The sequence below is a fragment of the Panicum virgatum genome, chromosome 9K (genome assembly GCF_016808335.1).
Source record: "Panicum virgatum strain AP13 chromosome 9K, P.virgatum_v5, whole genome shotgun sequence".
NCBI lineage: Eukaryota > Viridiplantae > Streptophyta > Magnoliopsida > Poales > Poaceae > Panicum > Panicum virgatum.
In genome coordinates, this window is record NC_053144.1 from 27,094,554 (window position 1) to 27,237,065 (window position 142,512).

Here is a 142,512-nt window from a genome sequence, read left to right on the forward strand (position 1 = left end):
GATTTTTAGATCTAATTAGTATTTTAGTTTTTAATTTTTTTTAAATATAAAACCACCTTTGAAACAACCCTAGGGCCAACTTATCCGGTTTCGATAATTAGATGGTCCTTATGATCATGTTTTGTTATTGTAGGTTGAAAATCGGACTTCTATAATAGTTCAAGGTTGTAAACTGAACTTTTCTCTTAGAAAAATCCACTTTCATTATCTCACGAAAAAAAGAAAAATAAATCCACTTTCCAACATATCATTTTAGTTTGCTTTTCATCCTTCAGCGCTGCAACCATTCACTGATATGAAGCCACAAAATGTCAAAATCGTTCACTTTTGAACTCTCAATGCCAATAGAGAAAAGCACTCACGAGACGAGCAAAAGGTTGAAAAATGAATGCTTCTGATAGTTACAGCCTGGATGATCTTAGAGCTAAGGGTTTCAAAACGAAGATCCGAAAGTGGATGCTTTTTTGAGCAAATCATCGAAGTGGTTTTTTTTTCAGGTAGCTCAGGAAGATCCTAATTTAGAAGCTTGAGCTGGTGTTTTAGTATACTTCCTAATAATAACCTGCTCTACTCCCGGCACTGATCTTCACTGCTATGATCAACAGAAATAGTAATGCCCCTTTAACGATATATATGCCAATACAGGACAAAATCAAAGAGATATAGACCATTCATTTAATTCCAGCATATTCCTAACACTACGTGAAAATCTCAAATAGGTACCGGGGCAATGGTGCCCGTTACTGATATTTTGTTATTGGTAAACTTAATGCCCATTACCATGACTGTTACCGGTAACGGGCATTTGCCCATTACTGATGATGGGTCATTAGTAACCCAACATTGGTAACACATGCTATGCCCATTACCAATGTAGTTTTACACCCGTTACCAATAACCCTCTTTCACTTAGTGTAATATAATGCCAAGCGAATTGCTTCAACACGTACAATGCATGAAACGAGAGGCCAAGCGACCATTAACGCTGGACCATTGGTGATCAGATCAGTAGCCAGCCAGGAGCTATAACTTAGCAAATCCCATGCCAGATCATCTGATGTGCACAAAACTGTACCACTTCGCCATCAGCAAAAAAGATGGGTATTTCCCCGGGGTTTCCCGTGCCCAAAAGGCCAAGGGACCATGCCCATCTCCACAGTTGGGCGCATATATCCTCTCCAAATAAAGCAGCTAGTATTGTGGGTGCGAGAAAAAAAGGCTTGTCCCATGGATGGGCCACATATCTTTCCGATATGATCTTTCTACGTGGTCGATGAATGCACCTTGGAAACCATACATTTTTTTTTGGTTCTCTAAAGTCTCGGCCTGATCCCTTAAATAAAGGATTGGCTGGATAAGCTGTGACGTTTTCATGTTTTGCTTCATTCAGATTTGCACCGGCAAGCAAGTCGGCAACGGTGACGTTCCTACTACTCGTACACCTAGGCCTGCTGGGACTGGGAACAGCAAAGTAAAGGATGCACAGTTCAGTGACGAGGTTCATCCAGCGTCGCCTTAAAAGTGGCCGAAAGCTATGCCTATGATCTACAGTTACAGTGGCGGCCACTGTCGGCACAGATGACACGTGACCTTCTGGAACATCTGCCTCTGTTGTTTCCATAATTGTGAGAAAATCCATGTTGTCTCGATAACTCTTAACTAGAAAATCAGCTGTGTGCCCAGTGCCGACACAGCAAGAATATCTATGAATAAAAAGATCACATATGGTGCAACAGACATGATGTTTGTTGACAAGGTTGAGCTAAATAAAGCCATATTCTTGGATCCTAGCAAATCTCTCAACTAACTACACAATATCTGTCCAACAACTTCACGGTTTATGCTACTCCTAATGACTTAATTTTTTTAGATAATGAAAAAACTTCCGGCTTCAAACCGCTCCAGAGAGAGGTATCAGTCCGCAATTATTACAATCACACACTTAGAGTTTGAACCACACCGTGTTTAAAATTAAAGACCAATACGCAAAATGAAGTGGCATCCATGGGAAGCGAAGAACTTCAAAGCTGAAGACTCTAGAAGCTGACATGCTTCAACTAGCCGCTCTCTTCAGTCATCAATATGTTGAATTAAGATATCTGATATAAAGATTCTATATATAGTCCTTCAGTTTTAGTCATTATAAATATAGTTTATAAACACGGACAAAATAAAAGGTATAGGTAAAAAGTTGCCTTGTGGAATGATAGGCCTATAAATATAGTTTTGGGCCCATTGATTTCTTGGTATGATAGATCTTGCTTAGTCCAGTCTCAATGGGAGTTTTATGGCACAATTATCTAGACTGAAAATTAGATAACTCTGCCACAGAGTTTCATCCCATGAAACTCCTCTCGCATATGATGGAACTCTTCATCCCTCCTCACAGCAAAATTGGTGACGTGGCATAGAAACTAATACTTATTATGAAATTTTTCACGAAACTCTCATTGAGACTGCCTTTATGCGATCAAGCAATCAACAGGTCACAGACAAGCATGCTACCACATGTCAGCTGCCGACAATGAGAGAGGTGCGACCACTCAATCATCGTCTCTCTCAACTTTTTGAGGATGTTGTCAAAGACAACGGAGGAGTAGTTCTAGAAGTGATGACTTTCATAAGAGATCTTTTGTGACATGCATGCAATCCAAACTTGCCCCCCCCCCCCCCTCCCCCCACATAGCAAAACATACAACAATTCTTGGCGAGAGATCTTCAAAATCCTCTCATTTTTCCAGCCTTTTTTTCATTTAATTTATGGGATTTCCTAGTATTTAGTGGAGACCCAAGACTTGATGAGAACCCGCGGGGCCAAGACCAGAATATCGCTCTCTTTGCCCCTTCAACTTGAATAGCCATTATAGAGCCTCTTGCCACCATTGACACTCCACCAGAGCCCGACGGACGCCTAGGGTCGTCAGGGTCGGTGGTCTGCCACACCAGTATTCCTACTCCGTTCGTTTCCTACTCCGTTCGTCACACTGGCGAATATATATGTTGTCAGTGGTGAAGCTAGAGCAAATTGAAGAGCACTACTACAAAAACTGATTAACCGAGGCGCTTTGAAAAGGCCTCGAAGGCGGGCATGTTAAAGAACTGCCTCGGTTAATGCTTGCGATTAACCGAGCCGGTCAAGAAAGCCGCCTCACAAATTAGATTAACCGAGGCGGTTATCCTAACATAACTGCCTCGGTAAATATATTAATCGAGGCGGGCGCCTCAGCAGTAAAACTTGCACTAAAGATGTCTATTTAGATAATGCAGTTATTTTCCATAACATCTCCTAGAGTTCTTCCTTCTCGAATAATGAAGTCTACATGTGCATATATAGTGTGTAACTCTTTGCCTATCACTACTGCAGAAAATGTTTGTAGGGGTGGGTGAAACAACATTTTTAGGGGCGGATGTGCCACCCCTGCTTTCCGCAACTAAAATAGTTATTTACAATGGTGGGTCATCCCCTCATGCGTCCCTAAAAACCAATTTTTAGGGGCGTTCGCCCTCCCCCGCCCCCACCCCAACCGCCCTACAAATGTGTTTTCAGGGGGCAGGTTGGGTCGTGAACCGCCTCTGAAAATACATTTCCAGGGGCGATTGAGGAGTTGAGCCGACCCTGGAAATGTATCTCAGCCCGCCTAAAAATTCACCGATTTGAACTTTAATTGTTCGAATTTCTTTCCCATATTTTTGAAATTTGGATTCCTGCAATTTTGTTCAATCAATCTAGTTCAGGATCTGACGGAGGTAGATCTAGGTACTTCCCAGCCAAGTAAGGTCCATGAGTCCAGGTGCCTACCCTGCTCGACAACTCTGCTCGGACTACCTGGCATTCAGAAACTCTGCTGGACGGCGGAAAGGTCCTTAACAGATCAAGATGAAGGTTCAACATAGATGCCCGAATATCTAGGGATCTTAACTGACTGGCTTTCTTGTAAACAATCTGAGTAGATCTTTTCTCTTACTTGTAACCCACGGCTCCTATATAAAAGGGGACGTGGGGGATCCATAGGCAAGACATCTCTCAAACCCTAATACAGCAACCAATAGAACGTAGGGTATTATGCTACTTTAGTGGCCCAAACCTGTCTAACCCTTGTGTCACCACATAACCATCGACCTCTTGGCACCGAAATCCTTCACCTGAAATCTACCGCCTCGCATACCCTTGGTAGACTTGCTAGATAAGCAATCCGACAGTTGGTGCACCAGATAGGGGGATTCTCAGGAGTCCTTGTTGCGAGTTCGATGGCATCCAGGGGCGGCGTTTTCTTCTCCGCCAACGTCGCCATCCAGATGGAAGACGCCGCCTGTTTCTCCTTCACCTGAAATCTACCGCCGTGGATATCCTTGGTGGACTTGCCCGATAAGCAATCCGACAAGATTGAATGTCATAGTGATCGACATGGAACACGTTTCGTAAAATTAAATTATCTGAAAATAAAACACACACACACCATTGATTTAATTAATACTAAAAAAATCAATTCCCAACCTATTATTTTACCACTAAATATTGGGAAAGAAAGTCCATCATTCATGTGTGTAAAGATAGAAAAAATTAAATCTTTTTTCTCAAAAGAAATGGAGCCCTAAATTGATATAAATCTTAGGTGTTGAAAAAAATTCAATTTAACTAGTACTAAATAAAAACAATCAAAACTCAACATAATATTTTACCACTAACTGTTAGGAAAAAATGCAGCATGCATATTTAAAAAATAGGAAAAAAAAATAAATCTTCTTCTCTGTCCTCTATAGATCTAGGGCATTATTTACTTAAGAATGAGGCTAAAAACTATTGATTGAGTCCAAATAATTACATAATCTTGTTCTCCTACTAAAATAGCATAACTTCATACAAAAGTTTGAGGCAAATGGCTAACCCACACCATAGAGATCTAGAGCTAGTTAGAGACAAAGAGAGCTCCATTTGAGCAATAAATATTACAAAAGAGCTTAGAAATGACAAAGACTTAGTGTCAACTTACCTCCTAAAGTCCCCAACTCGAAGGAAATCAAATTGAAAACCTCCTCCCCCCCTCTTTTTTTTCTTTTTTCGGATCTTGGGGAGCCTCCTCTCCCGAGCAAACAATGGGGGTTGGGAGGAGAAAGAAGGTGCTCAAATTTTTATAGATATTTTTAGAGGCGGGTAGGGGTGAACCGCCTCTAAAAATGCCATTTGCAAGGGCAGTTCACCCCCTCAACCGCCCCTGAAAATAGGAGTCATTTCTAGGGGCGGGTGGAGATGAGCCGCCCCTAAAAATGAACTTTTTTGGGGCGGCTCAGCCCCCACCCGCCTCTGAAAATGACGTCCATTTGTAGGGCTACAAATACATTTTTAGGGCCGGCTCAATTGCTACAGTACTGTGCTCCATTTGTAGGAACCGATGATATTTTGGTCCGGACAAAAAAAATAGAGTATTACTAAAAATCATTTTTTAGTAGTGTACGGAGCATTATCTACATCTCCCACAGCTTGTACTGTCGTACGTGATCTTGTGTGTCGTCAAGTGAAGTGCTGCGTCTTGACGGGGGAGCGGGGAGGAGCATCTTTTACCTCGCACGGTCGCACCTGCTGCCTGTTGGTACTTTAATCTGTTCATAATTTCTGTAGAGGGAAAAAATTAAGAAACAGTCGCTACGGTGCCTATTTTGCTTCACCGGACATCGACTACACCACATGTGCTATGTCAGAGGCACCCACTAGGCCACTACGTACGCCTACCTGCAACCGACCAATTAATCTCAGCACATTGCGAGCAACTAAGACAACAAACGAACTACTCCCTTGTAGAAGCTCTTCCAAATAGCTGAGGTCGTACGTGTTTTGTCATTTAATAACAATTCTTAAGCTCTTCCAAATAGCGGAGGTCGTGTTATTACGTTTTGTCATTCAATAATAATTCTTATGGGGAGCATCTTTCCCTTGCACTCGACACATGAGATGCTGTTGTGCGAGTTCATCGTTTCCCGCACAGCCAAACAAATACAGATAGGGCCTACATACCACTTTGTACGATGTACTGTTTTCAAATCAAATGCAGCGCAAAAACTAACGCACCGTACCTGCTAATGTCACACAACCCCACTAGCTACCCAGTACCCACCTCACCTCGGCGCAAGCAACTAGGGGCAACTTGGCACATGCACTGTGTAATTCATCTCTTTTCTTTTTAGATAATGGATTGAAAATCCGGTTTCATCAACCGAATGGTTGAATTAGACCAATAGTACAACGTTCAACATCCAGCACAAACCAAAGAGAGTTATAGAAACAAAGTCACAGCATTTAAGGTCTCAAACAACCGAAATAATTAAAGTTTATGACTACGCAGCATCAACTCTCCTAAGAGAAAGCCAGCCATTGGAGTGGAAGAACTGCAATGCCGAAGACTCAAGATGACCGGCTGCTTGCACAAGTTCTTCACGACGGTCCTCATCACGCTGAAACTTTGCCCACTGGCGTAGCCAATGAGTTCTCCGGAAGAGTACTTGCAAAAAAAGTTTTTGGTCTGCATTTGTCAAAAACTACTTCGTTTCTAGTTATCCATATTGCCCAACATAGAGCGACTGCTGCAGATAAAAGCAATGTATTGTGTTTACTGGTTTCCATTTTAGACCAAATGTCAAACAAATCTGCCATATCTACAGGTGGAGCAATACCAAAAAGATTATGTACAGAGCGCCAAAGAAACTTAGCATATGTGCGGTCAAAAAATAAGTGTTGTATGGTTTCTCGTAGATGACAAAAAGCACACTTCTTATCACCCTTCCAATTACGCCTACAAAGATTGTCTTTTGTCAAGATTACACCTTTCTTCAAATACCACAAAAAAATTATAATCTTAGTAGGTATTTTGGCCTTCCAAATTTCTTGAGACACTCTGACTCCATTGCTTATTAACGCAGCATAAAAAGATCTCACTGAAAATTGGGCAGATGAATGCAAAATCCACACAAAAACATCTCTTCCTGCTTGTAAGTTTACATCATGCAAAGAAGATACAATTTGGTTCCAAGTCCTCAGATTAATTCCTACTAGTGCTCCAAGGAAAGAGACATTTAAATTAAACGCACTGAACTAAAGACAGTTGCTACCGAATCATATTTTTTCGAACGATGTTAAACAACACGGGGAACCTAACACTTAGTGGCTGGTTGCCAGCCTCCCAAAACCTGATTTGTATTCCATTCATCAAATTGAAACGCCGATAACTCATAAACTCGGCTTTTACATTCATCAACCCTTTCCAGAAGTGAGAGTTTGTTGGTTTCTTCGAACAATTTCTTAAGGTTTTATCTCTAATGTATTTATTTCGCAACAACTGTTGCCATAGACCATCTTCATTGCTAAGTTTGAAAAGCCATTTGCTCATCAAACATTTCGTCTCCTAAAGTTTTGTATACACCCTGGATGATGTATCATAAGGGAAAACCTTCTAAGATGTATAATGTATTTAAGTTTAAATTTGTCCTTACGGTTAGCAGCGCCCTCTCCACTTCTTTCCTTACAAATTTTTGAAAGGAAAAAAACTATTCTTGTTCTGTCTAGTATATTTTGGCTCAATTATAAATTTTAGTGCCTCGGAAAAGAGACACCACCTAACCTCATTCACAGTTAGCGATGGTGTTTCCTTTTTAAAAAATACATACATACGCAGATGCCTATACGTATATTGACACATATGAATGTACGTATATATACACATTCTGGGGCTGGTTGGGAGAGCTCTAGCTCGAGCTTCTCCAAGAATCACTCCAAACCAGCCAAATGCTAAAAATGCCAACTGATTCAGATAGGGATCAGAGGAGAACCACTCCATTTACACTAGGACTAGGAGGAAGCTAAAAAAAACTGCTTCACCCATCTCCGGGTTTATATTCTTGCGGGGATGAGTGAAGAATCAATTCTCATCAGCTCCCCACCCTGCTCCCTCCTAGAAATCTCATAGAGTCACTCAATCGGAGAATCAAGAAGCAGAGCTGAAAAATCAGGGAGCGGAGCTCTCCCAAACGGGGCCATATATGTTGGCAGCAGACTAACTACATTAATTTTGGACGAGTAGGTACTAGCTAGCAAGAGGGTTTTAGAGAGCAAAAATTCTACCAGACGGCGGACAATTGACTAGCAATAATCCAGCAGGGGCTGTCTACCAAGCACGCCACCCAGGAGTGGGTGAACTTGCGATCATGTATGCAATACCGTTTTAGAAAGCAGTTGGGTATATTTTCTTTTGGTGTTTAGCACCCGGCCAGATTATAGGTGTTTTAGAGGAGTTCAACACCTGGATTTAGTTACACCATTTCTTTTTATAATTTATATGGAAAAAAATCATTAACTAGAAATCTAGGTGAAAAAGATCTCGATCATCAACAATACATAAATTTTGTCTCTTTCCCCTTCGTGCATGCATTCTACTCATTACTCACAAAAGAAGAAATAAGAAGAAAAGTAAAGGAAAAAAATTGGAAATTGGACATCCCACTCCAGAATTCTTATCTGGGCTATCTTGAGTTTTTCAGGGGGAAATGAGGAATACGTGGAGAGACTTACCTAGGATCATGTCTGCGTGTGCGCACACAGCAGGTCCTAATCCAAGTTGTGTGTGTAATTTACTTGGCTGACCGAAATTACCCATATATATCCTCTAGGGAAAATCTTACAAATACATCGTGTATCATCCTTCATAATATGCCACTATCTTATATGATTCCTCTTACCGACACTAGCAGTCGTCCATGTCTCCTGACAATTTGCACTTGACTAGCAGTCGTCCATGTCTCCTGACAATTTGCACTTGACTCCAGCACATTCCCATACGCATAGGACTAGTGACGGCAGACAGGAAGTTGCATTATACATCTGTCTACATCATCCTTAATCTGCCACTATCTTATAGTCCACTTACTAACCCACTATATTGTTACACCTGCCGGGTACGTGGTCCGATCCATGTGTCGTGGCCCTGCTCAGTGATTTGGATGTGGATTTCAACTATAGACCCACTAGTTGAGGGCCCCACATGTTCTTGTCTTAGAGCATCTCCAACAGCCGCCCTATACAGATGAGATCGCTAAAAAAGTAAAAGCCCTGTAAAATCCCCTTCCAATAGCCTTGGCATGTACCTCCCCTCGCCATCGCACTCAGTATCTATGGCCGCTCGCTCCATAAAAAGCCCGAGAGACTCCGCTTGCCATCTCGCTCGGCATGTGCGGCTCCCTCCCTCCTGTGGCCTCGCGCCATCAATTTCGCGTGCTATCGTGCTACTCCTGCCCTTGCGCTCCGGCCCTCCCGTGGTCGCGCGACTGTCCCGCTCTCGAGCCCTAGCCCCATCCTGCGACGCCGGAGTCCTCCCGTCGTCTTGCGTTGTCACCGCATTGGTCCCCGTGAGGCTGTCGCCACCCGTGCCGCATGTGGCGAACTCAAAATCCCCCGCGGCGGCTGCGGTGTCGATGTCATTGGCGCATGGGGGCGACAAGGAGGAGAAGCTTGTGGCGGTGGAGGAGGGCGGGGACTGTGGAGGCCAAGGGAGAGAGAGAGAGAGAGAGAGAGGCGGGGGCGGCCGGGGTGGCGAATGGTGGGCGCAATATGCAGGGCGGCGGGAAGCAGAGATGGGGAGGAAGAAGATAAGGAGTATGACACATGTGCCCACTGGCAATGTAATATATAAAGAGTGCAGTTTGAGAGTTTGTTGGTTTACCCTCAGTTTAGAAAGTTTTTTATTTTTTAGCTAGTCTTTTAATCTCTAAATTTAGCTAGGATTATTGCTAGTCTCTTGGAGATGCTCTTGGATGCTAGCAGGTTACTAACAGATTGTTTTGAAGGACTTCCTCCATTCGGCTTCTCCGTAAGGCCGGTGAAGAAAAAAATTGATTTTACTCAGCTTCTAGTTCAGCTTTGCCTTAATTTGTGGGACAACATTACACTAAAATAATTCAATTTACTCAAAACAAGTGAAGCTAAAGCCGACGAAAACGCTCCCCAAAAGACCTTCAACATAGTAGGGTTTTTTTATCTTAGATTGTTGAGTAAAGATGGAGGGAATGTCCTATAGGCATATATATGGTGCGCTTTTCTAGTGGGAGTTTGCTTTTCGTTGTTATTCTTAATCGTGTAGTCTGTACTTTTTTTTTCTTTTTTGAAACATCCAGTCTGGACGTTGGAGTATGACTTCTCTCTCTGCTCCAAATTGATATTATTTTTTGAGGGACATAACTTTTGTTATGTCTGCATATAGACATATTGCTATTATACTATATGTTTAAATACGTAGTAAATTATGAATCTAGCTAAGTTAAAATGATCCCACCAAAAGCAGATACTTCGGTTGTTTTGGCAATATAATATTGAGTAAATTGCACTTCAAGTCCTCAAACTTATCCTAAATTTTCTCACCTAGATCCCTAAACTCTCAAATCGTCCATTTGAGTCCCTACACTGTGTTGAGTGGTTCATCCAAGATCCCAAATGCGCCACGAGAGCACCCGACACTGACGTGGCATGCCCCCCGGCACCACGGTGGCAAACATTTGCAAAAAAAAAAACTCTGCACAGACTTGTCTTCTCCCATTTGCTCTCTCTCTCTATCTCCTAGCTCGGGCCAAGCCGTGCTCCCTCCGCGCTGGTTGTGCTAGCCCGCCACTGCACCTTGCCCGCAACCGTCGCACTGGTCATGCCGGCCACCACCGCGCCTTCCCCCCATTTGCATGTCCGTCTATTAGTCACCATCGACTTGGGGCTCCTCCCTTTGCCCCATGGTTGCGACACGCACCCCCGAGCGAGAGGTCAGGACTCATGCTTTGTTCGAGTCGTGCGGGGAAGAGGGGAGGGAGGAGGAGAGAGAGAGGGGGGAATGGAGCCAGGGACAGAGAAGTGTCGACCCGAGCGGCCACGACTCCACATGGTGGTGGCACCCTGCCAATTCGAGCTCCGTTGCCATCGAATTGAGCTCCACTACCACCAAATCAAGCAGCAAAATCAATAGAGATATCCATGAAATTGCGATCCAATCGAAGGAGGTGGAGCAGAGGATAAGAAGATGAGGTGGTGGATGTGGAGAAGATGACGAGCTCCGCGCTGATCGTGAGTTATCAGAACGCATTGCAGATCGAGTTCTAGAGTGACGCGGCATCTTACTGCCTCCGCCATGACTCGTCCTCCTTAGAGGCCACCTAGTGGCACCGCCACTAATATGGCGAGCTCTGGCGCTCCCCATACATGCTATCTAGCCACACTTACTGCATGTCGAATATATTTATTCAATCTTCACTAACCAATGCTTGATATTTTCATACTATTGCAATTCACAAGCTTATCAGTAGTACATTTATGCATATTTGATGTCAATATCTATGTTTTATTGCATTGTAACCTCTTGTCACATGTATGTGTTTTTTAAACAAATTAGCAGTAGTAGATTCGCTATAAGCATAAATGTAACCTCATCGTCGCTATCCCCCGGGCGTGTGTCGTTGCCACCGATGGCAGCTAGATGCTCAAGGACCCCGCAATGGATCGACACCTACCTGGACCGGCTCAGCTTTCGTGTTGCAGTAGGACGGGTGGAGAGCACGGCCGCCGCAGGCAAGGCGCAGCAATGGCCGGCATGACCAGCTCAGAGGGAGCTTGGCTCGGCCTGGGCTAGGAGACAGAGATTGTAGAGGAAAGGAGAAAGGAGCAAATGGGAGAAGACAGGTCTACTTAGTGATTTTTTTTTCAAATGTTTGCCATTGTGGCTCCATGGGGCATGCCACATCAGCATCGGGTGCTCGCATGGCGTGTTTGGAACCTCGGATGAACCACTCAACACAATTTAGCGACTCAAATGGATGATTTGAGAGTCTAGAGACATAGATGAAACTTTGGCACAAGTTTGAGGACCTGGAGTGCAATTTACTCCCTCCATCACACAAAGACTATTCATTTGGAAAATTTCAGACACATTACTAGTAGTGAGAAATGACCCAATTACCCCTAATTAAGCATAGCGATTGCGATTGAAAACCACACTGTTTGTTTGTTTCTAAGATCCTTAATAAATGCAAATGTATTGGAAACCAACAAATAAAATCTACTCAAGTATTTGATTGGTTCTATATCTTTCTTTACATAATAGTTTCTTGGTACTTGATATTGCTTTAATTAGATGAACCTCATTACAATCTAAACGAACAGTCTTTGTGGGACAAATTTTAGAGGCTAAATGAACACTCTTTGCGGGACGGAGGGAGTACTCTATAACTTTTGCTATTCACCAAGACAGATGCAATATCTAGATACATAACAAAAATTATGCATCTAACGCTACTACAAAAAAAATTAACCGCGATCATTTTTTATTAACCGAAGCGGTTGCAATAAACCGCCTCACAAAATTGATTAATTGAGGCGGGCACTTTTAAAATAACCTCCATGGTTAATGTCCATTAACCGAGGCGATCATCCTAATGTAACCGTCTCGGTTAATAGGTAACGAAGGTGGGCAATGTACCTCAACCGCCTCGGTAAATTAGGCCTAGCCTCCTAGCCCGAAAACCCAGTTGCAAACACTTATATAACTACTTGCTTTCCAAAAACCCTAACCTTATCTTCTCATCTTTTCCACACCCCCACTCCTCCGTACAGCAACCAGACGGCGGCGGCAGCGGCGGCCTCCTCCTCTCTCTCTCTCTCTCTCTCTCTCTCTCTCTCTCTCTCTGACTCCCTCCTCACCCTTTTCCTAGCGCCGGCTGTGACACCCTAGGTGTCTGCATAGTAGAACTGCACTAATTTTATGCATCATGTGCTTAAATTGCTTGAGCAAGGGTCTTATTTTAAAAATATAAGGCTAATTGTGTAAATATGATTTGATGCAAGGTCCTTTCTATAGTTAATTTGAATAGGATGGGTGAATAATGCTTTTGTGGAGGGTGTATTTGTAAAATTCAGTTTTCAGTCTGAAATTAAGGTGAATTTGCTTTGGAAAAGACAAAAGTCCATTAAATTCAAAATCATTTCTATGTTTTCAAAATAACTCTTTAATCTTTAGTCAAATCAATTTTTGCACAAAACCAAAGTTGTAGATCTTGAAAAGTTGAACAACTTTCATGTTGGGCACTTTTTCATTTGAGCCCTAGTTTAATAGTTATTTTTGTTTTACAGTAGGACCCCTAAACTTTTTTGATTTTGCAAATAAGTCCAGCTACCATCTTCCTCCTCTCTCTCCCTCTCTGCTTCCTCTGCCGTCGGCACAGAGCGGCGCCACCCACAGCCGAGGAAGGGCCGCATGCCACCTCCTGCTGCCCACCGCCACACGCGGCACCCCCACGACCCCCTGGCCCCACTCCCACCCGCGCTGAAGCCCTCCTCCCCTCGCCACACCGCCCCGATCGACTCCACGGCCACCACCTCGCTGCCGCCGTGGCAAGCTCAGGGAAGAGCCCCGGTTTTCCCTTCTAGCGCGCGCACGAGCACGGCCTCATCCCTCTCCTTCCATTCTGTCCCTCACACCCCGGTCTCGCGCTCCAGGCACCCAGAGCACCACCGCCCCTCCTCTGCAACTCCGGCGAGCTCGACGCCGCCGCGGGTCCGCCCTTCCAGACCTCCTCCGCCCACGCCGACCCAGCCATTAGCACCACCCGAGCGTCGCGTAGCTCCCATACCCCTCCACACACCCATTCCACCGCCGCAGCACGGCCGCCGGCGAGCTGTCCGAGCCGCCGCCGCACCTCGCCGTGGGAAACACCCCGGCCAACCGCCCCAGCCCTCACCAAACCCACCAATCGACGCGCCTTGACCTCCTCGTGCTCCCTAGCCACTTCTAGCTCGCCGCCGGTGAGTCCCCAGGCCGGAACACCGGCCGATTCCCCTCCTTGTCCTCTTCTCAAGCGAGCCAGGGACTACATTGCAAAGCTTCTTTTTCTTCTAGGGACCTATCTGCAAGTTTTCAGTTCTGTTCCTTTTGTTTCTAGGCTGAACTTTGAAAATGCCTAGAAATTCGTAGAAAATCAGAAAAATACAAATTCAAATGTTTTGGAATCCTTGTTACAATACCTACAAATTTTGTTACATACACATCTTCAGTTTTGGTCTGCATGTTAATCCAAGAAAAAGAATAGAATAAATAGGCTTTAATTGTTCTAGGATTTGTACTCAATAACTTCATGTGGTTTTTGGCTAGTATGTGTCCTGCAGTGTTACTAGTACCTGGTAAAAATTTTGACCATTTTTGACATCATTAACTAGGTTAAAGTTTCAAGATTCCTAGATCTACTAGTTATGCTAATGTATTTATGCTGGTAGAAATATTAAAGTTCTGAGAGTGAAACTTTTTCCATGAATTAATGTCACTAAAACCTTGCTGTTGCACAAATTTGAGAAATTTTAGATCTGTTTAGCTATATTTTTGAGTTAATGCTTGTTAAGTAGACATTAATTATAATAAATAGTTCCCTTGTTTAGAAAAATCTGAGAATATTTGTGGAACTCTATTTTGGTCATATGATAATGTCTGTAAAATTTAGGATCCAGACACATTACAGGACTTTCTGTAATAATTAGTTTTATCATATGTGGTTTAATTTTGTCAAAATTATTATTTTTGTTTTATACCTAGATAAATTCTAAAAAATTTATAGGACGTTAATAAGCATATGAATCCTGTTTTGAAAAATTTTGAGCTTGATAATTATTGTAGTTGGTTCTGTAGAATTCAATCTTGTTCTAGGTGCTGTCTGAGTAAATGTTTTATTCTGAATAATTGGCTGCATGAAATAGTATGAAATTTACAGGATAGATTGCTCTCTGTACTTCCTATTTGAAGTAATTTTGCTGAATTTAAATGCTGGTTGTGTACTGAGTTACTTAATTCTTAGCAAACTATGATTTACATACTATGTGAATTAATTAAAACTTACTTTGTGAAGATAATCAAGTTGTTTTGTGAGGTTAATCATGTTGTTTTGTGTAGTAAGACATGTTAAATAACTACTCTATAAACGATTGCCCATATGCTAAGTTATGCTTGCTAATTTGTAGACTGCACATTTATTGCAAAGTGTACATTTATTGCAAAGTGTGTATGATTGTAACATCGTTTCTTGCATCACATATAGATACGACTGTTCTAGCTGACGGGACATATGAGCTAATCCCGGAGTCCGAAGGAGCTGATCAAGAAGCCCAGGTGAACGCCGCTACATTGACGGAAGACCCAGACCAAAGTCCGGAAGAGCCCAAGGCTGATTTAGTTAGTGACTACCGCGAAGGCAAGCCCCGGACATAAACCCAGTATTTCAAATTATGCACTTTATATACTACTTATTTGTGCATTTACAGTTCTTAGGATTTGAATTGAAACCCTAGATGCATGATCCTAGGAACCTATGTACTGAACACTAGACTTGAGTTCGAGTAACTGCTATGCTTATAGGACTGGTAAAAGTTGAGTGATTGCCTGTCACTCACGAGTTTAATAGGAGTTGCTTGTTTACTTTCTGCAATCACTATACGGACGTCGGACGGGGTCATGTTCGATATCATTACCTTGGGTGAGACCCCGTCTGTGTTGATGAATACTGCTAAGGTCGCGGTGTGTGGTAGCAGTGGTTAAGTGTTTGAACGTACTAGCCACATGCCGTAAATATGGTACGCGGTAAGCCTAGTAGCTGATCGGATCGGTGAGTGGATATACCTTTCACTCTCCCTTAGAGATAGATTTTTATGTTTAAGTTGCGCAACACCACGGGTGCAGGGAGGAAGTTGGTGCCCTGTAGTCGGGGAGAGTGACCCTATCCACAAGCCGGAATGAAAGGTCAACGGTTTTTTGGGAACGACCCGACGTGTTCCAAACGTGTGTGTTAGGTTTACCTTGCAAGGTTGGAAATCCGATTCGAATCGTCCGTCTCTCACGGATATTGAGACTACTTGATCCCTTTGCCACACAGAATAATAAGAGTAATGTTATTACGATCAATCTTTATGTTTGACTAAAGTTCTATCATGGTTGGTTAGAATTAGATGCTTACATAGAATGGTTAATCAACTAGAATATTGAAAGCTAAAATATGAAATTAAGGACCTACTCTTTATTGCTTTTCAGCAAAAGGAAAACCAGAGCCTTACAGAACCCTGCATAGTCTAGCTAAGTGGACTAAATATATCCGTTGAAGGGTAAGTCTTGCAGAGTATTAGTATACTCAGCCTTACTGTTGAATCCTGTTTCAGGTATGAGTTTTGAGGACCAGACCGCTAGTCTGACCTGGCCCTGCTCTTTGCCCCCTGGCTAGTCCGTAGAGTGGGATCCGTCTCCGGCCGGCAATGATCCCGACGAGTGATATCTTGCTTGGGCTAGCTTGGTATCCTTTTGCGATGTGTTGTAGCCGTCGTGTTTTCTTTCCGCTGCTTAAACTCTGAACTTTAAGCTTATGTCTTGTATAACATTTTACTGAGTTTGGACCTGTAGTAAAATTTTGAACTTGTTGTAATAACTGATATGTCTGTGTTGTAAAATATATGGTTGTAATATCTCTGGACTCGCCTTCGTGCGGGGTATGCTTGTTCGATCCGAGAACCGGTGGTTGTATCGGGACGTTACCCGACAGACCAAGAATTGTTCCGTTTGAAGTGCGTTTGAGTCGGTGTTGCCTTTATGGTGATGGCCAGCGCACTTGAGCTGGGATAATTCAGGTGGTTCTGCCACACCAGCCAACGGCAGCCCTGAGCAGTGGCAGCAGTGGCGGCGATGGCGATGGCGAGCCGTGCAGTTCAGATGGGCTTGGTGGGCCTGTTGGCGCCTACCAACGTCACCACCGGGAAAGCAGTGATGACGCCCGCAGACGCCAATTTTGGGGTGGCAGTATTTCATGAACCACGAATGAATCTGCAAGCGCACGAAATACCGCTGTAGCATTTTACCAGGGAGTATACCGGGGTGTCATTTATATCTCCGCAGGGAAGGTGGTGAGTGAAGAGATATAGACTAGTTGATGAACTTTATCTAGATTGGATATTCTCATGCATAAACAGGGGTAAGATATATAACATGGTAGGAGGTAGTGTGACACACACACACAAACTACCCTCTTGGATAAATAAAAGAAAAGATAAAAGATGCTCTAGGCCGGGAGCAAGGCAGAAGTTAGAGCTCGAGTCAACTGTGCTAGGCTAGCTATATCTATACTATCTCATTGGTTAGATCGTCAGAGATTAAACTACACAACAGGGAGACCGCTATCGAAGCATCGGAAGGAGCCCGTACACCCCGGTGGCTTTATGTACCTCCTACCTCTCATACCGAACGTGGAGGATTACTCGGGCTCGGACAGGGCTGTCACCACCTGCCGGCTACCTCTACAAACCGTGGGTATAGTTGACATCCAGTAACTCTTAGCTAATCTAGACACCATGTCTACACTAGTAAGGGATATTCTAGTGTCCCGCGCGGAGCCCCCACCCTACGAATGGACAGACATCACACTAGAGCAGACATACGAATACTGGAGCAGTTGATAGAGTTCTAAGCACGATATGATAACCATCTCAAGCACAGGGCGATCATGCAATGCAAGCATTGAATAATAACGCAACCATATCAAGAAGCTTATATCTGATAACTCAAAACATACTTCGAGTAGATATCGGTAACTATAGTCTAATTCTATTATAATCAACCAAATATTACAAGAGAGAGCTAGAGATGAAACCATACCAGACTCTCGAGCAGATCCGGCGACTCGATGACTCCTAGACTTCTTCTAAACTCCACTAAGACTAAAGACTATGCAAGATGAGCAAGAGAGGAGAGGTAAGTGTGGTGTGTGTCCTATTCTCCACCCTCCCCCCCATTGTATTTATAGCTGGGAGCCACGAGGTGAAGCTTGCCAAACCGCCTAAGGGACCAACCAGGACTCAGCACGTGGCTTGGCTAAGGTGGTGGGGCCCACAAGCCAGGTCGGCCAACCTGGTAGGTCGGTCGGCCTGCCAATGGGGCCAACCAGCCCCATCTTCTTCTGGCAGGCTATCCTGGGCTTCCTTGTCTGGTCCACGTTGGTATTGGCTTGTCTTGGCTTGTCTGAATTAGGTTCTTGCATCACTTTTGGTCCATCTGAGTCTGAATCGGCGCTCTGGTAATTTCTGTGATTTTATGTCGGGCCAAAGTGTGCTTGCAACCTGCATATTAGCTTCAAAACACAACTTGCATTTTCTAGAAGATAAAGTGTGGTTTAGGGACTTTATTGGATAAAAATGCGTGTAAGAAATGCAAACTCTCATGGTTTTCTGATCAAGTTGACGCCTGAAAATGATCGTTAGTGAGCATCAACAGGGCCCATGATGGGCTCAGCGGGCTCGTCAAGGGTTTTTTTTTATTTTTCATTTGATTAACCAAGACGGGCAAAAAACTGCATCGGTTAATGCCATGATTAACCGTGACCTTCACTCCAAGGCGGTTGCAAAAACTATCACGGTTAATGCTTTTTGCCCGCCTCGGTTAAAATTTCTGTAGTAGTGTAGATTGCCAAAACGACCTACAATTTGGAACCAAAAAAGCAATACATATCCCTTCAACCTGATCCTAATCGACTCGGCCGCCACGTGATGGCACTGCTAGAACAATTAGCATTTGTACAGGGTGGGAACCCCGATTAGTACTAGTTCCCCGTTTGGTACCGCCTGGTCGGTACTAAATAGACGTGCATTTAGTACTGTCAGACTGTCCAGTACTAAATAGCGCATTTAGTACCAGCCAACCGGTACTAAACTGCTTGCCACGCTGTGCTTGGTCGAAAGAGTATAGTTATTTATGAAACTCTTTTCATAAATGTGGACATATGTAGTGTTTCTGTTAGAGTATTCCTTTTTTATTCGGCAAAGGCGGCATGGATAGCCCATAAAACTTTTCGATGACTTGTGGGCCTCCGCCGCATCGAGAAAAGATTTTAGGCTATTAATCCATGCCATGGTGCACCGGTCGCCGTACATCTATTGTCGGTCCATCTATAATAATATTTTTTTCATTAGATGAGCAATTTATTTCAATAGAACTATAATAAAAGATGCACATCTTCGTTAATCCATTGAATCTTAGAATTACAATATTCTTAGAATTACAATAAAAATATACTCATACTTACTGGACATATACACCATTATAGTGTCCAAATAATCCATGAATAAATCATTAGTGTACAAATAATCCATTAATAATACAAAATTTATCTATATAGTACATGTATAAATTTAAAATTTGATGAGAAATTTAATTCAATGAAATTGGGCTTTAAATTTATGTATTAAGAAACTCTAATAAAAGATGCACATCTTCCTTAATATGATGAAATGACAATATTATTACATCCAACAAAATTTATTCAACAACAAATAGGTCTCAATGGTTAACTGACACATATACATATCCCAACAAAGATTTTTTTTAATTTCTCAATGGTTTCAATGTGAGAACGAATAAATATATCATTAGTGTCAAAATAAATATCAAATGTACATCTTTATTTCAATAATTATCAAATTTGACATTTCACATTTACATAAAAATTCAAATTGAAATTTATCTATAGCATACAAGTATACAACCAAAATCTACCTAAGTGCATACCAACTACCAAAACAACAATGTCACTTGAAAATAATTAACAAAATCACTATAAATTAACCACATTCAAACTATCCAATAAATATTCTCTCAAATTTAATTCCTCGATTTTATACATCTCAAATCAATGTATAAATCAAAAAATCGTGCTATTTCTCTCTCTTTCTAAAAATCACAAATTTCTATAATAATGGGCTATAAAACAAAGTATAAAGACCATAAAAAAAGAGAATGAAGTTGCCAACCTTTGCTACACTTGATGAGTGAAAAAAATGGGCAGCACCTCTTCTCTAAAATGCCACGGAGAAGAAGAAGTCCAAGCTTGGTGAAAGGTTTGGCTCGGGCTTGGAGAGGAAGAAAGGTGGAGCCACCAGCCGGTACTAAATTTTTTTATTTATTTAGTACCGGCTGCTGCCACCAGCCGATACTAAATGTTCTTGTGCCATTTAGTAGCGGTTGGGCGACTCTAGCCGGTACTAAGTTGGCACTTAGCCGTTGCCTTGCGGCTTCGGGTGCGCACTTTAGTGCCGGCTGGTGGCTCTAGCCGGTGCTAAACGGCTTCTAGAGATACTGTAGCTTAACTTCAGTAATAAATGAATATGTTAATATCAGATCAAAGCATGACCGTTACTAACAACTGTGGAGGAACGAGCCATTTTTCCTACAGCGTGGCGTTCATGCATGAGATACGCCGGTCGGTGATCGATGGATCAGTGGTTTCCGCCGCGCGCTTGCTACCTCTCTCGCTTGCTTGTAGCAAGCGCTTCTGCCGGCCGGGCGGCGTCTCGCTGCGATCGATCGACACCTCGCGGAGGAGGATCGATCGGAGACCATCAGGATCCGTGGGCCGGGGTTTAGGGGATCGGAGAGCTCGCCCGCTTTGTCCTCCGCCGGCGCTGCTGCCGCTGGTCCCGGGGCTTTTCGCTTTGGCGACTCGCCCGTCCAATCATCTCCAGCACTCCATGCCGCCGAGCCGTATCTTCTCTGCTGCAGATTAAAGTTAGCTAAGGCTCTGTTTTAGTTACCACCTCATAAACCCCATAAACAAAAAAAATGTCACATCAAATATTTCGACATATGTATGGAATACTAAATAAAATCTATTTACAAAACTTTTTACATAGATGGGCTGTAAATCGCGAGACGAATCTAATGAGCCTACTTAATCCATGATTTTGCAACAGTGATGCTACAGTAATCATTCACTAATTATTACTTATTGATTAATTAGCATCATTAGATTCGTCTCGCGATTTACCACCCATCTGTACAATAAATAGACTTCATTTACTTCAAATTCGCAAGATTCCATTGCAAAAATGCCAAACATCTAAACACAGGCCTAGGATGCGCTTGGTGCCTGCCGCGGCACGCAGAAGCAGCAGCAGCGCGCGCGGGGGGGGGGGTGTTGTACGGTTCTTGCTTTGCGCTCGGCCGCACTTGTCGCTTTTGCGTCAAAAGCTAGCTAGCTCGCACGCACCACTGTTCCTTTCTTTCTCCAATAAAATAATTATTTATTAACCGCCGATCGATTCCGCTAGCTGATGTGCGTGTGTGGATGCGCACACGTATGTACTGCTCGCCGAGCATCTTCCCCTAAAACAAAAAGGAAGAGCTAGCCCAGTTCGGTCGGATCCTGCTGCACCTATACATGTTAATTTGCATATATGACATATATGCACATATATAATATATGTGTGTATATATATATATATATATATATATATATATATATATATATATGTATGCTTGTTTGTTTGTTCGTGTGCATCGATCCATCGGTTGTGGGGGGCATCTCCGCGCGCACCACCGGTTGGCTCGCAGGGCCGCGTTCGTTGGTTGTGCTGTGCATCCCCCTCGGTCATCGATGGATGGGGTTCGATCTTGTCCACTAGCCGGGGCGTCCCCGCACGAGAATCATTCCCTTCTCCGTCCAACCCCACCCCACCCCACCCTCTCATACACATTACATTACATACATACGGTGAGCGTGAGCCCCCCGTCGCACCGCACGCGTGCGCGCGCAGGGCTCATCTCTATCTTCTTGCATTGGATCTCTTCCTCATCTGCTCCGCCCCGGCCGGGCTGCTATATATACGCGCGCGGCCGGGCTTCGTCCCCAATGATCACTAGTGCTTGCCATCCTTGCTCCGCCTATTAATAGCGTTGGCCTGTAACCTCCCTGCCTGCCAGAGCACCCCGTCGTCATCCTTCCTTCCCTGCTTCGATCGCCAGCCCTTAGCCTCCTGTCGTCTCGTCTCTGGATCCGGCCGGCCGCCTGAGCGCCGGGCCGGGGCGCGGGGGCTAGCTAGCCAGCGCGCTAGTCTCTCGTCCCAGCGTCGTACGGTTGTGTGGGTGCGTGCGTGCTAGCTGCCGGCATTGCGCGAGGAAATTGAGAGAGGCGGCGCGCGGCGGCATGAAGCTCCTCGTCCTGCCGCCGGCAGCCGCTGGGTCGGCGCCACCGCCGTGTCCTTCCCGCTTTCTCGTGAAAGGTGAGAGCTTCCACGCCATCTATCGTACGTCGTTCCGACACGCGTGTCGTCCGTCTCCTTGTCGATCGACATACATACACGCCACGCGGCTAAGGGCCGGGCCGGCCGGGGATCCTAACTTTAGCTATGGACCGCCGGCCGTTGGCACGGAGGATGCGATCCAGACAACCTCCCGTCGCCGTTTGGCCAGAGTTTAGTTTTATCCTCACGCAAACCTTGGCTTACCAACATTTGGGTGTGGTTTGGTTCCACCGTGGTCGGCAAATAGCCAAACCGGCACTCCTGCTCATCAATCTCCTGTAGTGCAGGATGGCAACCGAGTTTTCTCTGTCCGCTAGCTTTAGCTTCCTCTGACTCTCTCTCTCTCTCATAAACAGAACAAGAACAACAACAATAATAATCTCTCACGCACGCAGCAGGCACCGCCGCTCCTTTTGCTTTTACTTACGTTGCATCAACTCAATCAGGTCCATGCCGCATCTGGGGCAAAGCTGGGGCGACGGGGCCCCGCGGCACGCGCGTCGCCCGGTGGAGGGCGCAGGCCCGGACGACGACAACGCAGGCCGACAACGTATCCGCTGCTGCTCCTCCTGCTAAAGGTAACATATTTGACTCCCTCCCAGATGCTGCGCCTGGGGCCTACTCTCTCTCTCTCTCTCTTCCTCCTCTCTCCCCGAGTCTGTGTGTGCTGCACCAGCACCTGCGCTTGTCTCTTTGCTGTTCAACCAGAACCAGCTACTGCTTTTGCCAAGACACAAAAGATGTATATGCTTTGCTTTGCTTAGAGTAGAGGGCCGGCCTTGCAACGGGTGGTAGCCTGAGGTACAGATATATATACCACGAAAGTAAAGAGAGCTGAACTGAAACTGTGTTAGTTTACAAAGTACAGGGAACGAGTGATGACACCGGACAAAAGCTTTTGGAACTCCTTGCTTTAATTGTTTTGGAACTCCCTGGCAACAAGACCTTGCTTAATCCCTACTTAACTACATACCGTGGTTTACTGTCTAGTAATTAGCAAGGAAGTGAATGAATACTGAATAGCGCGATCATGCATGTTCAAATAAAATGTGCAGTGCGAACTTCGATCATGCATGCAAGATTATGATCACCCCTGCATGCATGCCTTTTTCTTTAATGTGTAACTTATCCACATCCTCACAAAAGCATTCAAATAGTTGACAATGAATTAGCTTTCAGCAAGACACTGTGGACAATAGCCTTCCCTAAAAAAATTACCACATGCATGCTTTTGAACGACGTATTTTGAAAAAACAAAATATCTGATTGCTAGCATGTTTTCTGCTGCTGATGATGCTCCTAGGTACTACTGTTATTAATAAGGTAACCCGAATTTCTGGTACTCTGGTGAATCTACAAAGACATCGTCTTACTTAAATTCACAGTAGCAGTGTAGCACGAAGAATTAAAATTTCAGTAAGTCCACCAGGGTTCCCTCTAAAAAAGAAATAAAGAGAAGGAAGGTCCATCATTAAGGTATGTCAAAACTGCAAGTTTAATAATCCAAGATGTATCTTGCAGTGGCAGCTCAGCTCAAGCTCCATCTTTGAGCCATATGCATAAGCTAGAGTCAGGTCTGACAAGATACTAGCGAAAAAAGGAATTCTTAATTAGCTCATGGCTGTCGTTGGATCCTTGAACTGTTAATGGATTGTCGATCACTATCGATACGGCGCTGTTCTACAGTTGACTGCGAGGTTAAGATTCTTGATGTACGATTGATCCTGTTGTAACTATCAATTTTGTCCTGCTTGTTCTTTGAGCCCAAATCCTTATCTAGTGAACCTTTACTCAAATCACAAAGGTATCTATATGTGTGGACGTATGGCAGGGGATCTTGTTCTCTTTGTACCCCCACTGTTCTTTTTAGCCAAATAGCTAGTGGATCAATTTGGTTACGAATACAAAGATCAGATATCCGATGAAGAATATCATACATTAGACGCTTACCACTAACTACTCCAAAGAAAGGATTAGATTGGACCGCAGAGGTATCTTTAAGACAATATCATGTACTCGCAGAATAGAGAATCTGATCGGTATTTAAGACTTTAAGGCAAGAATTTCATAAAAAAAATTGAGGAAATAAATTGTAGGGACGGAACATAAATTACGGAAGGTAATTAAGTTTTGTTTGTTGTATCAAGCCAATATATATACCTTTTGATCATTAGGTTCCTTTTCTTTTGGTAATGATGGTTTCATGTCCAGTGTATGGTTATGGACTACTGAACCTGATGCTCCAATGTTTGGTAATGGGAATTGGACGGCACACTAGCTACACTGTTCAGACCAAGTTCATATGATCTTTTGATGCTTCATGCTGAATGCTTATAATAATGTGCAGAAATGCTTTCACTGTTCTTTTTGAGTTTGAAGAAACTGATTGAAATTCTCAGTACCTGCAGTGTTCCAAACAACCCACATCGAAGACGATACTGAAATCATAAAATGGCCTGGGAAACCAGAGGATCTTGATGAGTACCGATTGATCCCTGAGGTAAATCTTCTTTTCACAGATGTTCGTTCTTTTTTCTTCTGAGCGGTCTTTTACATTTTTCAGCTGGACGATAGTTATTTACATAGCTAGTTTCTATAACTGATTTCTTAATTGTTGCTTACAATTTCCATCAGGCTGATGGGACGGACTTGCAGCCACTCATCGATCAGGTGAGGGAAATGCTAAGATCAATGAATGACGGGAATATCAGCATCTCGGCGTATGACACAGCGTGGGTTGCACTGGTGCCGAAGCTGGATGGCGGGGCCCCACAGTTCCCGGCCACCGTGCGTTGGATCGTCGACAACCAGCTGCCTGACGGCTCATGGGGCGATTCGGCCTTGTTCTCTGCCTATGACCGTATGACAAACACCCTGGCCTGTGTCGTTGCACTGACAAAATGGTCTCTTGAGCCCGAAAAATGCAAGACAGGTATTGTAAAATTAGAGAGTAGTGATCTTCTTGTTAAATACGTGCCACTGGCTTCATGTGCATTTGTTGTTTTAGGGCTATCTTTTCTCCATGAGAACATGTGGAGGTTAGCAGAGGAAGAGCAAGAGTCAATGCCCATCGGCTTCGAAATCGCATTCCCTTCTCTCATTCAGATAGCTAGGAACTTGGGCATTGACTTTCCATATGATCATCCATCTTTACACAGCATATATTCGAACAGGGAAATCAAGCTGAAGAGGTATGCATAATTAAATATGGTTTCACACTGTGTCTGTTCATTTTCTCGGAAAATTTCGCTAAGGTTTCCTTCAAATTCTTTTCGAGGACGTATTTAGAATCCCAAAGGACATGATGCATAGAGTTCCTACGTCAATTCTGCATAGCCTTGAAGGAATGCCTGATCTTGATTGGGCAAAGCTTCTGAATCTTCAATCAAGTGATGGGTCCTTCTTGTATTCTCCTTCAGCTACTGCATACGCACTTATGCAAACTGGTGACAAGAAGTGCTTTGAATATATCGATAGGATAGTCAAAAAGTTCAACGGAGGAGGTAAATGATGGTTCACGACAGAGCATAGATGACTGTTCACAAGATTAGATAGTATTTTGTGTCTCATCTCGAATTGTTTATCATCACAATTTCAGTCCCCAATGTTTATCCGGTCGATCTTTTTGAGCACATCTGGGTCGTTGATCGATTAGAGCGACTCGGGATCTCTCATTATTTCCAACGTGAGATTAAACAATGCATGGACTATGTGAACAGGTTTTGCTTCTGTGATCCCTTATTTCAGTACTGTTTGTTTCCATTTGAGCATATATCATGGAAACACCGAGCTTCAGTGAGCATCTTATGATGAATTTCTAGGCTTATCTGATCTCCTCATTTTGTAGGCACTGGACTGAAGAAGGGATTTGCTGGGCTAGGAACTCTAATGTAAAAGATGTTGACGACACGGCTATGGCTTTTCGACTACTACGGCTACATGGATACAATGTCTCCCAAAGTACGAAAACCATTCCCTTTATTAAAACATCTCAATGATTTATATATTTAGTTTAGTGCAACCCCAAATAAGCTAATCATCAAATAAATAACAAATTTCCTATGCACCAACCAATGCTCAGCTAACTAGTGAAATAATGCAATATATATGTTACAAATGTTGCAAATATTTCACTATTCCCAACGCTCTAGAAACTTCCTTAAGTTGTCACACCTCAGACATAAGTGTTAATTATGTGTTCTCTGTAGGTGTGTTTAAGAATTTTGAGAAGGATGGAGAGTTCTTTTGTTTTGTGGGACAATCAACCCAAGCTGTCACGGGGATGTATAACCTCAACAGAGCCTCTCAGATAGGATTTCAAGGCGAGGATATATTGCACCGTGCTAGGATTTTCTCATATGAGTTTCTCAGACAAAGAGAAGCCCAAGGCATGCTCCATGATAAATGGATAATTGCAAAGGATGTAGCTGGAGAGGTTATTTAACTCATTCTATCATTCGATATGATCATAGACCGATTGAAAGTTTAATAGAGTTGAAAGTTAATTGGTGCTTTATGCTTTCATCAGGATTTTTGCCTTGTCTTCATCTTTTGCTGTTATTGTCTACGTAAAATATACACAACATACTATAACAATTTCAGGTATTAGTAGTACATACATTCATGTTAAAAGCAATATAAGGAATATTTGAAATTCTAGAAATAACTAAAATGAGGTACTATACTGCAAAAATACTAGTAATGTCTATCTGGTCCTTTTTGAAGTAGATTTATTAGCAAATAACAAATATTGGAAATTGATAAAATGATTGGTTTGGGAATTATTAACAAATATTGATGTATGATTACCTTGTTTTATTTGCATTAGACCCATAAATATATGAAAAAAACAACATTCTTTTAGCTAAATATGTTAATAAAAACAATCAAATCAAGCCAAGTAAGATAAACAAAAAGGATGATGGCATACATAAGGATCAAAGTTACACTTTTTACTAAACAATGCAGTTAATGGTGCATGAGCTAGCGCATACTATTTGCCCATGCAATCATATGTCAAATAGAATGAACATGCTGGTGCCTAATATGCCGCTATATGTTTATACTGATCTATAGGTACAATATACATTAGACTTTCCTTGGTATGCGAGCTTGCCTCGCGTGGAGGCAAGAACCTATCTAGATCAATATGGTGGTAAAGATGATGTTTGGATTGGAAAGACTCTCTACAGGTAATGTTCACGCATTAGAGGGAAAAAATTGGTGAAAGAGATATGTTTTGTCTATATATGTGGATGGCTTTTCGCAGGATGCCTCTTGTGAATAACGATGTATATCTGAAGTTGGCAAGAACAGATTTCAACAATTGCCAAGTTCTACATCAGCTTGAATGCCACGGGCTTCAAATGTATGAGTTCATTTTTTATTATCATGAATCTCATTTTTCCAAGATTAACTTTTATTTCACTTGAAATATTTTGGTAATATATTTAGGTGGTACAACGAGAATCGCCTTGAGACTTTTGGAGTGGCACCACAAGAAGTTTTGAGAGCTTATTTTTTAGCAGCGTCATGCATTTTCGAACCAAGTCGTGCTGTTGAGCGGCTCTCATGGGCTCGAACGTCATTGCTTGCCAATGCTATTTCTACACATATCCAAACTATTTTGTCAGACAAGAAAAGATTGGAATGTTTCGTGCATTGTGTATACAAAGAAAATGATCAATCATGGTGAGTACTCCACTTTAAATTAGTTGAGCATTATATCCATCTACAAAACATTATTTGGTGTGACTTATTTATAAGCTGACATTGATGTTAATTTCTTAGCAAAAAAATGGAAAAACTGGAGTATTAGAACATATAAGTCATATTAATTTCAACCACATCGATAATGTAATGCATGATCACTTTTATAATTTGGATCTCTATGTAAACTTTGGTCTACTTGATGTGGTACAGATATAAACCTGAATTGTATCATGGATCTTTGATATTCAAGATGTGTGCTAGTCCCCCCCCCCAATTTTATTGCCTCGCACTCCCTTGATATGGCCATATGGATATATATGCCTCCTTTTCAACCCAGCTGGTGGATATTTCAGCCTATATTCACTGCCTCTGTTGTAGTTTAGTGGCTATTATAAATGGCATGCCATGGAAGTTTTAATCTGTCAAGAAAGATTCAAAAGTTATAGTTTCAATTAAAATTAAAGTTAAATAAGTTTAACAGAGATATTCTTCTTTATATGGATGCTATAATTTTATTGTGTCATTTTTAAGTGATCTATTGATTGTTGAAATTCAATCAAATAATTCTATCTTGAGATTAATACATGTTGTTGCTTTAATATTTAACTTCCAGTTTCGTTGTAGCACCTCCCTTATGTAATATATTAAATTGATAGAATTTCTCTGACACAAATGGTGGATTTCAGGATTAAAACCAATCCTAGTGATGCTATTCTTGAGAGGGCGCTTCGGCAACTTATTGACTTATTGGCACAAGAAGCACAGCCAATTCATGAAGGCCAAAGGTTCATACGCAGTCTCCTGAGTCTTGCAGTAAGTAAAAAGCAATCCTCACGTATGCTTGCATTGGTTATTTACTAACAATGTTTCTGATACCTTTGTCTGGACTACAGTGGACTGAATGGATGATGCAAAAGACAAATAAACAAGACAACAATTGTAACAAATCTAGTGGTACAGAACCACGACACATACATGATAAGCAAACTTATTTGCTTATAGTTCAGAGTATTGAGATTTGTGCTGGACGAGTTGGTGAGGCTGTATCTGTGATAAACAACAAGGACAGTGATCGGTTTATCCATCTCGCGTGCACTATTTGCGACAGCCTTAACCACAATGTGTTAATATTCCAGGTAAACCCTATATCAAAATGAATTTATTTTGTACAATTTTGACCTAGGTATATTTAGGATAGTTATGATTATATTGTTCTCTTATAAACAAATAATTTGATGAAATCAAACCGCTGCACATATAACCCTATTTTTCGAGGACCTCAATTGCCCCATTCAACACTAGAGTTTTGTTCTTAGTGTCTCTCCAACCTCAAGTTAAGGGTTGGGTGACTTATTTGTAAAGGTTCCATACCTTTTCCATGGCCCAATGAGTTTAGAACCTTAAGATATGATGAATATGTTCATTAACACATGACTTCTAACTATCCGTTCTAATCTTTAAAATGGTAACATGAGAAAACAATCTACACCCAAATTCAAAGCAAAGTCATATATAGAAAAAATGTACTTTACTGCCATTTACAAGCAAAATTAAGTTTTCATTTTTCATTTTTCAATAATAGCCCTCACATCTTTAGGTAATCTTTCCTCAATTCATAAATTTCCAACAAAGAACTGATGAATGAATTTATAGTCAAGTAGCTATTAGTTTTTTTTTTCAATGTATATTTCCTTTTCAATCTGGTATGTGTCCAATAAAGCATGTCATACTAACAATTTTTTTTCATAAAACATATGATCATAAAAAAGGTATAAAATTATTTTATTTGTTTCCTTTGCACATACAGACACCATGCATGCATTCCATAATTCGAAACAAAAGCTTAAAAAATTATTTAGTTTTGCATGTCAATATGTTTAACTAATGATACAATTTACAGGGTACTGAGAAGAATGAAGCAACAATGAATTGCATTGACAAGGAAATTCAATTGAATATGCAAGAGCTTACTCAATATCTCCTCCTGAGATCAGATGAGAAAACCAGTAACAGCAAGACCAAGCAAACCTTATGGGATGTCCTGAGAAGCTCCTACTATGCTAGTCATTCCCCACAACATGTCATGGATAGGCATGTTTCGGAGGTTATCTTTGAGCCAGTTTAAAAAGGTTCAATTGTTCGTCATTTGTAGGTTTAGGTGTAAATATGTGTATATAAGAAATGGATGTAAACAATAATAGTAGGGGATACATGCAATTGTAATAAGCTGATAGATGCTTAGAATTGAAATCAGTCTAGCTGTGAGATCTAGAAAGTTCATGTATAAGTAGTCATATTGTAAATAGAGGTTTTCATTTGAATAAAATTTTGTATGGCAAATGTCATCTGTATTGGTTCATTTATCTAACCTTTTGAATTCTTTGGAGCACTTATCTCATTGTTAATTTCAAAATAGAACTAATAATTATAAAAGAAGTAATGCTCTAAATTATGTACAATACAAAATTAAGAAAATCATAGAGCAGACACTAGAATGGTATTTTTTTTTGTTTTTAAAATATTTCAAAAGTATAGAATGAACTAGCAACAAATTTTGGCGAGTTAGGTACTATTTCTTAGATCTTTAATATATCACTTAGTTACTTACACCTAAGTACAAAAGTTAACAAAATGATTTGGCATAACAATCGCAAAAATAACTTCTTATTTTGCAGTTGGAAGGTAACATATGAGATTGTGTCCAAATTTGAGATGTATATGAATTCAAAAAATATTAATGAGCTATACGATTGGGAGCAGCTATTTCCTAACTGCCCGCTGCAAAGTTGTGCTACAGATGGATCAGACCATTGCCCTCTTCTTCTTGGCTTGAATGATGTCCACCCCGGAAAGGCTAAATTTCATTTTGAAGCTTTTTGGACCAGTCTGGAAGGCTTCCAAGAAGTAGTTGCAGCGGCTTGGACATCTGAACGAACTTCTCACTGCCCCTTTGACACCCTAGCAAGAAAATTCAGAGCAACGGTAACAAATCTTCAGAGCTGGAGCCAAAAGAAAGTTGGCCACGTTAATTCACAACCAGCACTAGCTAGGGAAGTCCTCCATCAATTGAAAATAGCACAAGATTCTCGTGGTTTATCTAGTCTTGAATTGTGGCTGAGGAACAAACTCAAGCCACATTGTTTGGCTCTTGCATCAGTGCAGCACACCATCGCAAGAAGTAGATCTCGCACCAGTTGGCTTAAGGAAGGCGACACCAATATTGCCTTGTTTCATGCATAGGCTCGTCACCGTAAAAGGAAAAATTTCATTGCTAAGCTCACCACTGTCGATGGGACAATTCTCATCAAACATGACGAGAAGGAGCGGAACATCTTTGAGTTCTATAGCATCCTGCTGGGCAAGAGTATTGACAGAGAAGTGACAATTAATCTTCCTGAGCTAGGCATGTCAAGTATTGCCCTCCATGACCTTGAAGCACCTATTTCAGAAGAAGAAGTTTGGAAAACAATCAGGTCATGCCTTCTGACAAAGGTCCTGGTCCCGATGGTTTTACAAGCAAATTTTACAAAGTGTGTTGGCAAATTATAAAGCAGGACATAATGGCTGCAATTTTAGCTGTTTGGAACAAAAAAATTGCTAATTTTGAGCTCCTAAACTCAGCCTATGTCACTCTCTTACCTAAGAAAGAGGATGCCTCTAACATCAAGGATTTCAGGGCCATCAGTTTGGTGCACTCTTTTGCCAAACTTGTAATAAAAATTCTTGCCAACAGACTCGCTGGTTCTCTAAATCAGCTGATTTCTCCCAACCAAAGCACTTTCATCGAGGGTCGCTTCATTCTAGACAACTTTATGTTGGTCCATCATACTACAAAATTCCTGCACCAACAGAAATAGGCTCGTATTCTTCTCAAATTGGACATTAACAAAGCTTTTGACTCGGTTTCATGGCCTTTCCTCTTAGAAGTATTGAAACAGTTGGATTTTGGACCAATTTTGTGTGATATCATAAGGTACTACTTAATGGCTCTCCAGGAGAAAGGATTCACCATCAGCGTGGCCTAAGACAGGGGGACCCTTGTCACCCATGCTGTTCATCCTAGTCATGGATGTGCTTTCATTTAATAATGAAAGCTAATGAGCATTTGTTACAACCACTTGCCAGAAGGCCATTGCAACATAGGATCTCCTTATATGCAGATGATGTGGTGCTTTTCTTGAGGCCTTCGGCCAGTGATACTCATATAAGGCTCCAAAAATAAGTGGTACAAGCTTATGATTTGTTTTCTTTTTATATGATGATCGAATAAATAAATGATGAACTCCATTATGAAAGTCATTTTGAAGAAAAAAGTTCCATTATACATACCCAAGAGGTCCACGACCATGATGCGTAGTTTGATTTTCCGTTTACATGCATGCGTGTTTTTTTTCCAAACATAGAACAGATGCAGACAGTCACATACACGCATATACACACACTTATTCCTATGAATACACACATGCAACCCTACCTCTTGAGCCGACATATCATTGAGATTGAAGAAAGTCACCACAGACGCCTCGCTTTCGATGGGTACATCGCCTACCACTGAAAGAAACTGCTTAAATTCTAGAATAAATCCAAAAAAATGCAAGCACACATGGCCAACTAAACACCTCATTTTCGATCTGTACATCGCCTAGCACTGAAAGGAACTGCTTAAATTTTAAAATAAATCCAGAAAAATGCGAGCACACATGCCCAACTAAGGCTTGAACCTGGGTGGCCAGGTTCCACCATAAGGACCTTAGCTGATCTACCCTCACTTGGCTTGCGTAGATTTATTATTAAGAGTAATGATAAACTTTCTATAAAACTAAAACTAGTGTTTGTTACTCCTAAAAAAAAATCTCCATATGTCTATGCTTATATTATAAAAGTAACAGAATTGTGCTTGATGATTTTCTTAAAATATTGTCCATGATTGGTTGGCAACAAACAATCACTATGCACACCCATGATTACAAAACATCTGTTTATTTTATTCCTTTTTATCACTTCACATCATCAACATCTCCCTGAACGACTAGAGTACCAAACATCAAATCACCTCAGAAATACCCCCACAACCAACTCAATGAACAAACTCCAGACAACCAAACATAAGCTCCTACCATTAGCTCAGAGCCGGGCCCACATGCATAGACAGGAAGACAACTCACACCCAGCATCACAGCGAATGGTAACACGCAAAACCAACAAAAGGAAAAGAAAAGAAAATTTAAACAAGTCCGTCTGCATCTCCATCTCGGCTCGTCGAATCCCGCACGCACGTGCAAGCATAATGCACGGACGAACTCATCTGCTCCTTTCACTGCCCGTTTCAAATTTCTCTAGGCGCAGGGGCAGATTTAGAGGGTGGGCCGCAGCCCACCTAAGAAATCCGTCCGTCCCGCGGCCCAAGCGCCGAGCGCTCCCCAATCAATCAGCCTCGTTCGGCCGTTCCCCTGACTCTCGCTCGCTCCCTCACGACCTGCTCACGAGTCACGACTCGCTTAGGGTTTGGGGCCTTGGGAGCGGGCGACCAGGACTGCTACGAGCTGCTACTGCTAGGTGCTAGCGGCTGGAGGCACGCGCACATCGCCAAGGACCGGGAGCGTGCGGGTGCGGCCGGCGGCCGGGGGCCGGCGGCGTCTCCGCGTCTGCAGAGGGCACGGCCGCACGGAGGCCGGAGCTGCGGAGCACGGGAGCAGAACACTGGGCGACCACTGCGGCACCGCCGGAGGCCGGAGGCGGAGCGCGTGCTGCGGCCTGCGATCTACGACTGCGACCGGACCAGGTGAGAGCATCCTAGATCTGCTCATGAAGCGGCTTTGATTCGGTGAATCGTTCGTTCCTTTGTTGAGTTCTAGTTTCTGGAATTGTGGCAAGAACTGATTATTATTATTATTTTGTTGGGATTGGTGATCTCCCGATGACCACTAGGCAAGGTAATTAGCTTGCTGCTCGTACAGCTGCCTGCTACTGCACGTAAGACATTTTATATAGCTATTGTGGTATTTAATTTTTTTTCCTCCCTAACATCAAATCCTAGATTCGCCACTGGCTGGGCGGGGTCGTTGCTGCCATGGAGGCTCAGGCGATGGCAACGGTGAAGGAGGCGCTCGCCGCGCTGTACCACCACCCTGACGATAGCATCCGCACCGCCGCCGACCGCTGGCTCCAGGAGTTCCAGCACACGCTCGATGCCTGGCAGGTGCGTGCCTGCTTCTCCATTCGATTCGCCGCTCCTTGGTGCCCTGAGCTGGGTGAGGGCTGGTTCTTGTATCCCGGTTATTCCGGGAGTGAGAGGCTGTGAATTTGGGTGGGCACAGAGTGGGATATGGGGATTTCGTGTGAACTCAGCCTGAACTAGGGTGAATTTTACCAGTGTTGGGAGGGGTTCTGTAGCTCTAGTGTGCAATTAGGGCCGTAGGAGTTGGTGGGGACTCAATTAGATTTCGCTGATCCTCTGGTCACTGCTCATTGTGGCTGCTGCAGCTCAAGGCTGCTGGTGGTATGGGACTATGGGTAATGCAGGATAGATTTAGTCTTGTTGTGCATTAGTTTGGAAAACTCTAAGACATGGTCTTTTAGCTAGGGTTTCTTAACCCTGTCAGCTCCATATAGGTTAGGTTGCTACTTTCTAGTGAATGCTGATGATGCCAATCTGCAAGTTTAGCTTCATTCAAGTGTATTTTAGGACTCGTATGCGGATTTAATGGGACATGCGGATGTTACTGACAGAATGAATTTAATTCGTGTCCTGTAATGGGTGGCTGTGATATGTTGCTGTGGCTATCTATGGTTTTGGGTGACTGCTGTTAGGAAGTGATTTAAGACATGAAGTGTAGAGTTCTGCATTGACAATGTGTGCATTCACCACTTGTGGGGAACTCACCAAAGTTGATGCTCGCTTGAGTCTTCTCTAATTTCTTGCTCTACTATTGGCACATAGTGTATTTGTATAAAATTTAGAGTTTCTTTTTTTTTGGCTTGGAACCTATTCTGGATTAGATGATTTTTTTCTTACATTGTAGCATGTTGCCGCCGTTTTATACGTGGTTGTCAACTCTATCATATTTGAGTGTTTTCCCCATCCTACACATGCAGGTAGCTGACAGTTTACTTCATGATGAAAGAAGTAATTTAGAAACTCTCATCTTCTGTTCTCAGACCCTCAGAAGCAAGGTAAAAAGAAGGGACATGCCTATAATTTGTATGAACTATTTAGGAATGTCTATTTAACTCAGTTCTCCTGGTGAGTTTAATAATCTTGAATACCATCCCATGGTATTTGTAGGTACAAAGGGACTTTGAAGAGTTACCCTCGGGAGCTTTCCGATCGTTACAGGATTCTTTATATGTAAGAACCATCTTATGAAGTTTATTTACAGAGTATCAATATTATAAATTGCGGAAAGCAGTTAGCTAAGGCCACTTTGTAGCTCTATTGCGGTTTGCAACCTCAAAGGCGACTTAATAATATCATATAGTATCTTCTTCTTAATATATTGATGTGCAGTTCTCCTGCGCATTTGAGAAAAATAATAATATCATATAGTATTTGTACAAAATGGAACACATAAAAATGATTTTATACCATATTATTTTTCATATCTTGAAATATTTTAAAAGTTGAGTCATTAGTCCGACTTCTGAAAGAAAGCAATAAGTGATTACAGAATGAAACAGTGAACAGAAATCTACAAAGACTCTAGTTGCATCAAACCATGCTAATTTACAGCTACAGACTTTGAAACTGAAAATTATTTCTGTTCTCAAGCCCTTAGTTATTTCTCTCACTCCTAGTAGGGGGCCAACGCCATCAGAGTTGATCATCAAGCCAAGGCTTAGTAAATTAGTTTTTACTACAAGGGCGCATTTATATTTTTGGGCAGTAAACACCTTTGAGGCCTTTCTATCACTTCAAAGCCTGCCAAACAGACAACCTTGGAAGTCGTCTGCTGTGGAAATATCGAGGTAGACCTACCGCTACCTTGGGGTTGATCACCAGAACAATTGAGGATATAATTTGTGCCTCTTTGTGTTTTGCTATCAAGTAAAATCAGCTTTTGGAGCTCTATTGCAATGTATATACTATGTTCTCATATCTTGGCCTCTTGGTTTCTTTAGCTTGTTATAAAATCTGGTTGACCTTTTTAAGAGCTTTGCTGCATTCCATTTTTAACTTGGTGCATTTGCAGGCTTTGCTGAAAAAGTTTAATAAGGGACCAGCAAAAGTAAGAACACAGGTAAAAAGATAGGATTAAGCAGATATTCTAAATGTTAACACAATTATTGTGACACTACAACTCTTTGTATCATCTTCAGATTTGTATTGCAATTGCTGCTCTGGCCGTGCATGTACCTGTAGAGGACTGGGGAGCTGGTGGAATTGTGAATTGGCTAAGCGATGAGATGAAAGCTCATCCAGAATTTATTCCAGGCTTCCTTGAACTGCTGATAGTTTTGCCACAGGTACATAGATGTTCTTCATTCTTTTTTTTTCAAACACCAAGACTCCTACGTTACAGAATGGTGTTTAGCCACTGCCCCCTAACCATCGTCACATACACACATACAAAATAAAAAATGATTGTATGGAAAGTGAAAATGGTGGTCCTTTTCTGTACATACAATGGGATTTAGTAAAGAAAAATCAGTTTTGCAAAGCTTTCTGGTCTAAAAACCACTGAAAGAATACTTCTGTAATGTTTATATTGCTTCCGTCAAAATTAGCTTCTCTTCTGTCATATCTTGCCACCCCACTCTTATCCAAATCTCTACACTCTTCTTCCATGGATCTGCAGATCTATGGCCACCCATACCAAGAGCATGATCTAGGATGCCCATGCAATCAGTGCAAACCAGCCCGGCCCAACAATGGATGACTAGATCTTTGTAGCAAACCTGGGCGTTTATGTTAGATACTCTTCTTGCTCATAGTGTTATATTAAACAAAGATTTGTTCATGTAACTTTTAAGTTCCCAACAATGACTCGTGCATAAGACTAATATATTGTTATGTAGTGTGTTGGTCTTGGTAAAATTGAACTTTGTCCATTGTTGTGCTTACAGGAAATTTCTAGTTATAAAATTGCAGCTCGTCCTGAAAGGCGCAGACAGGTTGAGAGTGACCTTTGTACATCTGCAAATGTTGCCATTAGTTTATTAACTGCTTGTATGGCTATTGATCAGCTGAAAGAACAGGTAAGTTTCGTCCTTATCCACATTTCCTTTTATGATCCTAAGCCTTAGGTGTCTTCTCAAATACCTCAACCCCTTAGGATTTATGTTGCATAAAGCAAGTTGTGCTTGCACGTTCAAATTTTTTAGCAAGAGCTTAGCTATTGATTTCCTGCCTGCTCTCTTACATGCATTTACAAAGTTCTTCCATGATTTGGTCCTTTAGGTGCTACTATCCTTTCTTCCATGAATTAGTAGTTGTCCTTCAGTTACTTTGATGGTAGTCAATAGCTTTCCCCAAGGAGCTTGCAACCTCCCTAATAACTTGGGAGCCATATTCTAGTTGTTGGTCATTACTGCTTATACATATTCTGGCCACAGCACTAGAACTCTAGGAGACAGTATCTAACCAAGAGGAGTATATAATGTGCTGTCCATTTATTTTTGCATGTGAAAAATGTGATGTCCATTATGTATAAGGTAACTCAAATGTGAGTTGACCGACCTTTCTATTGTTGCATACAGCAAATACCACATCTTCATGTTATCTTTTGTGAGGTGCTGCATTGAATTTGGTATTTAATGTCCTTTTTCTGAAACATAACTACAATTCTGAGATACATTTCAGCAGTGAGACAATAACCTGCGTTTAAAGTTTAACTTTGATTGCTCCTTTGCAGGTTTTGGAGGGATTTTCTTCTTGGCTTCGTTTCTGTCACGGGTATGAAGTTTCTGGTGTTTTGACAGTCATTCCTTGAAACTATAGCTGTTCTGCTGTTGTAATATGTTTCACTCTATTCTTACGCCACTGCTGGTTAGCACTTAGCAGTATTGACTTCTGGAGCTAACTAAAATCTCTTTTCTGCCAGAATCTCTGCTTCTGAACTTGCATCACATCCTTTGGTCCATATGGCACTCTCTTCATTGAACTCTGATCAATTTTTGGAGGCAGCTGTAAATGGTATTGTTTTGCATATGCCTGTAATTTCTATTGTATTCAGGCTGTTTACCTTTTGTTAGCTTATACATTTCTTCCTTTTGCCACGTATAACCAATTGAGTTTTATATGAAATTCTGCGACCATTTTCTGGTCTTGGTACCATGATTATACTTAATTCTGTTGCTGAGAACATCAAAACCTGAAATATCTTTCAGCTTATATTCTTAATGTTTAGTAATTATTTCACGATCAAGATTCTATGCACCAAGATATTGCAGTGCTCGTATAATTATTATTCTTTTGTGGTGTTCATCTGTTAAAGTGATATTATAAACAGTGACAGTTTTTGAAGTCCAAGTTTTACCGTGAATTTCCATCAAATATATATAGACATCCTGATAAAATTACAAAGTTTCTCAATTTTGAAGGCAAATGAATGCGTGCCCGTTTATAGATATCTACTAGAGTGTTGACCAGATCTAAATAGTTCCTATTTGCAAAGAAAATGCATGATAGTTTTTCAGCTTCAAAGTGCAAAGGAAATTCACGGTATCACCTCAACATTTTTTCTCCTGCATGGAGGGTGTATATAGTCAAGTGCAAAGGAACAGTAGAATATAACCCTTTTTTATCTGGATGCAACCACACAGTAACCTATTCCCTAAAATTGCTATGTAACTGGTAACAGGTATCAGGATTCAACATGCTTCATGTTTAAGCAGGATTATATTGGAACCTAGTTCAGGTTTCAAGTTTCTAGCCAAACCACTGCACGTTGTGTTGGTTCCATATTTTCAACATGAGTTCAATGAGGGTCCAACAAGCTTCATATTAAATATGTATATAGCTGTGGTTATATACTTGCCTTGTATTCCTTGTATACCAAGCCACATTGGCTATATATATATATATATATATATATATATATATATATATATATATATATATATATATATATATATATATATATATATATATATATATATATATATATATATATAAGGTCACCCCCCCTCGTTAGGGTGTGTGGTGTTTCCCAGCTCTCTGTCTCTCTACACTTCAATAATCAAATCAACTTCAGCATGTGTCTCAAGAGGGTAATAGAACCAGGAAGGTTTTAACGCAGGTTTCAGATAGGTGTAGTGGAGATAGACCTTGTATTAGTTATCCATTGGTAGGAGGGTAGCTGTGACAGTGTGCATAGAACTACAGTAGGGTCTCAGTGATTCTGATGTCTTTGATTTTGTTGGGAAGCTTACTAATATAGTTAACCTTCTAATTACCAGTTACATCTGAATTGATACATGCTACTGTATCTTATGGCTCTGGTACTACCGCTGAACAATTGCCGCTGATTCAAATTCTTGTCCCTCGTATTATGGGTCTGAATGAGCTGCTCAAAGATCCATCTAAGGTATGGCATTCTGACCATACTCCGCATTACTATCGGTATATCTGTTTGCCAAATTCCCCTTCATCATGTTTTGAGTGTTAATGCATGTTCAATCTTCGTGTTTGCACATATACCCACTACTCAGATAGACTAATGTACTTTGTTGGCAATTCAGGAAAGTTCAAATATTCTGCTAGTGCTCTTATTTAAATTAGTAATGAGTGGCCTAGCTCTCTTTTGGTTATCTTTCATTGCGATGTGCCTCTTAGAAATAGGCAGATAGGAAAAAAACTAATTTAGTTTATCTGAACAGTCTTGGTTTAGAAAAAAAACCTAAACCTAAACCCCAACATCCTGCAGCCTCAGAACCTCTCTAGTCTGGTACTCTGTTGCACCGATACTCCGCTGAAGTCACGTGTCGGTGTCGGACACCGTGTCCGACACTGATACGTCGCCGATACGGCGTCGAAGGAGTGTCGAAGCAGTGTCGATACACGATACGGCCCAGCCCACCAAAGCAGCCCCTCCCTCGATAACCCTCTGCTGCCTCGTTGTCCTCCACGCCGGCCTCCCCTGCACGGGCCTCTACCTCGCGCGTAGCACGGTGGGAGGCGTGGCGTCAGCACAGCCGACAAGCCGATAGGAAACCACCAGGGAGAGGGACCTCCTCGTCGCGCCCCCAAGCTGGCGCGCCAATGGAGGTCCGGGGTGCCGGGGGCTGCCACCGCTCGCTCGCGGGGGAGGAGGTCCGGGGCGCCGCCGCTGCTTGCCTGCGCGGAAGGAGGTCCGAGGCACCGCTCCCGCTCGCCCTTAGGGCAGGAGGCCCTGAGCGCCGCCGCAAGCCCGTGGGCGAGGAGCCCCCAACCCTGACTCCCCTTAGAACTCGCAGCCGGCTCTTCTCTCGCGTTGTGCCGTCGCCGCTCCTCAGATCCATGCACCGCCAGCATGGCATGGCTGCTCCTCAGCTCGGATCAACGATCCTGAGCCACCACTGGTGCTGCTCCTTCCAGTCAATATGAGTTCCTTTTCTTTTTCTGCTGCTCCAGCTTCACCATCCCTTCGGTATTCGTTGTTGAGTCCACCCAGAATGCTTCATGAGTTCCTATTTGCTTTTTATTTGCCTAGGTGATTATAAATATTAATTATTATTAAACTATATTTCTGTGTCGCCGTATCGGCATTTTGGGGAATATGGCGTATCGTCGTGTCCGATATGCGTGTCGGAATCGGTGCAACATAGGTCTGGTACCAACCTGGGGAGCGATCTCCTTTGCAGCTTGGTGGAGGAAGTCTTGGAAGAAAGTACAGAAACATGCTAAGAAAGGTTTCAATTCGCTGGTCATACTTGGGGCATGGATCCTCTGGAAACACCGTAACTCTTGCGTGTTTGATGGATCTGCTCCTAGCATTCAGACCCCGTTGCAAGCCTTCAAGGATGAAGCTCACCTGTGGATAGTAGGAGGCGCAAAAGGCCTTGCTGGCCTGGAGCTTGGAAGGATTCCTAGCATTTTGGTTTAGGTTTCGGTCAGATCCTCCTTTTCATTTTCCTATGTAACAGTCTTTTTCTAGCATAACCTGTCCTCTCGTCACTCTGATCCAAGGTGGGGAGATGATTTTGTAATTGGATCTATTTTCCTCCTTAATACAATGATGCACAGCTCTCCTGCTTATTCGAGAAAAAAATAATAATTAGGCTGGTAAAGTTAGTTTACCTTTTGAAGGTCCATTTTAATTTTGTTTCTGAAGTCATCAATTGTATGTATGCAATTTAAATTAACTAAAACTAATGACCTTTTAAAATATTCTGAACAGTTAGGGTCTTAGAGAAGATCCTACGATAAAGAAAAATACCAGTAGGCCATATGAATAATAGAGGGTAAAATTAAAGAGAGACTTGTGCCACTAGTTGCTGAAATTTTAACGTCTCTTGCAATGTTGACTAAATCACTTCTAACTTGTCTGATGGTGCTGATGTGGCATTGACGCTGTTAAATACCATGTTGGCATTCATTGCCTCTCTTCATGTTCTCTGTCTATCTTCTCCCTGCCGTGGTAGATAAAGATCCACTAGGAACAGACCACCTCTCTGACCCATCATCTCCAGCATATCGTGACTACTCAATTCCGTGGGGAGTGGATGGGGTGGGGGAATCCTCCTCGGCCAATGTGGCCCTAATTGTTGACCCAGGATTTGGGGTCGTGATGATGAATGCAGAATGGCTGTTGGGATCATGGTAGTGATTTTGGCATCTGCTAATTTATGGCTGATTTGGCATTAAGTTAAATCAGATGGGTCCACAGCATATGTTGCATCTAACATGGTTTCCATGAGTGGATGTGATATGCAAGTCAGAGATAGGCGGGCTGGGTTGTACTTGCAGGTTGGGATGTAGTCAGATTGCCGTTGCACTGTTGGGGGCACCATTGAGGCTTAACTATAGGCCGGCAGGACACCACCGTTGCCTGTATCCCACAGGTTTGGTATCAGCCAAAAGGGTGTACCAGCGAGATAGGGACACATGAAGACAGATGGTGATTGGTGAATATGCCAATGTCGAGAGCAGCACCAAATGCTTGATGCCACATCAGCTCAATTTGTTATGCCAAAAGGTGGTGGGCCAGTGTTGAAAACAGAGTCAAAGTTTAGGGGTGGCAAATAACTTGCAAGTTAAGGGAGGTGATTAGACAACGGTACAGCTTCAGGGGTAGTGCAATTTTATCTAAAGATATATGGAAAACTTCACACATAGCTGATATATTTGTCTTAGTTTTCACTCTGAAAGAACTTAATGTCATGTGAAACAGTGTTTAAAGAAGTGTTAGTCTAGGCAGGTGGTGAGTTGATGCCTAGTGCCTATGTGTCAATTAGACAGGCTAGGTGGCCACCTAAGGTGGTCTAGGTGACTGATTTTAAAAAGTGCCTGTAACTTCTGAAACATTAGCATGCAACATGCATATTATATTTACTTGTTTACTTCTTGTATCCCTTTTTATATTTTGTATATGTTTGTAGATTGAGTGCTTGGTAAACATACAGACAAGCAGTGTTGTTTTGCTTATATTTTTTATGACCCTTTGGCACATTTTCAGGATGAAGAAGATGTAAAAGCTATTGCTCGTTTATATGCAGACATGGGTGAATCCTATGTTGACTTGATTGCAGCAGGTAAATTCCATGGATTATGATCGCCATTAAGATTCGTCTCTTGCCATGTCCCATTTATTTTTTTTAATGTTTGAACTTTAACAGGTTCAGATGATTCCATTCAAATTGTGAATGCACTGCTAGAAGTTACTTCTCATCAGGAGTTTGACATTTGCTCTATGACATTTAATTTCTGGCACCGTCTTAAGCGTAACCTGATCAGGAGGTAGTTCACTAATCTGATTAAACATCATGTGCTTTACTTGAGAAACAATGGACTCAATGCTTCACATATTTTAGGGAATCTTATGTATCATATGGATCTGAGGTGCTAATTGAAGCTGAGAGAAACAGAAGATTGCTAATATTCCGTCCTAAATTTGAAAGTCTGGTGTCTCTGGTATGTATTTGAGGACTGAGGATTGATTGTATAATGTCATCCCTGTATAATCTGTCATCTAAAGGAACCCGCAATGTCCACCGAGTTATTTCATTTCATGTGTATTATCTCACATATTCTTTTGATCTCTGGATCAGGTCAGTTCCCGAGTTGAATACCCTGAGGACTACCACACATTTTCAGAGGAGGACTGCAGGGATTTCAGACATGTTAGATACGGTACAGTACCTGATTTTGTGTAGTTTGTTTCATCAGTCCATTTTGCCTATTTTGATCAGCACAGATGTAAAACATAATTAAGACATTCATTTTTCAGCTGTTAGTGATGTGTTACTTGATGCAACCGATGTTCTCGGCGGTGACTCAACACTAAAAGTACTTTCCACGAAACTAGCTCAGGTGACTTTAACTATTTCTCTCTATGTTGGCTTGGCATTTTCCTTCAATGAATTTTGAAGTTTGTTTAGTTTCTCAATTATTTTGGCATCTTGTGCTCATTACTACCACTGAAGTTTCTTCACTAGAAGGGGAACAGAATGACTGTATTCAAACATAGGTTTCTCTGGCCTCTTTGTGTGTGGGTATAGGGTCGATGGACCTAATTGCTACTCAGTAGCGCTACAAGAACTTGCAAATCAAAATAGTATTTGTACCCCACTGACACTATTTTAGATGTTAACAGTATGACCACACTATATGTGGTGGGTTGCTTGAATGATGTCTACACATTTATGAACCATTCTAGATTGTATACAATTTCTATTCACCTATAAACAGTTATAGCTACATAATTTATGAAGCATGTAGTGTAAAAGACGGACCCTTAAATAAGTATATAAACTTATGCATCTTGTAAGTATGTAAGGTCTGCTATTAATTTTCTTAATGATTTTGATCCAAATGGCTGTAGTTTTAAATTTTATTAATGGTCATATGCATACTGTTGATGCTGCATTTCTTTACTGCCCTAAAATTCTGAATAGGTGGTGGTGATGGTGGTAGGTCCGTCCTCCCACTCCACCATCCTCTGCTGACTGGTGGGCCTGCCCCTCGCGCTCAGTGCTTTGCCCCCTCCCCCTTGCCACCGGTGCTCTCTCTACCTAATTTCTTTCCCCTTAGTTCTTTGTCCTCCCTGTCTCTTCCTCTCGCTCGCAGGTTTGCTATAGAGCTTGAGGCTGCCCACGAGCACTATGGTGAGAGCATGGCCGCAGGTGCTTTCCCCGGGGGCTCTAGGCTTTCCGACAAATAGAGAGTATATGGAGGTTCTAGGATTCATATAACTCCATGTCGACCCGATGACATTCGCGCTACTCATTACACCTGGGAAGGCAATGGATCCGGGCCTTCTGTAGCTAGATGCCTAGATCTAGTGGTTGAGGGCATGGTTTTTAAGGCGGTAGGGCGAGGCACGGTGACCCAACCCCTTCCGGACGCCTAGGCGAATAAGGTGTGTGGTGAGGTGACGCCATACGCATATGCATACACATACACATATTTCTTCCAATTCTGGAGCACATGTACTAGTGATCCTCCTTTCCATTTGCCGTTGTTGGCTTGTTCCATGTAGCATGCAGATTTACAGCCGAGAACCAAGCACAAGCAGATGCACTAGCAATCTGGCAAAAGCATTAGCAACCGAGCAAAATGAAAGAGTGGGAAAGGAAGGGGCACTTTTGTCTGTGTGATACATCTGTGGGAGGGGGTGCCAACAGGGAGGCAGAGGTGAGCATGTCAGAGAAGAACCAAGAGCTCCTGAATGGAGGAGTGGAGGGAGTCCACCTGGATTGGTCGGAGAAGAGGAAGAAGGTGCAAATCGACTGGACGGGCCGGAGCCACGGGATTGGGGAGCAGGCAGGGCTGGATCGGAGCAGCACGCCACCACAGATTCTAGTTGCCGCCAGCACCGCCGCCCTTTCTCTTTCCCTCTCTCTTCCTATCTCCTCTGCGCGCGTGTCGCCGCCGCCGGTTCCCATGTGGCCGCGCTGCCCCCTTTTCCTCACGCGGCACCTCTTTTCCCATGCCCATTCACCAAATTGCCTGTGCGGCGCCTGCCTAGTGGAAAAACGACGCCATATCCGCCTAGTCGACGATTCTGGAGGCCATGCGCATGAGGTTCCTAGTGATTGAGACACCATGATTTGATTTTCGCCTGTACGCCAATGCGACGACTTAAAAACCCTGGTTGAGGGGCACATGGTGGATGTGCAACCTCTCTGGAGAGCTGCATATGCGATGAGCAAGGGCCTAGGGCTGCCAGTGTTGGAGATGTTTTGGACAATAGCTGTGGCCGCAAAGTCGGTAAGAGAATTGAGATTGAAGGGGGTGGGGGGGGGGGGGGGGTGCACGCCGAGCACCGACTGCGGAAAGGCCGCACGGGAAAACCGGAAACCACGATTAGGCACATAGGCGGGTGGGAGCGCAGGGCTGGCTCGGGGACTGAAGATTATCCAGTAACTAGGGTACCAAATAGAATTACTATTTGGAATTAATGTATATTGGACAAATCCTTAAATTTACAATTAAAGGAATTTCAATTTTGTTTTGCTGAGCTAGATTACTTTAGTTAAATGATGAAATGTTTGAATTAACTGCATTACTGCAACATCTATAAGTTGTTCAACCCCACTCTTTGCTGTTCCTTGTTTTTTTTATACTTGCCTAATTTTGAGGACAACTAGCCTTATAGCCATGTGCATGAGCGCATCATGTGTCACAGAAAATCATTATTTCTGGCACCTATATAGTGCAGATAATATGGATTTTGTCGGTTGAGTTAATCAAATTTGAGATATAATGAATGAACAATACATGGGGATCACTATAAACGTTTTATAATAATTTCACTTGCTTATGCTATCATATCATATTCATACTCAGGAGAACATGCAATCACCAAACCTTTGGTCACTCATCTTCTGCTCTTGAGTTTCAATGCATCTCTCCTTTCTAGATAGTAACAACATTTATTGTTATTAACAGTAGGCTTTAGTTGTCTTCCAAACTGACTATTGCCTGCCCAGATTTGCACAAAAAAGTTTAATAAGTTCTCAATAATAAAGATTTACACTTCTATATTTTAGGCATATGGAAGCTGCAACACTAAGCAGAACAGCAAGTGGCAACCTGTAGAGGCTGCCCTGTTCTGTATACAAGCAATTGCGAAATCAGTCTCACTTGAAGAGAGAGAAATTTTACCACAGGTATGGATAGCATATTGAGTGACCCATAATGCTGTTGATTGTTGTCTTTCTTAACTAGATTATCTACAACATCTTCCTCTGAAAAGCTAGCTGCCTTCTTCTGTGCTTGGTAGATGAACTTCCTGCTATTGTTTGCACTGGATTCTTATTTGTTTTTGACCATGCGCTATTTTTGTTTTCTAAAGGTTATGTCACTGCTTCCCTGCCTTCCTCACAATGAGCAGTTGCTGCAAACAGGTATGTTTTCACCATACAGATAGTTCGGAAATCCTTGATTTCGATATTTTATTTTATTTTATGTTATTTATTATGCTGTGCCTGCCCTGTAGCTCTCTATTAAGGTGTTACTGTTTTTATGACAAGTTACAGCCACTTGTTCCTAGTGGCATTATTTTTGTTATTGAGTTACGGTTCACTTTGACACTACTAGTTACCTGCTTTTGAATAATAACCATGCTAGAAATAGTTTACCTGAACTGCTAATCACTTCTGAAATATACTTGCAGTTTGTTCGACCGTTGGGTCATTTTCAAAATGGATTGATGCTGCACCAGCTGAATCATCCATTCTCCCACCTTTAGTTGATATTCTCAATAAGGGTATGAGTACATCAGAGGATACAGCTGCGGCTGCTTCTGTGGCATTCAAGTATATATGTGAAGGTATGTACAGCATCTGCTGAGTATTGTCTTTTCTTTAAGCATAAGTCTAGCTTGGTATTGTTGAGCTATTGCCTGTAACAACAACAACAACAACAACATAGCCTTTTTTTCCAAGCAAGTTGGGGTAGGCTAGAGATGAAACCCGAAAGAAATAAGTTCAAGGTTCAAGCACATTGATAGCTAGTCTCCAAGCGCTCCTATCCAAAGCTATCTCTTTAGAGATATTCCAATCCTTAAGGTCTCTCTTAACCGACTCATCCCACGTCAGTTTAGGTCTACCTCTACCCCTCTTTACATTATCGACCCGCTCAAGAACCCCATTACGCACCGGCGTCTCAGGAGGCCTTCGTTGGACATGTCCAAACCATCTCAGCCGATGCTGGGTAAGTTTCTCCTCAATTGGTGCCACTCCGACCCTATCCCGAATAACTTCGTTCCGGACTCTATCCCTCCTTGTGTGCCCGCAAAACCACCGCAACATCCGCATCTCTGCTACACTCAGTTGCTGGACATGTCGCCTTTTTGTAGGCCAACATTCAGCACCGTATAGCATCGCCGGACGAATTGCTGTCCTATAGAATTTGCCTTTTACCTTTTGTGGCACCCTCTTGTCACAAAGGATGCCAGAAGCTTGCCGCCATTTCAACCAGCCAGCTGAAATTCTATGCCTAACATCTTCATCAATGTCGCCATCTTTTTGTAGCACCGATCCTAAATACCGAAAAGTATCCTTCTGGACCACCACTTCTCCATCTAGACTAACGTTTCCCCCCTCATGCCTAGTCGCGCTGAAATCGCACATCATGTACTCGGTCTTGGTCCTACTAAGTCTGAACCCTTTCGACTCTAACGTGCGTCTCCACAGCTCTAACTTCCTATTAACCCCTGCCCTACTCTCGTCAACTAGCACCACATCATCAGCAAAGAGCATACACCAAGGGATCTCACCTTGTATATCCCTTGTGACCTCATCCATCACTAAAGCAAATAAATAAGGGCTCAATGCTGACCCCTGGTGTAGACCTATGTTAATAGGAAAGTCAGTGGTGTTGTCATCACATGTCCGGACAAACGTCGTCGCGTCCTTGTACATATCCTATTAACAACTATTGCCTGTAACTGTAGTAAAAATTGAGATGGGCCATTCTATTAATTGCCATTCATGATTTGTCACACCATTGCCTCACCGACGTGATCACATCCGGTGGCAAATCCTGAAATGTCATTGAATTGTGTGGGGAGACCTTGTGCTTGTTCCGAATTTTGCCTAGAGTTATGTTTTGATGGCAATGTCATAATTTATTTACTATTTATTTAGTTCATCCTTTTTTGGTGACAAGACTGTAGGAGAAAGTTTGCCGGGTCCTTGGATGGCCTCTTCCAGATATACCATATTGCAATCAGTGGAGTTGGTGGTTATAAAGTTTCTTCAGAGGATTCATTGCATTTGGTTGAAGCCCTAAGGTTATGATTCATTCAGTCTAGTCTAGCTATTTTGTTTGTATAACTTTTTTGTTTTCTCTAGCACTCACCTTACATGCTATAATATTGCATTTTGATACACTTCGACCAGTGTGGTTATTACAACGCTTCCACCAGAATCTGCTAGAACAGCCCTGGAGTTAATCTGCCAGCCAGTAATCAACCCCTTGCAAGTAAGTAGCAATTTTTGATAGTCTATTGGTCCTGGGGCTTGTGTACCCCATTCTAATTCGTTTACTATGATAAAAGGAATTAATCCAGCAAGGTGATCAAATTCTTCAACAAATCCCTGCTCGACAGTTAACCGTACATATAGACCGCTTATCGAGCATTTTCAGGTGGTGTGCTTCCATTTACAAATGTCTTCCATAAAAAAATATGTTTGTTTACTAAATCCTCCAAAATTTTCCAGCAATGTAAAACATCCAGCAGTAGTTGCTGAAGCTGTAAATAGATATTGGCCAATACTCAAAACTATCTTTGATCAGTAAGTAGTGTACCATGGAGTTGTTGACAGAAGTTTTTATTACATACATGAATGATCTCATGAACTCATACTTTATCAAAATACTCTTATGCACAGGCGAGCATGGGATACACGTACCATGGAGTCAGTATGTCGATCTTGCAAATTTGCTGTAAGTTTATAGCTTATTTTTTCATGGATATTGTTGGAGTATATTGAGCCCATGTGTATAGAGGCCCACCTAGAGGCCCATGTAAAGGTTCTATATATACCCACCCATCTAGGGTTGGAGGAATACAGCAATTATTCCCTTCATTATGGTATCATTAGCCTAGGGTTAGGGTTCCTCTCCTCCCTCCCACCCTCCCAGCCCGCAGCACCCGTCGCCACCGGCCATGGCCGGCCGGCCGCCAGCGCCGCCGGCCCCCTCCCTTCCCCTCTCCTCCTTCACTCCCCTCCCTTCCTCCTCTGCTCCGGGCGCGGGGAGTGCTGCGCCGGGCGCGCTGGGCGCCGCCGCCTGGCCCCTCCCCTCCTCTGCTGCAGCCGCGCTGCGCGCCCTGGGAGGCCCGCGGCCGCGATGGCCGCAGCCGCCGGCGCAGGCCCTCCCGGCGCGGGCGGCCTGCCTCCTCCCGGCCCAGATCCCGCCCTGCAGACCCCTGCCGCCGCCGCCGCCACTGCGGGCACGGGCGCGGGGGGAGCCACGGACGCCGCCGCCGCTGCCTAGAGCGCCCCTGCCGCCGCCGCCGCCACTGCTGGCGCAGGGTGCGCGGGCGCAGGGGGCGTGGGGGGTGCTACCGCCCCCCTGCAGCCCCTGCTGCAGCCGCTGGCCGGTGATGCGGCCGCCGCTGCCGCTGCGGCCCACCGCGCTGCGATCGCTGCGGGCAAGCAGGCCGCCACCGCCGACGCTGCCGCGCTCGATCCCGCGTGGTTGGGCCTCGGGATGGCCCCCGCGGATGCGCCGCTCGTCGCCGCCGCCTTCCGTGGGCAGCAGGCCGACGCCACCCTCGCCGTGGCTCTCCTCGCCGCCAAGTCGGAGGCTTCGGCAGCCCAGGAGCGGGTCCGCGAGGCTGCCCTTGCCTGGGAGCGCGAGCGTGCCACGGCCGACGCCCTCGCTCTCCGGGTCACCGAGGCGGAGCGCTTCCTCCGCGTCTCCTCCGGCGAGCCCGTCGACCCCGAGCACGGCGCCTCTTCCTCCCACCAGGCCCCGCCTGCTGGATCTGGAGCCCGGTACGACCCGACCGACCCATGGTCGCCCAGCTCCACCTCCAGGCCGCCGGCGTCCAGAACATCAGGGCCCTGGTCTCCGTCCTCCTCGACCCCGCGTCCTCTTCCTACGGCCGCTGGCGAGACCAGGTCATCCTCACCCTCTGCCGCTACGCCCTCGACGACCACATCCTCGTCGACTCGCCGATCGAGGCACGGGATGTGGCCTGGCTACGCCTCGACAGTGTCGCCATGTCCTGGATCTTCGGGACATCTCCCTAGATCTCCAGGACCTCGTCAGGACCCACGGCAGCACCGCGCGGCAGGCCTGGGTGGCGCTCGAGGGGCAGTTCCTCGGCAATGCCGAGTACCGCGTCCTCCAGCTCGACGCCACCTTCCGCACCTTCGTGCAAGGGGACCTCTCCGTCGGTGAGTACTGCCGGCGGATGAAGAGCATGGCCGATGCTCTTCACGACCTCGGGGATCCGGTGTCCGATCTGGTCTTGGTGCTCAATGTCCTGCGGGGCCTGAGCAGCACCTACGACCACCTAAAGAGCTGGATCGCCCGCCAGAGGCCCTTCCCCACCTTTCTGCAGGTCCGGGACGACCTCGCCCTCGAGAAGATCACCTGGGGTCTCGCGCCCGGATCGTCCTCGCCCGCCCCCGCCGCGCTCGTTGCTGCTCCACCGGCCTCCTCCGCTGCTCCTGCCACCTCCCTCCTTGGTGCTGCTCCAGCCGGACAGACCGCAGGAGGGGGGGGGCGTGGACGTCGCCGGCGAGGGGGATGTGGTGGTGGTGGCGGCACTGGTGGCCCTGCTTCTGGGAGCACCGGTACCGGTGGGGGCTGTCGGGGCGCGCCGACACCGGCTCCGGCTCCCGCTCCTGCCCCTGTCGCTGGAGGTACGCTCTGGCCATCCTTCAGCAACCCATGGTCAGGGTGTATCTCGATGTGGCCGTTCCAGGCTCCGAGAGGGGCCTCGTCCTCAGCTCCAGCCGGCGGCCATGTTCACTGGCGCTGCTCCACTCTTCGCGCCGTCCTGGACCCCGCCCGCTCAGCCCAGCCAGCAGCCGACCTGGCCTGGGGGTGGAACCAGGCCGCTCTGGCGCAGTCCTTCAGCACCATGGGACTGACGCTGCCGACCAGCACCGAGTGGATCGCCGACTCGGTGCCTCGTTCCACACCACTCTCGATGCTGGTATCCTCTCTTCTGTCCGACCCCCACACCCCTCTTGTCCTTCTTCTATCATGGTTGGTGATGGGTCTTGCCTTCTTGTCACCGCCGTGGGTTCTGCTTCTCGTCTTCCTAATGTTCTTGTTGCTCCTCAAATGGTCCACAGCCTTCTTTCTATTCGCTAGTTTATTGCTGACAACTCCTGTTCTATCAAATTTGACTCCTCTGGTCTTACTGTGAAGGATTCGGCTTCTCGGCGTCCGCTCCGATGTGACAACCCGGGGCCCCTTTACACTCTTCGGCTTCCTGCTTCTGCTGCCTCGCCTTCGGCTTCTTCGTCTTCTGCTTTTACCGTGACGCCTTCTTCCACCACCTGGCACCGCCGGCTTGGTCACCCCGGCCGCGACGTTTTGGCTCATCTCCGCCGTAGTACCGATGTTCCATGTACTAGGGCTCCTGCTGAGCACCTCTGTCATGCGTGCCAGTTAGGTTGTCATGTTAGACTTCCGTTTTCTTTTTCTTCTTCGCATGCTGCGCATGCTTTTGATCTCATTCACTGTGACCTGTGGACATCTCCTGTACTCAGCATGTCTGGCTATAGATATTATCCGGTCATTGTTGATGATTTTTCTCATTACTCTTGGACTTTCCCTTTGCGCTCCAAGTCTGAGACCTTCCCCACCCTCCACTTCTTTGCCTGGGTGTCCACTCAGTTCGGCCTCACCGTTAAGGCCGTCTAGTGTGACAACGGGCGGGAGTTCGATAACTCCACCTCCCGGTCTTTCTTCCTGTCTCGGGGTGTTCAGCTGCGTATGTCTTGTCCGTATACCTCTCCTCAGAACGGCAAGGCTGAGCGGATGATTCGCACGACGAACGACGTCGTGCGCACCCTTCTGATCCAGGCTTCTCCCCCCGCGCTTCTGGGCTGAGAGCCTCCACACCGCCACCTACCTGCTCAACCGCCTTCCATCCACTGCTTCTCCTGCTCCCACTCCACACCACGCTCTTTTCGGTACCCCTCCTCGCTACGGCCACCTTTGGGTCTTCGGGTGTGCGTGTTACCCTAACACCTCCGCCACCGCTTCTCACAAGCTAGCGCCACGCTCGACTCGTTGTGTGTTCCTCGGGTACTCCCCTGACCACAAAGGGGTACAGATGCTATGACAAACCTCTCTCCGCGTTCTGATCTCCCGACACGTCGTCTTCGACGAGTCGGATTTTCCCTACTCCACCTCCTCCACACCTTCTTCTGATCCCGAGCTGGCGTCTCTGTTTCCGACTGACCCAGTAGTTCAGCCACCGTTACCTGTCTGTCCTTTTCCTGCAGGTTTTCCCGGCGCACCGGCACCGCTTCCGGTGATCCCTGTTGCGCCGAGCGCGGCCCCGGTGCCCACGGTCGCGCCACGCGCGGCCCCCGGACCTTCGGTCGTGTCGCGCACGGACCCGGTGTCTCCCAAAGCGCCACGCGCGGCCCCGGTGCCTTCCCCTGCACCTGAGCGGTACGCTGAGCCGGTGTAGGTGTACCGGCGCCGAACCCGGCGCCGCAGCGGTACGCTGAGCCGGTGCAGGTGTACCGGCGTCGTTCGGCGTCGACACCGGCACCGCCTCCTGCTCTGGAGGCTCCTGCGACACCGGAGCCGTCGCCGCCACCGCCTCCTCCGGCTCCCTCTCGAGCCGAGCCGGAGGTGTACCACCCGCCGGTCATCCATCGGGATCCTCGGCATATCCATCCCATGGTGACTCGGCGGATGGCGTACCAGGCCGCGACTCTCCGCCACCGAGGGAGAGCCGCGGGTCTCTCCGGTACCCTACTCTGTTCGCGACGCCTTGGCAGATCCTCACTGGCGTCGCGCGATGGAAGAGGAGTACGCGGCTCTTCTTGCCAACCAGATGTGGGACCTCGTGCCGCGTCCGTCTGGTTGCAATGTGGTGACTGGCAAGTGGATCTGGACGCATAAGCGTCGGGCTGACGACACACTGGAGCGCTACAAGGCTCGCTGGGTTCTCCGGGGGTTCACTCAGCGGCCTAGTGTGGACTATGATGAGACCTTCAGCCCGGTCGTAAAGCCCGCTACGGTGCGCACGGTCTTCTCGCTTGCGCTCTCGCGCACTTGGCCTGTGCACCAGTTGGATATGAAGAATGCGTTTCTTCACGGCACTTTGTCAGAAACTGTTTACTGCTCTCAGCCTGCGGGATTTGTGGACTCGAGTCGTCCGGATATGGTCTGCCGGCTCAACAAGTCTCTCTATGGACTGAAGCAGGCTCCACGGGCTTGGTACTCTTGGTTCGCCACGTTCTTGCTGACACTGGGGTTCACCGATGCCAAGTCTGACACGTCTCTCTTCATCTACCGCCGTGGGAATGAGACTGCATATCTGCTGCTATATGTCGATGACATTGTGCTCACAGCTTCCAGTCAGCAGTTGCTTCAGAGTGTCATCTCCTCTCTGCAGCAGGAGTTCGCTATTAAGGATCTCGGTCAGCTCCACCACTTCTTGGGCGTCACTGTTGACCCTCAACCGTCTGGTCTTCTCCTTCACCAGCGGCAGTACGCCCTCGATATTCTGGAGCGGGCTGGGATGACTGATTGCAAGTCCTGCTCCACTCCAGTCGACACTCAGGCGAAGCTGTCCGCTGATCTGGGTGATCCGGTGGCTGATCCTACTTCCTACCGGAGTCTGGCCGGCGCTTTACAGTACCTCACCTTCAACAGGCCGGACCTCACCTACGCTGTTCAGCAGGTCTGTCTCCATGTGCATGATCCCCGGGAGTCGCACCTTGTTGCGCTGAAGCGTCTCCTCCGGTATGTCCGTGGCACCGTGGACCTCGGCCTGGTGCTTCACTGCTCGTCCTCTGCTGAGTTGGTGGTCTACACCGACGCTGACTGGGCTGGCTGCCCGGACACTCGTCGCTCCACTTCCGGCTACGCCGTCTTCCTGGGCGGCAACCTGGTCTCCTGGTCGTCCAAGCGACAGCCGGTTGTCTCGCTCCAATGCCGAGGCGGAGTACCGGGCTGTCGCTAACGGCGTGGCGGAGGCGTCCTGTCTACGACAGCTCTTGGCGGAGCTCCACAGCCCGCTCGCAAGAGTACGCTCGTCTACTGCGACAACATCAGCGCCGTGTATCTCTCCACCAACCCCGTCCAGCATCAGCGGACGAAGCACGTGGAGATCGACCTACACTTCGTGCGCGACAGAGTCGCAATCGGCGATGTTCGGGTACTCCATGTCCCGACTACCTTCCAGTTTGCTGACATCTTCACCAAGGGGCTGCTCTCCTCGACCTTCTCGGAGTTTCGATCCAGCCTCAACGTAGCCGGTGGCTAGTTGTGGCTGCGGGGGGGGGGGGGGTATTTGCCCTTTGTACTCTCTTCTTATCCAGTCTTGAACACCGCTGCGTCGGTAGTTCAGACTGCGGGGGGTGTCATCTTTCTTGTTGTCCAGTCTTGAACACCGTTGCGCCGGTAGTTCAGACTGCGGGGGGGTGTTGGAGTATATTGAGCCCATGTGTATAGAGGCCCATCTAGAGGCCCATGTATAGGAATTATATATACCCACTCTTCTAGGGTTGGAGGAATACATGCATTATTCTCTCCTACAGAAACCATTAGGGAGGCTAGAGTTCTTTGTTGTGACATCCGTGCCTTAATAGAGGAGATGCAAAGGAAGTTCGATGAGATGGACCCACCAGCGCTGTCAGCGCCGCTGCCGCCAACACACACACCACCGAACCCAACATCCTCTACCCCGGTGACTGTGATAGCACCTTCTCCGTCTGCAACATTATTGGGTTGCATGCACCAACCAATTCAACCCAAAAGCTTAAACTGATGGGGAGAGATAGTCAATTCACTTATATTCCAACACCCCCCTCACATGGAGGCTCCCTCAGACCTCAGACGTGGAATAGGAGAGAGCAGCAATTATTTCTTGCGCTAACCAGTATTCGAACTCGAGACCTCTGGCTTTGATACCATATTGAGTTGCATGCACCAACTAATTCAATCCAAAAGCTTAAGCTGATGGGGAGAGATGGGCAATTCACTTATATTCCAACAAGCAGCACTTCCATCTTCACTGCTGATTCCAGCTGCTGCAGCACCAGCCCTGGTGGCCTGGGTGCCATCCTTTAGCGACGTGGGGGCTGATGCGTCATCAACAGCTTGCCTCTAGCAGCGACTTTGCCGATCAAGTCAGTGTCACCGTCACTAGCCGCGGCAGCAACATTCTCACCCTCTACGTCCATCTGCTGGGCACTTCCATTCCGTGACAACTACGACGGGAGTCCCCAATTGCCGCATCCCATCCTATGATGGGAGTTCTTATCCCTTGCAGTGGATGCACCATTGCAACTAGTGCTTTGATGCATGGGACATGGAGGAAGATGAGAATGTATGGGTTGCCTCCTTCAATATGAAAGGCCTGGCACTAAGATGGATTGCAAAATTGAGCGAAACATCGGCGTACCTACGTGGCCGGGCTTCGCAACGCTATCAGCTGTCGGTTTGGGCTAGAATCATCAACGCCACAGGCTGCACTCACTGGTATGCAGCCATCGTCGCTACCGGTGGCAACGGCTGCCGCTGCATCGCAACCACTGCCTCCCTCGACGGCCGAGGCATCTTCCCCGCATCCATGGCAGCAGCATCTTCACCTTCGGGCCTGACAGCAACATTGGTCCCGACGTCTTCTTCCCTACCATCAGCGACATCAATACCTCCTTCAGTGCACATCACCTCCTTCAGTGCACATCTTGATGAATGACCAGGCTGCTACACCAGCGGCAACTCCGGCAGCAACACCTGACGTGAGTATCATTGCGGAGCTACAAGCCTGGTTGGCATCACGTGGCAACGCCCAGCCTGCTACTCCACAAGCATCACCACTATCGTCAACTCCAGTGACAGCCCAAGCTGTTACGTCTCTCATGGCATCAACACCGATGGCATCTGCTGGACATGCCAGACTCTGCCGGCGTCATCGATACGGGTAAACCAGACCTTGAGCTCATTGGACGAGATTTGGCACCACCAAAGCTGCGGCCACCTTCAGGCTGGAATGGCGTTGGGATCCAATTCGCTGTCGGCTGTGGCTATCATGGCTTGTCCGGTATCTCGCGATGCCCTGGTCGATCAATGAATTTTAGCTGGGCGCCCTCGGCATTGAGACGAGAATTTGGGACAACAGGATTGGGCCAGTGGATTCTACAGTGCTGCTACACGTGTGCTGTTTTCCTGAGCCAGCAAGTGTGTGGCTTCTGCTCTTCCATGCTGCTATCTTCACCAACAGGCTACATCAATCTTCTGTCTCCAGTTCTGAGCACCACTGCAGCTTGAGGACGACCTGTACTTTTGAAGGGGTGGAGAAATGTTATGGGCATGCGCCTTAGCCTGGACCAGGGGCACACCATCAAGATAGGATTAGTTAGTTTTTTAGCTATTTCTTCTCGGTTGGTTACTTCCGTTATTTAGCTATAGTTAGTAGGTTAGTTGGTTACAGTCGGCTGTATATAAGAGCCTAGCGGATTGTTGTAATGAAGCAAGAAGAACCCTAAAAGTAGTCAGAGCTTCCAAAGGGAGGGCGACGAACAGGTTGTTCGTGCTATCCCTAGTCCTACCTTATCATGTACATGTAGCTTACTGTTTCAGTTATTATTGCGCATCAATAAAGCTGTGCCCATAATATTGGAGGATATTGCAAATAAGCTCTGTTTTGCTATAAATTTGTGCTTTTCATTTCTAGGAAGAACAAGCATATTACAAATATCTCATGTGGTACTTAAGTACCATCCGGATATTCATTATCCGCTGGCTCATGCTAACATGTTTTATCTGGTGAAGGTAAGGACATGTGGAAGGGCCATGGGAATGACGATTGGTGCAATGCTTGAAGAAATCCAAACTCTTTACCAACAACACAAGCAGTCTTGCTTCCTTTACCTATCCAGTGAAGTTATCAAGGTTGATTTATTTTTTCAAGGAACCAACTAATTAACTTGAACTATGTCTTTCCTCTCTCTGACAATTCTTTTCTATGCAGATATTTGGGTCTGATCCATCTTGTGCGGATTATCTTACTAACTTGATACAAATACTTTTCAACCATACAGTTCAGCTTCTCAGAACAATTCAAGTAATTATTCTTGCTTTTCATTTCTAGGTCACAATAACATATTGGCAGCAGATAACTTGACTGAAGTGCACTGCCTATATTTTCAGGATTTTACAGCTAGACCAGATATAGCTGATGATTGCTATCTGTTAGCGTCAAGATGTATTCGTTACTGTCCCAATCTATTTGTACCTACAGAAATGTTTCAAAGATTGGTTGACTGTGCAATGGCTGGTATAACTATACAACACAGGTAATGGCCTGCCTGAAGATAAAGTACATTTGAGGAAGACTAAGATGCTGAGTTGGCTCAGCTCTGAAATGCTCTATATATACAGCAACAAGGTCCTTATTCTTACATATCAAAAGCATTTCAGAGTTGATCCAAGTTTGAGCATCTAGCAGCCTTGCTCAAACGCTTTATCTATGGAAGTCATATTTCTGTTTTCTGCGTTTTATTTTACGGCATTGAAGTCTAATGTTGTTGCCTAACTTTTATGTAACAGGGAAGCATGTAAATCAATATTGTCTTTTCTATCTGACGTCTTTGACCTTCCAAACTCATCTGATGGGGGGAATTACCGAGAATTTATTAACACAATCGTACTTCAGCGTGGTGCAACCATTACTAGAATAATGATTGCTGCCTTAACAGGAGCGTTGCCATCTGGTCGTTTGGAAGAGGTATGTTGTAAGACCATATGGTGTTTTCTTTTGCTCTACATCAAGACTCTGGAAAGGCATGAACAGTTATTCTCCTGTATTATCAAATGTTCTATTCAAATTGGTACAAAACAGCAAATATTGCTCTCCTTTTTGAAGAAAATATTGTAAAAACCTTTGTTTCTTGTTTGGTCAAAAATTACTGGCAATACCCTTTTAACCACATAAGAACATTTTGGATCGGAAAGTCAGTTCCTTGGTGAATTAGCTCATTTAGATTCTATTTAGTCACTATTTGTCCATCCATCATTATAAGAATATAGAGAAAAATGAGTATACAGGCAAACAATGAAAGCCTCCTGCTAGACTGGTTTGCTACTTTACATGCAGTTTGTGTCTTTTTCTAGACTGCTATGGTGATTGTTGCATTTGTGCCATCCCAGGTGTAAATAAGTCACATTATTTTTACTTTCTGTTATGTCAAATATTTTTGTTTATTTTCATGCCTACGTATGTACACTCTACTGACTTGGTCAGTCTGTTTCAAGTGTCAGAGTCGTACTGTGTTAAAAGTCTTGCTTAAGGCATGAAATCACTAACTGTGGTGGCCTGGAACTTGACTAGACCATGGACCTTTGTACTCTGATATTGGTTTGCTATAGTTATCCATGATTTTTCTTTTGCCAAAGCTAGCCATTTACTTATACTGCCATAAGTGGCCGTAGTTAGGTAATTTCTTGTAATCCTGCTAAAAAATACTCATAGCAAAGCAAGGTAACATGATGATAGTTGTTGGATGTATTCATATCCTTTTGCATGGAATTTTGCAGGTATCTTATGTTCTGCTGTCACTTAGCAGAGCTTTTGGTGAGAACATGCTGAATTGGGCGAGGGAAAGCATTAATCTTATACCACCACAAGCTCTAACAGATGCAGAACGCTTGCGTTTCTTGAACATCATATCTGACGCTGCATCTGGGTCTAGTCTTCATACCATAACAGATAGATTTGGAGAAATTTCAGATGTTTGTAGACGAAATAAAACTGTGCAAGACCTGGTTCAAAGTGCCTTGCGGCCTCATGATTTGACCTTCACTGTGGTTCCACAACAGCTGTCATAACTGGCTGTCTCTGCAAGGCAAGTTTAGAAGCCCACTTGATGCATGTTTTCAGTTCAGAAAGCCATTTTCAGTCCGCGTTAATGCAAGATTCACATCATCTCGCTATTTTTTTATTCATACAGGCTTGAGTTGTGGCGCTATACAGTTCAGATTTGTTTAGAGCATAGATAGGTCAGTAGCCATTGTAATTCTTTCGTGTTCCGCCTTTGTACATGTGCCATACATTGTGTATGCGGGGGGGATAGAAGTTGTGTTGTATTATCTCGAAAGCAGTGTTATACCGGCAGATCACACGGAATGGTGATCTACCATGGGCCTGATTTTACGTTGGCCGGCCAGCTTCTTTTTTGTAGAGTGAGGTGGCCATCAATTTTATTTTGTATACTTGTTATACTGACTGCTGAAGGGTTTCAGGAAGATCCTGTTTCTGTTCTCTCGATCCCATGTATACTTACTATAGCGATTGTATGAGCCCCAAATGTGATCGCCTTCTGTCTTGCTGAATAAACACGCTAAGCTGTCCTTTTATCGAGGGCAGGCGTTTGAACCTTTTTTTTTCGTTGAAGAAACGTTTTATTAATTAGCAACCTGGCAGCGCCGCACGTGGTGCACAATGGCATGGCATATCTCGCATTCAAACTAACCCTGTATGGTCCAGTGGCCCAGGAAAGGCCGTTTTCTGAAACAAACCGGTCGTTGCGTGCTAGCCATGACTCGGTCACTCGCAGTTTTTTGGGGGATGATCAGGCATGCAGAAACTTGAACACGTGCCTACTATCTGGAGGTTCAGGAGACCTGAGATGACTTGAACGTCGTAGACGACAAGACACGACACGAGTAACGTCCATGTCTCCCTCGTAACGTCGAACGAGCACGCAGCCCGGACGCCGGCGATCATCGACACCGACCGATAAGGTGGCAGGCAGGCACACGCGCCCACACGACGTTGCAGCACAGGGAGCCACGATCGGGGGGTCGTTAGAGGGCGGCCGTTCGCCGCGGGGCTGTTGCGACGAACGTTTTTTTCCTTTTGAGTAAGACACCATAAATGTGTCTCATATCTGATTCATATCAAAAAAATAATTAGTAGTACAATAAAAGAACAACTTGATATAAGACGACAAAAAGAAAATAAAATTATACCAAAGAGTTCTCTAGTCGTCTTCTTCATCCGATTGTTCATCGTCCACCGTAGCTCAGTAAAAGAAAGGGATACCTGCAAACGTCATCACCACACAAGGCTTTGAAGACCGCAAAAACCACTCGCTTGCTTGCAACGAGATCTAGCAACTGCTGAAAGAACATCGGCTGGGAGAACACTCGAAGCAACACAGTCTTGTAATCTTTCACCACCAAAACAGAGGGTTGAAGAAACCGAATCTTGTCGTCGAACATATCGAAAGAAGAGTCGAAATCGCCACAACAAAGAACAGCCAACTGCACCTCCTGACTGGCACACCAACTGTAAAAATCTGGATAGAATCTTCAGATCTTGCAGAACTAACTCTCATTTGGCCATCGTCGGCGGCAGAACGGATGTCGTCGAGGTAGGGAAAGACCAGAGAGACCTTATTCCAAAGCGTTATCGTCGCCACCACCTTGTCGATATCGCTAAAGAATCAGACTCTAAAAAAACTAAATGGATGTAAGAAAAAGATGAGTCCTCGCTCCTCCACCTACCGGCGGCGAGGCTACCGGAGGGGCAGAGGTGGGAGGGCCTGGCGGCGGCGGCTGCTAAACAAGACTGCTCCAAAACGTCCTTGTGCTGTTTTACTTGGGAGGATGCGTGTTTTTATTTCGGAGGCTCCTGTTGCGACGAACGATCGTCGCAGGTACATAGCAACGCGCGTGCATATGTATAGGTGCCAACGAATATAGCTTACACTCGATCCTACTCAGGATACCCAACCAATCACTAATTTTCTGCTGGGTTCTCTACTAAGGCTTCTATCTGTGCTGGTCCACGTGCGTGCATGATTTTGTACGGTTCTCCTTCTCTACGTTATACTATACTGGTGATTTCTCTTTCGGGAAGAGGGTGTGTGTGTGATTAATTGGGCGGCGAAATTGAACCAAAAAAATTGACGTAACCACAAAAATTTATTTATAATATTTAGTGAAGATTACACTGTCAGAAAACTGCTCATTCGTCCGTGGAGGTTTGTACCGGACGCACTTTGACCCAGTACTAACGTGCATCTTTAGTACCGGGCCAAAACTATAGTACCGCCTGGAGCCATTTAGTACCGGCTGGAGCCACCAGCCGGCACTAAAGTGCGCCACCGACAGCCGGGCGCAATGGCTAGGTGGCCACTTAGTACCGGCTGGAGCCACCAGCCGGTACTAAATGAAGCCGAGCAATTTAGTACCGGCTGGTGGCTTCAGCCGGTACTAAATTGCGACTTCTAGTACCGGCTGGAGCCACCAGCCGGTACTAATCCGCTCACTATAAATCAGCTCGTCTTCTTCCTCCCTGAGTCCAAGCCAACCATTTGACCGAGCTCGGGCTTTCTTCCCATTGCGAGTTAGAGAGGAGGTGCTGCCCCATTTTCTCAAGTTTTGTGGAGATTTCACTGATCCAAGTGCACTAAAGGTTGCAACTTCTTCCTCTCTTGTTTGATGGTATTTATTATTTGTTTCATGCTCTGTAGTTTGAGATATTTGTGATTTTTAGAAATATATAGAATGAGCACGTTTTCTATGATTTATGGATGGATTTGAGATGTATAGAACTCATTACTTGAATTTGGAGAAGATTTATTGAATATTTTCAATGTGGATAATTTATAGGAAAATTTTTTTCAAGTGGCATGGTTAATTAGTTTGGTATTTGTTATGCATTTAGTTGCATTATTTTGGCACTCTAATGATGTATTTATTCGGGCTCATATGAAAACCATCGAGAAGTTTAAAAAATGTATGTTTCGAATCATGAATTCATGAATATGTCGTTAATCTTGATCCTTCGGTGAAAACTCTGCTATTTGGGGCTAGCATCGATATCCACGATGCGGTGCGGTATATATGAGGACGCGATGAAGGAGTATGGTCTTGGTTCCAATAATGAAATCCTTCATCGGGTCCTATTGTATTGTACTGTGTAGTGGATGTCAATACTAGCCCCGAATGTCAGTGTCATCACCGTAGGGTAAAGATTAACGACATAGACATGTTTCGAAACAAACATTTTTTCTTCTCGATGGTTTTAGAGAAAGTGAGCCTGAAACAAAGTCGCGAACATTAATTGCGCATCCCTTATGGCGTGGAACGACGTGTTCGCGTTGAACTGAATAGTGTCAAAATAATTATGGTTTACAATTTATATTTTCATTTTAATTCTAATAATTTGTTCAGATTTTTACATTTATTTGATTAGTGTAATGAAATTAGTTTTGTTTTTTAATGAGACATATAATTGACATGTTATTAATATTACTTATTAGAAATGCCTTTGTAACATGATGCCTTTGAGCGTCGAGCTGCGGCTCGGGCGGTGGTACGCAATCAATTGGAGCGGTATGCCTTTTCATATATTCTCCCTTGGCAAAGAAAGCCGTAAATTTTATCGTGAATTTAATGTCGAGTTGCATGGTACTGATGATGATCGTGAGTTGATGGCTCGATATAATGCAAGACGTGAAGAGTCGGGGCTGGCGGAATATGACTGTTCCGTGTCAAGACTTCGCGAGGCAGTTCACGAGGCATTGGTCCAAAGATCTCATGATGAATAGTTTGTATTAGGTAGCTAGCATGTAGTGTAATGTATATATTAATTTGGACTTCTATTTATTATGTTGTGTAATTTGGACTTCTATTTATCATGTTGTGTAATTTAAGCATGTAGTGTAATGTATCTATTAATTTGGACTTCTATTAATTTTGTATTTCAATGTTAAAATCGCAGAAATGGCTTTTGTATTTTATTATATTATGTGCCAAATTAAATGATATGAATACAAGTAAAATAATGTTATTACTTAATTCAAAATTGTAGATCGATGGACCGACAATGGATGTACGGTGACCGGTGTACCATGGCGTGGATTAATGGTCTAAAGTCTTTTCTCGATGCGGCGGAGGCTCACAAATCATCGAAAGGTTTTATGTGTTGTCCGTGCCGCGCTTGCCAAAATAAAAAAGAATACTCTAAGAGAAGCACTATACACGCTCACATTTATGGAAAGGGTTTCATGGATAACTATACTCTTTGGACCAAGCACGGTGAACCTGGAGTTGTGACACAAGATGGTGAAGAAGATGATGATGATAATATTGCAGACTGGGCTCATCTATATGAAGCGGGTGACTTTGAAGATGAACCCATGGACGATGCTGAAGAAATGGACGAGGCTGGAGAAAATGCAGCAGAAGACCAACCACCCGATGAATTAGGTCAGGTTCTAGTGGATTCACAAAAAGAAAGTGAAACTTTGAAGGAGTCAAAGAAGTTTGAGAAGATATTGGAGGATCACAAAAAATTATTGTATCCAGATTGCAAGGAGGGGCTTAAAAAGTTGGGTACCACACTTGAAATGCTGCAGTGGAAGGCAGCTAATGGTGTCACCGATAAGGGATTTGAGGAGCTACTTGGAATCGTAAAGAACATGCTTCCAGAGGGGAATGAACTGCCCTCTACAACATACGAAGCAAAGATGATTGTATGCCCTCTTAGATTGGAGGTACAGAAAATTCATGAATGTCCTAATGATTGTATTCTCTATCGAGGCGAAGAATATGAGAAACTGGATGCTTGTCCTGTCTGTGATGCAAAACGGTACAAGATCAGGCAAAATGATCCTGGTCAGGTCGACGGGGAGCCCGTCAAGAAAAAAGTTCCCGCTAAGGTGATGTGGTATTTCCCAGTAATACCACGTTTGAAGCGCTTTTTGATAAATAAATCCAATGCTAAATTGATGCGGTGGCACAGAGAAGAGCGTAAGCAAGATCTGATGCTGAGGCACCCTGCGGATGGGTCCCAGTGGAGAAATGTGGATAGAGAATTCCCAGATTTTGTTAAGGACCCAAGGAACATAAGGTTCGGTTTAAGTACGGACGGAATGAATCCATTTAGCGAGTGGGGCAGCAGTCACAGTACATGGCCTGTGACCCTCTGTATGTTCAACCTTCCTTCTTGGCTATGCAAGAAGTGGAAGTACATGATGATGTTGATGCTTATCCAAGGCCCAAAACAACCGGGCAATGATATTGATGTGTACGTAAGACCATTGGTTCATGAACTTTTGCTACTGTGGAAGGAGGAAGGTGTACGTGTTTGGGACGAGTACAAACAGAAGAATTTTGACCTGCGAGCATTGCTTTTCGTTACCATCAACGATTGGCCTGCACTTAGCAATCTATCTGAACAGTCGAATAAGGGATACCAGGCATGCACTCATTGTCTAGAAGAAACCGACAGCTTGTATCTAAAAAATTGTAAGAAGGTCGTGTACATGGGTCATCGTCGATTCCTTCCCCTCAACCACCCCTTGAGAAGAAAAGGAAAACATTTCAAAGGGAAACCAGAAACTTGTGCTAAGCCTATATTCCGAAACGGGAAGCGTGTTTTCTCGATGGTGAAGGATGTCCATGTCATATTTAGAAAGGGCCATGGAAGCCAACAAGTTCCGAATGATGAAAATGGCCATGCCCCAATGTGGAAGAAGAAGTCCATAATATGGGAGCTCCCATATTGGGAAGTCCTGGAGGTCCGCAACGCAATCGATGTGATGCACTTGACGAAGAATCTTTGCGTGAACCTGCTAGAATTTCTTGGTACGTATGGGCAGTCAAATGATACACTGGAAGCAAGATGTGATTTGAAAGAAACAAAACAACGAGAAGACCTACGTCTTGAGAAGAGAGAAAATGGACAACACTACTTAAGTCCTGCTAGCTACACTCTCAACAAAGAGGAGAAGGAAAGCATGTTTGACTGCTTGAACAGTATGAAGGTACCATCCGGTTACTCCTCGAATATGCAGGGAAGAATTAATATGAAAGAGAAAAAGTTCACAAACTTAAAGTCTCATGATTGCCATATTCTGATGACCCAATTGCTTCCGGTCACTCTGAGGGGTATTCTACCAGAAAATGTAAGATTAGCAGTTGTGAAGCTATGTGCCTTTCTTCATGAAATTTCGCAGAATCCAAATAAGCTCACAAGGCTACAGAATGATGTGGTCCAATGTCTTGTCAGTTTTGAGATGGTCTTTCCACCTTCATTCTTTAATATTAAGACCCATCTCCTGGTTCATATTGTGAAAGAGATAAATATTTTAGGTCCTGTATTCCTACAAAATATGTTCCCTTTTGAGAGATACATGGCAGTCTTAAAGAAGTACATTCGGAATCGTTCTCGACCAGAAGGATGTATCACCAAGGGCTACGGAACAGAGGAGGTCATTGAGTTTTGTGTTGATTTCATTGACAAACTTAGTCTGATTGGGATCCTCATGTCACGCTATGATCGGCGACTGAAAGAAAAGGGCACACTAGGTAAGAAATCTAATATGCACATCCCTGAAAGTGAAATCCGTAAAGCAAATTTCAACGTTCTACAGAATTCATCCCTCGTGGCCCCATATATGGATGAGCACATGAATATTGTCTGCTCTGAAAATATAGGGAAGTCTGAGGCCTGGATTACACGTCATCACATAGATAGCTTTGCGGTTTGGCTGAGAAGGAAACTCATGGGTGACAGCACGATTGATGTACAACTGCAATGGCTTGCTAGGGGGACCATCGGCCACAATCATCCAATATCAACGGTATGAGATCAATGGATATATATTTTACACAAGAGCCCAAGATGAAAAGAACACGAACCAAAATAGTGGTGTGCGTATTGATGCAATAGGCCATGATGGAAATAAGGACAGCTACTTTGTTGTCATATAGGAAATATGGGAGCTAGAGTATGGGCCTTTAAAGATTCCTTTGTTTCGGTGCCAATGGGTGAATCGAGTTAGAGGCGGCGTAATGACAGACTGGTATGGGATGACATTAGTGGACTTCAAAAAAATTGGATATAAAGACGAACCATTCGTCCTCGCCAAGGATGTGACGCAGTTGTTCTATGTGAAGGACATGGCAAGCAAACCGAAGAAAAATCAAGGCAAGTCCGACGACGAGCCAAAACGCCACATAGTTCTTCCAGGAAAAAGAAAAATCATTAGAGTTGAAGACATTTCGGACAAGTCAGAAGACTTTGATCAGTTTGATGACCGTCCTCCATTCTTGGTCGATATTGACCCCAGCATTCTATTATCCAAAGAGGATGCTCCTTACTTGCGCCGTGATCATGATCAAGGGACATTCGTAAAACGAAAAGTTATCAATATTCCATTAAACAATGATGTGTAATTAATATATTGTACTTTGATGTTTATGTGACCAAGTGATTGATGTAATATATTTGAAATTTATTTTGAACTCGATATGACGAGTTCAGAGCGTACACCTATAATCGATTTGATGTTGTGATGTAAAGTATAAAACTATTAAATTTTATAATTACAATAGTATTTTTTCATTTTTTATGCATTTGTATAATACTTTAGACACTAAAACATATTTGACACACTAATATAACAAATTTTGATCTCAATACAATAAATTAAGTGTTTAAATAGTAAATATATGCATTTGTATAATACTTTAGACACTAAAACACATTTGCCACACTAATATAACAAATTTTGAACTCAATATAATAAATTAAGTGCTTAAATAGTACATTTTTCTATTTTCTAGACTTTTATTGAATTTATTGCACATAAAACATATTTAGACGAATTGAAATTTAAAATTTAGTGTCAATACTTTGAATTTAGTGCAAAGACTAATACTTATTAAGATTAACGTATGTTTAACAATAATAATGTAATTTTGCATGGAGAAAATAGTACATATATCTATTTTTTAATCGTTTATTGAATTTTATTGCACATAAAACATATTTAGATGAATTAAAAAAATAATTACAAAACTAAAAAAGGCAGAATCATTTTGGGCGTTTAGTACCGGGCCATGGTTGCAGCCGGTACTAAACTGCCTCCCAAAATTTTCCCGCCTGTTGGGGACGTTTAGTACCGACTGGTATCACAACGCGGTACTAAAAGGGGCAGTTTAGTACCGGGCCGTGGCACCAGCCGGTACTAAACTGCACAGTCGACAGTTTAGTACCGGGCGTAGCCATGGCCCTGTACTAAACTGCCTCCGGGGGACATAGCGTTAGTCGCCATCCCCCCCCCGACGCGAGATCGATCAAAGCCGCGCCGCCCGTCGCCGACACTGCCACCGCCGTCCGGTGTCGTCCGAGGTCCTCTGCACAGCCATCCTCCGTGCCAGCATCCTCTGCGCCGCCCTGCCCTGCTCCCGTCGGCCCCGCGCCGCCCGTCGTCGTCCCCTCCGACGCCGGCCTCCTCCCCGCGCATTCACCTCTGGAGGTGTCCTCCATCGCAGCCGCCGCCCTCCGTCCCGGCCGCCGCCCCTCCGTACGTAGGGATGGCAATGGGTACCCGAAATCCGAAACCCGATGGGTTTTTACTCTATTAGGGCACGAGTTTGGGACAATTTCTTGACCCGTGGGGTCTGCTAATGGGCAAAAAGTTAGACCCGTCGGGTTTACGGGCATGGGTTTGGGAGCATGAAACCCGAACCCGTAAACCCATGGGTTTATTATACCCGATTCACAAATCAAATTATTCCTTATTTTGGCCCAAAACAGCCCATGTAGCCCGGCCAAATATAGAGAGTATAAAAGATCACAGCCACCTCAAAACCTAAACCTAATCCTTTTCCCCACCTCCAGCAGCCGCACGCCGCCAATCCTATGTATCTTCTGGAAGGTGGGAAGCCCCCTCACCTTCCGATGTTTGAGATTCGTGCGGCTTACGTGGGCCGCACGATCTCCTTCTTCCTCCTCTCTCTTCTCTCTCGCTCGCACCAGCCACCGCTGTCTCGCGCCGCCGCTCGTGTGAGCCGGCCAGAGGAGCTAGGGGAGGGAGAATGGGTGGAGGGGCCGCTGGCGAGGGGTGGGCGGGAGCGGCCGGCGGCGAGGTCGCCGCCGGCCGGGGGAGGCGGTAGAGGCGGCGGTGGTTAGGGTCTGGGGTTACCAGGGTTGGGGGGCTTCAATGGCCTCTAGCCATAGAAGTGACCGGGAGGGGGGTGGGGGATCGACAGGCGGCGGGTTGCGGTGGGTGGGCGGGCGGCGAGACGGCGCTCCGCCACCGGCCGGGGTGGTGGTTTCTGCGGCCGGGCCAGGTCTCGGGCGGGGGCGTGATGCTGGGCCAGGTTAGGGGAGGGCGGGGATGCGGCGGTGGTAGGTGGACGGGGGGCACGGTCGAGACGGCGGAGTCGTGTCCGGCGGACCGCCGCCGGAGACGGGCAGGGCGGCGGCGGTGGCGGGGGCGAATAGCGGAGGCGTGGCGGTGGTCGAGCCGAGGAAGAAGATGGCCAGATAGGCCTTGATGGGCCGGAAGATGGATAAGATATCCATCTTCCGGAATAAAGATAGGGTTCCCCGATGCACGCCCCCAGCCCCTTGCAGTGCCCGCTGGCGCATCAGCTGTGAAGCTCGGAGCACCCGGCCGCGAGTCCGCGCGGCTGCTAGAGCGGCTGTGCCGCACGCCCGCACTACTGGTGCTCGCTTGGACTCGGCCTCGCGACCCCGTGTTGACGCTTCTTAAAGCGCCAATTTACGTACCGCAAGTGCACGGATCGTGGTAGCTTTTCCCTTAGAGTACTCCCCCAAGGTTTATCATCCGTGGATCGGAAGCGAACCGACTAGGGTTTACCATCTAATCTATCAAACCTATCCTAAACATGAAGCGAAGATTGCATATAAATTGAACACTTGATAGATATGAATGAAGCATAAGTGTTCATCACACCCACAACCGTAGATGAGATAACACAACCAAGGAGCTAGGGCCTATCGTCTCTAGGTACGGTTCTAGTGAAAAAGGTGATCAAAGCATAGATTGCATCTCAACTAAAGGTACACGAAATCATCTCTCAGAAAGGCAGCTCGCAAGTGGCCTACTTTCCCAAGGTCGCCGGTGCGTGTCGACACCTAAGGTTTCCCAAAGCTTTACCCCAGACTCCCATGGTACTCGCCATCGATCCTATTCCACATCATGTCATCGCTAGAACTTTTCCCTCCGACATGCTGTCACCACACCAGGGTAATCAACCACTAGCTAAAACATGCTACCTCAACGTATCCGCAGGATGTAGACTAATTACCACTAATAGATCAAATCTTACTATGAACATATGGATGCATTACATATGAGAAAGAAAACATGCATTGAAGTAGACCAAAGTCGAGACAACTAGAATAAAGAGTAGATTGATATCACCATCGTGTGTGTACATACCCCGACGAATGTTGGGGATGACTCTCGAACCCCACCATGGCACAACCTCGCAGGGAGGCCATGGCGGCTAGGGGTGGCCTAAGCCATCTCCTAGGTACCCTCGAAGACTTGCAGCGGTCGTCGTCTCCCTCCGGTCTTAGCCCTAAGTTTTTGTCGAGTTCTGGGTGGATTGGATCCCCTCCCTTGGGCGCCTAGGGGGTTGTATTTATGCCCTTGGGGAGCCTTGGGGCGTGTTCCACCTTGCCTTGCACGAGATCTTCCTTGGGAGAGAAGCAAACTTGGTTTCCATAAAATCAGCCTCGTCCAGATTTTCCTGTTTCCCAGCCCTTCCTTGCCGACGCCATATCTCCATATGTCCAAATCGAAGCTCTCATCGAGGCCCACAACTTTGGTATTCAACATTTTTCAATTAGAGGCCGTTTAAATCTTTGAATCCGCACCGAAAGATCATGTTGTTTGCGCGAATATCTCTCGGGCTGAGTTGATCTCATGGGTAAACCTCCAAATCTCAAGCCCATCTTCCTCCATGTGGTTTTTCTCGACATTTTGACTTTCTTCACCTTTACATGTGGGCTTTAGACGTCATTATCTCCGCGATTTAGATAGGGGTGCTTGTCGTCCAAGCTCCAGCATCTTCTGTTTAAGTCCTCAGAGTTTTACGGCTTCGTGCTTTGGTCCTTGGGCTCTCTTGGAAGGTGGATGTGCATGAATGGGCTTCGAATCAACATGGGCTTTGGTCCTTCCTTTGGGCTTTGGTCTTCGTCTTTCTCCGTGTTAGCGCTCGATCACGGGCCTCATCATTTCATGCTCCAAAATAGGCCAAAAACCTGCAAAAATGAAGTTCCTCCAAAATATATGTGCAAATGCGAAAATGACCAATAATTAGGCCGGGGTTAGGACGGTTAGTGATTTTGATATTGAGTTCATGCCATTATCAAGGATAAACAAGGGATAAAACGGGTACTTAAGGAGCGCCAACACCCCGCTCGGCATCCAGCCCTCCGCCGCCCCTCGTCGCCGCTTGGGCTTGGTGCCGCTCGGCAGCCAGCCCTGGGCATGCTGTCTCGCTACGGTGGCGTGCAGGTAGCTCTAGCCTGCGCTTAAGCCCCCACCTCTCTCTCTCTCTCTCAATCTGGTACATAGGTAGCTAATATATTTTGCATACGCAGGAGCTTGCAATTTAAGCTTTTTGGAGAAACCTTCAAGCGGCAAGTAACAAATCAAGAGCCCTAGGCGCAAGGGACTATTGACGAACTGTGATTTGTCGATTGTAACTTGTAATGAACTTGTAGATTTGTAATACTGATTGCATGCTGCAATTTTTTGCTTGCTACTGATAATATATGGGCATATGGCTTGTGATTTTGTCAATGTGTGTACTGGATGCCTCTGCCATAGGTAGTGGTGAACCTGCTATTGTCGGGCACGGGCGACCCGCAGGTCACCCGTGACCCCAGCGGGCACGGGTTTGGGCAAAAATATGTGCCCGTGACGGGTCATGGGTTTCTTAGCGGGCGGGTTTTATGTTCGCGGGCACAGGTTTGGGTTGGTAAAACCCGCTCGGTTTGTGCCCGTTGCCAACCCTATCCGTACGTCCACGCCGCCTCCGTCGACGGCGTCGCGCACGCCCATCCCTCCTCCAAGCTGCGCTGCCGTACAGCCTCTTCCGTGTCGTCGCCCTCGGCGCCTGCCTTGCAGCCTCCTCCGACCGCGCCTCCCGCCGTCCTGTCTGCTCCCCATCGCCGCCGCACCGAACCGCCGCCACTTTGCCCTCCCCGACGTGAGCCCTCGGGCTAATGTCAGCACGACTATGTGCTGACGTCAGCCATTTTTTGTAATTAGTTGAAAGGATTAGTATAATTTGTAAAAAAAATAAAGAAAAATTATAGAAATTTATAGAAAATTATAGATATTTTTCAAATTATAGTAAATTTGTAGAAATTTCTAAAAACAAATTGGTAGATATATATGTAGAAATAATGAAAATAGTAGGAAAATGTTAGTTATTGATACACAATAGTGAAAATTGTAGAAATTTTAGAAAATTTGTAGAAAATTACAGATATTTGTTCAAATTGTAGTAAATTTTTTAAAATTTGTAGAAAATTTGTAGAAATTTGGAAAGAATTGGTATATATATACGTAGAAATAATAAAAATAGTTGGAAAATGTTAGGAATTGATACGCAATAGTGAAAATTGTAGAAATTTTGTTAATTTTGTAGAAAATTTCTGCATATATAAATTTAGATGTCCCCATGTATGTGTTGTACACCTTCAACAATAGAAAATTATTGCTTAGGTATATTGTGCAAAAGTATGTCTTTATATATTGTAGTAATTGTGGATATTGTACAAAAATCTTATATATTGTAGAAAACTTCATGTCTTTATGGGCTTCACATTTATTGTTTTATTTGGTATTGTTGAATTGTGTGTGTTATGAAATGTATATGATATAAATTTTGTCTTGTACAGCTTTATCTATTGAATTTCTAATTTTCTTTGTAAATTTTAGTTTGCTATACTATAAACAGGTGCAATGAGTAGAAAATCTTAGAAAATTCATGGCACATTTTATAAAATTCCTGGTCACATTGTATATAAGATGTATATGATGTAAATTTTAGAAATTTTGTCCATGTATGCGTTGTACGGCTTTATCCAAGGTGCACTTGTAATTTTTTTATACATTGTCAATTAGTACAAAATTGCATATCAAACATATGTTGATTCACATAGGAAATGAAATGGAATCCTTTCGCTGTGATGACGACGAGGCCTTTCTTGCGGACATAATTGGTACAGGCACGCACCACTACGAAGAGGATGCTGCCAAGGACGATGGCAGCCAATATCTTAACGATACTGGCGATGGCGATGATAACCAGCTAGAACAAACGACTGTGCAAGATGATAGCGCAGAGGTATATACAATTTGTGCTTATATATATAAACATACGCATTAATTTTGTATGTAAGTACAATGCGTACTAAATACATATTTTTTAGGCATCCGGATCGACTAGGAAACCAAAACGGAAACGAGGGTCGAAGAAAATCATGGAGGGGCACACTATTATCACTTCATTGCATCCTGACGGTGAACCAAAGTCTCCGAAGGGTGTGAAGATGATGGTGGTGAATCAATGTGGATATTATGTCAGGGACCACATTCCCATTAGCTTCAAGCTATGGAAGAAATGTAAATCCACAGATATCGATGCTGACATCGTCCCCGAGACCGAGAAAGAAATGTTATGGGCAGATGTGAAACGGCACTTCAGCTTTCCGGAGGACAAAGGATAACTGTTTAAGGATTGGGTCATGAAGAAGATGGCTATTGCTTTTCAGACGTTCAAGAAAAATTTGAACAAAGATTATGTTAAAAAGGGACTCACGCCGGACTTCGAGAAAGACTTCAAGAATCAACGTCCTTATTGGGAGGCATTCATGCAGTACAAGTCGTCCGAGAATAGCGAGAAGAAGACAGCCCAAGCCAAAGAGAACGCGAGCAAAAAGAAGCACTTCCATCATCTTGGGCAAGGAGGATATGCGTCGGTGATTCCGAAATGGAAGAAGATGGAAGATGATCTCATTGCCAGAGGAATCGTACCTGCGACTTTCAACTGGCCGTTGCGAGCAAAACATTACTTCTACGCTCATGGAGGCTCATTGAATATGGAAGATGGGTTGTTCGTCACTAGCGATGCCATAAGGGAAGCGGCCAACAGGCTCAATGTGGCACTAAAGGCCGTGTCCGAAGGCAGTTTCAAGTCGGACAGAGAGAAAGATGAGCTGATGTATGCTCTTGGCACACCGGAACACACAGGACGTGTGCGAGGCATGGGCGTAGTTCCATGGAAGCATGGCTTCAGTGGCAACATAGAGACGTATCAAAGCCGAAAGAGAAGAAAGGCTGAAGTAGCAGAGAAGATGCGTGCCCTAGAAGAACGGGTTGCTTCAATCGAATGTGCACTTGCAACTAGCCAGCAGCAGCCACCAGAAGCCAGATCAACGGCTCAGTTGGAGACTAGCCCCGTCGGCTCGTAGCGTCGTAGCAGCGTCACTTCAACAGAAAACCCAGCCGCAGATCGAGAGGAAACAGATGTAGAACATTACCCCATGGATGACATCGCTGTGAGGACTCCCTGGGGTTGCTGAAGTCCCTGTTCAAGGCAGGACAATCCATGGCATGACGATTCCAGAAGGATATGCTAGAGTCATGATTGACCGTATCGAGAAAGGATGGGAAGACCTCGACCTCGAGATCCCTGGAGGCGATGGAGAAGAGGAACTAGGGTAGGCCCTCCACACTTAGATCTATTGGACAAATAGTACATAAGAGTTGCAGGAAGGGGTCCTAGCCCGTCTCTGAGGTCACCGCCAGCTGCTCCAGGGTACCCCAGCGTGGATCCACCGTCACTGGCCGCTGCCCAGGACCCCAGCGTTAGTCCATCGCCATCACCGGCCGCTGCCCGGGACCCCAATGTTAGTCCGCCTCCGCCATCTCCTCCCCCCGCAAAGAAGAAACAATCTGCTTGGGTGCCGCCACCACCACCTCCAAGGACAGAGAAGACCCAAGCACGAAAGAAGAAAGAGAAGCCCGCGCCTGAGAAGTCAGGTTACAAAATGACTGATGAGGAATTGACTGCTTGGGTGCAAGAAGACGTGCGCAAGCAGTTGAAGCCAAAGAAGCCTCCGCCAAAGGAACCAGTACAGCAGCGAAGAAATTCTTTCTATCCATGATGTGCCAATCAAAGCCTCCACTGATATCGGACTACGACCGCTCGATCACAAAGTCATGGGAGAAGTAGAGTAACCGGCGAGAGAACCAGAGAGTTCCCCAGCTTGGAGAACAATCCAAAAAAGGTACCCCCTCTAGTAGTGCTTTCAAAAGAGGATAAAGCTACTGCTGAGTTTGTCAAGGAAACAAACCTCACAAAAGCTCAGCTCCTAGGTCATGAAAAAATCCCGATTCACCAAGGGGCAGGAAGAAAGCCATTTGTAATGGGGGAACCTCTTATGTGGCCAGAGTCGATTGACACCCTACCAACAAGAATGCGTGAGTTCCATAAGTGGTACTTGAAAGCATCTGCAGAAGGGTATATAATGATAGCCGCTCGAATTAAAAATACCCATTTCTATCGGGGGTTGGATGACATTTGGATCGATTTTGACCATTTTTTTGTTTCTATCCCATCAAGACGCCCTAGACAAGTCCCTCGTCAGTGTATGGTCTATGTAAGTGTTTCTTGTCAATTGTATACTCTAGCTCTACTAAGTCGTTTAGATTTCTCATTCCCTCCTTTTATTTGTAATCGTGCAGGATGAAAATGCAAGAATGCCGGAAGAGCGGGAATTACAATGTTGGCTTCATCGATCCGAATGTCATACATGAGGAGAGTGTACGCCAATATCCTAATCGGACCGAGAATAATATAGTCATGTTGTAAGGATCACCGGGGTGTCCGACCCTAGAGGGGGAGGGGGTGAATAGGGTCGCTAATCGCTTTCTATCCTAGGGCTCAATCTATTTGCATGAGATAAACCTAACACGTCTTACACATGCTAGTTATGACTAAGGTTTATCTATGCTACTCTCTACTTACCCCTAAAAGACTTGCAACCTATAACCAATCCTAATCAAACTAACTAGGAAAGTAAAGGCACGTAAGATAGAGTAAATGCGGAAACGTAATACGGTAAGTAAAGAGGCAAGGGAGAGAATATGCAAACTCCCGTGAAGACACCAAGACACACGATTTAACGTGGTTCGGTTAGGACACCAAGTCCCTCCCTACGTCCACGGCCACTTGTCCAACAAGAACAAGTGTGATGCCGAGTCTCTTCGCTTGATCACCGTCTTGCGATCGCCACCAAGGCTTCTGGCAAGCAAAGGCTAAGTGGCGCCAAGTCACCAAGACAAGGTCGCCGCCACCGTCTCTCTCGAAGCGTCACCAACGGCACCGTCTGCACTATCGGAGCTTCTCACCAAGAGGGGTCTCCTTCCCCGCACAAAGTGTCATTGCCACTCCACACCAAGTTGGAGGGTCACACGATGAGTACACGGTTGCTTGCCGCAGCAAGACTTTGCTCAAGGCAGCTCTCGCAAGAACTAATCTCTATACAAGTGCACAAAGCACTCTCTCAAAGCTTCTCACAAGCTAGATATGACACTAAGCTTTGCTAGGATGGTTGGAAATGTTAGTTTGCTTGGGCAACACTTCCTTCAACTTTTCTGGCATCCAACCATATGCAGCAACCGGCCTTGGGGGGTATATATAGCCCACACACCCCAAAAGAGCCGTTGGAAAAGTGGCTGACAAAAAGCGCTATCACCGGTTAAACCGATGATCCACTTTGTGTCATCACCGGTTTAACCGGTGAGCACCTTTTTCCAACTAGCCGTTATACTTCAACAGCTACCTTAATCAACCAACGTAATCAACCGGTGAATGCATCTTCATCGCCGGTTTAACCGGTGCATGTAACTGTCCCAGAGTTCCCGAAAACCAAATCTCTAGACAACTACACCGACGTAATTGACCGGTGTATCATCGGTTCAACCGATGTATGCATTTCCCTTGGTCTTCTTCTGCCGTTGCACCGACGTATTCAATATCTTCATCGTCGGTTCAACCGACGCAAAACCCTAGCCTCAGCTTCTGGGTTCATTGCACCGGTGAGTACAATTTGCTCATCATCGGTTTAACCGGTGATAGCAAAATGTCTCTATCTTGTTTGTTTTGACTTGATTTCTTCATGGTCTCTTCAATTCTTTGTCCTTTGGACCGAAGAGGTTTCAGGGTGCTGCCCTGAGACCCGCGAGGGGCGGCTCCCCCTTGACCCCCGTCCGCTAATCGGTTAGCGGAACCACTGTAGGTGCGGCCCTTTGGGCCTAGCTACGCCTATCTTCTCTTTGTCATCACTTGAACCTAAAAGCCTGAGAATGGTCATCTTAACAATCATATTAGTCCAAGTGTTGTGTTGTCTATATCAATCACCAAAACATTATATTGAAATATGGCATGAGAGGCCATTTTCGCTACACATGTCCTTGGAAGGGCGGCATGATCACACATTCATTCTGTTTTTGTACAACTTCGAGTGAGTCCTTTGAATTTTTGAGTCACTTCAACTATCCAATAAGTGTATATATCTAACATTTCTTGTATCCATATGTATGTATCAATAATTTCCACTGGATCCTACTTGTGATCGAAATCGATCAGTCCCGAGTTACTGCGTGGGACTCCTTGAAGAAGCCACCAGAATTATATCAAAATCTCGTAGACATCATGCAAAGGGCATGGTCTCGGTTCCTCAAAACACAATTAGGAGTCACGTCAACACCGACTGAACTTGAATTCAACTATAACAAGCCGGTACGAATATCGCACATCTACTTTCATTTATTCAAACAACATGAATATTTCATAACATGTATATATGTATATAGTGTTTGAGACAGAACCAAGGAACCAACCTCTGCGGATACTACGTATGTGAGCACATGCACTTTTTTGCAGAGATACCAAGAGGGTGACACAAGAAAACTTTGAAGTACGTATTACATTAGTAACAATTTCTTGTATCTAATTCCATGCAGGTACTAAATTAAAATATTGCTGTTTATTTATTGTTGACAGATTTAGAATATGAAAGAGAACATCATCGAACCGGATAGAATCATGGCAATTTAAGAAGCACTCTGTGGATTCCTATTGGATGAGGTGATAAATCCAAAAGGTGAATTTCATTCCAGTCCAAGGATAAGTATGGCTCGAGCTGAACTCAAGAAACGCCACAAGAAGGATGCCAGTGCCGATGACGATGAAGATGATTAGAATTATTGAAGAATTTGTCAGAAAAAACTTATGAGAATTCATACTTGTAAATATTATTGTCTTTTATCCATGTATGTATATAATTTCTAACATTTCTTTTATCCATGTATGTATATAATTTCTTTTATTTGCTTTGCTCCATATACAAATAGGAATTCTAGATACGAGTACGAATACACAAACCGCTGCAAGTACGACTACTAATACTAATTAATTGAAATTGAACGGAAAAGAGAACAAATATAAAGGATAAAAAAGAAAAAAAAACTTCTTTTAGTACTGGTTGGTATTACCAACCGGTACTAAACTGCTCGGCCTAGCTGCTGGCGTGGCCAGCAGTTTAGTGCCAGCTGGTGTTACCAACCGGTACTAAATGGGCCGTTTAGTACCGGGCGGTCTCATCGGTACTAAGTGCACGCGCACTTAGTACCGAAGGAGCGGTACCGGGCAGAAAACTGGTACTAACCGGGGGTTCCTGCCCGGTACTAATTAGAGTTTTTCTAGCAGTGTTACAATCAATAATCTTTTATATTACAAGTTGAGCATGCCGATTGTTCAGGGATAAGTAGAAGGGGCACCGTGAGCAACAAAACAAGTTATGGCTTCCATGTTAATACATTTTGTTTAGATTAAGGGATGTCCCGGCCTTGAACACTCTCAAGAGAGTGTCTACAGCCAAAAGAGAGATCGGACTCTCGAAATACAAGAGTTCTTAGACTCTAAACCTCAAATGAGAGATTTCAAAAAAACAAGAGAAACTAAAGAACAAAGGAAGAAACCTAGAAGGTTAAGCTTCAATCTTCTTCTTCGAGGAAGCGACGCCGAAGGTGCCATCATCGCCTGCTCAGAAAAACTGAGCATGATTTTCACTAGGAGTCCCGATCGACGTAGAGGAGGGAGGCAAATTGATGACGCCTCCAAGAAGGAAACGGCGTCCACAGGCGTCGTCGTCATCAGCACCAGCACAATGACAAGCTAGGCTTTCACTAAAGATCCTCCCGACCTTCTACCATGAAGAAGATTGCGCGCTAAGCCACTGACGCCTGAGCAGCGAAGCTGCACCACACGACCCGCATTGTGGTCGCCGCCGCAAACACCGTTGACCAACACTCTCTTCACGCCGCCCCAACAGGACCCTCCACCGCGCCGCCCAACACTCCGCCACAAGCCGGGGAGGGCCGGGGCCGGCAGATCCGGTGATGCGAGGTCTGGATCCACCCACTGCCGGGCCAGAACCGCGCCAACTATCGCTCGTCGCGCCAACCGCCGCCGCCGGCCGCTTGCCTCTTGCCGGCGGCAAAAATCCACCATATCTCGCGTAGCCACCGGATCTGGCCGGCGCCATGCCGGATCCATGGCCCTCGAGTTCCGCCACCACGGGAGAAGCCCATGCCGACGAGCACCCACCGGCGGCTGATGCGACACCCTCATTGCGAGTCGCACGGGCTTCCGGTGTCCCGCTCGGGCGGCGGCGGGGCGGTGGCAGTGGGGGCTTCGGGACCGCCCGAGTCGCCTACGAGGGGCGACATGGGGAGTCTTCATGTTAATACATACAGGAAATAAATATTATTGCCCATTTTTTCATCAGAAACATCCGTTCATTTTCATCCAAAAGCTGCTTCTTCACCTATTCACTATTCACATCCCGAATCTATCTGAACTTTGTACTGCTTGCACCATCGTGTTTCTGATCTCAGCGACTCCCTATCTATAATCAACAACCTTAGGGTATTCCTAGGTGGGCTTGGTGGTAAAACACCAACATGATCCTCCCACATTAGGGGGAAATGCCTCTGGGCCCTCTCGATGTATAGGAACTGAAAGTGCACGGCCATGGCACCACTAAAGGTTTGCTGGTGAAATAAATTCTACATGGAGCGAAATAAGGTTTGCTGGTGAAATAAATTCTACATGGAGCGAAATAAGGTTATGCATGCCAATGCTGACTATTAACTGTAAACGGTTTTCAGGTCCTGACTGTTTGTTGCATGAACCTACAGGGTCACACACTTAAGGAGTGAAATGAAAGACAAAATGGATCAATTAGATTGAGTTTAGGATATTGTAGCAAATAGCCGCACTGGTTCGCTCTAGTGCAAGTCGCACATTGTTGGACGTATCCCGGAGGGGTCACATCCGGCCCATTTTGAACAAAAGGCTGGACCTTTTGCTTGGCTCAACCCACATATAGGGGTGGTAAAGAGTCCTAAATTTTGGCCTAGAAAATTTAAGGGTCGGGTCCTAAAAGAATTGGGTTCTAATCTTATACAATTTTGAGCTAAAATATTTAAGGGTCATATTGGGCTGTGAAGAGGCCGCTAGGGCCATGAACTATTACCACCCCTACCCACAAGTGATCCTGTGCAAACATGGATAATTTTTGTTTGCCCTAGCGTAGCGTTTTACATTTTCTAATACCGGCGTGATCCTGCTCATCTATCTTATCTCCCATCTCCCAGTGATAGTGTTGAGCTCCGCAATGGGCATAGAAAAACAACCCTTTTTACTTGGATGTGGTCGCCTCACGCTGCCTAGCGTCTAAGACCAGTCCCAACCCTTTTTTCTTTAAACACCACCTATAGACATTGTGGGTTGAGGATGGCCTAAGTGCCCGACCCACTAGCTGCGGCTGCCCCAGCTCACTCAGGCAAGGAGAGAGAAGGGAGAGGATTGGATGTGATTTTTTTTATTTATCATAGGAACTATGCATTGGGGAGGTAGTGTCTATGAGTAGTTTCTTACTCTCTTTTTTTAGACACAACCTATAGACAATGTGGGTTGAGGATGGCCTAAGTGCCCGTCTCACTAGCTGCGGCTCACTCACAGCGGCGACTGCCCCGGCTCACTCACAGCGGCGACTGCCCCGGCTCACTCACAGCGGCGACTGCCCGACAACATGGGGCGTGCTAGCCTGCCTGCCAGCCCTAGCGCCGGTCTTGATATGGCTGCGACCGGCGACCGCCAACACTCCATGATGCCCTCTTTGTGGCGTATCCATCACGTTCACAATGCTATTAAATTTTCAAATATTCGCTTTCATGAGGAGTCGAACTTAGAACCTAAGGAACTACTAAGGCTCCAATAACCACTAAACTTCATACTCTTTTACTTACGAGATATCATTCCAACAAAGCTCATTTTTATGGCAAGGAGTTTTGGCAGCAGGCAACCGCCGTGCGTTGCGAGGCAGCGCGGGAGCGCGAGCCGCCTGTGAGCTAGACATCGAGCCGGCCGCGCAAGCGGGCGGGCGGACCTAGATAGGGTGGCGAGCATGTCGGTGCACCTCGCGCGGCATGGCCGCTGCTGAGCGGGCGCGCGGCTGCTGCCGTGCATGAGAGCATGGTTTATGGTTGCGGCGGCAGCGGGCGAAAAGAAGCCAGCGGGGCCAGCATTTAATGCTTGTGGCAGCAGCGCAAACCAATAAGTGGCGAGCAGCACAGCAGCCCGGCCAATAGGAGCTCCGCGCGCACGCATGCGCCCGCTCGCGGCCAGCGTCTGGCGAGGCGTTCGCTCCCTTCTCTCCTGATTTCTCTCTCCCACGTCCGTTCCCCGCCATTTATAATACTTGCTCTGAGTGCATCACGTCGAGAGAGAGGGTTTGACGGAGAAGAGAGGTGGGCAATTGTGGGTCCCACAGATGCTTTGGGAAATGGGCTAAAAATTGAACGTTGGAGTATCTAGGACTGTTAAAGGCGGCTGAATAGAGTCTCGAAACACTCGAAGCCTCGGTTTCCAAAGCAATTGGGTGAATCCTATTGAATGTGCGGGCCTGTTGATTGCGTTTAGTTCCGCATAAATAGACCTGGCCTGCAGGCAGGCAGTGAAGTGGGAAGCAGCAGCTTGTTTATTTCCCGCACTAAACTGTACTAGCATCAACCGCCGGAGCAAAGAAAAGGTGAGACCGACAAGGCCATGGGGTGCTTCCAGAAACGTGCATCTCTGGTGGTTGTTTTCAGCTTGCTGCTGCTCCTAACTGCTGCAGGTATACAGTTCATTCCTTGATCGATGAAAGCACACAAATTGACATACTCCTTATGCTTCACGTCCGGCCAGTTGCTGCATCATTCCGTGGTACAACGTCGTCTTCCTCCACACGGCACGCACGCAAGTTGCTCAATAACAGTAAGTTTCAGAACTTACTAGCTGCTGCTGCTGCTGCTGTGTGTGTGTGTGTGTGTGTGTGTGTGTGTGTGTGTGTGTGTGTGTTCTTGGCTCTGTACAGATCCAATCAATGTAAAATGTGTATGCATTGATCAGCTAGAGATTCGTCGTCGCTCGGTTCTGGTTCTGGGCACTATAATTCAACGGAGCGGATGGGGCCGGACGACTGTTCGGAGGAGGACGTGGTGGTGTACCAGAGCAGCGCCAACCCATTGCCGAGCGGCATCCCGGCGTACACCGTGCAGATCACCAACGTCTGCGGCGGCTGCACGGTGTCCGGCGTCCACGTCGCGTGCGGCGACTTCGCCTCCACGGAGCTCGTCGACCCTGACAAGTTCCATCGCGTCGGCTTCAACGACTGCATCGTCAAGGGGGGCGCGCCCATGGAGCCGAGCGAGGCTGTCTCCTTCCAGTACTCCAACTCCTTCTCCTACCAGCTAAACGTTGCGTCCGTCGTCTGCGAGTAGATCCCGGCCGGCCACTGCTGGGCGCACCCTACGCTTGCTATTTCTGCATCAGTTGGTGTTTATCTCTTTCTTGCATTGTGGTCCGCAAATAAAATAAACCAATGCAATACTTTTTGCAACGGTATTCATGCCATAGGAGCATCACAGCCAGTAATCTCTGTATTTCTCAGCCGGTTGGAGTATAAATCCAAATAATTTCCATCAGGTTCTCGTTTTTTTATTAGTGAATTGTCTCTCCAGTTGATTGATGCGTTCCAGTGTTCTTTTTTGGAAGGAAGTGTTCCGGTATTCTACCAGATCTTGTTGGGGGATTTTGGAGCAAAGGAAGCTGAACCATTTTCCAAGGTTTAAATGTGTAGAAAAACTTTGAAAAATAGCTTTGGGTTGTGCGATGGACCTGCCTAGGGGTAGCTCAAATTAAAAAGAGTAAAAATTACAGCCACTTTATAACTATTTGTAACGTTGTACCAGTTTTTTTTCTACCAAATTGTAAAATACGCTAACAAATATATCAACTATCAAGTAGTGTTCTTGTGTAAATATACGGTTCCAGATACGTCACATCAACGTAGTTCACCATGGTAGTCGTATAACTTGGATTGCGGGTAGTTCAGCGGGTGCCCAGCAGCTATCCGACGTTCAGATCAGGAATTAATTACATGGCTATGTGCTTGGCATTCAATTAGAAGATGTTTTATGATGCACAATACTGGTATACTACTGGAGAGGGGCACATTGGTCCAGGTCATAAGTTCCAGCCTGATTTAGATTCGAAACTAATCTAGGCATTAGTTCAAGGTCTGATGGCTATAGAGCTAGGGAACTACTATATATTGTCCTGGTTGGAGCTTGTTGGTATTTGTTATGGTCACAGATAAATCTTTAAGCGTATGGAATATCGTCATACCATTCTACATGTGACTATTCAGGGTGTCGTAGTTATATTTATGTGGGGAATGTGGCAATTATAGAATAGCTATGTTCGTAGATTTATCTCAATTTAATGCCCAATAATGCACAAACAGGGGTAAGTATAACATGGGTAGAGAGGTAGTATGACATACAAGTTAACTCAAGCTCAACAAGAACACTTAGGCATGGAGAAAGGAATAAGGGAACTACTAAGGACTCATATATACACACATGATTAGGACCAGACTCTAGGATTACAAGCACTACCGAGGGAACCACACATGACTGGCACAGTAGGTACCAGCCAGCTCGGCTACATTATGAATCTCTTACCGCTCAATCTGAATGTTGAGAGTTTGAAAGATGAACAGAGCTGTCACCACCAGCCACCTACCTCTATAAACCATGTGATACAGGTGCATCCAATAATGCTTGCCTAACCAGGCCCCATGTCTGCATTAATAAGTGATACTCTATTCCCCCCATCCCCCGAGGCCCGACCCTTTGGATCGACTGACGTCGCACTAGAGAAAATATACGAATACTGAAACCAATATCATGGCACTAGATTTACTGTCTAATCGTGCAATGTATACAAGTATAAACTAAATAAGGGACATACATCTGACGAAGCAGAATATGCATCATGCATAGATAAAGATAAAAGAAGCTAACTCTATTAAAAGATATATGAGTATTACAAAGAAAAAAAATACGAAAGCCATACAGAGCTCTTCTAGAAACTCTCAGATCCTATAAAAGAGCTATTTTAGCCTAAAATCCACTAGCCTGAGGACTAACATCCACTAACCCTTGCGCAATGATGAAAAAACGTTGCAGTAGGGCCAATTTGGTCACAAAAGGTGGTATATGCAACTAAATCACGTTCGTTGGCAATGGTAGCAAAAAAAAAATCGCATTACAATAAGGGTTTTGAAACCGTTGCTAGTTTGCCATTGTAACCATTGGAGTTTATTGCAACCATATTGGTCCGTTGCCAAGCATGGCAATAGGACGTTGTCACAATGTTCATAGTCGTGGCAATATAATCAGTTGTCACACACGCCTCTGTTCAGTGGTTTGTATCGCTGAGGGTTGTATATTCTTTAATTTTGAGGGGTCTTTTGACGTGGACACCCCTGCAGTGGATACAACCACACCTATAGAACAACAAGCTTACATGACTAGCGATCGAACTTACATGCTTAATTCATAAGTAAATTCGTTGCTAGCTTTCCGTACATATTGTTCTCAGAACTGTATGCTACTCAATCATAATGGGGAACATATTAGATGCAAACCAATATCTCCGTGCAAACTATGAAAACTTCAATCTGGGCCATCAGATCAACATCCAAGGAGAGGGACGCATGGAGGTGAGAGGAGGGATTTGCAAAAGTGTGATTATCCAGTCCAAGGGCGGGTCCAGATTGTAAAATTACCCAATCCCCCATGCCCCTTGGATGTTGATCCGATGATCCGGATTGAAGTTTCCATAGTTTGCACGGAGAGATTGGTTTGCACCTAATACGTTCCCATCATGATGATAGTTTATTTATATTTAGGAGCATGGGTGATGAACCAGCCAAGTGTGAGGGTGCGAGCAACAATTTCAGACCTAAAGGAAGGAAGTTTGGATCAGCCTTTACGGACCACACATATGGACCTGCAGGAAGAGTCAGATTGAGATGGCCATAACTCTTCACTTCGAAGGTTGTGAGGCCCATGAGTACTTGTTGGAAAGATATTGAAATCTACTTTTCAGATGAATCTAATCTTATCACCATATTCATCCGGAGTTAAGTATAATCGCCAAAATGACGTTCAGACTTCCAAACATGGGCTGAGTCATTTGTATCTCGTCCAACCTACTAGGGGCCCATCTTAAGTTAGAGTTTCAACCTCAGCACTCTCCTGGCTGCCTTCCCACCTATATAAATTAGTAGCAGCCACCAGAAAATACTTGGATTTTGTTTTGCTATGAGTTTAGCTTCTGCTACTTCCTGGTGAACGAGTGTGTCGATTAGACCACCCGTTTGCTTGATTCAGAACCCAAACTTGTGTATATCAGATTCATTCTTTGGGCAAGATTTGTGTTCTGTTCTTTTGTCCACTTGTTCTTGCTTGTTTTTCGATTTGCTTGCAGGTTCAAAGTTGTTCTTGCCATAGCAAGAACAATACAAATTGGAGGTGGTGTAAATGTCGCTAAGGTGCACCTCTTGTGGTGTTGTAGCTAGTCGGGCAGAACAATGTTGATCCTTCTCAAATTGAGACGTGCTCATCATCTGATCCATCATCGATTGCTATGACTTCTTCATTATCAGGGGCATTGGCAACTACTTCAAGAGGGATTGATGCCTGTGAGACGTGCTCAGGCTGGTTACTGCTAGATGGCGTTTCCATCACTATGGAAGCTAGCTGAAAACATCACAAAATAACTACAAATTAAATTCAGCATGTCATGGCCACCACAAAAAGGTATATTAAACAAAGTAACCAAACAGATATGATAATTTCTCATGCATACTTGCATCTATCCTTGCAAATCTGAGTGTTTTGCATCTAGCACTACCATCAACACCTATTGAGTTCAGAAATCAAAAGTAAAAGAGAAGGCAATACCTTGGAGATCAGATCTGTAGGGGCAGCAGACGGCGGACGCGGGTCGCCGGGGCTCGGGCCGTCGGGCGCCGGCACTCCCTGCTCGCCTCCTCCTCGGTATGGCTGGGCAAAATACCCGATACCCGAAACCCGAGCCCGAAAAACCCGAGCCCGAACCCGAAAAATCCGAGCCCGAAAAACCCGAACCCTAATCCGGGTTTCAAGCCACGGTACCCAAAATTATTACGGGTAATTCGGGTATTGGGCCACGGTACCCGAAATACCCGAACAAACCCGAACAAAAGACCAGCCCAAAATTATTATTCATTCGGCCCACTCATATTTTGAGCCCAGCCCACCAAACCCTTCCACTTGGACTAACCCTAACCCTGTCAATCCCCTCAGTCCCTCGCGCCTCCAGTCCAACCCCTCATGCCGCCGCCGTCCGTCCACGCCTCCACGGACTCCACGCCCAGCGCCCAGCCGCACCCCAGCTGCCGCGCCGACCGTCTTGCCACCACCCCGACCACCGCCGCAGCGCCCAACCCCCGCCCACACCCCGGCCGCTGCCGCCGCGCCGATCCCCAGCCCCCACCCCGGCCGTCGCCGACTCGCCGCCGCGTCCACCCCCAGCACCCACCCCGGCCGCCGCCGCCGCGTCCACCCCAGCACCCACCCCGGCCGCCGCCGCCGCGTCCACCCCCAGCACCCACCCCGGCTGCCGCCGCCGCGTCCACCTCCAGCCCCCACCCCGGCCGCCGCCGCCGCGTCCACCCCAGCCCCCACCTCGGCCGTCGCGGCACCCCAGCCCCCACCTCGGCCGTCGCGGCACCCCAGCCCCCACCCCGGCCGCCGCCGCGCGCCCACTCCGAGCAGTCAGCGGCTCAGCGCCGACGCAGGTGCCGCCCCCGCCCCCGCCGGCCGCCGGTCTCCTCGCCTGTCGACGCACGCCTGCGCCATGGAGACGCTCTCGGCGTAGGCACTGCTCTAGCCGCGGGGCGTGACCGAGCCGCCGCCGCCGCCCCCGCTGCCGCCGGTCATCACCACCTCACCTCCGACGCTCGCCATGGAGACGTACAAATTTCGGGTAGTTCGGGGTAACCCGAACCCGAACCCGAATTTTCGGGTACCCGAAATGTCGGGTTTTCATTATTTCGGACAAATTTCGGGTTACAGATTTCAAAACCCGAAATTCTCAAAACCCGAAATACCCGACCCGAATTTTTCGGGTTACCCGAATGCCCACCCATACTCCTCGGGGCCTGGGGGTGGGCGCGTGCCCAAGGCGGAGCGGGCTGTGGCGGCGGCGATAGCTTGGAGGAGCGGACGCTGGCGAGCGGGCTGGCGGCGGCGGCTTGGAGGAGCGTACGCCTACGAGCGGGCTGGCGACGGTGGCTTGGAGGAGCGGGTTGGCTTGGGGCGGTGGCGGTGGGCGTCGGGGTCTCAGGGAGACGGGAAAAATTGGGGAGACAGGTGTCGGGCGTGGGGTACTGGGGGCGGCGGCTGTGGAAGGGAGGCAGGGAGGGGAATTGGGGACGGAGTGAGTGAAACCCTAGAAGAAGAGCTTATATAGTTGTATATGGGGTCCACGTGTCAGCTATTTTCGCGGTTCGCGGGTAGAGCGGGCACGGGTACAGCTTTTTCAAACCCGCGAAATTTTACCTGTCAGGTTCAACTACAAACCCACACCCGTACCCGTGGGTACAAATCCAAGCCCGAATCCTTGCCCTAGCGGATTTTTGCCCGCGGGCACGCGGGTAATTTGTATCTGTTGCCATCCATAAGGGAGAAGGCAGGAGAGAGGGAGGATGAGACATTGGGCCCACTGTAAGTGAGACTGAGTGGAGGCTGGAGAGGTATTTAAGTCCATACAAAAATACAAAATTATCCATACACCTGCGCATGCTCCAAAGAGGCCACATGTAGTTTTCGTTAGAATTATAACGACATGACATAGTTTCTCGAATAGTAATGATGTGTTTCAAATACAGAAAAATTATAATGACACATATCCAATTAACCAAAAAAATAAAATTCGATATATGTGCGCATACATTTTTACTTCCACGGACAGCAAAAGACAACAACCCGAAGCCACCTTGCCTATTAACTTTTTTTGAATTTTTTTGCTCTATAATTTTCTATTTTTGAAACTGTTTTCAAAACTTTTCAATAATTTTTTTTCTTGAAAAAAGAATAACTTATCTATCCAAGAAAACTTTTAAAAAATATTTTTAAGAAACATCATCATCAAACATTTCAGGAAACTTTTTCAAAGATACTTTTCTCTTTTTTTTTTAAATTCAAATATACCTTTCGAATGAAACATTTATAAAAAACCTAACTTTTCTACTAGGATTGTATTTTCTATAGAAAAGTTATCGGGAACTAAACTTGTTCGAACATGTTTTTTTTAAAAAAACTTCTTATTTGGTGAAGGAAAAGATAGGAATAAAAAAAGGAAAGGAATGAACGAATGGAACCAACGGAAGTCACGTCACGTAAGAAATGCGGAGCCAGAAGAGAAAGAAGCCCAACGTGAAAACCAGTAAGAAATGTCGCGCCACAATCACCAGGATTCACTCGAAGAAATCGCATTGAGAATGGGGAAAAAAAACAATCACGCTGGCGCCGGCAAGGCCGGCAACATTGGACGATCCGCCGACCCGACTCGTTTCCGTTTTCTCCAACGGGAACACGCCCAAACATCATGTGGGACCCGGAAACCCCTAAAATCCATTCCGAAACCGCTCCCAGACACATCCAAAACCCCTCTCTCTCCGCGCCGTCCGCCGGCATCGCCTCCCCGCCGCCGGCGATCAAGACCACAGGTACGGGCCGCCGCTCTCCCCGTCCGCTAGCCGGCCTCCTCCGCCATTCCTCCTCGTCTCTCTATCTGTACCCCGCTGCTTCTCTCATAACACTCTATGTCTGCTCGCAGGACGCCGCCGCCGGCCGCCAATCTGCGCCGCTCCTCCTCCTCGATCCGGGCTGCACTCCGTCGGGTCAGGTGAGGGGTTTCCCCCTGATCTCATCTCCCTCCTCGGCCTCTCTCTCTAGATATGTGCTGCCGCGCTTCAGCGGGGCTCTCGCCTTTCGTTTTGGGCGCCCCCCCGCGACGGATTTGCCACCGGAGGTAGCGCGGATACGTGCGTGCTTCTGCGCCGCGAGTGCTCGCGTATGGGTGCGGTGGCCGGCCCTGGGTGGGTGACGGTCCGGGTCCCCAGGTGGCGGAGGAGCTCCACGGCTGACTCCGCCGCCGCCCCACCGTCCAGGACGATCTCCGAAATGGAAATTTTGGGGGAAATCTTAGTGTCAGCTTGTTTCCTTTCCAAGGGGAGGCTACTGCTAGTTGTGGCTTGCTCTGATCTTGCCGCTCTGCTTTGCTCGCCATGAGATTTGGTTCCATCTATGCTGCACTCTGCACCTAAACTAGTGCTGGTTGGGTTACTGGTACTATGAGTTTTGTTTTTGGGATAATATGGTACTATGAGAATTTTAAGAGCGAATTGGAACCAGGAGACCATCAACAGGTCCTTCATAAAAATTTATGTGCTTCTTTGGCATTTAGGTATGCCGCGTGTCAGTCATGTAGACTTGCAGGGACTTAGTGTGACATGTGGCAGTGAAAGGATAACGTATTCCGTAACATGTAACGCAAACGTAATCCAGAATTTTGGCTTCTCCCTCCCGCTGCATGTGCGTTGTTCCTATGCTAAGCATTCGTAACATGTAACGCCTTTGTTCTCAAAAGTTGAAACATGCCTTTCTTTTCTCGTTTTGCAGTTGAGCCATGACTGCTCAGACAAAGAAGAGGGGTGCCGCCGAAAATGGGGATGGTGGTATCGGTTTGGGCCTTGCAGCCTTCATCGCCAACAATGAGGACTTGGGTCCCATTATACGGCATGCTTTCGAATCTGGGAAGCCTGAAGCTCTCTTGCACAGCCTCAGTAACATTGTGAAGATGAAGGAAGTTGAGATTGAAGAGATTTGTAGACTTCACTATGAGGAATTCATACTTGCGGTTGACGAACTTCGTGCTGTGCTGGTTGACGCTGATGACCTTAAGGGCACATTGTCTGATGAGAATCTGCAATTGCAAGAGGTTGCTAGCGCCTTGCTGCTGAAGCTTGATGAGCTTCTTGAGTTGTATTCGGTAAATAGGAGTGTTGGGGAGGCCCTTGCTACATTGAAGATTTGTCTGAAAGTCACCAGTTTGTGCAAGATATGCAACAGGGACATTGCACAAGGCAAGTTATATTCTGCATTGAAAACTTTGGAGTTGATTGAGAAGGACTACTTGCAAAATATTCCTCTGAAACTTCTGAAAAAGGTTATTCAGAAACAAATTCCTGTTATGAAGCTGTACATTGAGAAAAAAGTTTGTAGTGAGTTCAATGAGTGGCTTGTATATGTTAGAAGGATAGGAAAGGAGATTGGGCAGGCTGCAATAGACCAGGCCTCCCTGGCTCGACAGAAGGATGAGGGGATGTGTGCCCGACAGAGGGAAGCAGAGGAATGTAGTCATGTTGGGTTTGATGGGCATGCTTATTCCTTGGATGTGGAGAACATGGATGAGGAAGCAATGCTAGAATTTGATCTTGCACCAGTGTACAGAGCACACCATATCCACATTGGCCTTGGTAATGGGGAAAAGTTTCGAGAATATTACTTCAACAATAGGCTTATGCAGCTCAATTTGGACTTGCAGATTTCTACATCGCAACCCTTTGTTGAGTCCCATCAACCTTTCCTTTCTCAGATAGCTGGCTTTTTTATTATTGAGGACCGTGTCCTTCGAACTGCAGATGGGCTTCTATCTGAGAGTCAGGTGGCGACAATGTGGGAAACAGCTATCTCTAAGGTCACATCAATCTTAGAGCAACAGTTCTCTCTCATGGATACTGCTAACCACCTCCTCAATGTAAAAGGTTATATCAGTCTTTTGGGTACCACCATGAAGAAATATGGATACCAAACTACATTGTTGGTTGAAATTCTCGGCAAAAATAGGGACAAGTATCTTGAGCTGCTTATCTCTGATTGCCGCAAGCAGATTAAGAACATCTTGTCTAAGGACTCGTATGAACGGATGGTTATAAAGAAGGAAAATGAATACAACATGTACGTTTCAGCGCTTCAACTTGAACCCACTGATGTGGCACCAGATTTGCCATATGTCGCTCCGTTTTCCTCTTCTGTTCCCAATGCTTGCCGTATTGTGCGATCTTTCATCGAGGACTTGGTCAGATACTTGTCATATGGTAGCAGCATGAACTCCTACGATGTGGTGAAGAGTTACTTAGACAAGTTCTTAATTGAGGTATTAAATGATGCTTTTCTGAAACTTATACATGGTGGCTCCCTGGAATTTCAACAGATGGTGCAGATTGCAGGAAACATAGCAGTTCTTGAGCAATCCTGTGATATGTTCCTTTGCCATGCTGCTCAAGTTTGTGGCATTCCTAGGCGTCTTCTTGAGAAGCCCCATTCTGGTTTGACTGCTAAAGCTGTGCTCAAAGCCTCCAGGAATGCAGCATACAGTGGATTAATTACTTTGGTCAATTCCAAGGTTGATGAGTTTATGTTGCAGTTGCCTAGCATCAATTGGACTGTGGAGGAAGCTCCAGAACATGCAAATGACTACATGAACGAAGTCATTATCTATCTTCATGATGTGGTATCTTCTGGGCAGCAGATTGTACCAAGAGAAGCCCTATACAAGGTTGTCTCTGGTGCACTAAGCCACATCGCAGATTCTATAATAACAGTACTTCTTAGCGACAGAGTCAAAAGGTTCAATGCAAATGCTGTAGCTGGTATTGACATTGACCTGAAAATGTTAGAGGGGTTTGCAGATGACACATATCACAGCACTGGGTTGTCAGACCTGAGAAAGGACGGAAGTTTCAAAGATTGCCTAGTCGAGATAAGGCAGCTCATCGATCTTCTGCTCAGCAATCAGCCTGAGAGTTTCATGAATCCTGTAACCAGGGAGAAGAATTATGGATCCTTGGACCACAAGAAGGTGGCAATCATTTGCGACAAGTTCAAGGATGCACCAGACAGCTTGTTTGGTAGCCTTTCAAGCCGAGCAACGGTGCAGAGTGCCCGAAAGAAGTCCTTGGATGTGCTGAAGAGAAGGTTAAAGGATTTTAGCTGAGATTATCCGTGCTAAATCTTTAAATAAGCTAGTACCCCCTTTAGGAGAGAACTAGTTCAGTGTCTATCCTAGCCATTCCAAATTCCTTTCATTTCCTTTTCAATCACTTTGTTCCGCATTCGTTTTGGAGCCTAGCTGTAATGGTATGTATAGATCTAATCTTCACTATTGTTATGAGTAGTGCACTTTGTTGTGATGTCTCTCGTCATGTTACGACTCCGGTAAAGTAATGCCCATGGATGGCTACAGCACATAAATTGACGCACGAGGCTACTTGATGCTGCAAAACTGTCATCACATATCATGGAAGAACTTATAGGTTCTGACATCAAGTGTGATCGATCTGATGGCGCCGATGCATGCAAGCACACCTATGATTGAGAACATGACGGCGACAGCAGCGCTGAGCACCTTCACAGCGTACTGCGATCCTAGGTTATCAGGCAGCTTACTAGTCTTCAGAAGTGCCAATCCAGGCAGCACGAAGTCCAGAGGGGTGAACCCAACTGCTCCACAGATAGATACAAAGTCCCCAAAGAATGGCATTGCTGCAGAGACGAGGGTGATCACTGCCATGTATGCAGAAGTGTACATCAGCCGCCACAGGCAGGATCTGCAGCTCCTGTTCTTCGCCTGAACCCGCTCTTCAAAGTGCGCAAACGTTGGCCTGCAGTATATCTTGGCGCAAAAGTACAATTACTCGATGGCTGTGGCACCAAATTGGATATGGAAGTGGCAGGTGTTTACCTGAAAGCAACCTGCTATCTGAATGACTGCAAAAACGTTTGCCATTACAATTGCCCATCTTGGAGCAGTCAGGGAGGACAGGATGTAGGGCGGGACTTGAGAACCGAATGCCCAGTAGCCACTGAATGCCAGGGTCCAGTAGGACATGACGATGATCGTGTATGCAGCTGAGACACCTTTGTACATGTTTTTCCTCACCGGTTCACGCACAGTGCTCTGGATTTCAGTGGAGTTTTTGAGAATGGGAAGGTATTTTACTACCTACATGAATCTCAATGAAACGTCATATACGTACCTGAATTTCTGGCAGCATAGCATCACCAAAGGAGAATGCTATCGTGCCCAATGCGTTGAAAGCTCTGAAGATCTTAGTTGCAGTGTTTCCTTGAAGACTGTAACTGACTTCCTTTCTGTCGATCCGATACCCTGCACAGTAGAGATTACAGTTCATTCTTGCGCATATGGCAATTTCAGACATTGTCAGACATTGTCGCAGGGTGAAAATGAGCTGAAACTATTACCATCATGAACTGTGGCACCAATGGTTGTTCCTGCAAATCCAACGGTGCTGGCAGTGCAGATAGCATTGACCCACCGGAGTGAATGAATGTCAGGGAGCTGGGAGAGGAGCAGCTCGAATGCACCGAAGAGAATGATGAACTGCTGCAGGGTCATTGCGCCGTCTTCAGCAGTGTAGTAGTGCTTGTACACAGCCTTGAGGCTGCTGCCGGCTGCGATCTGGATTGCAATGTTGTTGCCCACCGATGCCACCTGCTGGAAGAACGACACATACCAGTATCCCCAGGGACCTTCAACAACACCACAGATTTAAACTTTTCAGTTGCAATTCCAAGTTGCCAACAACAGTTTCTTTTAACTGAAAATGAGTTTACTAATGAGGAATCAAACAACAACAATCAGGAAGAACTTTTCTGTGAGAGATCATTAGTATCCTCATGATTAATGGTCTTTCGCCAGAAAGTTTTTGCTGTGAGAATACTGTCATTTAGTACAAAAGCAGTAAGGCACTGCTTGATGGGGGTGAAAAGTGTTGCTGACCAAAGATGCTCTTTGCAAGTAGCCGGTAGCTGGTGTGCTTCTCTCCATTCCACTGCCACAGCGAGGCCACAACCAAGCTTGAGCACCATGTAACCAGTGTCCCAATAACCAAGCTGCAAACACCTGCGGCCTCAAGAACAATTGGTTACTGATAGAGCAAAGGCTGCATCTGCATGTATGGAGACTTGGAGAGAAAGCTCCTCTTGACCTCTTCGGAGCACAAAATTTCAGAACTCGGCCAGCAGAGGCCAGCCAAGAGGCTACGGCTCAGTGCTCACCAAGAGGCCAGCCAAGGGAGGCGACGGCGAAAGGCAGGGGGGCGTAGGCGGCCGGCGTGGCGATCGTCGTCGCGACGTGGAAGGCCGCGTGCCGCCACGTGCCTCGCCCTCCCTGCTCCACGCCGGCCTCGCCGCCACCACCTCTCGCCGTCGCCGGTGACGACATGTGTGAAGCTGCGCTCCTGCTCTTCGCCTACCTTGAAGCGAGCGCGTGTGGCGTCTCAAGGCCACAGGTGGTGGTGATACTGAAGGGTGGCGAAGATCTCTTCCATGTCGTCCTTGGAAAGGAAAGCAGGAGGAAAATGGCGCGCCGATTCGTCTTATCTTAAGTTGACTACAGAGTACAGAGACAGAGAAAGGCTCTCATGCTGGAGAACTGCGAGACTGGAATACAGCCTGTAACACATCAGGCCCCGTTTGGTTGTTTTGTGCTATGAACAGTACCTGAGGAATCTTTTATGCATGGAGGTCTAAACAAGTCTATTTGCAAAAACTTTTCACAGATAGGTGCAACTTTGCGCGACGAATCTAATGAGTCAAAAAAATCTGTGATTGGCTACAGTGATGCTACAGTAATCATTCTCTAATCGTGCGGTCAAAGATCTCATTAGATTCATCTTGTAACGTAGCACAGTGGTTGTGGAGTTAGTTTTACAAACTGCCTTCATTTAATACCATAAATTAATAGTCAAAATTCTCTAGCACAACTTGTGCTAGGAACCAAACAGGGCCTGAATAACTTCCACTTCCAGTGTAGACTGTGTGCAATCAGTGCCCAACTGACATGGGACCTGATGTCAGCCTGTCAAAGGAAGAAACATTATAATAAAGAAAAAATCACGTCTCACAGGCTTCAATTACCTGAAAGCAGAGTGGTTTACTTCACAGTCAGGCGGACCATCAGTGATCTGCCTTTAAGATTTGGTTATGAGGAAAGTGTTCCCCGGGTTAGAGAGGGTCTTCACTCTCAGAAGAGTATTAGTTCCTCACAAGAAAGGGGGAAAAACATGATCTTAAAAGTGGTGGATGACCCATTTATCGCTTGTTTTTAATAGACAAATATTGATGCAGAGATAAATTTACTCATGAAAAAATAGAGGTAAGTCCTGTTTCTTTTAGAAAATTCTATAAAAGGTGAATTATAAAAAGCTACTTTGCAAGTTTGCAACTGCTTGGCAACCTAATTCTACCGTAGTTATTAGATAGTTACTGCCTGGGGCAAAAGTTTTTTCGCGACCATGCCTGAGCATGTTTTTCATTAAGACGCGTCAGACGAAGCGCAGCGCAAAAGACACCAGCTGTTGTTGAGATCCTGGGCCTGGCCAAGTTGCAGTTGTTTGGGGGTGCGGTCCTAAAACAGGATGCTTAACCCGCTTTGGAGGCCCGTCGGACGATCCGGGGCGCTATGTTGGGCCGCTGACCTCTGCCTGGGGCAAAAGTTGTTTGTTTGTTTCGACTTTGGTTTGTAAAACTGACAATCCACAATTTGAAGCTGAAACAAACATGCCTCAAACCTACGTGAAAGCAAATTTGGCGCACATGTTTTAGTCAAGGGCAAATTAGTAAAGTTCCCCTAACTGTCGTCTATCGCATGTTAGTGACCCATGGCAAATTATTGGCAGGATTCTAGCCACTCTAGTAGTTGGAGACGATCACTCTGTTCGCTGGGCTGGAGCTGGAGCTGGTGGCTGGAGTGGTGTGAGAGAAAAATACTGTTGGCTGGCTGGTGGCTGTAAGCTGGTGCTGGAGCGATGTGAGAGGAAAACACTATTGGACTGGAGGCTGCTGGAGCTGCCGAACAGAGTTGATGAATTTGGATGGTCATTACGCCATTACGTGATATACTTTGCATCCCAAAATAAGGGCATATTCACTGATTTTACAAGAACTGCATTTGGTCATGTACAATTTGACTCCTCTTTGCAAGAACATCAAGGTTGGTTACATATATGTAACAGACTTGCTTCTTAGTCCAAACAACCACCGTATCACATACAAGAGATGTTTGATCTGTTTCAGTAATCTTTAACAATTGTCCAGCTAGGTCGATCAGAAAACTCAAGTCAAGTGCAAGAGATGGAAAATTCTGTTCAGGACTTCAGGTATACCTTCTATCCCACATTGAGCCAGATCCAAACAAAGAACGTTGGTGCTCCTTCAGATCTATGATTTATGATGGATAGTATTATGGGCACTCACTGGAAACACCATTCTTAGCCTGTACATCTCTGCAAGAGAAGATCTGCAAAAAGTATTGGAATAAACTGGGGTCAATTTCTTTCAGAGTTGACTGGAAGGTTTATGGATAGGAATTGTGGCACCCCATTTGTCAAAGTACAATAAACTGCGCCTACACACTATTTTTTGGATAGTTAGGAACCATAAACACTAATATCCACCAGGAACATGGTAGATAATGAATGTTTCTGGTTCTCATCATAAGAAATGATGTCTTCATTATTCATAACATGTTCCATAGTAACCCCCTGCTATTACATGATGACTAGAATGGTTCTTACCTCATGACAAAATAGTGTGAACTCAAGGCAACCGTTTTCCTTCACTGATTTGCACCTCTTCGCAGCTCTGCTAAATGGCTGGTTATCTCCTGTATACACTGCAGTCCATCACTGCCACATTGGAGGGAACTCAATGCCTGCTTGAGAAACTCCTGATCAACTTCAAGTGCCATCAGTCTTGTATTCAACAGCGAAATTTCATTCTTAAGACTTGCTACACCACCCATATTGTCATTGTGCGAAGGAGAACAAGAACATTTATCCTTGTTGTCCTCAACCATTTCATGTCCTCCATGTTGCTGATCTGAAGTTGATTCGCCACTCATGTGTTCATCCAACTGAGAATTTTCCCTGTACCGGCCATCAGCTCTTGTATGCCCTTCAAACAATATGTCCTCTTGACTGATTTTGGCATCATCAGAAGCAAGTCTGTTTGTGGAAAAGCCGAGATTTTCCTCCAATCTGCTCAAGGATTCTAAAATATATGCCTTTTCATCTTCGAAACGTGACATGGTGCTCCTCACAAAATCCAGGCCATTCATGAATTCAAATCCCAGATTCCTGTCACCTATTGTGTTGTTCATTGTGTCAGTGGCGTCAAGTCGTGCACCATTGAATGGCTCGCTCTCTAGGAGCCTCCGGCAGTTTGCAAGTTCAGCATCCATGTCGAGTAATTCTTTCTCCCTCTCTGTAAGCAAATCATGTAGATTCTGTATTGCTTCATGGTCATGGTCAGCCTGCTGTTCCATCATCCTCAGGTATTGCAGTGCTTCCATCTGCATTGCAGCCTTTTCCTCCTGCAATCTATTGATCATGGCCATCGTCTGGCTAGCCGCAATCGCTGAAGCGCTCCGTTCTTCCTCAAGCTCTTTGTAAAGAGCAGCCATTGACTTCTTGTTGAGCTCGAGCTGCTTCTTTACATTCTCAAGAGAACTTTCCCCTTCGATATCATCAGTGAGGCTCCCGTCTGAAGGTTCCAGCACAGAATAATTACTCTCAAGAGATGGCTTCTTGCTCGCAGGATTGCTTTCTTCAGTCTGAACATTGATACCAGGCCTAGGAGTCCCTTCACTCGAAGAACTGTCAAGGCCCCTAACAGAAGACATCTGGGAAAGGAGTGCCTTCACTTCTTGCTGAGTTGTTGAATTGCTGTCCCTGGCAGAGATGATTTCTGATGGCCGAGGAGATGTCAAGTTGACCCTAGACGCGAGCACATTTTTTACACTGGTGTTGCGGTCGACAGCAATGCTTGTTGGTGCGGCAGATCTATATGCTGCTGGCTTTGCTGTCCCAGCATGTGCAGAAGGACCACTGTCCTTTCTAGACTGTCCATCTGATTCATGGTGTTCCTCAATACCCACGACAAAAGCTGCATCAAGAAATATGATACAATTAATTAGAAAATAAAACAATTCAGTTATAATAAAACTGAAGTAAAACGCTAAACATACCCTTCTCTTTTGGATGATCTGCAGGGACTTGTTCAGGCACAACCCTGGGTGCCATAGTCACAATGCTGTCACTTGCATAAACATGGCCCCTTGGATTAGTCTTCTCCGAACGGGATACATTATCCCAAGCCTCCACAGCACTGGCAGCTTCGGAATGCTTCTGAGCATTGTGGGTATTCTTGAATAGCTCCGAGCAGCAAGAACACAACCCTCTTGACCTCGATCTGGAGCTAGAGCTAGCCTCCTCGCTGGCACCACCTACAGCTTTGCATGCAAGGAGGCATGTTTTGCAGAGATCATCGGATCGTGCAAGCTGGTCATGGCTCTTGCAGTAAGCCAAAGACGAGACCTCTGAGCGATGCGCGGCGCAAACCAAATCCGCGGAGAACCATGCCTTGCCATGGAGGCCATGGTCCAGCCTTGTGCAGAAGATGCACGGCACCTTGAGCCCGCAGATGTGCGCCAGCCTTGTCGCGGCGTCTGATGCCAGAGCCGCCACATATAGCAGTATGATCACACAAAGCTCGCCACAAGCGTATGACAGCATGGGCCAGAACCGGTGCCAGAAGCAGTCCTCTGATCCTGAGCCGGTTTTCACAGCCATGTCTGGTGATCAATGTACATGAAAATTTCACATACAGGGTGACGGTGCTTCCTCGATGAATCACCCAGCAGCTTTAATTCTGGATCTTTGTCAGGCCAATGCCTCAATTCTGCTGAAGAAACTTTGATCTCTATATATACCTTGACAAGGAAGAGCGGATGCAAATTCGTGTGACCAATGCAAACCTACCAGGGGCACGCGCCGATGCTGCAACAACAACCGGCCTGGGTGGGGGGAGAATCAATCAATTCCACCAAAAAGGGCGATGAAATGCGTGGGAAATCCGAGAGAAGCTTGGGGGGAAATCCGTAAAGAAATTTGTGGTTTCTTGGCAGGAAAGAGGAGGGGCGCTCCGATCCCCCGTCTCTCTCCCTCTCCACGCGGGAACGAAGAGAGGAGAGAGAAACGAGGAGCCGAATGCGTCTGCCTGCCTTGCAGCCGGGGCCCCCAAACGCGGCGTTTTCCCTCTCCAATGCCCGCATGCCTAACAGCGTCCGGCGAGAGGTTTCAGCGCTGCCCCTCGTTTTGGGATAACCAAACACCAACAGAGAAAATACTGGTGTCATTTTTCACACTAGTTTTGCTTAGATTGCATTGCTATCTTGGGTCTTGACTCTGGTACTATCATACAATTTCGTATTGTTTATATTCAAAAAATTTACCCATGTCGAGGCTAGATCCCTTCCCCCAGGTTTTCTCAAAATTAGTAGTAGGTGCCTTTTGTGCAGTAGAGCACCGAGTAATCCTTGGCATTTGTGGTAGTAGTAGCAACCAATATCCATACCTAAATAGCAAACGACTTTAGAGAAGCTAACCGAAACAAAGAATGGTGACCATGTCAAGGAGAAAAGGTTAGTACGAATATGATCCAATGTAACGCAAAACTTCAAGTTTAAAACATCTCAGAACACATCTCGTACTGTTGTACATCATCTGTGCCGAATCAACCAAAACTTCGCTTCCATGGACCATAAGCGCAGGCTCTAGCTTCTGTTTTCTCACCAACACCTCAGTCCAGTTTTTAAACCATGGAATGGATCAAGGCTACAAAACGGTCTACAAAAGAATCTAGATGAAATTATCAGCGTCAAAATTGTAATGGTAGAATCATCTCATGATAAATTTCAAAACATCTTTCTGAATTTACTGTATCGGTATTCCCTATGTTGCCGGTATCAGGTTTGGGTAGTATCTTTGCTGGTATGTGCAGAAACAAAACTTTTGGGGGAGCTTTCAGTATATCATTTGCAGGCGCTGTTCTGGCAAAGTGACACTGCTTTTCTCAGTAGTAAGAATATTAGCAATGGGAGATCTGGATGCTGGCAAATATGGTGGAATGAAGTCGAAAGTATGACCAGGGGAGGCAGCAGCTGCTTCAGCCATAAAGTTCTAGAAAAGAAAACAATGATCAAGAGGTGAAAAGCCCATGTTTGTAACACAGATAACCATGAACAGAGTAATTATAAAGCATCGGCTTAAAACTAGTATTACAGAAAACAAGACGATATGCAGAAGAAGTAAATTGGAGCCACCACCATTTTACACTAGTCACAAAGTAAGGAGTTGGCTCATTCTCCAACCAATATTAATGTCAGCTTATCACTTAAATATGCACTTATAATACATCGCAAGGAATCATTTTGATGACCTGGTATTCTCGAATGGAATGCTTCAGCATCAAAGCTCTTGATATAAGTACAGATAACCTGACGCATTACTCCTTAAAAGGAAAAGGAAAGCACCACATCACCAGTATAGTAGCTATTAGCCTGTCTGCCGATGCACTTGGACTGATGTTGAGCATTTGAACAAAACCAGCAAGGCATTCGTCGCAGAAAGAGGCAGATTCTTACCCAACAGGTGCCAATAGATTAAGAGGACTGAACGTAATAGACACTGAACATAGGCATCCAACCAGGGGTCAGAGAACTCTATGTTTTATATATGCAACCACAGAGGACTCTACCCGGAAATTTAATAAATTATTTGCTCAGCATGATAACCATGTAAAGTACTATCAAAAGGATAGTTAAATATATTATATTAGAAGACATATAAGAAATCTCTTAGAATACCTTAATCAGCTGTTCTGCAGTTAGAACATCAGTTGCAGCACTTCCAGTGATCTCAATAGACATTATGCTCTCCTCAGAATTGTTTATCAAAATGCTCGACCTGCTGGTACGACGAATATATTCAATTCTTTCACCAGATGGGCCAATTACAGCTTCAGCATAGAATATTGGAACTTGCATCTTCTTTTTAACCTGTCAAACAACCCACCATCCCAAATAGATATTACCAATTTTAGCAGGACAATCAAAACATGTGATCAAGCATACAAATAAGACACCTTTGGTAACCACAGACCTGAGAAGCAACTGCTGCAGACCGACTGGTTGATGCAGGCGGAGTCTGATGCTGTGGCGCTTCTGGCCCACATGCAGATACACGACAGTGTAGAAGATTTTCCACGGTAGTTGGTGGACGCATCCTGAAGGGTGGAAATGCTTCTTGTCCGCATGCAGAAATACCAGAATTTGGAGGTAGTTCAGTAGCATCTGATGGAGACACCCTGGTTGGATGAGCTTCACTTACATGTAAAGATTTTCCAAAGCGTGGATGTTTACACATTTCATCTGATTGATATGTCTGTCTCTGTGGATGTGCTTGTTGTCCATACACAGATATAAGGGAGCGAACTCTTTCAACAAAAGCTGTTGGACTAATTGGAGTTGCATGCCATCCATGTATGAGGTTGCAGTGTGAATGTAATTCCATAGGAGCTGAATGATATGCCTCCATTGGTGAAGATGCTTCTGGCCAATATGCACTTCTAGCATAGTTTGGTGGTGTAACCGATCGATATCGCCTGAATGATGTAGATGTCTCCCATCTGTGTTCAAATGCATCAGCATGTAGAAGACTTTCAATAGGATGCCTGACCCTCGAATAGGAAATGTCACTCCATGGTTCACAATGAAAATCTTCAGCACATACAGAGTGATAGCCTGGACTAACTGCACGCACAGGGCCATCAGGATAGTCAATGTAGTGGCATGGAGGCATGTCCGTGTGCGATATTGGCATAGGGACCTGAAGGAGTCATCAATATTAAATGTTGATAAGGATAAAAATGTGATCCCAGTATGCCTTTTAAGCAATTAATGTTCTAAAATTTGGCAGCTTACATGATGGTCAAACAATGGGATGACACTCCGATCAACCAGATACTTCCTCAGATGAGAAGCAACAAGTTCCAACGCCTTATGCACTCCTGCGGGCAGTCCCCATATTTCAATAACCTTATCTTCTTCCAGTGCAACAGGCGGCAGGTCACCATCTAAACAGTTAAACCATGTAATGAATGAGGTACATACTGAATAATACTGAAAGCTGGACTGACAATCCAGCAATACCAACTGCAAAAACAAGACACTCAAACTGTCTATCATGGTGTCTCCAGATGGACAAGATAGTTCTCATCTAGGCAAATAACAAGTTGAGACTTAAATTCAAATAATGCTGAACAAGTGAACACACTTTAATTCAAAGCTGAATGAGGTAAAAACCATGCTACTTCTAGTTCAGCAGGGGATGCATCATGTGATTTTCATGAAGTAATGGTTGAAACTGTTTCTTTTCTGTTGTATTAAATATTAATGAATCAAGAGCCGTCCTGCCAGTGTTAAAGTTGATATTACCAGACAAAACTCCAAGATATCAGTTGAAAAGTAAGAAAAAAGATACATGAACAATTAAGGAGTTTAAAAGTTCCAGCACAGTTTGTACTTTACCAGAACTCTTTGAATGTAGGCCAATATTTTCTGACCATATATGAGATATTCATACCTGACAACATATAACACACATATGCATCACACACCAATACTTACAGCAACACTACATTTCAGAAGTGCATCGACAGTCTAATATTGATAAGTTCAACCATGTTTGAGAAAAGATGCAATCATGCAATTGCAACAGCAAGTGTGCTTCCGTGATGAGAGCAAAGCACAATTTATGCTAAAATGAGCTTCAGCAGAGCAAGTTGGGCGGAAACAGAATTAACTGTTCTATTTTCATACTTCATTAGGTACAAATCCTGTTTCTTGCAGCAGATTACTCATATTCTCACTAAATCAGTGCAATCATCTGAAGATCACCATGCACTCCTATGACAATCACTGACATCAGCAGAAGGAAGAGTAGCGGGAAAATGAGCTGAGAGATACATGAAATCAATGTAAGAAAGTTACCAAGGACACGGATATTAGTTTGAGAAGCTTGCATGATTGAACTTATCATCGCACCCTGTTCACCAATAAGGCTTGTTGCCTGTTCACTTGGTGTAAGAATCCGTGTCACAATTGTACTATTGGATCCCAAATCTAAATTATCATCTTTAATTGTTTGTTGATATACTCTTAGTAGTGCATCCATGGCCGGAGGTAATGGCTCATCAGGCTGCTCCTTTCTAAAAATGATTACCTTCCAAAACGAAAATGAGAGCATGTTTTAGGACAATTCTTTACATTCAACCAGCACATGAAGGAATTTTGAATTGTCTATATCAGCCAGCTCAGCAAAAAATTAATGGGAGATAAAGCTCTGTGATGGGTGTGGCATGAATTAAACAACTTTCAAAACAGGTGGCATGAAACGGATAATTATAAAAGCAATGGTAAATTGGTAATCGAGACAGTGGCGTGAACTTAAATTTTCCAAGCATAAATCAAGCTCTTCTTTTAAGAGCCATAGGAGTTGACAACAAAGGACACTAGAAAAGGAATTTTCCAAGCATAAATCAAGCTCTTCTTTTAAGAGCCATAGGAGTTGACAACAAAGGACACTAGAAAAGGAATATATGGTACAAGAATGGTTCCCACCCAGCCATACTATTTTGAAGAGTTTTTTATTTTTATGATCAGCTGGTGGAATATTTTTTCTTAGTAAGTGGCAACCGGCAAATGCTTTATAAGCAAAGCGATTGATCTCTTGTTTTGTCTCAAAATATTTCTTCAATTCCTCAAAAACGAAATATTGTTCACTATATATCTTGTGTAGATTTCATAGGATATCACAGATTAAAGGAGTTGCAGTTTTGTCGGTACCCTGCAACTGTGGTACCCACTCCTACTGTGCCAAGACTCGCGTAGTTATCCGTAACTACGCCCTAAGGAGCTGAGCAGCCGGACCCCTAGGGTCCGACTCCATCTCACCGAACCAACGGTCCCGGACCCGCTTCCCGCTCGGGGACGGGTCCGGTGTCACCACGTGTCCCAGAGGTGGAAATGCTCAGCACCTGTGGCCGCGGACCCGGACCCCCGCAGGTGGGTCCGGAACCTCCACGTGCCATCCGGACCCCCGTGAGCTCTCGGCTCAGCTAGCTGCTCGGGAGGGGTCCGGAGCCGCCACGTGTCACGCAGACGCGGGCGCGGGCGCAAGCCTTCCGCTGAAAGCTCCCACACCCACCCGCATTAAGTGCGAGTGGTTGAGGCGGGCTCTGCTGCCTCTGGGCACGGGGCAGCTTTTGTCAGTCCACACTGTGGATCACCAGTTACCGAGACGGCTCGTCAGTTACCAAGGCAAGCATTAAAGACTCAGCGCCGCGCGCATGGGCGACGAGTCATCATGACCTCGACACGGGCTGCAGAGGCTAGACTCTACTCTGACAAAACAGCTCAAGACCATCCCTTGTTAGAAGCTACGCACGGAAGCCGACGACAAGATCTCCGAATCTGAGGCATTGAAGGCCAAAGTGTAGTTTATAATACATCGCCAGGTCCACATGTCGGGGCCCCGCTCAGTGTACGTGCTCCCCTTGGACATATAAAAGGGAGAGCACGCCCGCTAGAACACAGATACACACAAGCCAAGGCTAAGGCCAGGGCCAAGCGAGGTCAAGGCAACACAAGCTCGGATTCACTCCGAACAATTCCGTTCTCAATCTCTTGAGAGCGCAAGCAATACAACACACAGTGGACGTATGGTATTACACTCCGGCGGTCCGAACCACTCTAAACCAGTTGTGTTCATCGTGTTCTTCCACCGAGATTGGGCTAATCCTAGCTAACCCCCGAGTACTCACCCTCTGGGTATAGGCGGGTGCACTACGCCACCCGGCTGTGGGTTTGCACACCACGACATTTCACTCTAAACCAGCTGTGTTCATCGTGTTCTTCCACCGAGATTGGGCTAATCCTAGCTAACCCCCGAGTACTCACCCTCTGGGTTTAGGCGGGTGCACTACGCCACCCGGCTGTGGGTTTGCATACCACGACATTTGGCGCGCCAGGTAGGGGAAGCTTTAGCTAGTTTTAGCTCATCTCGTGCCCATCTCCATGGCTCGGGTGGTTGAGCACTCCCACCACGACGACGACGTGGAGATGACGGAGGGTGTAACATCATCCGCGCCACACGCCTCTCGCCTTCCTGCGCCAGAAGCAACCGTGCCCGTGGAGCAGCTGAAGGGAATAAGTCTTGTACTCTTGGTCTTTGTGGGGCTGCATCATCTCCTTTTTGCTGCAGCACGCAGTGGGTTTGTGCTGCCCCTAGAGGACAGCATCTTGGACGGTTTTTCAGTTTGCTAGGACAGCTGCAGTTAGTAGGACAGCAGCAGTTAGCATCTACTTTTCTAGGACAGCAAGAGCATCTTAGACTAGGCAGTTAGCAGCCCCTTGGCTGGCTGTATATATGTGTGGCCACCCCTCCCGTTGGATGGTATGACTTTGAGTTTGTGAATGAAGAAAAACCCAGAAAATTGCCCCAAGTTCATTGTCATCCTCTCAACTCAATGAGAGTTAGAATTGAGCTTCTAACAACTGGTATCAGAGCCGTACTTTCCTGTAGGTTGGATATCTCTTGCTCCTCCCCTTCCCAAGAGCTTGTAGCAGCCCAGCCACCACCAGCAGCAGCTAATGCAGCAGCAGCAGCAGCTGCACCAGCCGCTGCAGCAACAGCAGCTGCACCAGCCGCTGCAGCAACAGCAGCTGCACCACCGGCTGCTTCCCCTTTCCCTTCCTCTTCTCCACGCAGCAGCCCCTTGGAGGCGCGCCATGTCCGACGCACCGTCCCAGCGCTCGGTCGCCTCGAGCGCACGGCGTCAGCGAGACGCCGAGCTCGCCGCGGCAGAGGAACGCAGGCGAGCGACGGCTCAAGCCGCTGCAGCAGCGGCGAGGGCGGCTAGGCTGGCCGCAGCGGAGTTGGCAGCGGCCAGGGCGGAGGTGGAAGCAGAGGAGGCGGAAGATGCAGCGCGTGCGGCGGAGGTTGAAGTTGAGACCTTGCGCGGCAGCCTCAGCGGCTCCATCGCCGCCGACACCACCGCCGACATGGACCTTGAGGAGTTGGCGAGGGAGATGGCGCGGGAGCGGACCGCGCGGTGGGCAGCAGCCCACCCCCACGGCGCCGGCCTGGACGCCGGCGCGCCCGGCGGCGGCAACCTGTTGGCCCGCGCGCCCCGCGGCGGTGACCTGGTGGCTCACGCGCCCGGCGACGGTGGCGGCGGCCCGCAGGCTGACGGCCGCGCTCCAGGCGGTGGCGCACAGGGCGGCGGCGGCGCACAGGCTGGCGGCCGCGCCCCTGGCGGTGGCGCGTAGGCCGCTGGCGGTGGCCCAGGAGGCGGCGCGCAGGGCGGCGGCGGCACTCTTGGCTGGGGCGCGCGCGGCGGCGCCCCCAGCTACCACGGCTTCCAGGCGGTGGTCAGGGACGTCGGTCCCGGCGGTGGGTGGCCCACCCTCACCAAGACCAACTACGTCGAGTGGGCCGCGGTCATGGAGGTGAAGCTCCAGGTGCGGCATATGTGGGAGGCAGTCCGGTACGGCGACATCGACTACGATGAGGATCGACGGGCGCTGGATGCTCTCATCGCAGCAGCCCCGCCCGAGATGCAGTTCACGCTTTCCAAGAAGCGAACTGCCAAGGAGGCCTGGGACTCCATCGCTGCGGCACGCATCGGCAGCGATCGAGCCCGCAGACCACTCTGCAGGCACTTCGCAAGGAGTGGGAGAACCTGGCCTTCAAGCCAGGTGAGGATGTTGATGACTTCGCTCTCCGTCTCAACACTCTGCTGCAGAAGATGGTGCAGTTCGGCGACGACACCTACGACGAGGAGAGAGCTGTCGAGAAGCTCTTCCGCTGCGTCCCCGAGAGGTACAGGCAGACCGCTCGCTCGATCGAGTCTCTGCTGGACCTCTCCACCATGACGATCGAGGAAGCGATAGGTCGCCTCAAGGTCGTCGACAGCGACGAGCCACAGCCTCCCTCGGGAGGCATCTCCATCGGTGGGAAGCTCCACCTCACTCAGGAGCAGTGGGAGGCCTGGCGCGGTGACAGGAGGAGGGGGGAGCCCTCTTCCTCGACTGGTGGCCGCAAGCGCGGCAAGCCGCGAAAGGGGCACAGAGGTGCCCAAGCCGGGGCACGAGGGCGCGCCGAGGGTGGCGCCCGCGGAGATGCTCAGGGCGGCACCGCCGATAGGCCCAAGGCGGCACGAGACGACGTCTGCCACAACTGTGGCAGGCCCGGCCACTGGGCCAGGGACTGCCCGGAGCGGAGGCGTGGGGGCCAAGCCCACGTCGCGGAGGCCCAGCCGGATGACGAGCCGGCTCTGTTCCTCCTCCACGGGGACATGGAGCCGCATCTGGCGGCACCGCCTGCCACCGCTCTACTCCACCTCGACGAGCCGCGTGCCCGAGTCCTCCTCGGCAACAGCTCCGACGACGACAGGGTCGACGGCTGGTACCTCGACTCCGGCGCCACGCACCACATGACCGGGTGGCGGGAGTTCTTCTCCGACCTGGACGTCGATGTAGGTGGCTCCGTCAGGTTCAGGGACTCCTCCGTCGTGGAGATCAAGGGCGTGGGCTCCGTGATCTTCACCGCCAAGTCCGGAGAGCACCGGATGCTCACCGGAGTCTACTACATCCCGGCGCTGCGGAACTCCATCATCAGCCTTGGGCAGCTCGATGAGAGCGGCTCCCGCGTGGTGATCGATAGCGGGGTCCTCCGCATCTGGGACCACCGTCGCCAGCTTCTCGCCAGGGTGGTTCGAGGGAAGAACCGCCTCTACATCCTCCACGTCGGGGTGGCCCAGCCTCTTTGTCTTGCAGCTCGCAGGGACGACGAGGCGTGGCAGTGGCACGAGCGCTTTGGGCACCTTCACTTTGAGGCCCTGAAGCGGCTCAGCGCCAAGGAGATGGTGCGAGGCCTCCCGAGCCTCGACCACGTGGAGCAGCTCTGCGACGTCTGCGTACTGACGAAGCAGAGGCGACACTCCTTCCCCCAGCAGGCGAGCTTCCGAGCCAGGGAGCGGCTCGAGCTCGTACACGGGGACTTGTGTGGCCCGGTGACACCGGTCATACCAGGAGGATGGCGCTACTTCCTGCTGCTCGTCGACGACCTCTCCCGCTTCATGTGGGTGATGATCCTCGGCAGCAAGGGAGAGGCTGCGGACGCCATCAGGCGTACTCAGGCTGCTGCGGAGGCGGAGAGCGGCCGCAAGTTGCGCGTGCTGCGCACCGACAACGGCGGCGAGTTCACGACGGCCGAGTTCACGGCGTACTGCGCGGATGAGGGCATCCAGCGCCACTACTCCGCACCGTATAGCCCGCAGCAGAACGGCGTCGTCGAGCGGCGCAACCAAACAGTTGTGGGGATGGCTCGGGCCCTCCTCAAGTAGAGGGGGGTGCCGGCCTTGTACCGGGGAGAGGCGGTGGTGACGGCCGTCTACATCGTCAACCGCTCGCCCACCAAGGCGCTCGACGGCATGACGCCGTATGAGGCTTGGCACGGGCGCAAGCCGGCGGTCTCCCATCTGAGGGTCTTCGGCTGCCTCGCGTTCGCCAAGGAGCTTGGCCACATCGGCAAGCTCGACGACAGGAGCACTCCGGGAGTGTTCATCGGCTACGCGGAGGGTTCGAAGGCCTACCGCATTCTCGACCCGGAGACACAGCGTGTGCGCACGGCGCGCGACGTCGTGTTCGACGAAGGGCGAGGATGGGCGTGGGACAAGGCGGTGGACGACGGCTCGGCTCCGACGTATGACGACTTCACCGTCGAGTACGTCCACTTCGAGGGAGCTGGGGAGTAGGCAGCTCTTCTTCGCCGAGCGTGCCTACCCCGGTCCCCGAGCCTCCACCGACTCCGGCGCCCGCCACACCGGCGGCACCACGCCCTTCAGCTACGACTCCGGCTGCGCCGAGTTCCTCGACTGCACCACCACAGCCGGCTACGCCGCGCACTCCAGTACCGATAGCCACTCCTCCAGGCACGTCTACTTCGACACCTGCTCGTGCTGAGCACAGTCCGGTGGAGTTCGCTACTCCGCTCTCTCACGACGAGGAGCGCGTCGACGCGTACCACGACGGCGAGCCGTTGCGGTACCGTACGATGGAGGACCTTCTCGGTGATCAGCCGGTGCCGGGACTGGTGCCTCACGACCTGGAGGCGCAGTTGCACCTCGCGTGCGACGACGGCAAGCCTCGGTCTTTCGCAGAGGCCGAGGGACACGCGGCATGGCGTGCCGCGATGCAGTCGGAGATGGACGCGGTTGAGAAGAACCGCACTTGGGAGCTTGCTGACCTCCCTCGCGGTCACCGCGCGATCACCCTTAAGTGGGTGTTCAAGCTGAAGAGGGATGAGGCCGGCACCGTCGTCAAGCACAAGGCTCGCCTGGTGGCACGAGGTTTCGTGCAGCAGGAGGGAGTCGACTTCGACGATGCCTTCGCTCCCGTGGCACGGATGGAGTCCGTGCGACTCCTCCTTGCGCTACCTGCCCAGGAGGGCTGGCGTGTCCATCACATGGACGTCAAGTCGGCGTTTCTCAACGGGGACTTGAAGGAGGAGGTCTACGTGCACCAGCCGCCGGGGTTTGCGATCCCCGGCAAGGAGGGTAAGGTGCTACGTCTGCGCAAGGCCCTCTATGGCTTGCGGCAGGCCCCGAGGGCGTGGAACGCCAAGCTGGACTCCACGCTCAAGGGGATGGGATTCGAGCAAAGTCTGCACGAGGCGGCCATCTACCGGCGGGGCAATGGCGGAAATGCCCTGCTGGTGGGTGTCTACGTCGACGACTTGGTGATCACCGGCACCAAGGATGCGGAGGTGGCGGCGTTCAAGGAGGAGATGAAGGCCACCTTCCAGATGAGCGACCTGGGGCCTCTCTCCTTCTACCTGGGGATCGAGGTGCACCAGGACGACTCCGGGATCACACTTCGACATACCGCCTACGCCAAGCGCGTCGTCGAGCTCGCTGGGCTCACCGACTGCATCCCAACTCTCACTCCGATGGAGGAGAGGCTGAAGCTGAGCCGTGACAGCACGGCGGAGGAGGTGGACGCTACTCAGTACCGGCGTCTTGTGGGGAGCCTCCGCTACCTCGCCCACACACGGCCGGACTTGGCGTTCTCCGTCGGCTACGTCAGTCGGTTCATGCAGCGACCGACGACGGAGCACCAGCATCCGCTATGTTGCGGGGACTCTCGACCACGGTCTCCACTACCCGAGGTGCCCTGGGGCGGCACACTTCGTTGGGTACAGCGACAGCGACCACGCCGGCGACATCGACACCAGCAAGAGTACGAGCGGGATCCTCTTCTTCCTCGGCGAGTGCCTCGTTAGCTGGCAGTCGGTCAAGCAGCAGGTGGTGGCCTTGTCCAGCTGCGAGGCCGAGTACATAGCGGCCTCCACCGCGTCGACTCAGGCGCTCTGGCTCGCTCGACTGCTTGGTGATCTACTCGGCAGAGACACTGGAGCAGTGGAGCTCAGGGTGGACAGCAAGTCCGCTCTGGCCTTGGCGAAGAACCCCGTTTTCCACGAACGGAGCAAGCACATCCGGGTGAGGTATCACTTCATCCGAGGCTGCTTGGAGGAATGAAGCATCAAGGCGAGCTACATCAACACCAAGGATCAGCTTGCGGATCTGCTCACCAAGCCCCTTGGAAGGATCAAGTTCCTTGAGCTTTGCTCCAGGACCGGGATGGTCCAACTTTCCCACAAGACGACGCACAAGGCTTAGGAGGAGAATGAAGGGAATAAGTCTTGTACTCTTGGTCTTTGTGGGGCTGCAGCACCTCCTTTTTGCTGCAGTACGCAGTGGGTTTGTGCTGCCCCTAGAGGACAGCATCTTGGACTGTTTTTCAGTTTGCTAGGGCAGCTGCGGTTAGTAGGACAGCAGCAGTTAGCATCTACTTTTCTAGGACAGCAGGAGCATCTTAGACTAGTCAGTTAGCACCCCTTTGGCTGGCTGTATATATGTGTGGCCACCCCTCCCGTTGGATGGTATGGCTTTGAGTTTGTGAATGAAGAAAAACCAAGAAAATTGCCTCAAGTTCATTGTCATCCTCTCAGCTCAATGAGAGTTAGAATTGAGCTTCTAACAGCAGCCACTGTCGGCAGCGGTGCGCGCTGCACGTCAGCAAGAGTCAGGGCGCCCGTCAAGGGCCCCCTCACAAGCTGCGAGCGGCGGAGCGACAAATCCCAGCTCGCAGCATACCTCACTCATGTGAGGAATCCCGCTCCGGCGGAAAGCCGACACCGGTCGCACCAAGCCCGCTCCGGCGGAAAGCCGACTCCGGTCGCACCAAGCCCGCTCCGGCGGAAAGCCCACTCCGGTCGCACTAAGCCGACTCTGGTGGCTCTCTCCGGCGGAAAACCGACTCCGGTCGCACCCCCGACTCTACATCTCTGTAAGTCCTACCCTTAGAGGCCTAGCAGGGAATAAAACCTTTTCCTTTGTAACTAGGTAGTACTTCCGTGTGGTCCAGTCCGATGAGCCTCCCCCGTGGAGGGATCCGGACCTCTGCGAACCAGGTTCAGGGAAGCGTACTCACCCTCCAGGGAGGTCCGAGCCGTGTAGCCGCTTAGCCTGGTTCCGTACCCTAAGCCTGCATGCTCTACCTCCCTAGGGCGAGTACCGTAGTACCTAAGACTGGGGGCCCGAAGGTCCGGACAGCTCCGGCCTCATAAACCCGTGTTCTGGCTTACATCGCACATCTCATGTACATCTAGTTATAAAGAAAAAGTTTATTCTCAGTTCGCCTCTAAGGATATTACATTCCAATTTCAATCTACGCATTCTGTTTTTGCTAACCCCCACGTGGCTTCTTACTCTTGTGCGGTGATTGTGGTCCGAATTGAGTTAGCTAGTTAATGACTTAGCTCGAGACCCCTCATGGAAGAGGGGTTCGGACCCTGAGAACCTATAGGTTCAGGGAAGCGCACTCATTCTCCGGGGAGGTCCGGAGCCGTGTAGCCGCTTAGCCTGGTACCGTACCCTAAGCCTGCACGCACCACCTCCTGTGAATGAGTGCCGTAGTACCTAGGACTGGGAACCTGGAGGTCCAGACTTTCTCTTAACCTAAAGGCCGGCCCCTTGAGCTCCGTTCACTGAACCTAGCTGTCTATCTCAAAGGATTACAGCCAACAGGATTTGGGACCCGTGGGCACGCTACTATGCATCTACCTTGAGTCATGTGCAGGTCCAAACGTGATGATGCAGCTGTAAGGATCGATGGACCAAGAGGGGGGGTGAATTGGGACTTTTTCCAATTTCTAAAACAAAGTAAAGCAACCTTAACCTATGCAATACTAGTAAGGCTCAATTCACCAACCGGCTAGCTAAGCAAACTACACAAGCTTATGAAGGTACAACTAGATATGAAACTAAGCAAGGTAGAGCTAAGCTATGATCTCTAAGGTCAAGCACATGAATAATTGCATGAAAGTAAGTGCTTGAAAATAAAGAGTAGGCAAGAGATAACCGGATTTTTTCTCGTGGTGTCGATGTGTTGGCACACACCCCTAATCCACGTTGTGACACTCACTAAGAGTCTTGTCACCTCCCAAGTCACCGAGACGAGGGCGCTCACTAAGAGTCTCCGTTCACCATCCCGGCGTGGTGGAGCTCAAGCCACGTACAACCTTCTTCGGGCTCCCACAATCGTTGGCAAGCTCCGGAAGAAACACCTTCAATCACCAAGATCGTCTAGGTGCTGCCAATCACCAAGAGTAACAAGCTACGGTCTTCACTTGAGCAAGAACCGATCACCAAGAACGGATGCACACAAGCTTCTCTCTACTCAAGTCCTTAGTCTTGCTTCTTGAATGATTGAATGAACAAATATGTGAATGGTGAAGCTCAAGTTGGCTCTCAACAATATATGAGTGTATGAATGTTGCCTGGTGTCAAGAGAATGCAAAATGACCTATTGGAGGGGTATATATAGGCAGCTCACACGAATAGAGCCGTTGGAGAAAAGCTGCCAGAAAACTGCGTAGCGCCGGTTAATCCGACGATCCTCCAATAGCCAGCGTCGGTTTAACCGATGAATGTAAACTGCCCATTCTGAAAACTAGCCGTTACAACTCGGGCAGATTAACCGACGTATCATCGATTTAACCGGTGAGTGTAGTTGTCCACTGGTCAACTAAAAAACCAAGTCTCTGGACAACTGCACCGACGTTAACTCAAATCCATCGTCGGTTTAACCGGTGAGTACAGCTTCTGAAATCCCTGAAAAAACCATCTCACTGGTCAATTGCACCGACGTCTCATTTCAAATAGCGTCGGTTTAACCGGTGTATTGAACTTGAAATGTCCTGGCAAAACCAACTCTGGACTAATGCACCGATGTTAATTCAAACAACATCGGTTTAACCGGTGTATAGAACCTGTCCAGACTCTGCTGACTGCGTTTAACCGACGTATAGAAAAGTGGAAGCGTCGGTTAAACCGGTGTATAGACTTTTTCTGATTTTGCCTTTTCTGATTTGAGTCTTGAGTGAAATCCAAATATTCTTGAGATATTAGTTGAAAACCACTTATTTGAACTTCTAGAAACCTGAGTGACCATAGTGTGCATCCATTTTCAAATGACCATGTCCATGCTCAAGTTACTTGACATTAACCCCTCTTAATAGTGCGATCACTGCAAAACTATAAAACCTATACTAACCTAAGTGTCCTTCTCAACCTTACGACACTTAGGACTAGAAAGATCCTTAGTCTTGATATATATTTGAGTTGAATACCGAGATCGCCTTTTTGGATAACGAAATTTAGGGGCCTCTTTTGACATATGACCAAATGAGCGATAATGATCTATTAAGTTTCACAAACTCATTAGTCACAAAAATGGTTGTCATTAATCACCGAAACATACCTTGAGGGCCTAGATGCTTACAGCAGCAGGTGACCCAAAGGATGGACGACGCAGGACAAGACCCTTGCGGCGCGCACCGCTGGGCGCCAGAAGTAGCCAAGTTGCTCACAGTAGTGGCCCCACCTGCGGGTTCGTTGCCTCTCCTGAGACGGGCCCGGGGGCCTCTGTCGGTACCCTGCAACTGGGGTACCCACTCCTACTGTCACAAGACTCACGTAGTTATCCGTAACTACGCCCTAAAGAGCTGAGCAGCCGGACCCCTGGGGTCCGACTCCATCTCACCGGACCAACGGTCCCGGACCCGCTTCCCGCTCGGGGACGGGTCTGGTGCCACCACATGTCCCAGAGGTGGAAATGCTCAGCACCTGTGGCCGCGGACCCGGAGCCCCGCAGGTGGGTCCAGAACCTCCACGTGCCATCCGGACTCCCGTGAGCTCTCGGCTCAGCTAACTGCTCGGGAGGGGTCCAGAGCCGCCACGTGTCACGCAGACGCGGGCGCGGGCGCAAGCCTTCCGCTGGAAGCTCCCTCACCCACCCGCATTAAGTGCGAGTGGTTGAGGCGGGCTCTGCTGCCTCTGGGCACAGGGCAGCTTTTGTCAGTCCACACTGTGGATCGCCAGTTACCGAGGCGGCTCCAATTACCAAGGTAAGCATTAAAGACTTAGCGCCGCGCGCATGGGCGACGAGTCATGATGACCAGCTACTGACTAGAGCAACAGTGCACGCTGCTACAGTGGACTGGGTCAGTAGTTCGTCGCTTCATCATGACCTCGACGCGCGGCTGCAGAGGCTATACTCTACTCTGACAGGACAGCTCAAGACCATCCCTGGTCAGAAGCTACGCACGGAAGCCGACGACAAGATCTCCGGATCTGAGGCATTGAAGGCCAAAGTGTAGTTTATAATACATCGCCGGGTCCACATGTCGGGGCCCCGCTCAGTGTACGTGCTCCCCTTGGACATATAAAAGGGAGAGCACGCCCGCTAGAACACAGATACACACAGGCCAAGGCTAAGGCCAGGGCCAAGCGAGGTCAAGGCAACACAAGCTCGGATTCACTCCGAACAATTCCATTCTCAATCTCTGGAGAGCGCAAGCAATACAACACACAGTGAACGTATGGTATTACGCTCCGGCGGCCCGAACCACTCTAAACCAGCTGTGTTCATCGTGTTCTTCCACCGAAATTGGGCTAATCCTAGCTAACCCCCGAGTACTCACCCTCTGGGTTTAGGCGGGTGCACTACGCCACCCGGCTGTGGGTTTGCACACCACGACAAGTTTTTAAGATAGTGGGTTGACAATCTGTGCTGACAAAATGCCCTGTCTTTGACCAGGATAAAGTGAGCAAATATAGGATTCGTTTGGGCTACACTTTGATAGTTACCCAAAGTTCGATGGCGCCTACAAATTTTATGAAACCAAGATGCATTTTTATGTATTGTACTAACTAAACCAAAAGGTGTTTATTACAAACAAATAGCAACAAGTTGTAATTGATCACATATAAGGATGAAAACCATTCTGGTTTTCAAACGCAAACAAACATATTCTTTCCTAAAAGATAAAAGGGAAATATAATGCAGCCAAAAATACAAGAAATTATATTATCCAATGAACAAGAAACATAAACTCCTTAAGGTCCTGTTTGGAAACCAGGGAAATCCTAAATCAACTATAAGGTAACTGTGCAGTGGACAACTTAGAACTTACAGCTTGCTCTGCCGCACAAAGATGGCCACCTATAATTCGGACACAGGCTTTTGTTTCCTCACACAGTCTTCTAACCCTTTCACCTTTGTTGCCAATTATCGCACCGACTTTATGTGAAGGAATCAGCATCCTGAAGACACTGGTTCCAGGCCAACCAGGATACCTGTTTTCACCAGCAGAGGGGGTAGTACCACCAGAGTCTTCATTATCAACAGAGCCTTGTTTCAGGGGGCTTTGCTCACGGGATTTGCCTGCCACTTTATGAACCTCTTGCTCCTTGGAACTTGACTGCATCTTAGCCATGCCACCAGCACTGAAGCAACAAAGCATATAAACACAGGTCAAATCAACACCCAATAGAAACAATCAACATCTTAATGGTTAGGAGAAAGCAATAATGATGGGCAATGTTGAAGAATCAGAGCATTACCACAGATACACAATAGAAACACACGCCACAAGAACAATCAGGCTCGAAAATTCATTTTCCCCCAAATACAATACGAGTAATATTCGCACTCAAATGGCAGGCGCATATGCCAGCAATGTCCGATAGTGATCTCAAGCAGCCTTTCACCATCCAGACCATAATCTTAGTCCTGTGTAAGCATCATACGAGCAATAACCCGCAGATACAAACCCAAAACTAGGCCTAATAAGAATAAAAAGGAAGATAAAAATCCAGCAACATAGCTTGCGACTAGATCAAGTCGACGCCGTTTCGCCCCCGCCACCCTCAAACGCTCAGGTCTACACCGCGCTCCCTCAATCCGACCCCATCATCCTCCCTCCAACCCTCGAAACGGAAGCGCGGCTCCTAGCGCCGACCGCGGGGGGCGCCGCCGCCCAACCCGCCCAGAGGGCGCGATTCCCGGGACGCGCGCGCGCTCACGCACGGGAGACAGGACGGGGGTGCAGGGCTTACGCATACCTCCTCGTATGAAGGGGAGCCGGCGGGGCGGGGGAGGAGCGGAGCACGCGGTGGAGGAAGCAATGGCGGCGGCGACGAGCCGCGGCGCGGCGGAGCACGTGAAGGATCAAGGGTTGGAGAGAGAGAGAAAGAAAGGGGTTTTAAAGTTGGTGGAGAGCAGAGGGGTTTAGCACGGCAGCAGCAGCAGTTTTATTTTCATTTTTATATTTAAAAAAATTAAAATTTTAAAAATATATGGCGGTTTCAACAAATTTCAAAAATGAACCACAGTCGCCCATGGAGTGGGCGACAGGCCCCTGTCGCCCCCTGCCTAGGCGACAGGCCTTTTTTTGTAAAAAAAAAATTACGATCCGATCCTCGGTTAGTGCGGCGCGGGGGCTCGGGGCCTGTCGCCCAGCCAACGGGCGACGAGGCGGGCCTGTCGTCCCCCCTCGGGCGACAGGGTCGCTCGGCGGCGGAGGGCCGGTCGCTCCCCCCCAACGGGCGATAGGGGGGCCCGTCGCCTCTATATAAACCCTCCATTCTCATTTTCTCCTCGTTTGAGCTCAAAAATTTCACAAAAAATCCAGAAAAAAAGAGAGGGGTGAGGAGAAGGGAAGCGGCGAAGCCCTGCCGGATTGCGCACTTATGATCTGCAGGTAATTATATTTAACTTATGTATTTTTCCATTGATATTGTAGAGTAATTAAATTTAATTAATGCTATAGTAAAACCAATTTAAGTAGGAGTTTAAGGATACGCGCTTATTATTAGTTTAGGAAATTAAGACTATGCGATTATTATTACAATTGCAGTACTATTAGAGACGTGTTTATAAATTAATTACGATTTAGAATAGAATTTCGCATATGCAGTATAGAATTTGTGTGTCATCACGTAGTTATGAATACTTAAATGTTGTACTTGAAATCCATACTTAGTTTTTACGAATTATTGAATAAGGTAGTGAAGTAAAGAGTATAACTCGATAAGTATTCTGTGATATACAGATATGTCGAGCAAGATGCAGTTTCAAGTATTTTTTATGACTACAATGTTTTGTACGGGCCAAATGGAGTAGACATTTATGTCTTTAAGTGCACATATAGCGCCATAGTTAATCAACTCCGTGTACTCGGGGTAATCCTAGCATATAATTAAAAAACAATTTTACTATTTTATAAATATAGATTCTAAAATGACGGACGGAATTAGAACTGAATGAGAGTTACCTTAATGTGCATCTCATACACCTCTGGCCGCATCCATATTTTACAAGAACTCTGTAAGAATCCAATGACATTAGGATGATTCGCTAGTTCACATACTCTCATGTATATATTCCGACGTTCTAGCAGGTGTCCCTTTACATCTTGCATTGTAATACCTCGAAACATTGTGAAATCTTTAAATTCTACTATTTTGGACAACACCATCTCTATCGTATCATCCGCTAATGGATCCAACTTCTTACTGATTAAAAGATGTGTCATGATATCAAGTATTATACTAGATTTTTCTTCGGTCCATGAAAATCCTCCTGAATTGGAGGCAGCCATTGCCTTATGCTCTAATATCAATAAGGTACTGTCATTATAAATTTACAATTCTATATTTCACTATCCAAAAATTAATTCTAGCCTCGAACTCGTACTTAAATTATTCTACTATAGCACTAATTATATTAAATTGCTATACAATATCAATGGATTCAAATATAATTACCTGCTGATCACAAGTGCGTAGTCCGGCAGGGTTTCGCCGCTTCCCTTCTCCTCACCCCTCTCTTTTTTTTTAGGATTTTTTGTGGAAGTTTCTCTCTTTTTTTTCTGGATTTTTGGTAAAATTTTTGGGCTCAAATGAGGAGGGAATGAGGGTGGGGGCTTATATAGAGGAGGGACCCTGTCGCCCAAAGGGGGGGCGACAGGCCCCATCCTGTCGCCCGTGGGGGGGGCGACCGGCCCCCGCCGCCGAGCCCCCGCGCCGACCTTGTCGCCCGTTGGGGGGGCGACCCCCCCCCCCCCCCCCCGCCGCCGAGCCCCCGCGCCCCGCTGACCGAGGACCGGATCGTAAATTTTTTTTTACAAAAATGGCCTATCGCCCAGGCAGGGGGCGACAAGGGGCCTGTCGCCCACCCCATGGGCGACATGGGCCCATTTTTTAAATTTCTTGGAACGGTCATATATTTTTGAAATTTTAATTTTTTTTAAATATAAAAATGAAAAAAAAACGCCAGCAGCAGTGGAGAGGACCCGATTCACACCTGTCACCAGCGGCTGTTTGGGCCTTGTGTGTGTTTCCTGTGGGCTGGGCCGAAAGGGAGCTCAGCGCTTTGGTCCCCGCATTTGGAAAGTTGAGGGTTTCGACAATGCAGGCCCATCACTGGCCCACTTATCTGATTTTTCTTTTTTTCTGTCAGCTTCCTCTCCCACCTGATGCCTAAACCTCCCAACAGCTAAGGAGATAATTCCCCACGAGCCATTAGAAAAGTTCGAAATTCCTCATATACCATTGAAAAAAGTTGCAGTTCCTGTTGTGCCATCGTTCCATCTTTTTGTTTCCCTAGGCTCCATCATCGTTTGATTTCATTGAAATGACAGCTAACAGAATTTTGCAATACCCATTTTGCCCCGTCTTCTACCTCGCGCTGCTCTCTATTTTTTCGTGCGAATTGCACGCATCCATCCCTCCCCAGTCTTCGCCACCCAATCTGATCATGTCCTTTCTCTTCTCTTCATTTCTCTTCTCTTCGCGTCACTTGGGCTTCAAGCCACTAGAGCTCCTGTCAGACAACCCAGGCTCGCTCCTCTAGGGCCGCCTCTACCAGCACCGGCTAGGGCGGAGGCAAGGAGGGACAGAAGGAGCGCACCAGCTCAGCTCGATCCAGTAGTCGAGGCAGCTTGGCGGCCACTCCATTCCAAAGCGGCGGAGGGCCAGAGCAGTGAGCGTTCTTCGTCCCTTGCCACGTGGACGCCCACGCCCGCGGCACGCCGCACGCTTCGCCTCGTCGTCGTCCTTCTCCCAGTGGCGGCAGCGCGCCGCCGCGGCGCCGGCAGCGGAGTGCGAGTGCGGCGAGAAGGCGGCAGAGATCGAGGAGGAGGACGCGTGCGGGGCGCTGCGGCTCAAGCTTGTTGCGGTGGCATCCATCCTGGCGTTGGGCGTTGGGCGCGACAGGGTCGCTGGTGCTCGTCCTGGGCCACTCAGCGCCCCCACTCTGGCCCGACGGGGACATCTTCATCGCGGTCAAGATGTTTGCGGCCGGGGTCATCCTTGCCACCGGTGTGGTGCACATCCTGCCCGCGGTGTTTGATGCACTCGTGTCCCCCTGCGGCAGCGCCCGCGGTAAGGGCACCACGTTCCCCCTTCGCCGGGCTCGTCACCATGTGCTCCTCCATGATCACCACGATGGTCGACTCTGTCAGGGCTGGTTACTACCAGCGCTCCCACTTCTGGAAGGCGTGCCTAGCACTAGGGCGGCAACGGCGGCGCCCCCCGGGATGAGGAGGGCGGTGTCGAGGACGCGGGCCACATGCACATGCACGCCACGCACGGCCACGCGCAGCGGGGACGCAGGGGGCAGCCGCATAGCGCCCATGAATTTGACATGTGGGGACAAGGGCAAAAGTGACTCTTCCTGCTGCACTTAATAGCCATTTTGACTATGGTATGGGTGGCATATATAAGGCCAGTCTCAGTGGGAGTTTCATAGGCACAGTTATCTAGATTGAGAACTAGGTAATTGTGCCAGATGAGTTTTATGGTGATGAAACCCTCCTCATATTTCATGAAACTCTATCCTTCTCTCTTCTTGCCATGTCAGCAAAACTGATGATATTTAATATTATGAAACTTCTAAGCTAGTCTCCATTAAAAGACCCAAATGAATCTAAAAAACACAAATATTTAAGTCACAACTTTTTTTTAAGAACGTGCATGCACATATTTCACTATGAAAAAATAAGCGACCAGGAGAAGGAACCTCGCACAAGGCTCCCTTGCCTCCACTGGCGTGGGCCGTGTATGGGCCAGCATCGCTGCCCGCCTCCTCCTGCCACCGATAGGCTCCAGCGCCATCCCAATGCTTCTGCCGCCGCTAACCAACCCTTGTCCTCAAAATCAGCCGAGCTCCCCGCTTCCACCGCCATCCGCTAACTCTGGCGTCGCCCCGGCGCCTCCGCTACGAGCCTCCGATGGCACTGCACAAGCTTCTCCTTCTCCAACTCCGACCGACCTCGCCCACCACTATCCCTCCCCACTCGCCATCTTCCACCGTCCTGGCAAGCGGCGCCCCCGCTGCCCCGCTTCACCACTGTCTCGAACGACCCACCGCCATTTCGGCAACCGTCCAACAATCCTGTATGGGTCTAGGACCCCGGCAACCCCACTACCCTAACCCGGCAGCATGACGGACGGATGGTGGTGGTGGAAGCTCCTCCGGTTTGACGCAAAAATCAACACACTGGAATCCGAGAACAAGTGTTTGCCAAGCACGGAAAGTAAACCAAGCGTGCCAGTCAATTTGATCTGTAATTGACAAGGGAGAGAACAAAGTCAAATTCGAGAGCGTATCGGCTGGGATTCCGAATATCTTTCAGATGGGCGTATCGGCAAGCTTTGCCGATACTATGGACGGCAAAAGATATTAAATGCAAGTGTATAGTTGTAACACCCCCTCAATTGGCCCTTTAATTTGGAGTGTTAAACAAAAATTTGAAGTTTCAAATTGCTCACAAATGGGTCAAATATGTCAATCCCACGTGTTCCCTTCTCCCTCTCTCCCGTGCGTGGTCACCGTGGCCAAATTGGCCACGATGCTGCTCGCGACGCGCGTCCCCGCCCATGCCGTCCTTATCTCACTCGCAGGCCAGCTCGTTCCTCTCCCGAAGCCTCTTCATGCTGCCTGAGCCGCCCACGCCTCTCCCTCCCCCTCTCGCGCGAGCGCCGAATCATGGCCGCCGCCCGCACGTTGCCTGTGCGCGTGACGCGCGTTCCGCGCTACCGCGCACCATCCGCCTACTCGCACCGCCGCGTAGCCGCTCGCCACGCTCCAACGCGCATGCCAGCACATCCGCGCGCTTGCCGTGCCTGCGACGTGCCGCGAAGCTCGTGCCACTCAGCTTTCGCTGCGCCGCCATGGGAGCAGAGCTCCGTCCGTCGGTCCGATTCGACGGGACCGAACCCTTGTGGTTCAATTCCTCCGTCGTGGGGCGCTACGTTGACCACGTCGACCTCTCCGACCACCTGGCCCTCGGCCTCGTCACACAGAGTCGTCCCTCCACCATTGACGCCACCAACCTCCATTAAAGTTTCGTCGAAACTCAGGCCGCCATCGAACTCCACCTCCCGGCCACCGTTTCCACCAACCCACGGCTAAAATCAACTCCCCTCAACTCCCTAAAGCTCAAGCTCTCCTCGTTCTTGCGCGTTCCCATTGTTTCCGCACTCGTTCTCCAGCCATGCCATCGCCGGCATGCTGCTGCTCGTCGCGAGCCGTGCGCATGCGCCCCTGCGCCGCACTGCCGAGCACCCCTGGTCCGCCCGGCTCTGTTGAACCCTCTCGTGGCCGCTCCATCACCAACCTGCCTCGCCGCAGGCGAGGGCGCCGCCGCCATCGCCGCTCATGCTGCTGCACCGCCGACGCCCTTCCTCCAACCATCCCCGGCTCCAACTCTTGCTTCTATCCGGCCCTAGGTGAGCCCCTCGTGCTTCCCCACCACTCCCCGACAGTCGGCACGGCCTTCCCCCACCGGAATCGAGCTTCCTGAGCACTCCTCTGTTCCAAATCCACGTGAGGGACCTCGGGCAAGAATTGAAATAAGTTCAGGGGGTTATCTGCATAGCTATAGACTCAAGTGAATAGTGCTGCGAAGGGTTGTTTTGTAATAATTGGCTGAAACTTTGAAAAATCATAGTAAATCATAGAAAAATCAGAAAAATGCAAACTAAAATTCCTTGGATTTCTTGTCCTAAGATCTACAATTTTCCTTACAGTTTGATATTCAGTTTCTAAATAGTTTTTGCTCTAATTTAAATGTTAGTTTAAGTAGTTGCAAGCTTTGAAAATACATAGTAAATAGTAGACAAAAGGAAAAAAATGGAAAACTAGTTGGGTTAGCTTTGTTTTGCCATGTAGAACTTAGGAAAAATATTTAACCTGCTGGTTGTTTAATGTTTCTGTGATGTATTGGTTTAATCATGGTTAATGCTTGTTTTACTTTGTTTATTTAATATCTGCAGTTCTGGATGTTCAAAAATTATGAAATTTATGCAGTAGCTTACTCCTTGAATGCCTAGTTCACTGTAAAAATTTCAGATCCAAAAGCTATGTGCATGTTTGTAAATATATTTTTATTCAGCTTGTATTGCTAAGACCAAAATAAATACTTTATGTTATCAACAAATGTTGGCAAATTGTTTTTACACTCCCTATCAGTATCTTAGCATGCTATTTAATTTGTGCTATCAGATTCTTGCTGCTTGTCAATTTTTTACATTTATATGGTTCCTAGATATAGTTTTTCTTTTGTTATTGCTAAGAAATGTCTTCCTGCATAGATAATTGCGGCAACTTGTTTTGTTCATGTGCTAACCTTGTGAAATCATTTAGAACTAGTATGTTGGTGGTTTTTATAAAACTTGCGTATGTTGGCTTGTTAGCTAAATAAAGTCTTTAGTTGCTCTCTCGTGCTTTGCCTACCATACTTGATGTTCCTTGCTATCTTTATATGGAAGATTTGAGTAGTATATAATTAAACACCTTTTGGTGCTTAAATCTGTGTGGTGTGACTCGGTTTATCTTGTATGCCTTTTAAATACATCGTGTGTTGTTTTCTTTACGTTCATGCATTTGCATCGTTGCATATCATATAGGTACGCTGGATGCACGACGCGTGGAACTAAAGGATAAAGTCGGAGCCGAACCCGAAGATGATGTTTGGTTGACATATCCAGAAGATGGATGGATGGATGGATCCCGATGTGCATGACCGAAGGCAGATGCTCGCCAAGCGAGTATCATCTAACTAACACTGACTTTGTGTCAAACCCAGGCAAGCCCCGGAGCATAACCCTTAATTTCAGTATTCCATATTATTATTTAAGTATTGTGCATTTACGTTGTTAGGAGTTGTATGGAACCCTAGTATGCATATTTCTCCCTAGGAACCTATGAGTTTTTACTAGTATGCAGGTGTCGTTAGAAATGCTTTGCTAAGTAGGAACTCGGTAACAGTCGAGTGATTTTCTGTCACTCGCGAGATATAGGTCTTGTTACTTATGGAAATGTTACTAGAGAATGAATTAATGAGGAAAGAAAATGGAGACCGGGCGGAGGAAAGTTGGACATGATTATGGGTTAAAGGAAAGTTGAGTCTCTGCCTGTGTCGATTGAGGACCGTTCCGTTGTTGGCCCTTTGACTGAGGATTGAACAGTACTAACCACATGCCGGAAGTAGGAGGTAGTCGAAACCGGTAAGCTAATTACCTAAATTGCGTCGGAATCTGAGTCTCGACCTGCGGTGCTGGGTAGGGATGACGGATGGTGAAGTCGTCCACGGGTTCACCGGGTGTTCGCACGTGCGGGGCTCATCATCCGGGTATTTGCGGGCTTGATTTAGACTTCGGGGTAATCATGGGAACAGTTGCGTGGTGTGACTCGACGGGGTCGCACTGGGCGTGTGAGTTAGGTCCACCTTGTAAGGTTAAATCGGATCGATTCGCCGTGACTCGCGGATATGAGAGCCTTGGTCAATGCGTCGCATCGTAGTAAGGATTGAAAGGACAGAAAAATGAAAGGTGGATGTATGGTTATGTTCTTAAAAAGATAATATGATCATTCATGTGTGTATTAGCTGTTCAGGCAAATCTAGTGTTATTTATCAAACTAATTGGAGCTAAAATATTGAAAGTAAGGCTCCAGTACTAGTGGCTTTTCAGCAAAAGAACTCCAGAGCCAAAAGCCTTGCATATTTAGGAGTCGGCTAAGTATATACCACTAGTCGGGTAAGTCTTGCTGAGTATTAGTATACTCAGGGTTTGTTGTTATCCTGTTTTCAGGTAGCTGCTGCTGGTTGAAGCTAATCAGGATTCACATCGGTGGGCTCGATGTGACATCCTCACGACTACGTAGATAACGTTGTTTTCAAACCGAGCTTTTATTTAATTTCCAATGCATTTTGAACTCTGATACATTACATAAACTAATTTTGTTAAGCTCTGTTTTGTAATTTAAAATTTAAGAAACTTATGTCTGCTTGTAATCATTTGTGCTCGCCTTTGGGTGAGACTTCCAGTGTTTTCGATCCTTAACCCAACAGGCTGCCGGATTACACCGTTTTAAGTGCGTGTTTACTTGATTAATGCTTAAGATGATAGTTAGCGCACTTAAGCCGGTTTAATTTAGGCGGTTCTGTCACAATAGTGAGGGAGCGTATTGGCTGGATCAGCCGATACACTAAACGAGAAAACTAGCTTTTGGGCAGCCGATCATGTATATATAGCAAGATCTAAGCTACGAATGTGTAACTTAGATGATGCGAATCTAAAAACAGATCTAAACCGGCTCTTGAAATAACAAAAGTGTCACTCCAAGACCTAAAGCCGATCTAGTATGTTTTTAGATGTGATAATGGCCAAAAAGCATAGGAAAAACCTACAAATCTAGCCGATATCGATAATTGGTGAATAAATCTAGACGAGACGACAGCGATGCGCCCAGAAGTCAAAGCCTAGATAAACTCGATAACTTTTGAATAGATTTGAATGAAGCCACAGCGATTCGCCCGGTAGCTAAAGCTCAAATATACTCGGTAAAACGAAAACTCACCAGCAAATCAAGTCGCTCGAATGTGAGACGTCCTTGATCAACTTGAAAGAACTCGTCGAAAAAAGAAAAAAAGGCGAAGTCGCCGAAAAAGTGCAAAGGAATCGTAAAGTTTGTTGTATTGGATGTGTATCAAGTTTTTCCAGTCCTTTACAACTCATATTTATAGCCTAGTGCTATCAAGTCCTAGCCGATTACGGTAAACATTACTTGACCCTAAAGAAAATACTATTTAAAAGATAAACTACCTAAAATATTACAACCGAATCATCAAGATTTTCATAGAGTCCGGATCCTCCTCTCCTTCCTTGACTTCCTCGGCAACTTCTCAATCGGCCGGATACCAGAGCCAGCGGATCAGTATCTTCACGGCATATTCCTCTGGTCCATCGGACGGACTCCCATCGGCCGATCCCAACTCTGTGCATCTTTTGATTTCTTTTGAATCGGCCACCTTCTCTTCACAAAAATCACCTTCCTTGACACATGTCAAAAAACGGTGTCAACACATGCCCCCCCAGTTTCGGAGTAATAGATCTGTTGCTCCGAAATTACTGTTAATCATTACTGCCAACGTTCAAATTTTACTAAAATCTTCCAATCAGATGGTGTATCGAATCCCCATTCTGCCCTCGAGCAAAGGTTATAAATATCTCCATCTTCTCCTCCGCTGGCACTTCTCCTGTAGGACCTCTGCTTTCTTCTCTGTTCAAGAACACACTCGCTTTGCCGCCGCCATACAGCTTCCTAGGGATTCAAGGATCCATGTCCAAGAACTCCCCCTCCGGCAATGGCTTCCATCTCCGAGATCCCAGAGGTACGTCTCCTTCCCCTACCTACATCTTTGCTCCCCAATCCTTTTTCCGATTCCTTCAATCGCATTTCTTATTTCCGCCTTCATTTTTTCAGAATCTTAGGGGTAATGCAATCATCCCACTAGAAAACCAATCCGGCATGGTTTGCTTAGGTCCCATAGGAGATCCAGATCCAACTAGTATAATTAACCTGGAAACTAGCAGAATCCCCCTTAATTCCTCCAACATGAATCTAAATTGGACTCCAACCTTCAGATCTTGGCCGAATGTTACCCCCGGATGGAGAAATTGGGTCCGCAGAATAGCGAGTTCCTAAAGGACCAATTGGGAACAGTACGATATTAGCCAATGTCTGAACCTATCTTTACCAGAGATGATCAGGAACAAGCCGATGCTCATATCGGCCTCTTACTTTTGGTCTGATGCCATCAACGCATTCATATTTAATCATGGACTAATGACACCAACCCTGATGGATATTGTGATGCTCACTGGCCTGAATATTCATGCTGCCGATAGACCTTTTCGTTTGCTAGAAAAAGCATCTTTCAAAATTGAAACCAAAAGCATTGGCGGGTGGAAATGATATATCGACAAGAATATGAAGACTGGATCAGTATCTGTCAGAGAGCATACTGCCTTTCTCAACATGTGGCTTGAGAAATTCATCTTCTGTGGCAAAGCAGTTGGTCCAACAAACAATAATCTCAAGCTGGCAGAAAATCTGGCTACTGGCAATCCTATCCCTCTCGGCAAACATCTTCTGGGGTCAGTTTACCACCTGCTTCATTAAGTATCATCCAGACTCAGAAAGAACTAGACGATCACCAACTTGGGAGGCCCTTGGTGGTTTATTCAGTTGTGGCTGCATATGTACATGCACAAAATTATGATAGTCGAATTGTCAGAGATAGAATTCCCATCAGAAAACTTCTCTGAAGAAGAAGAAACCATCACTCACCGATGCACATCATTCGGTGAAGCAGCTATCATGATTGCCAATGATCCCAAGATCCTCGGCGTTACTGACTTTTTCAAGTCTTTCTACAATGGGTTTCCAGAAATCTCCACTATCTGGTTCGCATATCAGGATGAAAAAGTCATGTATGAAAACCCCTTCAAGTTCCAGCTTGACTCATGGAAGACCGATGAAGAAGCCACCAAGATCATGAAGGACATAATTTCCCCAAGAATTCTGCCAATTAACTTCACAGCTAGCAAAGATGCCCCTAGCTATGAGTTTTATAATCCATCAGTGGCAGCCAGACAATTGGAATTTGGCCAAGTGCCCCCTTTTTCCCTTCTTTGCTAGCAAAGTTTAGTTTAGAGGAGCCATCGACAATAGCTCTCTTTCTTACAGTCGGCTGAAAGACTTGGAGCCTGATGTAGATATGACACTTCTGGCCAATTGGCAGACTGCACCTTTTGCCACTACCCCTTTCATCCAATGGTGGTCTGAATGGCAAGAGTATATCTTCTGCAAATCGGCCAACTTATACTGCATCGCTCTAGACAATAATTACCAATCAAGCGAGCATGAGGTACAAGCAAAATTAACTCCCACAATGTCTTTTAGCACTTCTTTCCCGCAACCTCTAACCTCTACTCTTTGCAGGATGATGATTGGAATCCTCCAACAACCAGTAGGAGTGGGCAGCCGATCAATTACGTCCTGCCAGCCGATAAACCAAATATCGGCTATGGTGCTCCAACTCTAACAGATGTGGCCACTGGGAGAAAACGTAAGGTATCTTATACCAAGGTGACAACTCGTAAGAAAAAGAAATCTCCATGCCAATCTTCAGCAGTAGCGGTACCCCAAACAGACACTCCGATCGATCTTCCCTCCTCTTCTTCAGAAGGTAAAAGCCTGAGCCCCATGTTTTCACTTTATCTGAATGCTGATCACATCCTTGCTTCATAATTAAGATATCCCTGAACACCAATATGGAGGAGAAGAAGATAGTACAGCTCCCCATATATCATCAAATGTTCATGTATTATTCTGCTTACTCAGTAAGTATTTAAACCTTTTCATGATTCTGAATCTGGTATTATTTCCTTTTGTTTTCATCAGATACAGCATTTGCCTCCAACTCCCAGGAAACCCAGGGCAGATTCTCCATTAATACAGGTATGATTTCAGAACGTACTCATGAACGCATTCTGTATATTTCTGACAATCACCCTTCATCTTGCCGACCATGCACTATCTGAATTACTTGGCCAGCCAAACACTGCAATCCCGAGCTCTTCATCACAACCTCTCGTTCCTGTTGGCTCTAATCTAGAAGAAATACGCCTGAAGCAGGTAAACTACTATTCTTTCTGTTGGCCGATCCCATTACTCTTTTGTCTCCACCGGCCATCTTAACTTTATCTTCTTTTCAGGCACAGGAGTCTCCGGACAACAGGCTATTCTCCTTCCAAATCGGATATACTTCTCAGGAAGAGGAAGAAGAAACATTATCGGCCGATCCTATTGTACTATCGGATGAAACCAAGTCCAAACTCCAAGAATCCCTTCAGTTAAAGAATCAAGACATTGGCCAACTAATCAAGAATGTACAGCCGATCCGAGCCATCTTAGAAGAATTGGAAGGTAAGCTTCCAGAACCGATCGAAGAGGCATTAATTCCTGCAGCCTTTATCGAGAGCCATCGTGCAGAATTCAACAAGGCCCAGAAACAACTCGCCGATCGTCTTTAGCAGGAAGAAATCATCAAACAAAGGGATAACCTCAAAGCTTTAGCAGAATCGGCCATTGGTGAGATCAAATCTCTTAATGATACCCAGGACAGCATTCTGAGAAATAAAGCAGCATTGGAGGCTGAACGGAATCGTCTTCTGCAAGAACTCAACCGGGTAAACCAAGCAATAGACATCGCAGATCACAACCTATCTCAGATTCCACTGGCCATTGCCAAACTCGAGGAGGATAAGGAAAAGCATGCTCGTCAAGCATATCAACTTCACAAGAGTTTGCGGCCGATTTTTGGTTCATCAGTAGATAACAACCAAGTAATTGAAAACATTGATCAAATTCGCCTGCGTGCGATGAAAGTAATCCAGGAAGATCTAGGATTACTGTAAGAATAACTCATGTAATGTAACCTCCATAATTAGCAGACAACTTGATCTTAATCCTGAAATTTGTCTTTATGATTTATTGCTCTAAGGTCGACCCATATCGTGTCGGCCATATTACAACCGATGCATCCAACTCGCGAATCGGCTTTTACATATTTTTGCACTAAAGGCAACACTTCCCAGTATTGGCTATAACTTACAAAATTTGGCCGATACTACAATCGGCCATATCCCTCACTGATCAAGACTCTTCCGAAGAATCTCCTGACTTTTCTGATGTAACTTCATAATCAGCCATCCGAAAGAAATCCTTCTCCCATGCTTGACCAGAAAGATAATTCATCCGATCATAACTCACTATATGGGCTTCGGCCGATGCCGCACTTAATGACGAATCAGCTGATACTATTTCAACAGTATCGTCAACCCACTGAATCAAGCATTGATCCATAGTAGATAGAATGCAACAATTGGCATGTATCCAATCCCGTCCCAATAGCAAACTATATGAACCTTTGCCATTAATAACGAAGAAAGTAGTGGGAATGGTCTTACTGCCAATTGTGAGATCGACGCATAATGCCCCTAAAGCAGGAGATACGACTCCTTCGAAATCCTTCAGCATCATATCAGTTTTCGTCAGATCATCCTGATTCTTCCCAAGCTTGCGTAGCATAACATAGGGCATTATATTCACAGCTGCACCTCCATCAACCAACATCTTCGTAACAGGCTTGCCATCAACGAATCCCTTCAGGAACAGTGCTTTAAGATGCTGCCTCTTATCATCTTCTGGCTTCTCAAATGTTGCTGGCAATGGTTCCAAATTTAACTGTGCCATGGCTTCCTCCAATTCAGGCTCATGATCTTCATCATCTGGCACCATAAACTCTTTCGGCATTATGAAAACCATGTTAATTGGCGCAGCCGATGATCCAGAATTTTGATCACTATCGGCTCTGGGTTTGGCACGCCAAACTTGTGACCTAATCCCTTTCTTGTGCAGATTCTGTTCTTGTTCTTCCTCAATAATCTCCAGCTGGCGTAACCTCTGAACACGTCGCTTTTGAGACCTGATCAAACCTCCTGGACACCATTGGGATTGATCCGTGCGATCAAGTTCACGTTCTGGATCTTTCCGCATCGGCTGATCGTCTTGTACTCTGTCATCGGCCATCTATTCTAGCCGATCATGTACAGGCACTCTTCTCCCAGTAGGATCACATAGCATTGTCCTGCCCCCCAGTCGATCATGTACCGATACTCTTTTTCCTAGCCGATCATGCACATGAGTGCGTTCACGCCGATGAGGCTCATGACGCGACCTTTCATATGATCGGCTGCCTTGACCATTGCATTCGGGACAATCGTATGCCGATTGCAACGTCAACACTTCTTCCCAGCAGTAGACAAAGAAAGGACACCTCCAATGATCTTGCTCGCGTCGCTCCTCTTCTTCTCTATGATGCCGCCTTTCACGATCACGCTGAAATTTGTTCAACAGTATTTGAGACGTTACACGTCTACGTGGTGCCGATGAACGTTCAGAATCCCTCATCGGACCCTTTTCTTTGACCTCATCAGCCACTATCTGCGCTTTAGGATCAACAGCTCCAGATTTCTTGGCTGATGATGACGTCAGAATCTTAGCTTGAGAAGTACCTTCATCTCTAGCCACATCAACCATGTTTGTGGCGAAAGGATGTCCGTCGATCTTCATCGTCTTCTTGGGAGCCTCGAATTTTAACCTCCCTTGTTCGAAAGCCATCTGAATCTGCTGTCAGAAGACCTTGCACTCATTTGTATCATGCGATGTGGCATTGTGCCACTTGCAGTATTTTATATTCTTGGGCTCATCCTCCGATGGAATCTTGTGATATGGCTTCAACTTGATCAAACCTTCCGACAATAATAAGTCAAAGATCTTGTCAGCTTTGGTGATGTCGAACCCATACGACTCAGGCTCTTTCTTTCCAAACGGACACGTCACCGGCTTTTTACTATTCTGTATCCACTCAGCTGATGCGACTGTTTCTTGCTCCTCTTCAGACTCATCATTAGCAGAATACTCCACATGTTGATCTTCTTCTGAAAAGGCTTTTTGGACTCGTAGGATCTAGTCTCTCCTGTCATCCGACTTGCGATCTGGCTAATACTTTCAAACTCCTGCGATGCATATTTATCTTTAATGTGTGGCAAGAGTCCATTAAATGCTGCATCGGCCAACTGATGATCAGACAGAACCAAACTGTAACATCGGTTCTTGACATCTCTGAACCTCTGGATAAAAGTAGCAACCGATTCATCATTTCTTTGTCTCAAGCCGGTCAAATCGGTCAACTTTAACTCAGTAATCCCAGAGAAGAAGAACTGATGAAATTGTCTTTCTAGATCGGCCTAATATAATATGGAGTTTGCTGATAAAGTGGTGAACCAAGCAAAGGCCGATCCAGATAAAGATAAGGAGAACAAACGGACTCTGAGTGCATCTTGGTTGCCTGCTTCTCCCAACTATAGAAGGAACCTATTAACGTGTTCCATCGTAGAAACTTCTCCATGCCTTGAGAACTTTGTGAAATCAGGCATCTTGTACTTGTGTGGGAGAGGAATCTGATCATAAGCCGGAGGATAAGGAGTCTTGTACATAACGGACTGTTGTGGCTCAATTATCTTCGTGCTATCTTCGTGCTCTAGTCAACTTGTGGCTCAATTATTGGCATTTACTGAGGGGAAATCGTACTCGCTGCACTGGTCATCATCGCAAGTTGTTGAGCTGCATGGTTCATCGGCTGTCCAGCCGATTGCATCTGTCGTGCTTGCTGGGACATCTGATTAGGTATCTGCTGAGTCATCGTCGGCCGTGTAGCTGATGGGTTAGTCAATTGTTGACCAGTGATATCCATGTATGGCACATTGACATACCGTATCTGTCCAGTTGCTTGATCGTGGAATACCCAGTTAATTCCCTTCTGATGTGGAGATTGCGACAATAACACTTCTGAAGGAGACTGGGGTTGGAGCAGGATAGCAAGACGCTGCTGCGGGGTCATCGGCAGTGGCGCCGATGCATTAGCTTGTGCCATCTGTTGTGGACTCCATGCGCCTTGTGCATTTGGCTGTGTTGCCAATGCATCCTGCCGTGCACCCATCGGCTGAACGGCCGATGGATCAGGCTGAGAAGCCGATGTATTAAACTGCATCTTGGGTGGCGTAGAACAGAAATCCAGATGCATACCATACCCAGTAACAGGATCTCATCCTTTAGGAAATACAGACGCAGATCCACCTTGCACAGTTGTAGCAATCGGCGGCGTGGTCGAGTATATAGGATCTGTCGTACCTGCCGATGCTGCAGAAGTAATCTGGGGTGGAGTTTGACTGTTGCTTGTTTCTGCCTGGCTATCTTGAGCCGACAAGGCTGCTGCCATAGACACCTCCAAGGGAGAATATTGCATCTGATCTGGTTGTATATAGCAAGGACCCATGCACCATGGTAACGTGCCTTCAGCAAAAGTCTTGACCACTGCATTGTGCACCGTGTTGCCCATGACTGTTGCAATCTTGATGAAGGCTTGTGCCACAGCCTGGCCGACTGCGTCTATCATCTTGCTTTCACGTTGAGCCTCTGTCAATGACTGGAAAGATGGAAGATTAAACTTCTTGATCACCTCACTAGATCTGTTGATGCTGTACGACTTGAGGCATTCACATTTGAATTTCTCCACCAGCTCTTCAAATTCCTTCTTTTGTTCTTCTTTAAGCTTATCTTCAGGAGCAAGAATCTGGTTTTCTTCGCTAACTGCAGATTTATCTGTGAGTTCCACCATGTTGAAGCTTTCGTGTCCCACCGAGCGTACCAAAACATGTGTTGATGCAAAAATCAACACATTGGAATCCGAGGGCAAGTGTTCGCCAAGCACGGAAAGTGAACCAAGCGTGCCAGTCAATTTGACCTGTAATTGACAAGGGAGAGAACCAAGTCAAATTCGAGAGCGTATCGGCTGGGATTCCGAATATCTCTCAGATGGGCGTATCGGCAAGCTTTGCCGATACTATGGACGACGAAAAGATATTAAATGTAAGTGTATAGTGAGGGAGCGTATCGGCTGGATCAGCCGATACACTAAACGAGAAAACCGGCTTTTGGGCAGCCGATCATGTATATATAGCAAGATCTAAGCTACGAATGTGTAATTTAGATGATGCGAAGCTAAAAAACAGATCTAAACTGGCTCTTGAGATAACAAAAATGTCACTCCAAGACCTAAAGCCGATCTAGTATGTTTTTAGATGTGATAATGGCCAAAAAGCATAGGAAAAACCTACAAATCTAGCCGATATCGATAATTGATGAATAAATCTAGACGAGACGACAGCGATGCGCCCAGAAGTCAAAGTCTAGATAAACTCGATACCTTTTGAATAGATTTGAACGAAGCCACAGCGATGCGCTCAGTAGCTAAAACTCAAATATACTCGGTAAAACGAAAACTCACCAGGAAATAAAGTCGCTCGAATGTGAGACGTCCTTGATCAACTTGAAAGAACTCGTCGAAAAAAGAAGAGAAAAGGCAAAGTCGCCGAAAAAGTGCAAAGGAATCGTAAAATTTGTTGTATTGGATGTGTATCAAGTTTTTCCGGTCCCTTACAACTCATATTTATAGTCTAGTGCTATCAAGTTCTAGCCGATTATGGCAAATATTACTTGACCCTAAAAAATACTATTTAAAAGATAAACTACCTAAAATATTACAACCGAATCATCAAGATTTTCGTAGAGTCCGGATCCTCCTCTCCTTCCTTGACTTCATCGGCAACTTCTCAATCGGCCGGATACCAGAGCCAGCGGATCAGCATCTTCACGGCATATTCCTCTGGTCCATCGGACGGACTCCCATCGGCCGATCCCAACTCTGTGCATCTTTTGATTTCTTTTGAATCGGCCACCTTGTCTTCACAAAAATCACCTTTCACCCATATCAAAAAACAGTGTCCACACCGGCTCCGGCTGTAGGCTGCCGGTGGGCCTTCTATGACGCGTCTACTCGCAATAGCATGTGTGACCTCACATTCGCATCTATCTCGGGAAAGCACATGTGTGACCAGTCACTCACTTTCGCAGTGCATCAAAATATACTGGATTTTACAGTATAAACAAATCATTCAATTCTACGACGGGACATCATTTGTGTGTGTTTAAGACCCCAAGTTGATAATAATCGGGTGAGATGTGTGGAACTGAAGATCAATGTGCTGATGATGATGCTACAGTTTCAGTGAAGCTGTTTAAGTGTTAAAAGCCATGTTGATGACTGATATGGAGTTCCAACACTTACTAGTTACTGGTATGTACTCCTGGGAATGGATCATCATCCAAAATCCAACTAATGATATCCAATTAACATCCAATTGAAATCACGTTAACATCCAATCCAATCCTAATAGATAGTCCTCACCATCCAATCCTATCCAATCCAACCACACATACATAATTATCCATCCATTCAATCCAATTCACGCATGAGAAGGAGGAGAAGGCCTCGACCAGCCGGCACACTTGATGATACTGTTCCAGAAAATATTGCCCAGGTGATCAGTCATCACAACACCATCCTTGCAGGTCAGATACTTGGACCTGGCGATGGACGCTGTACATGTAAGCTCCTCCACAAGCGTCTGCAGGCCCGGCATACCTCCAGTCCAACCCAGATACGTGCGTCGTCGTCGATGGAGCCCGCGTGAAGCAGCTGATCAGTCGGAGCTGATGATGAAGGTTTCCTTGCGCTCGTGGAACTCGCCGGTGCAGTTGTTGATGTCCTCCTCGACCTTGGTCTCGCGCACCACGAAGTGGCCGGAGCCGCCGTGGCCGTTGTTAGAAGCGACGGCGAACAAAACGATGAAAAATAGAAAGATCAAACCGCAGAAAGACACGAAGATTTAACGTGGAAAACCCCTTCAATGCGAAGGGTAAAAACCACGGGCGCCAGCCAGCAAGAACTTCACTATATCGGGTGTTTGTGTACAACGCCTAGCGGCGGCTTACAAGAGGAATAATAGGATTGATATTCTCCGGTGAAGCCTATGGGTTAGATATATAGGAGAGTCACGTGGTCTCCTCAACTTCTACTAGCAATGTGGGATTAAAAATTTACACCACATGGGCCTTAATGGGCCAAGCCCAAATTCCAACAATCTCCCATCAGAATTTGGATCACAATATAACATACTCCACCTTGAGACAAATTCCTTCTTGTAGCATATCAAAATCATCACCTGAACACAACAAAGAACAGAACTTCTGGCGCCAAATAGCCTCTTGGGCTAAACTGTCAAACCAACTAAGCTTGAGCAAAGCTCAAACTTAGCTACAGGAACTGGTTTAGTCATCATATCAGCTGGATTATCATGAGTACTGATCTTGCATACCTTCAATTTACCTTGTGAAATAACATCACGAACATAATGGTACTTGACATCAATATGCTTTGTCCTTTCATGAAACATCTGATCTTTAGTAAGGCAAATAGCACTTTGACTGTCACAGAATAGATCAATGCAAGAACCAACTCCACACAGCTCAGTAAACAAACCTTTCAGCCAAACTGCCTCCTTGCACGCTTCAGCAATAGCCATATATTCTGCTTCTGTGGTAGACATAGCAACAACAGGCTGCAAAGTAGCCTTCCAACTCACAGCACAACTGCTAACAGTGAACACATAACCTGTGAGTGACATGCGCCTATCCAAATCAGCAGCATAATCTGAATCCACATAACCAATGAGTCCCTGATCAGTTCTCCCAAACTTCAAACAAGAATCTGCCGTTCCTCTGAGGTACCTGAAAATCCACTGAACTGCCTTCCAGTGTTCTTTACCAGGATTAGACATGTATCTGCTAACCAAACTCATAGCATATGATAAATCTGGGCGAGAGCAAACCATGACATACATCAAAGAACCAACAGCACTAGAATATGGGACTTTTGACATGTATTCAACATCCTCCTCAGAACTAGGGCACTGAGCAGCTGACAATTTAAAGTGAGGTGCAATAGGAGTACTAACTGGCTTTGAATCATGCATATTGAAACGCTGAAGAACCTTGTTAATGTAATTATGCTGACTAAGAAATAATAAACCAGATTTTCTGTCTCTAGTAATTTCCATACCTATAATTTTCTTAGCAACACCAAGATCCTTCATATCAAATTCACTACTCAACAATTTCTTTACTGTAGTGATTTCTTTTCTGCTCTTGGCAGCAATAAGCATGTCATCAACATATAACAGCAAGTATATAGGTGATTCCTCAACAATCTTAATGTAAACACAGCTATCATATTCAGATCTTTTAAAACCATGTAACAACATAAATGAATCAAACCTCTTATACCACTGACGAGGAGACTGTTTCAAACCATACAAGAATTTCTTTAATTTGCAAACATAATTCTCTTTGCTTGGCACTATGAATCCTTCTGGCTGATCCATGTAAATTTCCTCCTCAAGCTCTCCATGTAAAAATGCAGTCTTCACATCTAACTGCTCAAGCTCAAGATCATGCATAGCAACAATACTAAAGAAAGTCCGAATTGAGCTATGCTTCACAACTGGAGAGAACACATCATTATAGTCAACACCAGGAATCTGACTGAAACCTTTTGCAACTAACCTTGCCTTAAATCTTGGAGGCTCACTAGAAGACAAACCCTCTTTCTCTTGAAGACCCATTTGCAGCGAACAGTCTTCTTTTTCTCAGGCAAGCTTACAATCTCCCATGTGCCATTCTTCTCAAGAGACTGCATCTCCTCATGCATAGCTGAGATCCACTTCTCCTTATCAACTGAATCAATGGCTTCAGAATATGTTGCTGGCTCACTAGCATCCTCCACCTGTTCAGCACAACTCAAAGCATAATAAGTCATATTACACTCCTCAATTAAACGGTTTGGAGGTCCACAACTCCTCTTTGATCTGCGAAGAGCAATAGGTAAATCTACATCCTCCTCATGCTGCAAATCAGACTGTGAAACTGGAGGTGAGTGCTGAACAGTATCAGGAACACTATCTGAAACATCATTACCAACAACTTCATTTTCCTGGTCATCCATAAGCTCCACCTGCACACTAACTTGTGACTGCAATTTCTCAACTAAAGCATCATCTGTGGACAAACTGTCAGTAAACATCACAGATTCATTGAAAACAACACTTCTGCTCATAAAAGTCTTTCTAGTTTCAGGATTCCACAATTTATATCCTTTGACTCCCGAACCATAACCAAGAAACAGACATTTAATAGCTCTAGGCTCTAATTTTCCATTATCAACATGAGCATAAGCAGTGCAGCCAAAAACTCTCAAGTGTGAATAATCTGCAGGTGTACCAGACCATACCTCAATAGGAGTCTTCTTGTTGAGTGGAATAGAAGGCGATCTGTTGATCAAATAACATGCTGTATTAGCAGCCTCAGCCCAAAAACGCTTATTCATATGGGCATTGGACAGCATGCAACGAGCCTTCGAGATGATAGTCCTGTTCATACGCTCGGCCACACCATTCTGCTGAGGAGTGTATGGTATGGTGTGATGCCTAACAATGCCTTCTTTTCTGCAATAATCATCAAAAGCATCCGAACAGAACTCTCCACCATTATCAGTTCGAACCACCTTGACCTTCTTCTCAGTTTGCCTTTCTATCATAACTTTCCATTCTATAAAAGCAGCAAAAGTATCATCTTTGCTTTTCAGAAAATAAGGCCAGACTCTTCTAGAGTAATCATCAATAATGGTAAGCATATAACGAGCACCACCATATGAAGGCTTACGTGAAGGACCCCACAAATCAGCATGAACATAATCAAGTGTACCTTTTGTGGTATGAACAGAGGTATTGAATTTGACCCTCTTATGCTTACCAAATACACAATGCTCACAAAACTTCTTGCCACTCAGAATGCAGCCATCCAGCAGGTTTCTCTTCATCAATTCTGCCATACCGAGTTCACTCATGTGTCCAAGACGCATATGCCAAAGGTCAGTCTTACTAGGTTCAGCATTAGCAACATTAGCAGCAGAAACAGAACCATGCAAAGTACAACCTCTGAGAACATATAAATTTGAAGGATTGAGATCACCCAGCAAACATACAAGAGAACCTTTAGATACCTTCACAACTCCACCTGAACCGGTGTATTTGAGTCCTTCTTTATCAAGTGTGCTCAACGAGATCAGATTTCTTTTCATCCCTGGTATGTGCCTTACATTCTTCAGTATGCGAATCATGCCATCATGGGTCTTGATCTGAACAGAGCCAATGCCAATAATCTCACACGGGTTATCATCTCCCATGCGCACAAAATCACCGTTCTGCAAAGACTCATAGGAACTGAACCAATCTCTATTAGTGCAGATATGAAAAGAACATGCAGAATCAAGAATCCACTCATCATGACCAGCAACACAACCAGCAAAGACAACCAAACAATCTGACTCAGAGTTTTCACCAGCAGAAGCAACACTAGCCTTACCATCAGATTTATTTTTCTTCTTCTCCTTATTCTGCAATTTCCAGCAATCCTCAATCATATGAGATTTCTTCTTGCAATACTTACAGAATTTCTTCTTGGGACCTTTGGACTGGGAGCGGCCTCTACCGTCATTGCTCTTGCCACGATCGTTGTTATCACTTGAGGATCTTTGCTCTGATCTGCCTCTGACATGCAAAGCGTCGCCCCTAGAGGACGAGCCATCTGTCTGCACCATGCCTTTCATCTTCTCCTTAGACTGGAGTGCCTCACAAACTTCCGCAAGGGTTAGTTCATCACGGCTTAATAGTATGGTGTCACGGAAACTTGCATAAGAACTTGGCAAAGAGCATAATAAAAGAAGACCTAAGTCCTCATCTTCATACTTAACCTCCATCGACCCTAGGTCAGCAACGATCTCCTTGAAGACAGATAGGTGACCCATCACCGAATCACCCTCCTGCATCTTAAGCGTGTACAGCTTCAACTTCATATGCAATTTACTGGTAAGATCCTTCGACATGCAGATCGATTCCAGTTTTAGCCACAATTCTGCAGCAGTCTTTTCCTGCAGCACTTCTTGTAGAATATCATTAGATAGATGAAGCTGAATAAGAGAAAGAGCCTTACGGTCCTTGCGCTTCTCCTCATCGGTCCACTCATCCTTCTTTTTCTTCCCGAATTTTTCCAGCGCCTCATCAAGATCATTGGTTTGCGCCAGAATAGCTCTCATCTTGACTTGCCACAGCGAGAACCTTGTCTTGTAGTCCAACATCGGTAGATCATACTTCATCGACGCCATCACGAAACCCAAACTTGAAACCACGGCTCTGATACCACTTGTTAGAAGCGACGGCGAACAAAACGATGAAAAATAGAAAGATCAAACCGCAGAAAGACACGAAGATTTAATGTGGAAAACCCCTCCAATGCGAAGGGTAAAAACCACGGGCGCCAGCCAGCAAGAACTTCACTATATCGGGTGTTTGTGTACAACGCCTAGCGGCGGCTTACAAGAGGAATAATAGGATTGATATTCTCCGGTGAAGCCTATGGGTTAGATATATAGGAGAGTCACGTGGTCTCCTCAACTTCTACTAGCAATGTGGGATTAAAAATTTACACCACATGGGCCTTAATGGGCCAAGCCCAAATTCCAACAGCCGTGGTGGTGGTGGCGGCCGTGGCTACCGGTGCGTGACACCCTATCGACCTCCTCGAACTTCTCCCTGACGACGTGCTGCTGGACGCCGCCGTGGCGGCCGAAGCCGGCCGGGCTGGCCACCGACCTCACCTCCTCCGAGCAGTAGTCCACCTCCTGGTAGTGAGGCGCCAGCAATACACATGTGGGGTTGGGGACGACGGGCGGTGAGGCGCCAGCAATACACATGTGGAGGAGGTTGCCGATGCCTGAAGAGCAGCTCGGGGCTCGGCGGCCGACGGCCAGCGGCCCGAGTGAAGCTTCCACAGCCTAGCGTTTCATGGCCCGCAGTCCAATAAGATATGGATTATCCTTTATTTTTTATCCAACAAAATCCAATCTTATTAGATCTAAACCAACTGGATGTCTATATCCAACTAGATCCAAGTCCAATAGAATCCAAGTGCCAAAATCCAATTGGATTTGAATTTAGTCCAATCCATTCCCAGGAGTGCTGGTATGTTGTGTGACAGGGTAATCATACATGAACTTGATCTCCCTTCAATCGAAACACCATACACTTAATTCTAGCAAAAAGAGCAGAAAACTGAAAAGGGAAAGAAAAGTAGGGGTGTGTTTAGATCTTGTAAAAATTTGAACGAAATTCACTGTAGTAATTTTCAGCTGAAAATTAGAATGACTAAACATGATCTAATTATCAAATTAATTACATGGATGGACGAGAAATCACGAGATGAATCTATTAAGCCTAATTAATTCATCATTAGAGGTTGTTTACTGTCACTATGTAAAAAATGACATATAGTGACGTGCACAAAGATAACATGTTGTTGTTGTACGCCACTTTTGTTATCTGGGTGACGCGCGAAGATGATGCACGTCACCTTTTACCTCTTGGTGGCCTCTCTAAAATATTGCCCGTCACCTTTGTTATGATATAGGTAACGTGCAACATCAAAGCACGTCACCTATAAGGTTAGTATAGGTGACGGGCAATATTAAAACACGTCACCTATAAGGTTAGTATAGATGATAGACTTTGATAAGTAAAAGGTGACGGGCAACATCAAAGCCCGTCACCTTTGTGATGACATAGGTGACGTGCAACATCAAGGCACGTCACCTTTGTGAGTTTTATTAATATTTGAACATGCGATTTTTCAAAAATTCAAATTATTTCAAATCATAAATTGGTCTATACAAAAATTGTAGGCCTCAACCAGATCTACAACTTTGTAGTTCAAATTTTTTTTTATTTGAGGTTGTTTTGGCACCTAAATATATGGTTTAAATTTTGAATGTCAAAATTTCAAAATTTTCAAATAACCTCAGATGAAAAAAAGTATATACGAAAGTTGTAGCTCGCCACCAGATCTACAACTTTGTAGTTGAATTTTTTTTTCATTTGAGATCGTTATAGCTGTGAAACAGGTTATATAAGACATTAGAAAGTGATGATAAAAAGAAAATATCTCATTATTGGTCACATGTGATGGTGTAGTCCAGTGATAGGGAAGAGTACGCAAGAGGCTGAGGTTGTGGGTTCGAATCCTGGTAACGTCTAAAAAATTCGCACGCGCGCATATTCGCGCAAAAAATCGCGCAACTTGCGACTTGCGACGCGAGCGCGGTGGGAAAAAGAAAATATTTTTTTAATTTTTATTCATGCTGCAAATATTTATTTTAGCGCATAAAAGAATGATGCCCGTCACCTATATGCTGACATAGGTGACGGGTTAAGAATACCATAGGTGACGGCTCATACTGATGCCCGTCACCTTTTACGTACATAGGTGACGGACTTTTGCCAGTCACTTTTCTGTTCTAATCAGTGACGATGTACAAGTGATGGGCGTGATGCCTGTCACCTTAAGGAGATGACGCCCGTCACTATAGGCCTTTTCTTACATATTGTGTAGCACGATATTGTCTAATCATGGCCCAATTAGACTTTAAAAGATTCGTCACGTAATTACACCGGGGGTTATGGAATAGGTTTTGTCAGTTACCCACATTTAATACAATAATACTCCTAACTAGTTGTCAAACGTTCGAAGTTACTGTAGCGCTAAATTTTTTGGGATTTCTGGTGAAGAAATTGGATTTTTTTTTTCATGAATGGCAAAAAGGAGCGCAAAATGAGTATCTGCTTGCCTCACAGAAAAACCCTTTTCGCTGTTGAAGGGCTTATGTGGCTCGTGGCCAGTAGTTTCTCTAGTGCTAAGTAAGAGTATTCACTAGATTTTAGAAATATGTTTCAGAAAAGTTATTCGAAGTGGGGGTAAAGCTAAGGTAGACTTATTCGCGACTGGGAAGTACAATTTCTTTGATCCTCACGTCAACAGGAAAGCCATCAAAAAACCTGATATGAAGTTCTTTCATGGCCTATACTCACTAAAAGTGGGAAACAGAAACAAATTAAGCAATCATTTTTCCGAGATAAAGAAGAAAAAAAATCATTCTTGTAAAATGGCAACAAATAAAGAGCAGAGAAAATACTGTTTTTAAATTTCTAAACCGTTTGTAATCCACAGGCTCAGAAAAAGGCTCTTTTGCTGTAGCATGGCGCCTCACGGCCACTAGTTTCTTCAGTGCTAAGCTTGGAATCATAACAGCCAGGCAACGCAATGCAAAGCTAATATGAATAAAGAACCCCTTTGGCCTTGCGAATAGAAATCATCAACTGATGTCAGGATCAAGCACTTCTGAAAGAACAAACTATTTTACCAGTCCTTTCTCCTCCGGCGACCCAATATTATGCTTAATCATAGCCAAGAATAAGCGTAATGATGGCTCAGATTTCACAATGGGCTAGCTAATTGACCTTTCTGCCACAAATTTTTCAGTTCAGTTGACTATCCCCCCGAATCTTGGCGCCACGTTTTTGCATAACCATCATAGCTGAGCATATATTACCCATGATTGCAATTTGCGACTGAATGTATGCCCATATTAAAATCCATGACCATGACTGGATGTCTCAATCCTCTGAACATAAATCCTTTTTGACATTGCATTGAGATGTACAGTACAGGCAACAACGATTTGGTTTCTGCAGGCGCTGCAAGGTGTAGTGTGAAAGCAGCAAAGAAGCTAAGCAAGAAAGGGGGGCTTGCTTCTGAACTTAACACCATTGCCCACCACAAGGCAGCATCATTTGCTGCAGGGAGCAGCTTG

General features: G+C 46.2%; 8 protein-coding genes across 14 annotated transcripts; 4 read left to right on the forward strand and 4 right to left on the reverse strand.

Annotated features, from left to right (window-relative positions):
* The first annotated feature begins 21,687 nt into the window (after positions 1-21,687).
* LOC120651058 (ent-copalyl diphosphate synthase AN1, chloroplastic-like) lies at positions 21,688-30,176 on the forward strand. 2 transcript variants are annotated; one of them, XM_039928401.1, is made up of 15 exons: positions 21,688-22,084; positions 22,552-22,683; positions 24,505-24,605; positions 24,740-25,037; positions 25,113-25,296; positions 25,394-25,608; positions 25,704-25,824; positions 25,953-26,065; positions 26,314-26,540; positions 27,182-27,297; positions 27,375-27,473; positions 27,560-27,796; positions 28,504-28,630; positions 28,711-28,953; positions 29,718-30,176. In XM_039928401.1, the coding sequence occupies exons 1-15, from the start codon at positions 22,009-22,011 to the stop codon at positions 29,940-29,942; spliced, it is 2,514 nt and encodes an 837-aa protein (XP_039784335.1). In that variant the 5' UTR covers positions 21,688-22,008; the 3' UTR covers positions 29,943-30,176. The 2 variants fall into 2 exon arrangements, with proteins under 2 accessions (XP_039784335.1, XP_039784336.1); XM_039928402.1 differs by having other exon boundaries at positions 21,689-22,084; positions 24,514-24,605.
* Positions 30,177-33,269: 3,093 nt separating this feature from the next.
* LOC120651059 (transportin MOS14-like) lies at positions 33,270-59,493 on the forward strand. Of its 6 annotated transcripts, XM_039928403.1 has the most exons (30): positions 33,271-33,599; positions 33,746-33,750; positions 33,855-34,016; positions 34,913-34,990; positions 35,103-35,165; positions 36,007-36,054; positions 36,134-36,280; positions 36,881-37,012; positions 37,669-37,709; positions 37,858-37,949; positions 39,215-39,342; positions 42,412-42,487; positions 42,572-42,692; positions 42,767-42,866; positions 43,004-43,085; positions 43,183-43,265; positions 45,947-46,066; positions 46,252-46,303; positions 46,573-46,728; positions 48,069-48,192; positions 48,302-48,383; positions 48,460-48,548; positions 48,623-48,697; positions 48,794-48,848; positions 56,892-57,011; positions 57,091-57,183; positions 57,270-57,415; positions 57,669-57,846; positions 58,656-58,963; positions 59,069-59,493. In XM_039928403.1, exons 3-29 carry the CDS (start codon positions 33,888-33,890, stop codon positions 58,944-58,946), a joined length of 2,901 nt encoding a protein of 966 aa, XP_039784337.1. In that variant the 5' UTR covers positions 33,271-33,599; positions 33,746-33,750; positions 33,855-33,887; the 3' UTR covers positions 58,947-58,963; positions 59,069-59,493. The 6 variants fall into 6 exon arrangements, 5 of the variants coding, with proteins under 5 accessions (XP_039784337.1, XP_039784341.1, XP_039784338.1 ...); XM_039928407.1 differs by lacking the exon at positions 48,623-48,697; XM_039928404.1 differs by having other exon boundaries at positions 58,656-59,385.
* Positions 59,494-81,013: 21,520 nt separating this feature from the next.
* LOC120648646 (TPD1 protein homolog 1B-like) lies at positions 81,014-82,028 on the forward strand. Its single transcript, XM_039925362.1, has 3 exons — positions 81,014-81,162; positions 81,234-81,302; positions 81,438-82,028. Exons 1-3 carry the CDS (start codon positions 81,093-81,095, stop codon positions 81,806-81,808), a joined length of 510 nt encoding a protein of 169 aa, XP_039781296.1. The 5' UTR covers positions 81,014-81,092; the 3' UTR covers positions 81,809-82,028.
* Positions 82,029-88,014: 5,986 nt separating this feature from the next.
* LOC120651061 (exocyst complex component SEC15A-like) lies at positions 88,015-91,692 on the forward strand. Its single transcript, XM_039928408.1, has 3 exons — positions 88,015-88,152; positions 88,263-88,331; positions 89,108-91,692. Exon 3 carries the CDS (start codon positions 89,115-89,117, stop codon positions 91,482-91,484), a length of 2,370 nt encoding a protein of 789 aa, XP_039784342.1. The 5' UTR covers positions 88,015-88,152; positions 88,263-88,331; positions 89,108-89,114; the 3' UTR covers positions 91,485-91,692.
* A 40-nt stretch (positions 91,693-91,732) lies between these two features.
* Positions 91,733-93,946, reverse strand: LOC120651064 (GABA transporter 1-like). Its single transcript, XM_039928412.1, has 6 exons — positions 93,569-93,946; positions 93,291-93,413; positions 92,753-93,040; positions 92,527-92,657; positions 92,232-92,447; positions 91,733-92,162 (listed from the first exon to the last, which is right to left on the reverse strand). Exons 1-6 carry the CDS (start codon positions 93,732-93,734, stop codon positions 91,779-91,781), a joined length of 1,308 nt encoding a protein of 435 aa, XP_039784346.1. The 5' UTR covers positions 93,735-93,946; the 3' UTR covers positions 91,733-91,778.
* A 1,520-nt stretch (positions 93,947-95,466) lies between these two features.
* Positions 95,467-98,931, reverse strand: LOC120651062 (myosin-binding protein 1-like). The gene is made up of 3 exons (XM_039928409.1): positions 97,539-98,931; positions 96,088-97,456; positions 95,467-95,810 (listed from the first exon to the last, which is right to left on the reverse strand). Exons 1-2 carry the CDS (start codon positions 98,140-98,142, stop codon positions 96,129-96,131), a joined length of 1,932 nt encoding a protein of 643 aa, XP_039784343.1. The 5' UTR covers positions 98,143-98,931; the 3' UTR covers positions 95,467-95,810; positions 96,088-96,128.
* Positions 98,932-99,085: 154 nt separating this feature from the next.
* Positions 99,086-116,066, reverse strand: LOC120651063 (flowering locus K homology domain-like). The gene is made up of 7 exons (XM_039928411.1): positions 115,943-116,066; positions 115,012-115,324; positions 102,402-102,633; positions 101,334-101,485; positions 100,513-101,238; positions 100,218-100,409; positions 99,086-99,531 (listed from the first exon to the last, which is right to left on the reverse strand). Exons 2-7 carry the CDS (start codon positions 115,312-115,314, stop codon positions 99,376-99,378), a joined length of 1,761 nt encoding a protein of 586 aa, XP_039784345.1. The 5' UTR covers positions 115,315-115,324; positions 115,943-116,066; the 3' UTR covers positions 99,086-99,375.
* Positions 116,067-134,009: 17,943 nt separating this feature from the next.
* LOC120651065 lies at positions 134,010-139,578 on the reverse strand. Its single transcript, XM_039928413.1, has 2 exons — positions 139,341-139,578; positions 134,010-134,517 (listed from the first exon to the last, which is right to left on the reverse strand). The coding sequence occupies exons 1-2, from the start codon at positions 139,561-139,563 to the stop codon at positions 134,399-134,401; spliced, it is 342 nt and encodes a 113-aa protein (XP_039784347.1). The 5' UTR covers positions 139,564-139,578; the 3' UTR covers positions 134,010-134,398.
* Between the last annotated feature and the right edge of the window lie 2,934 nt (positions 139,579-142,512).

What these genes read in the sequence shown, in the direction of transcription:
- LOC120651058 (XM_039928401.1), top strand. Translation starts at nt 22,009, where the DNA reads ATGAAGCTCCTCGTCCTGCCGCCGGCAGCCGCTGGGTCGGCGCCACCG. An exon ending in TGGATACAATGTCTCCCAAA is followed by an intron (nt 26,066 to 26,313) that starts GTACGAAAACCA and finishes TGTTCTCTGTAG; the next exon opens with GTGTGTTTAAGAATTTTGAG. An exon ending in CAAAGGATGTAGCTGGAGAG is followed by an intron (nt 26,541 to 27,181) that starts GTTATTTAACTC and finishes ACTGATCTATAG; the next exon opens with GTACAATATACATTAGACTT.
- LOC120651059 (XM_039928403.1), top strand. Translation starts at nt 33,888, where the DNA reads ATGGAGGCTCAGGCGATGGCAACGGTGAAGGAGGCGCTCGCCGCGCTG. An exon ending in ATTCAAGTATATATGTGAAG is followed by an intron (nt 46,729 to 48,068) that starts GTATGTACAGCA and finishes TTTGGTGACAAG; the next exon opens with ACTGTAGGAGAAAGTTTGCC. An exon ending in GGTATAACTATACAACACAG is followed by an intron (nt 57,416 to 57,668) that starts GTAATGGCCTGC and finishes TTTATGTAACAG; the next exon opens with GGAAGCATGTAAATCAATAT.
- LOC120648646 (XM_039925362.1), top strand. Translation starts at nt 81,093, where the DNA reads ATGGGGTGCTTCCAGAAACGTGCATCTCTGGTGGTTGTTTTCAGCTTG. An exon ending in GCTGCTCCTAACTGCTGCAG is followed by an intron (nt 81,163 to 81,233) that starts GTATACAGTTCA and finishes ACGTCCGGCCAG; the next exon opens with TTGCTGCATCATTCCGTGGT. An exon ending in ACGCAAGTTGCTCAATAACA is followed by an intron (nt 81,303 to 81,437) that starts GTAAGTTTCAGA and finishes TGCATTGATCAG; the next exon opens with CTAGAGATTCGTCGTCGCTC.
- LOC120651061 (XM_039928408.1), top strand. Translation starts at nt 89,115, where the DNA reads ATGACTGCTCAGACAAAGAAGAGGGGTGCCGCCGAAAATGGGGATGGT.
- LOC120651064 (XM_039928412.1), bottom strand. Translation starts at nt 93,734, where the DNA reads ATGTCGTCACCGGCGACGGCGAGAGGTGGTGGCGGCGAGGCCGGCGTG. An exon ending in ACTTGCAAAGAGCATCTTTG is followed by an intron (nt 93,041 to 93,290) that starts GTCAGCAACACT and finishes GTGTTGTTGAAG; the next exon opens with GTCCCTGGGGATACTGGTAT. An exon ending in CTATGCTGCCAGAAATTCAG is followed by an intron (nt 92,448 to 92,526) that starts GTACGTATATGA and finishes ACTGAAATCCAG; the next exon opens with AGCACTGTGCGTGAACCGGT.
- LOC120651062 (XM_039928409.1), bottom strand. Translation starts at nt 98,142, where the DNA reads ATGGCTGTGAAAACCGGCTCAGGATCAGAGGACTGCTTCTGGCACCGG. An exon ending in AGATCATCCAAAAGAGAAGG is followed by an intron (nt 97,457 to 97,538) that starts GTATGTTTAGCG and finishes TTCTTGATGCAG; the next exon opens with CTTTTGTCGTGGGTATTGAG.
- LOC120651063 (XM_039928411.1), bottom strand. Translation starts at nt 115,314, where the DNA reads ATGGCTAAGATGCAGTCAAGTTCCAAGGAGCAAGAGGTTCATAAAGTG. An exon ending in AACTAATATCCGTGTCCTTG is followed by an intron (nt 101,486 to 102,401) that starts GTAACTTTCTTA and finishes TTAACTGTTTAG; the next exon opens with ATGGTGACCTGCCGCCTGTT. An exon ending in TCCCATTGTTTGACCATCAT is followed by an intron (nt 101,239 to 101,333) that starts GTAAGCTGCCAA and finishes TGACTCCTTCAG; the next exon opens with GTCCCTATGCCAATATCGCA.
- LOC120651065 (XM_039928413.1), bottom strand. Translation starts at nt 139,563, where the DNA reads ATGTGTATTGCTGGCGCCTCACCGCCCGTCGTCCCCAACCCCACATGT. An exon ending in CCACGGCCGCCACCACCACC is followed by an intron (nt 134,518 to 139,340) that starts ACGGCTGTTGGA and finishes TCGCTTCTAACA; the next exon opens with ACGGCCACGGCGGCTCCGGC.